This window comes from Cherax quadricarinatus, chromosome 19 (genome assembly GCF_038502225.1).
Source record: "Cherax quadricarinatus isolate ZL_2023a chromosome 19, ASM3850222v1, whole genome shotgun sequence".
NCBI lineage: Eukaryota > Metazoa > Arthropoda > Malacostraca > Decapoda > Parastacidae > Cherax > Cherax quadricarinatus.
Window position 1 is genome coordinate 50295758 of NC_091310.1, and position 110925 is coordinate 50406682.

Genomic DNA, 110925 nt, shown 5'->3' on the forward strand with positions numbered 1-110925 from the left:
GTATGTCTTGCTACTTCTACTTACACACACACACACACACACACACACACACACACACACACACACACACACACACACACACACACACACACACACACACACACACACACACACACACACACACACACACACACACACACACACACACACACAGAGGAAGTATTTCTTCAGTCATAGAGTCGTCAGCAAGTGGAATAGCCTAGCAAGTGAAGTAGTGGAGGCAGGAACCATACATAGTTTTAAAAAGAGGTATGAAAAAGCTCAGGAAGCAGAGAGAGAGAGAGGACCCAGTAGCGATCAGTGAAGAGGTGGGGCCAGGAGCTGAGTCTTGACCCCTGCAACCACAATTAGGTGAGTACAATTAGGTGAGTACATGCATGTACAAGCATACATATACTAACCCCTCTGGGTTTTCTTCTATTTTCTTCCTAGTTCTTGTTCTTGTTTATTTCTGCTTATCTCCATGAGGAAATGGAACAGAATTCTTCATCCGTAAACTATGCGTGTCGTAGGAGGCGACTAAATGCCGGGAGCAATGGGCTAGTAACCCCTTCTCCTGTATAAACTACTAAAAACAAGGAAAAGAAAAACTATATAAAAGTGGGATGTTTGAATGTGTGTGGATGTAGTGTGGATGATAAGAAAGTAGTGCAGATAGTAAGACAGAAAGAATTGCTAATGTTATGAATGAAAAAAGTTGGATGTCCTAGCCCTAAGCACAACAAAGCTGAAGGGGGTAAGGGAGTTTCAGTGAGGAGAAATAAATGGGATTAAGTCTGGAATATCTGAGAGAGTTAGAGCTAAGGAAGGGGTAGCAATAATGTTGAAGGATCAGTTATGGAGAGAGAAGAGGAATATAAATGTACAAATTCAAGGATTATGTGGATTAAAATAAGGGTCAGATGTGAAAAGTAGGTCAGAATCAGTGTGTATGCACCTGGAGAAGAGAGGAGTATAAAGGAGAGAAAGATTTTGGGAGATGTTAAGCGAGTGTGTAGGAACTTTTGAGCCAAGTGAGAGAGTAATTGTGGTAGGGGACCTAAATGATAAAGTAGGAGAAGCATTTAGAGAGGGTGTGGTAGGTGAGTTTGGAGTGCCAAGTGTAAATAATAATGGGGAGCATTTAATTGAACTTTGTATAGAAAGGTGTTTGTTTATAGGTAACATATTTTAAGAAAAAGAGGATAAATAAATATACAAGATATGATGTAGGGCAAAATGACAGTAGTTTGTTGGACTACGTATTGGTAGATAAGAGACTGTTGGGTAGACTTCAGGATGTACATGTTTATAGAGGGCCTACAGATATATCAGATCACTTTTTAGTTATAGCTACAGTGAGAGTAAAAGGTAGATGGGATACAAAGAAAATGGAAGCAGCAAGAGAGAGGTGAAGGTTTATAAACTAAAGGAGGAGGCAGTTAGGGTAAGATATAAACAACTGTTGGAGGACATATGGACAAGTGAGAGTATAGGCAATGGGGTAGAAGGTGTATGGGGTAAGCTTAAGAATATAGTGTTAAAGTGTTCAGCAGAAGTTTGTGGTTACAGGAAAGTGGGTGTGGGAGGGAAGAAGAAAAATTTGCATATGAGAGGTTTTTACAAAGAAGTGATGCAAGGAGGGAGGAGTATATGGAGAGAAAGAAAGGTTAAAAGAGTGGTGAAGCAATGTAAATAGAGAGCAAATAAGAGAGTGGGTGAGATGTTATCAACAAATTTTGTTGAAAATAATAAACAGTTTTGGAGTGAGATTAATAAGCTGAGAAAGCCTAGGGAAAGAATGGATTTGTTAGTTAAAAATAGGAGAGGAGAGTTATTAAATGGAGAGTTAGAGGTATCAGGAATTTGGAGGGAATATTTTTAGGAATTGCTAAATGTTGATGAAGATAGGGAAGCTGTGATTTTGTGTATAGGGCAAGGAGGAATAACATATTAGATGAGTGAGGAAGAACCAGTTGTGAGTGTTGGGGAAGTGCGTGAGGCAGTGAGTAGAATGAAAGGGGGTAAAGCAGCTGGGATTGATAGGATAAAGATGGAAGAGGGTAAGGTACCTAGGGATTGGCAGAGAGCATGCATAGTTCCTTTGTATAAAGGGAAAGAGGACAAAAGAGAGTGTAAAAATTATAGGGGAATAAATCTGTTGAGTATACCTGGTAAAGTGTATGGTAGAGTTATAAATGAAAGAATAGCAGGATAGCAGATGAACAAGGAGGTTTTAGGAGAGATAGGGGGTGTGTAGACCAAGTGTTTGAGGTGAAACATATAGGTGAACACTATTTAGATAAGGGTAAAGAGGTTTTTGTGGCATTTATGGATTTGGAAAAGGCATATAATAATGTGGATTGGGGGGCAATGTTGCAGATGCTGCCACATTGCCCCCACATTGTTATTGAAAGTGGTGAAAAGTTTTTATGAGGATAGTGAGGCTCAGGTTAGAGTATATAGGCAAGAGGGAGATTATTTCCCAGTAAAAGTAGGCCTTAGACAGGGATGTGTGATGTCATCATGGTTGTTCAATATATTTGTAGGTGAAGTTATAAGAGAAGTGAATGGTCGGGTGTTGGCAGCAGGTGTGGGGTTAAAAGATAATCTAACACAAAGTGGGAGTTGTCACAATTGCTCTTTGTTGATGACACTGTGCTTATGGGAGATTCTAAAAAGAAGTTACAGAGGTTAATGAGTTTGGTAGATTATGTAAAAGAAGGAAATTAAAAGTGAATATAGGAAAGAGTAAGTTGATGAGGATAACAAAAAAATTAGGTAACAGAAGATTGGATATCAGATTGGAGGGAGAGAGTATGGAGGAGGTGAATGTGTTCAGATATTTGGGAGTGGACATGTCAGCAGATGGGTCTATGAAGGATGAGGTGAATCACGAATTGACGAGGGGAAAAAAGGTGGGTGGTGCACTGAGGAGTCCGTGGATACAAAGAACTTTATCCATGAAGGCAAAGAGGAGAATGTATGAGAGTATAGTTATACCAATGCTCTTGTATGAGTGTGAGGCATGGGTTGTGAATGTTGCAACAAGGAGAAGGCTGGAGGCAGTGGAGATGTCATGTCTGAGGGCAATGTGTGGTGTGTATATAATACAGAGGATCCATAGTTTGGAGATTAGGAGGAGGTGGGATTATCAAAACTATTATCCAGAGGGCTGAGGAGGGGTTATTGAGATGGTTTGGACATGTAGAGAGAATGGAACGAAACTGAGAGTGTATAAATCTGTAGTGGAGGGAAGGTGGGGTAGGGGTCAGCCTCGGAAAGGTTGGAGGGAGGGGGTAAAGGAGGTTTTGTGTGCGAGGGGCTTGGACTTCCAGCAAGCATGCGTGAGTGTGTTAGGAGCGAATGGAGACAAATGGTTTTTAGGACTTGACGTGCTGTTGGAGTGTAAGCAAGGTAACATTTATGAAGGGATTCAGGGAAACTGGCAGGCCGGACTTGATTCCTGGAGATGGGAAATACAGTGTCTGCACTCTGGAGGGGTGTTAATGTTGGAGTTTTATAACTGTAGTGTAAGCATGCCTCTGGCAAGACAGTAATGGAGTGATTGATGATGAGTTTTTCTTTCTTGGGCCACCCTGCCTTGGTGGGAAATGGCCAATGTGTTAATAATACAGGTACCATCCGACTTTTGACCAAGCTTGGTTCCGACCAACCAGTCGTAAGTCAAAATGGACGTAAGTCGAACCTTGCTACTGAATATCAACATCACACTTTTGTAATTATTTTATTTTGTCTTATTTTGGTATTTCATTTTTTCCTTTACTTTTTATGCTGTTAGTACTGTATTTTATACCCTAAGGTTTAGGACAAACACTGTGTACAACACAAACAATTGTTTATTTCCCAGAAATTTGGCATAAAAAATGTGGTTGTAAGTCGAATGGTCGTATGTCAAGCAGGTCATAAATCGGATGGTGGGTGTACTCACCTAGTTGTACTCACCTAGTTGAGGTTGCGGGGGTCGAGTCCGAGCTCCTGGCCCCGCCTCTTCACTGATCGCTACTAGGGGGTGTGTGTGTGTGTGTGTGTGTACTCACCTATTTGTACTCACCTATTTGTGGTTGCAGGGGTCGAGTCCTAGCTCCTGGCCCCGCCTCTTCACCGGTTGCTACTAGGCCCTCTCTCTCCCCGCTCCATGAGCTTTATCAAACCTCGTCTTAAAACTGTGTATGGTTCCTGCCTCCACTACGTCATTTTCTAGGCTATTCCACTGCCTTACAACTCTATGACTGAAGAAATACTTCCTACTATCTCTCTGACTCATTTGTGTCTTCAACTTCCAATTGTGGCCTCTTGTTTCTGTGTCCCCTCCCTGGAACATCCTGTCTTTGTCCACCTTGTCTATTCCACGCAGTATTTTATATGTCGTTATCATGTCTCCCCTGACCCTCCTGTCCTCCAGTGTGGTCAGGCCGATTTCCCTTAATCTTTCCTCATAGGACATTCCCCTTAGCTCTGGAACTAACCTTGTCGCAAACCTTTGAATTTTCTCTAGTTTCTTGACGTGCTTTATCAAGTGCGGGTTCCAAACAGGTGCTGCATACTCCAGTATGGGCCTGACATACACGGTGTACAGTGTCTTGAATGATTCCTTACTAAGGTATCGGAATGCTGTTCTCAGGTTTGCCAGGCGCCCATATGCTGCAGCAGTTATCTGATTGATGTGTGCTTCCGGAGACATGCTCGGTGTTATACTCACCCCAAGATCTTTCTCCTTGAGTGAGGTTTGCAGTCTTTGGCCACCTAGCCTATACTCTGTCTGTGGTCTTCTGTGCCCCTCCCCCATCTTCATGACTTTGCATTTGGCAGGATTAAATTCGAGAAGCCATTTGCTGGACCAGGTGTCCAGTCTGTCCAGGTCTCTTTGAAGTCCTGCCTGGTCCTCATCAGATTTAATTCTCCTCATTAACTTCACATCATCTGCAAACAGGGACACTTCTGAGTCTAACCCTTCCGTCATGTCGTTCACATATACCAAAAATAGCACTGGTCCTAGGACCGACCCCTGTGGGACCCCGCTCGTCACAGGTGCCCACTGTGATACATCATTACGTACCATGACTCGTTGTTGCCTCCCTGTCAGGTATTCTCTGATCCATTGCAGTGTGTGTGTGTGTGTGTGTGTGTGTGTGTGTGTGTGTGTGTGTGTGTGTGTGTGTGTGTGTGTGTGTGTGTGTGTGTGTGTGTGTGTGTGTGTATATATATATATATATATATATATATATATATATATATATATATATATATATATATATATATAATATATATTATATATATATTATATATTATATATATATATATATATATATATATATATATATATATATATATATATATATATATATATATATATTATATCAATAACAACACTGCACTAGCCAAGGAGTGAAACCCATGCTGTTTTGGCCCGCATTTTCTCTCGCCATGAGGCGGGCCAAAACAGCATGGGTTTGACTCCTTGGCTAGTGCAGTGTTGTTATTGATCAATACCACTCGTTCGTGGTCACAAATAATTTAATATCTATATTATTATTATTATTATCACACTGGCCGATTCCCACCAAGGCAGGGTGGCCCGAAAAAGAAAAACTTTCACCAACATTCACACCATCACTGTCTTGCCAGAAGGGTGCTTTACACTACAGTTTTTAAACTGCAATATTAACACCCCTCCTTCAGAGTGCAGGCACTGTACTTCCCATATCCAGGACTCGAGTCCGGCCTGCCGGTTTCCCTGAACCCCTTCATAAATGTTACTTTGCTCACACTCCAACAGCACGTCAAGTATTAAAAACCATTTGTCTCCATTCACTCCCATCAAACGCTCACGTGTGGAACCTCAGAAATCGAACTGCTCCCAACTCAATCAATTATGTAAGTGTATTTTTGTAAGTGCTTTTATGAGTGTATTTTTGAGGGTCTGAAATGGACTAATCTAATTTACATTATTCCTGATGGGAATAAATTCGTTCGGTAGCGGCACTTGAACAGCCTTCTGGACCGAAGAAAGTTCAATATTTGAGGTTCCAATGTATATATATATATATATATATATATATATATATATATATTTTTTTTTTTTTTTCAACAAGTTGGTCGTCTCCCACCGAGGCAGGGTGACCCAAAAAAAGAAAGAAAATCCCCAAAAAGAAAATACTTTCATCATCATTCAACACTTTCACCACACACTCACACATTATCACGGCTTTTGCAGAGGTGCCCAGAATACAACAGTTTAGAAGCATATACGTATAGAGATACACAACATATCCCTCCAAACTGCCAATATCCCAAACCACTCCTTTAAAGTGCAGGCATTGTACTTCCCATTTCCAGGACTCAAGTCCGACTATAAGAATATATATATATATATATATATACAGTGGACCCCCGGTTAACGAACTTTTTTCATTCCAGTAGTATGTTCAGGTGCCAGTACTGACCGAATTTTTTCCCATAAGGAATATTGTGAAGTAGATTAGTCCATTTCAGACCCCCAAACATACACGTACAAACGCACTTACATAAATACACTTACATAATTGGTCGCATTTGGAGGTGATCGTTAAGCGGGGGTCCACTGTATATATATATATATATATACGTATATATATATATATATATATATATATATATATATATATATATATATATATATATATATATATATATATATATTATTAGTAGGTTGGTAGACAGCAGCCGCCCAGGGAGGTACTACTGTCCAAACCAACCGTTTCCCACCGATGCAGGGTGGCCCAAAAAGAAAAAAGTTTCTCTTTTTAACTTAACCCGTAAATGGTCCAAACATATATATACGTTTTTTCAACATTTGAAAGTATGTAAAAAAGTAGATCTTTTTGTTTTTTTACATTTGAAAATGTGTAAAAAACTTTGATCTACTTTTTTTTTTTTTGTTATATTTGAAAATATGTAAAAAAACGTAATCTACTTTTGTAGCACTACACATGTGAATGTAGATCTGCTTGGACCGTTTACGGGTTAAGTAATGTATACAGGAGAAGGGGTTACTAGCCTCTTGCTCCCAGCATTTTAGTCGACTCTTATGACAAGCATGGCTTACGGAGGAAGAATTCTGTTCCACTTCCCCATGGAGACAAGAGGAAATAAAGAAGAATAAGAACTAGCAAGAAAATAGAAGAAAACCCAGAGGGGTGTGTGCTCACCTAATTGTGGTTGCTAGGGTCGAGACTCAGCTCCTGGCCCTGCCTCTTCACTGGTTGCTACTAGGTCCTCTCTCTCCCTGCTCCACGAGCTTTATCATACCTCCTCTTAAAACTATGTATTGTTCCTGCCTTCACTACATCACTTGCCAGACTATTCCACTTCCTGACAGCTCTATGACTGAAGAAATATTTCTTAACATCTCTCTGACTCATCTGAGTCTTCAACTTCCAATTGTGACCCCTTGTTTCTGTGTCCCCTCTCTGGAACATCCTGTCTCTGTCCACCTTATCTATTCCTCGCAGTATTTTGTATATCATTATCATATCTCTCCTAACCCTCCTGTCCTCCAATGTCGTTAGGCCAATTTCCCTTAACCATTCTAAGTAGGATATTCCCCTTAGCTCTGGAACTAGCCTTGTTGCAGACCTTTGCACTTTCTCTAATTTCTTGATGTGCTTGACCAGGTGTGGGTTCCAAACTAGTGCTGCATACTGCAGTATGGGCCTGACATACATGGTGTACAGAATCTTGAATGATTCCTTACAGAGGTATCGGAGCGCTATTCTCAGGTTTGCAAGGCACCCATATGCTGCAGCAGTTATCTGGTTGATGTATGCTTCCTCAGACATGCTCAGTATTATACTCACCTCTAGATCTCTCTTCTTGAGTGAGGTTTGCAGTCTTTGGCCGACAAGCCTATACTCTGTCTGTGGTCTTCTTTGCTCTTCCCCGATCTTCATGACTTTGCGTTTGGCAGTGTTAAATTCGAAGAGCCAGTTGCTGGACCATGCTTCCAGCCTATTCAGGTCTCTCTGTAGTCCTGCCTGATCCTCGTCTGATTTAATTCTCCTCAGTAACTTCACTTCATCTGCAAACAGGGACACCTCTGAGTCTATCCCTTCCGTCATGTCATTCACATATACCAAAAACAGCACTGGTCCTAGGACTGACCCTTGTGGGACCCCACTCGTCAGAGGCACCCACTGTGATACCTCATCACGTATCATGATTCGTTGTTGCCTCCCTGTCAGGCATTCTCTGATCCATTGCAGTGCAGTGTGTATTTTTATTTTTTACTACATGTATTTTGTTTAAGATAATATTGAAGGTGAAACAAATTCAAGTGCAGTTTGATTCTTGTTATGGTGTATACAGTGTTCTGCTGTGGGTTCATGGAATTATTAAAAGCTGTATGAACCACTGTAATTATGCAATTCAGTGTCATTAATATTTATATATTTTGGAGACTATATCAGACCAAAGTTTGAAACACAGCATGTTAAAATTTCCATGAACTTCTAGGTAGTTACAAATTTGTGTGCTTGAGGTTACACAATTAAACAGACGGCTTGATTCTGTATCTATGTAGAGTGGGCCGTCATTATTCATGGGGGTTACATGCTTATACATGTAAGTCACCACAAGTCCGTGAGTGCCATTGCTATAATGTCACCATTGACAATAATGCCCTGGTGTAGCTAAGCTGGTCATAGTTCATCTTTTAAAATGAAATACAACAATACGAATTATTATTATTATAATCAAGGGAGAAGCACTAAACCTGTAGGATTATACAGCACCTGGGGGGAGGGATGTGGATGGTATTCAGACTCAATTCAGGGAAATGGGGCACAGATCAAATTCCCGATGAACGACAATACAAAACAAATTGGAACTGCCCTCCCCTTCCTCTGATTAAACAATGACCCTGGTGGGTTTAATGCTTGGCTTTGATTATAATAAAAATAATCTGATTAAATGCAATTATCTTGTTCCCCAGATGCTGTATGACTTCTCAGGGTTTAGTGCTTTCCTATGAAAACTAACACTACCAGTATATTAATAATATTTGTACATTATGTGAAAATATTATTTTTCCTTCACATGCGTATATTGCCTTGTGTGCACAAACTGCCTCACTGTGGGTGTAATATATAAAGTTTGTTTACAGGATAGTCATGAAATAAAGGAAATAGAATAACTTCATGAATACTGTGGGCCCACTGCACTGTGTATATGCTTGTTAATTGTTATTTCATGCATATGTATACAGCAGGATCATGTAACTCAATCCAAATGAAGTATAAAGCATGCTAAGCTATAAAATCATGTCTATGATTACAGTAAAGTATTTTGAGTGTTGAATTGTCATTCCTAGTATTTCTGTATTTAACTGTAATTGTTCTAAGCAAATTTGACTGGAAAGCTTTACAGTTAACTGTATTTACTGACTGAAGCAGCTATTTACTTGTTGCATGTGGTAATTGCATTTGCTATCTGAAGCAGCTATGTACTTGTTGCATGTAATAACTGCAGCAGCTATGTACTTAATGTATGTGGTAACTGCATTTACTCAGATTTGTGGGCATACATGCAAAGGTTAGCTACTGTATTTGGGATCAGGTATAATTTATGCAATGTCATTTTCTTTAAATATTAAATGTTTAATATTCTGCATTGTAAAAATTTGAAAGTTATAATGATTATAAATGCTGTTAAATTTTTATCTATCATAAGAGTAATTAATGGAAAATTTAAATATTGTTTTTTTCATGTTAGTGTAAAATACTTGTAGGCCAAATGTGATATTTATGGTGTAAGTTGGTGATGCTGTACATTGCTAAAATAATAAAAAGAAGAAAAAAATGGTGAATATAGTGGGTTTGGGAGAGTAAAAGATTCATTCAAAGCATTATCTCATGGTAGTTGCAGCAACAACCATGCAATTTGTTCGTGTGAACCCTTAATATTGTAGTTTCAGTTATTTTGGGAAAAAATTACTACTTTTCACTAAAATACACAGTTATTAAAGCTGATATTGTGGCAAACCTCTTTATTCTCACCACTTAGCTATAGTAATAATAAAAAATACATAATTTTTGAGACAATTGCTCTAACCTACGGCTAGAGTGCTTGCAAACTAAAAATGCTAAAATTATGTTAATTGTGATGTTGAGATATTTCTGGATGTAGTTTTGAACTGAATTGGGCTCTCGGGATTGTCTTGCACCTTCAGAATATATTGTGTGACTGCATTAGAGTTGACAATAGACAGGATTTTGAGGTGATGAGTGGGAGGATGCCTTACTGTTCAGTGTTGTGTTTTGAATTTGTGGAATGGTATGTCTATTTTTTCTCTTAAAAGTTGATATGGACTTAGAGAAAAAAGTAAGTAGCTGAATAATATTAGGGTTTAAATTAATTTTAAGAAAATATTTAATAATTTTTTTACATCACATGGTTAATAAAATATGTCTATGAATACTGTATATTGTATGTCTAAAATGCTGTCGAGTGTACCAAAGAAAGGATGGTGTATTTATTTATCGGTAGTGTAGGGATGCATCTTAAAGGAATGGATACTATACCTCTAACTCGCCTCACCAGGACTTGGGGTTCTGCCATATTGTGTTTATATTGTCTGCAATACCAGTAATATGTTAAGCAAAGCCTGTTTTTATCTTATAGGCCTGCAGTGCAGAATCACTGGCAGTGATTACTGGAGAGTTAATGCTGTTAGTCGAGGTATATAACTGGAGAGAGCAGAGTTGGATGGCCCAAGTCCTTCCTGTCTGAAAGGCAATGTGACTGCCAACAAATTTCAATGCCAAGCCCTTTGCTTGAATCATTGTACATGAACCATTCATTATTACATTAACTGGATTTGTCACTTCTAATTTCAATAATTATGTGGCCTCTTGTGACATAGGAAAGTGATTATAAATAAAATTATCAAAGTTTATTTAATTTTTGGCTATAATTTTTATCCTAAAAAATATTTGAAAGACTTTTGTAAAATTAAGTATGTACAGTATATACTATGCTTCCCACATTAAGCATTAAAAGGCTTATCATATGAGCATAAAATGACAATGCATGTTAATGTCATTAACATATAAATCAAATGCTTAATGTAAATCATTAATATTCATTCCTGGAAAAAATTAATGTGTAGCATTAGGTAAACTTTTATTGAACAACTTTTTTATTACTTGTGATTTCAATAAATTGGTATTTTCAATTGTGAATTTATGTAACCTGTACTTCTGTAATTAAATGCTTCATGCTACTAAACAAAACAATATGTACAGTAGGGCCCTGCTTTATGGCATTCCGCCAATACAGACATTTCGAATTATGATCAAAACTCGCTATACGGCTCGCCCCACCCAGTCTGTTTACATTCTCTGTGAGCATATCTCTATTATTATTATTATTATTATCAAGGGGAAGCGCTAAACCCAGAGGATTATACAGCGCCTGGGGGGGGGGGATGTGGAAGGCATTCAGGCTTAATTCGGGGAACTGGAGCACACATATCTCTATTATGTCTGGAAACTTTCAAGTGTTTTAAGGTTATTGCATATTTTATATGCATTCTGATATTATACTTCTATGTACAGTGGAACCCTGAGTTTTGGCTGTAATCTGTTACAGAAGCTAGGCCTAAACTCGAAAAGGCCAAAAGGCAAAGTATTTCCTATGAGAAGTAATGTAAATAAAATTAATCAGTTCCAGACCCACAAAAATATTCACAAAAAATACATTTTTTAAAGATTAATTATAGTTTAACATACATATAGTACTTAACCCTCTGACTGTCAAAATCTCAAATCCTGAAGTGTCTCCTGGTGTCAAAAAATATTCGAAAAAAAAAAAAATGATCTTCTTATGAAAATGTTAAGATTATTTTTTCTGATTGTTTTAAGCTCAAAAAAAAATTTTTGCCATCAGTACTTACCGAGATATAGAGGCATAAAGTTGGCAGAAAATGAGCCGCGTATGGCAACAGCGGCGAATGCCGCTCACCAGGTAAACTTTTTTTTACTCCCATTCGAAGGTATCTTGCTTTTTCCACTACTATATTTGTTCGAGTAACTTATGTGGCCTGTGAGACCAAAGTAAGATGCAATGTACATATATACACTTGTTGTAGACCAAAGTAAGGTGCAATGTACATATATACACTTGTATAGAACACAATAAGACCTTATCGTAAGCCAAAATTACCGTTAGCCAAATTAATTTTCCCCATAAGAAATAATGGAAATCAAATTAATCCGTGCAACACACCCAAAAGTTTGAAAAAAAAAATTTACCACATGAAATATTAATTTTAATACACACAAACTTAAGCAGACATGCACAATTAATACTCTACTAAGAACAGAATACATGACACTTACCTTTATTGAAGATCTGGTGATAATTGATGGGATGGGAGGAGGGGAGAGTGTGGAAGTTATTGTTTAGAAGGGGAATCCCCTTCCATTAGGACTTGAGGTATCAAGTCCTTTTCCGGGGTTACTTCCCTTCTTCTTTTAATGCCACTAGGACCAGCTTGAGAGTCACTGGACCTCTGGCGCACAACAAATCTGTCCATAGAGCTCTGTACCTCCCGTTCCTTCAAGACTTTCCTAAAATGGACCATAACATTGTCATTGTACAGGATGCCAACACGGCTTGCAGTAGCTGTGTCAATGTGATTTTCATCCATAAAGATTTGCAGTTCAACCCACTTTGCACACATTTCCTTAATCTCTTTTTTAAATTCCATACTAATTCTCGCCCTTTTTACCACAGGGAAGGCACTAGAAGCTTTCTTGGGGTCCATGGTGACTTATTTTGCAGTTACAAGCACTAAAAAACACTGGGATAATGTGAAATGTACCAAATGTATGCGTAGATGTGACCGCACTGGATGGCTTGTAAATACTGGCTCTGAGGCCACACGTGGGATGCGTCCTGGACGAATCACGTAAGGCAAGTTTTTGATCGTGAGGCGAGGCAAAATTTTTGTGTTCAAATGCTTCGTATGGCGGATTTAACGTAACGCGATGCGTCCACTGTATATTTACAAAACTTGTTTACACAAACAATACAAAAAATTGCTTATTACTATTGTTATATAATATATATACAAATGCAGTCACTGGACATTTTCCTAGAAGTTCTGCAGCTTGTAGAACTTTGAAACATGGTTTCATACACAATGAGTGTCTGCATTTTTGTGGGCATTTTTTTTTTGTATGTGCACAGACAAAACACCTTGTCTGAGCAGTTTTCTTCATAGTAGTAGCAGACAGTTGTTAAGTAGTTATCCTAGGTAAATGTCATCATTCCTTCCTACCTACCTTTCTTTGTCTTCATTCTTTATTTATTCTTTCTTTCCTTCCTTCTGGTTTCTATAATATATATACACATATATAGTCACAGGACACTTTCATATAACTGCTATTATCTTCAGCAAACTTGTGTTGTGTGTGAGTGTGTGGACTTCTAAAAGTGCTGAGTCAGCTGTCAAAATGACATATTGTATCATTACTCACTTGCCCTACCACCTGTCAAAACAATGTGGTTGGATGCTTGCTTCCCCTCCATCTTACTGCCTAATTATCTTTCTCCCTCATTCTCTATCTCATTCTCCTTCAATAAATAACAAAAAAAGGCACAATACTGTGACTGGAACGATATACAAATAACCCGCACATAGAAGAGAGGAGCTTACGACGACGTTTCAGTCCGACTTGGACCATTTACAAAGTCACACAAACAAGAAGTAGAGCAGGAAGGGTATATATAGGCAGGAAGTGGTAGCGGTAGTAGTAGTGGAGGTGGAAGGTAGTAGTAGTGGGGAAGTAAGGAGGAGGAGCCAGTCAAATACTAAGAAAGGGGAGCACTGCAAGGGAGCTAGGTGCCCACAGAGGGTAAGAGCAAGAACACAGAGGGGGAAAAATAATAAATAAATAATGAAGGAACAAAAACACAAGGTAGAAGAAAGACAACCCAGAGGAGAAAAAAGGAAAGAGGTAAGGGGAAGAGGGAGAAGAAGAAAAAGGAGGAATCAGGTTAGGTCACGGGTGTTCTGAGTTTGGGGCATTTTACAATGTAATGGGAAAGGAAGGCATCTACAGAGACGAAGCCAGGACTAAGATTCATACAAGGAAAGTTGTGTATTAGGGAGGATTCAACTAGATGGTGACTATTAAAGTTGGAAGTAAGGAAGACAGTTTTAGCAGAAGACCAGTCAATAGGATGGCTGTAATCTCTGACGTGACAGAAAAGAGCATTTGTTAGTGTCAGCAAGCCTAACACTACTTTTGTGCTCCCTAAGTCTGTCAGAAAGAGATCATCCAGTTTCTCCTAAGTCTCAGGTTGAAGATGCTTTCTTTACTCTCCGTCAGCATCAACATGCTCTCTTTGTGTCTCTCCCACAAGATCTCTGTAACCTTCTCTCTACCATTGCTTTTGACACTGCTCGCCTGAATACACAAATTCATTCTTCTTAACCCTTTGAGGGTCGACAGGCCCTCTCCGAAACTCGTTCTCAGGGTCGGCCTGCTGTATAGTCCTTGTGGCTTAGCGCTTCTTTTTGATTATAATAATAATAATCAGGGTCGGCCAAATTTCAAAAAAAAAAAAAATTATTTTTTCTTATGAAAAAATAGTTTTTTTTTCTAAACATTATAGGATAAACAAAAAAAATTTACCATCAATACTTACGGAGATATGGATGCATGAAGTTTGCAGAAAATGAGCCGCGTATGGCAACAGCGGCGACTGCCGCTCACCCGGTAAACTTTAGTTTACTTGTATTTGAAGGTTTGTTGTTTTTTTCACTATTTTATTTTTTCACATAACTTATGTGGCCTATGAGACCAAAGTAAGGTGCAATGTACATATATACACTCGTTGTATACAACACAATAAGCACACAAACATAATTATCAATATATTGTTTACAAAACTTGTTTACAAAAACAAACAATACAAAACATTGTTTATTATTATTGTTCTATAATATATATACCAATATACAGTCACTGAACATATTCCTATTAGTTCTGCAGCTTGTGGAACTCTGAAACATGGTGTCATACACAATGGTGTTTTATCTTTCTCCCTCATTCTATCTCTTTCAATCTGTCTCTCTCTTTCTATCTGTCTGTCTATCTCTGTCTCACAGGTACACATAAATACAAGTATACATAGTATAAATTACCTAGGATAACCCAAGAAATCCAGACAAAGTGCTATACTCTGCTTGAAGATGTGAGTAAGAGTGATGACACAGTCTTGTGGCTCTCTGAGACAGAGAGCTAGATGGATAGACAGATAGACAGGGAGCTTGACAGACAGACAAATAGACAGACAGAAATGTTAGTGTACCAGTACCAGTGTACTAGTGTTCCACCCTCCTCCTCCTCCTCTTCCTCTTCCTCCTCTTCCCCCTACTCTTCCTGCTCTTCCCCCTACTCTTCCTCATACTCTTCCTCCTACTCTTCCTCTTCCTCTTCCTCCTCTTCCTCCTCCTCCTCCTCCTCTTCTTCTTCCTCTTCCTCCTACTCTTCCTCCTCCTCCTCCTCTTCTTCCTCTTCCTCCTCTTCCCCCTAATCTTCCTCCTACTATTCCTCTTCCTCCTCCTCTTCCTCTTATTCCTCTTCCTCCTACTCTTCCTCTTCCTCCTCCTCCTCTTCTTCCTCTTCCCCCTACTCTTCCTCCTTCTCCTTCTCCTCCTCCTCCATAGTGTAAATTACCAGGAGTCGGCAGCTGTCAAAATGACATATTGTCTCATTACTCACTCCCCCCTCCCGCCTGTCAAAACAATGGGGTCGGATGCTGCTTCCCTTCCTCCATTCTATCTAATTATCTTTCTCCCTCATTCTATCTGTCTTTTTATCTCTGTCTCACAGGTACACATAAATACAAGTATACATAGTATAAATTACCTAGGATAACCCAAGAAACCCAGACAAAGTGCTATACTCTGCTTGAAGATGTGAGTAAAAGTGATGACACAGTCTTGTGGCTCTCTGAGACAGAGAGCTAGACGGATAGACAGGGAGCTTGACAGACAGGCAAATAGACAGACAGAAATGTTAGTATACCAGCAAAAACAAAGGGAAGGAGATGTTTATCTCATCTTTTGGCATCAGCTCTACCCTCATTTACCCTCATCAAACGTCAGCACTTATCAGATGTTATCTCCCCTTATCTTGTTACTGTCATGGGTGAACATTTATTATTACATATTATTATTATTATTACCTATTATTATTATTATGTATTATTATTATTACCTATTATTATTATGTATTATTATTATGTATTATTATTATTATGTATTATTATTATTATGTATTATTGTTATCATTACGTATTCTTCTTCCTCCTCCTCCTCCTCTTCTTCCTCCTTCTCCTCCTCCTCTGCCTCCTCCTCCTCTTGCCTCCTCCTCCTCTTGCCTCCTCCTCCTCTTGCCTCCTCCTCCTCTTGCCTCCTCCTCCTCTTGCCTCCTCCTCCTCTTGCCTCCTCCTCCTCTGCCTCCTCCTCCTCCTCCATTCTTGGAACAAGTTTGAAGAGCTTGTAGTTCATAATCACTATCACTATCATCACCAATGCTCACATCTGAGTCTGGGATTTTGGAAAATAGGAGTTTCCTCTTTGATTCTGGTACAACTGAACGTGAACAAGATGGCCCAGCACCAGAGGTGGAAGGCTGTGGGTTGTCTGGGTTTTCCTCACTATTACCCATATTATGGTCATTAGTTTCGGTCAAAACCTCACCAGAACCTTGAAACTCATCTTCACTGTCACTTCCATCTGTATTAGAACTGTCACTGGGGAACAAAAGTGTCCCAATTCGCCGAGGAGTGAGGAACTTCTTACCACAGGGCACGGTGGAAATTGTGTACTATGATGGCATTCCCACAATGCACCACTGGGTCCCAGATTTTTTTCCTACTGCGCACACCCACCACACAGACCCATTCTCTCACATCTAGGCTTATCAGCCTTTTCCTGTGAGATTTGAGGCCGCTAGAATTTATGCGTACTAGTACGACAAAAACCCCTACGCGTAAGACGTACTAGTACGACCAAAACCCTCAAAGGGTTAACAACAGAATAAACTTCAACGTCTCATCTCAGCTAGCCCTTGGTCTAAATTCTCCCTCACTGTGTTACTAACCTGTCTTCTGTCTCACTCTCTCAATATGAGCTTGAACTTCTTGGTTTTGGTCTTTCCTTTGCCACTTCACCTACCCCTCGTGCTGGCATTGCCCTGATTAGCTCTTTTGATTCTTTTCGTCAGTCTCGCTCCTGTAATCTTCCTGACTTGTCCACTTTTTGTGGCACTCTCCTTCCTGCTCTTGATAGTCTGTTTTCTAAGAACCACCACCTTCCACGCCATTACCAAGTTGCCCTTTCTTCTCTTAAATCTAACAGTAACATTGTCATACTATCTTCTGACAAAGGTAATTCAGTAGTTATCCTTGATTGTGAGGATTACCTCCGTAAAGCTGATGTCTTGCTCTCTGACTCACGCACCTACACTCCTCTCATTTCCAACCCTCTTGATCGCATCAAGAGAACTTTCAGCAAGAAACTAAGGGCTCTCTCCGACCTCTGTCCTCCTGACTTTGACCTTGTTCAACGGTTTTGTGTCATCTGTCCCTCTCTTCCCTATTTCTATGGCCTTCCTAAAACTAATAAACCTGATATTCCTCTACATCCTATCATATCCTCTAGAGGTTCTGTCTCTTATTCTCTTGCCTCTTGGCTGGCCAAAACCCTCACTACCTATCTTGGTACTTTTTCTCCTGCCCACCTCCGTCACTCTCAAGACTTCACTGAAAGGGTTCGCTGTCTCCCGACCTGTAAGATGCTTAGTCTTGATGTTGAGTCCCTCTTCACCAATGTCCCTCTTGATGATGTCCTTGTTTTTCTTAGAAGGCCAATGAAGGGTTTCTTCATCTGCCTATACCTACTGATGTCTTTCTTGATCTTATCTGTCTCTGTGTGGACTCTAATTCCTTTTCTTTCCAAGGGAAATATTATTCTCAAACCTTCGGTGTCACTATGGGCTCTCCTCTTTCTCCTGTCCTTGCTAATCCTTATAAGGAATACTTCAAGACTATTCTTCTTCCTACCATCGATGTGTGCCCTTCACTCTGGCTCTGTTATGTAGATGACATCTTTGCTCTGTGGCCTCATGAATCTAAGTCTCTTCCAACCTTTCCTTGATGCTCTTAATAATCTTGCCCCTTCCATTAAGTTTAAAGCTAAATGGGAATCTAATTCCTTGCTTCCTTTCCTTGATGTCTATGTTCACCGCTCAGATACAGGTTTTGCCATTTCGGTTTACCGCAAACCTATGCATAGTGGCATGTACATTCACTACTTTTCTTATCATGCTTCCTTTGTCAAGAAAAGTGTTCTTATCTCCCTCTTTCTTCATGCTCTCCGCATTTGTGATCCTCAGTTCCTTCAAGCAGAAATTTCCACTCTTCATAATTCATTTTCCCATCTTGGCTACTCTTCCCATTTCATAGACTCTGCCTTCTCACGTGCTAAATGTAATTTCTTCTCTCCCAAACACTCTACTCTGGGAACTCTTCTGTCCTCTGCTTTCCCTACATTTCCGGTCTTTCTAATCTCAACAACTCTCTCTGTTCCTTAGACATCAAGCTTATTTTCCGCCAGACTAACACTTTTCGCACTAATCTCATTCATACCTCTCCTCCCTCTACTGATGCTCCTGGTGTCTACTCTATTTCTTATTCCTCCTGTCCTCTTCAATACTTTGGAGAAACTGGCCAATCTCTTTCTGACAGACTTAGGGAGCACAAAAGTAGTGTTAGGCTTGCCGACACTAACAATGCTTTTCTGTCACGTCAGAGATCACAGCCATCACTGGTCTTCTGCTAAAACTGTCTTCCCTACTTCCAACTTTAACCCCTTGACTGTCGCAACCCTAAATCCTGAGGTGTCTCCTGGTGTCGCAAAATTTCTGAAAAAAAAAAAAAAAAAAAAAAAACTTATGAAACGATAGAGAATCTTTTCCCGATTGTAATGACACCAAAAGAATGAAATCTGATGAAAAGCTGGTGGAATTACGCTCTTGCGAAGTTAGCGACCTAGGCGATATTTACGAATCGGCGATTTCGCCCGCTTTGAGCCCTATTTTCTGCTAATTCCTTTGTTCCAGTCGACCAAACTCATAGCTGTTTCTTTAGAACTCCATTTTTTCTATTGATTGAGTAAAAGAAACTGCCCATTTACCAATTTCAACTAACCAATAACGTGGTCAGAAATTTGCAATTTGGCCAATTTCACAAAAATTAAAAAAATATAATTTCAAAATAGGGTCCAGAATAAACAATGCAGACATTTCTGGCTCTAAAGTAACATTTTCTTTGTTCATCAGTCACGTCTCCAGGCCCCTCTGTTATTAATCCTGCTTTCTATTTTGAATTTTTATTCAAACAAAAAATAGAAGATTTACTGTTATGCAGACTACTGCAATATTGTAATAATTGTACAAATAATGTCAACCCCTTCATGACTGCATGTTAGAATGGCTAGTTGGACATTTATTGGACAATGAGATCATTTGTTTACTTTTGAACATCAGCAAAAATCAAACATTTCCCCAATTTGAGCTCCATTTCAAGGTTCTTTTTATAGTAAAAGCAATTAAAATCACCTCTATTTCTATAATATGCTCTCCATTCTATCAAAAAACGAGAATACAACCATAAATACTATACGAAAATAGTCCACAAAGTCGTTATTTTAATTAAAAAAAATGGTCGGAGTTTTTTTTTCTCATTATACACTGCATGCTCCAGGATTTTTTTTATGTGGTACACACTGACCACACAGACCCATTCTCTCACATGTGGGCCTACCAGCTTTCTCCTGCTTGATTTGAAGCCACTAGAATTTATAAGTATATATACGTCAAACACGGTACCTCGTAAGATGTATATATACGGCCGAAACAGTCAAAGGGTTAAGTGGGCCTATCTTGTCCCTAATCCTACTTCTGTATACCTTAAAGAACCCTTTTGGGTTAGTCTTCGAACCCCTTGCGACCTTAGCCTCATAATCCATTTTTGCTTTTCTTATTCCTTTCTTTATTTCTCTCTTTAATTGAATATATTGATTTTTTAACTGCCCATCCCCTCTTCTGATATGCCTATATATGTCTCTCTTTTGACCAATGAGATGTTTTAATCTACTGTTCATCCATTTGGGATCATTTTTGTTAGATCTAATTTCCCTACTCGGAACAAAAGTTGTCTGGGCAGCTAGAACTATCCTCTGAAAAACGTCATATTGGCAACCAAGATCACCTCCCTGACCCATAGTCAGGTCATCCCAATTTAGCCCACCCAGGTAATTTCTCAGTCCCATGAAATTGGCCAAGCGAAAGTCTGGGAAAGAGATTTGATTGCAGTTATCTGGGTAATTTCACGATATATTGAAACTAAGTGGTTTGTGATCACTTTCCCCAAGCTCATCATTAACCTCAAGATTATTAATTAGTGATTCTTTGTTGGCAAGAATCAGTCAAGCAGACTGTTTCCTCTAGTTGGTTCTGTCACAAACCGTTCTGAAAAGCAATCCTGAACCATATCAAGAAAGTCACTAGACTCAAGATTTCCTGTCGTATTGTTCCAATTAATTTGTCTAAAGTTAAAATCTCCCATTAACACAACATTTTCACATCTAGACACCTTATGAATTTCATCCCATAACAGCTTACTGCACTCCCTATCAAGGTTTGGGGCCTATAAATCACACCCAAAATTAATTTGTCATGACCCCCAAGAAACTGTAGCCAAACAGATTCAGTGTCCAATGTTTCTAATCTTATATCATGTCTAAGACAACAATTTAAATTATCTCTGACATACACCGCCACTCCACCACCCTTCCTGTTGACCCTATCAGTGTGGAATAGTTTATAAGTATGTTGCATTCAGAAGGCATTTCTCTATCTTTCAGGTTGAACCAGGTCACTGTTATACCAATAATATCTATATTACCTGCACTTGCAAGCAATCTTGGCTCATCTATCTTATTTCTTAGATTCCTACTATTTGTATAGTAAATCTTAAGGGAGCTAGCCACTTGTTGCCCTCTACTATCTCTCTTTGTTTGTTGATCAATTGATTTGCCTTTACTAGCAACCTTTATTTATTTATTTATTTATTTATTTACAATTTGAGCATACATACAGAGGTACAAAAAAATACAGATAAGAGCAGCATGCCAAAGCCACTTATACTATGCATAGCATTTCGGGCTGGGTTAAAATTAACTAAGCAATGATGAAATCAGTGATAATACATTATTGTAAACAGATAACTATAAAGCACAAATGAGTATTACAAAGACAGGTCATATGGTTGCATGCATTGTTGTACATTCAGTCGTATGGAGTATTCTGTTAGGTAGTGTATTTAAAAAATAATAAAGTTTCAGGTTTTAGGTTTAACATTTATGTGATATAATTGTGAGAAACATTTAAGTTATACAATTTATAAGGTTCAGTTATTCAGTATTTATTTGGTTTTGGGTGAGTAAGTGATCTTTGAGAAGAGACTTGAATTTATAAACAGGTAGTGTTTCTTTTATATTTACAGGTAATGAATTCCAGATTTTAGGGCCTTTTATGTGCATTGAGTTTTTGCATAGTGTGAGATGGACACGAGGAACATCAAAGAGTGATCTGTGCCTTGTGTTATGGTCATGTGTTCTGTTGAGGTTGGCAAGGAGATGTTTGAGGGGAGGGTTAATATCAGAGTTAAGTGTTCTATGTATGTAATAGGTGCAGTAATAAGTATGGATGTTTTGTATGGTGAGTAGGTTTAGTGTATTGAATATTGGTGGAGTGTGCTGCCTGTAGTGAGAATTTGTTATCATTCTAACTGCAGCCTTTTGTTGGGTAATTAGTGGTCTGAGATGGTTAATTGTTGTTGAGCCCCATGCACAAACTCCATAGGTGAGATAGGGGTAAATAAGAGAGTGATATAGGGCCAGGAGGGCTGACTGTGGAACATAGTACCGTATCTTCGATAGTATGCCTACAGTCTTGGAAATTTTCTTAGAAATTTGTTGTATATGTGTATGAAATTTGAGTCTATTATCAAGGTGGATTCCTAAGAATTTTCCCTCTGTTAGCTTTGTGATAGGTGATCCGTTTATCATTATGTTAAGAGGGACATCTGTAGCTCTGTTACCAAACTGAATGAAGTAGGTTTTGTCAATGTTTAGTGTAAGTTTGTTAGTCCTCATCCAGGTAGATATTTTCTGTAATTCGGTATTTACAGTATTGGCTAGCATGACTGGGCTCGGGTGAGAGAAGACGTATGTAGTGTCATCTGCAAATAGTGTGGGTTTGAGTAATTGCGAAGCATTTGGAAGGTCATTTATGTATAGGAGAAAGAGAAGAGGGCCAAGGACACTTCCCTGTGGGACACCAACTGTAATTGGTTGCGCAGAAGAGTTTGCCCCATTTGCGTACACATATTGGCTTCTGTTGCTGAGGTATGACTTGAGGTAGTTGAGGGAGTGCCCTCTTATACCATAGTGTGACAATTTTACATGGAGCAAGTCATGGTCAACTGTATCAAAAGCTTTACGTAAGTCAATGAAGATCTCCAGTGGGACTTCTTTTTTCTCTATTGCAGTGTATATATGTTCTAGCATGTGTATAATAGCATCATTAGTATTTTTATTAGGCCTGAATCCAAATTGGCAGGGGTTGAGTATGTTTTGGGAGATAAGGTAGGAGTAGATTCGTTTATGAATTAATTTTTCGAAGATTTTTGAGAGAGGGTGTAAGTTGGATATTGGCCTATAGTTATTCAACTCTGTTTGGTCTCCTCCTTTGTGGATCGGGGTGACCCTTGCTATTTTGAGTACTGTAGGGAAGGTGGAGGATTCTATGGATTTGTTAAAGAGTGTTGCAATGATTGGTGATAGCACTTGTGACAGTTTTTTGTATATAAAGGGTGGTAAGGTATTTAAATCTCCTGCCTTGTTTTTTAGTGCGTTGATAATAAGGGAGACTTCGTATGGGTTAGTCGGAGCTAGGAACAGTGTGTTCGGGTAGTTGCCGGTGAGGTAGTCATTTGGTGGGGTATCTGAGCTTGGGATTTTATTGGCAAGGTTTTGTCCTATAGTGGAGAAGAAATCATTGAGTCTGTTTGCTGTTTCTGTTGGTGGGAGTTGGGGTTCATCTGATTTTGCTAATTTTATTTTGCTATTTCGTGATATCTTTTTTGTTCCCAGAATTTCTGATAGGGTTTTCCAGGTCTTTTTTATATCACCTCGTAAGTTGGATAATCTGTTCTCATAATACAATTTTTTTGCCCTTCTTATCAGGCTGGTTAGGATTGACGAGTAACGTTTTGTTTGGTCTCTGGTTATGTGACCCATTCTGTACTGTTTTTCATATTGGTGTTTTGTATTTATGGATTTGAGAATGCTGGGTGTTAGCCAGGGACTGTTCAGTCTCTTAGCTGTCATCTGTTTAGTTTTTTAGGGTAGTGCTTGTTATAGAGGTATTGGGTCTTTTTTAGAAAATTATTAATACATTCGTCAATATCTGTATAGATTTCTAGCTCAGTGTGCCAATCAATGTTTGCTACTGCTGTTGTGAAGTTATTAATGGCTGCCTCATTGTGAAGTCTGAAGGTGACTTTAGTAGTGTCTTGGGGTAGTTTACCAAGAGTTGTTATGAGGAAAGTAGGGTAGTGGTCTGTGGTATTATCTGTAATTATGCCTGATTTTAAAGGGGATATGGTGTTGGTCCAGATGTGGTCAAGTAGGGAAACACTAGTCTCTGTAACTCTTGTAGGTTTTGTTACTGTTGGTAGTAACATACAGTTACTCATTGTGTTTGTGAATTCAGTAACGTGTGTCTTTTCAGTAACGTATTGTCTTTTAAACACATCCCTGAGGTATCCTGGTAATATCTGCTGTTTTCAACCCTAATACTGCAGCCTGATTGTTTCCCACAAACACCCATACCTCTATAATCTATCAGTTTAAATTCCTAGACAAGTCATCAATTACCATCTCAATTCAATTGGCTAATGCAACCACTCCATCCCCAGAGAGATGAACCCCATCTCTTGCATACATATCACGTTTGCCAAAGAATAGGTCCCAGTTATCAATGAAAGGGATTGCAAGTTCCTTGCAGTACCTGTCTTCCCAGCAATTTATACCAATTGCCCTAGACATTCATTCACTGCCCACTCCCTTTCTAGGCAAGATGCTACATATGACTGGGTCCCTACCTTAGACCTGACTACTTCTATGGCTGACCTGTACTTTTCCAGCAGCTCCTGTCTCCTGCCCTTCCCAATGTCATTACCCCCAGCACTAAGACAGATAATGGGCTTGTTCCCATTACCTGACATAATATTATCCAACCTGCTGACTATGTCACCAACACCAGCTCCTGGGAGCCACACCCTCTGTCTGACCTTTCTATCTCTTTTACAAAAAGCACGGTCCATATATCTTACCCGAGAATCTCCTAAAATTAAAATACTCTTACTTTGATTAGCAGGAGAGTCAGTGATACCTTCACCCTCACTAACCACTGAAGTACACTCGTCCTGGAGAGCAGAGAATTGATTTCCTACCTTCACATCTTCTCTATTAACCCTCCTTATCTTCCTTCTTCCTGAACTGTGAACCACTTGCCACTTAAAGCGGCTGCCACTCTCACTGCTGGTGACTATTTCCTCCTTACCAGCTAAATCCATCTCACACTCACTCCCAAACCTATCTAGGCAAAGTTTCAGCCTCCTATTTTCCTCCTGTTCAAGACTTGAAGGCATTCCCAGTAATTTAGGTACTTTACTGGCTTAATGTGAGCCATAAACTATCTCTGTATTTGTTCCAGTTCTGACATTTCTCCTGTTTTGAACGAGGCCATCAGCACTGAGCAATATTCTAAATGAGGGAGCACTAGCGATTTGAAGAATGTCACCAATGGCATTATTTTCCTTGTTTTGAAAGTTCTCAATACCCACCCCATCATCTTCCTGGCTGTCATGATCTTTGTCTTGTTATGGTCTTTAAAAGAAAGGTCAGCTGACATAAATTCCCAGGTCTTTTACATTTTCCTTTCGTTTTATTTGGTGACCCTCTTGAGTTTTGTATATAGTGTTCCTTTTGAGTTCTTCATTCTTTCCATACCTAAGCAGCTGGAACTTATCCCCTTTGAACATCATGTTGTTATCCACAGCCCACTGTTAAACCCAAAATTAACCAGATAAATCATACTCAATACCTACAAGTGACTTAAAAGCTATACAAAAAACTTCTAAATAATTTAAGACTGTTTAACTTAAACTTAATTCAACTTCATTACTGTATATTGTGCAAAGGATTGCTCAACAATAAACTCATTACTTCAAAATTAGATGCTTAAATTTCATTGTATTAAATACTGTAATACTAAATTGTAATAATTTCACATTGTAAATTGCTTTAAATTGTTTCAAATTGTACTAAATTGTAATAATTTCATATTGTACACTGTTTTTAAATTGTTCCATTGTAATATTTCCATATTGTAAATTAATTCAAATTGTACCATTGTAATAATGTAATTTTTATAAACTAATTTTAAAACTGTAATTAGTATACTCACTGTAACTCATCAATGTTCATATAATTATCTGTTATTGCCTTACTACTCTTCAGTTAATATTAAGTCTGCCCGAAATACTCTGCATTCAAAGGGGCTTTTGGCATGTACACCCAACTATTACATTCCTTTGTACAACTATGTATCATGTCAAAATAAAGTTTTTATTCTTATTCTTCTTATGTATGCTCTCTGCCAATCCCTACTTACCTTACCCTTTTCCATACATTTATTAAATAAAAGCACTACCTACTCCAAAACTATACCCCCACCTGCTTTTAACATTTCTATGTTTATCCCATCAATCCCAGCTGCTTTACCTCCTTTCCTTCTACCCACGCCCCATGCACTTCCCTCACACTCACAACTGGTTCTTCCTAACTCCTATATGATGTTATTCCTCCTTTCCCTATACACAAAATAACAGCTTCCCTATCTTCATCAACACTTAACAATTCCTCAGAATATTCCCTCCATCTTCCCGATACTTCTAACTCTCCGTTTAATAACTCTCCTCTCCTATTTTTGACTAATAAGTCCATTCATTCCCTAGGCTTTCTCAAGTTATTAATTTCACTCCAAAACTTTTTCTTATTTTCAACAAAATTTGTTGATAACATCTCACCCACTCTCTCATTTGCTCTCTTTTTACATTGCTTCACCACTCTCTTTAACCTCTTTTTTTCTCTCCATATACTCCTCCCTCCTTGCATCACTTCTACTTTGTAAAAATCTCTTATGTGCTAACTTTTTCTCTCTTACTACTCTCTTTACGTCATTTCACCAATCGCTCTTCTTCCCTCCCACACCCAGTTTCCTGTAACCACAAACTTTTGAACACTCTAACACTATATTCTTAAACTTACCCCATACATCTTCTACCCCACTGCCTATACTCACACTAACTGATCTGTCCTCCAACAGTTGTTTATATCTTATCCTAACTGCCTCCTCCTTTAGTTTATAAACCTTCACCTCTCTCTTACTTGCTGCTTCCATTTTCCTTGTATCCCATCTACCTTTTACTCTCACTGTAGCTACAACTAAAAAGTGATCTGATATATCTGTGGCCCCTCTATAAACATGTACATCCTGAAGTCTACCCAACAGTCTTTTATCTACCAATACGTAGTCCAACAAACTACTTTCATTATGCCCTATATCATATCTTGTATATTTATTTATCCTCTTTTTCTTACAATATGTGTTACCTATAACCAAACCCCTTTCTGTATAAAGTTCAATCAAATGCTCCCCCATTATCATTTACACCTGGCACCTCAAACTTACCTACCACACCCTCTCTAAACGTTTCTCCTAATTTAGCATTTAGGTCCCCTACCACAATTACTCTCTCATGTGGCTCAAAAGTTCCTACACACTCGCTTAACATCTCCCAAAATCTCTCTCTCCTTCACACTCCTCTCTTCTCCAGGTGCATACACACTAATTATGACCCACTTTTCACATCTGACCCTTATTTTAATCCACATAATCCTTGAATTTGTACATTTATATTCCCTCTTCTCTCTCCATAACTGATCTTTCAACATTACTGCTACCCCTTCCTTAGCTCTAACTCTCTCAGATACTCCTGACTTAATCCCATTTATCTGTCCCCACTGAAACCCCCCTACCCCCTTCAGGTTTGTTTCACTTAGGGCTAGGTCATCCAACTTTTTTTCATTCATAACATTAGCAATCATTTCTTTCTTACTATCTGCACTACATTTGTGCACATTCAAACCTCCCAGTTTTATAAAGATTTTCTTTTTCTTGTTCCTCATAGTTTATACACAAGAAGGGGCTACTAGCCCAATGCTTCCGGCATTCCAGTCGCCTCCAACGACACGTATAGCTTATGGAGGAAGAATTCTGTTCCATTTCCCAATGGAGATAAGCAGAAATAAACAAGAACAAGAACTAAGAAGAAAACAGAAGAAAACCCTGAAGGGTTAGTATATATATGCATATATGCTTGTACATGTATGTGTAGTGTTCAGTATATGGAAATTTAACTGCCTCTTACCTGTAAGAGGAGAGCTAATGGAAAAATTCTAGCAGCTTCAAATCTTGCAGGAGAAAGCTGGAAGGCCTACATGTGAGAGAATGGGTCTGTATGGTCAGTGTGTGCAGAAGCCAATACGTGTACACAAATGGAGCAAACTCTTTCGCACAGCCAATTACAGTTGGTGTCCCACAGGGAAGTGTCCTTAGCCCTCTTCTCTTTCTCGTTTACATAAATGACCTACCAAATGCATCGCAACTACTCAAACCCACACTATTTGCAGATGACACTACATACGTCTTCTCTCACCCAAGCCCAGTCATGCTAGCCAATACTGTGAATACCGAATTACAAAAAATATCTACCTGGATGATGACTAACAAACTTACTCTCAACATTGACAAAACCTACTACATTCAGTTTGGAAACAGAGCTACAGATGTCCCTCTTAACATAATGATAAACGGATCACCTATCACAAAGCTCACAGAGGGAAAATTCTTAGGAATCCACCTTGATAATAGACTCAAATTTCAAACACATGTACAACAAATTTCCAAGAAAATTTCCAAGACTGCAGGCATACTATCGAAGATACGGTACTATGTTCCACAGTCAACCCTCCTGGCCGTATATCACTCACTTATTTACCCCTATCTCACCTATGGAATTTGTGCACGGGGCTCAACAACAATAAACCATCTCAGACCATTAATTACCCAACAAAAGGCTGCAGTCAGAATGATAACAAATCCCCACTACAGGCAGCACACTCCACCAATATTCAAAACTCTAAACCTACTCACCGTACAAAATATCCATACTTATTATTGTACCTACTACATACATAGAACACTTAACTCAGATATAAACCCTCCCCTCAAATGTCTCCTTACCAACCTCAACAGAACGCATGACCATACACAAGGCACAGATCACTCTTTGATGTTCCTCGTGTCCATCTCACACTATCCAAAATCTGGAATTCATTCCCTGTGAGTATAAAAGAAACTCTGTCTGTTTATAAATTCAAGTCTCTTCTTAAAAATCACTTACTCACCCACAACTAAATACAGTGGACCCCCGGTTAACGATTTTTTTCACTCCAGAAGTATGTTCAGGTGCCAGTACTGACCGAATTTGTTCCCATAAGAAATATTGTGAAGTAGATTAGTCCATTTCAGACCCCCAAACATACACGTACAAACGCACTTACATAAATACACTTACATAATTGGTCGCATTCGGAGGTAATCGTTATGCGGGGGTCCACTGTAAATACTGAATATTTGTATCTCATAAATGTTTAACCTGTGACCCTATAAAACTTTTTTTTTTTTAATTACATTGCCTAACAGAATACTCCATTCTACTGAATGCACAGCAACTCAGTAAATGACCATATGACCTGTCTTTGAAATACTCATTTGTGCTTAATTGTTATTTGTTTACTATATTTTTTGCCACTGAATATATTATTGCTCAGTTAATCTTAAGTTAATTTTAAGCCTGCCCATAATGCTCTGCATACAAGGGGCTTTTGGCATGTTACACTTAACCACTGTATTTCTTTGTACAGTGGACCCCCGCATAGCGATATTAATCCGTGCAAGAGAGCTCATTGTTATGCGAAATTATCGTTATGCGAATGAATTTTCCCCATAAGAAATAATGGAAATCAAATTAATCCATGCAAGACACCCAAAAGTATGAAAAAAATTTTTTACCACATGAAATATACATTTTCCTACACACAAAGAGAAGGATACATGCACAATAGTAGAGTAGTACATGCACAATATATATTGTGCATGTACTACTCTACTAAATGAAGAATAAATGACACTTACCATTTCAAATTGTATTTTTATATTATAAGTTTATATTATAATTCCTACCATCTGTCCATTTAACTTTGTTTACCATTACTTAATTTTAGTCCCTTATATATTTTCTCCTTTATCTTAGCTTTATATAACTACCCTAGTTTATATATTCACAATTGTTAAAATAATCAAGGTGCTATTCTCAGGTGCTAAAGTAGAATAAGTTCACAATTTTGCCATTATATTCCAAAGCTCATTTATTTGATTACCACTTTATTGTTCATCACAACCTATATTAGTCCCTTTTATATTATAATTTTATACTATAATTCTAACTTTAAAAAATTACCTTTATAGTACTACCTACTATCATATTCCCAAGCTCCATTATTTGATCATCACTTTATTTGTATTAGTCCCTTTTATATTGTCTCCTTTATTTTAGCTTAAAAAAAAAAAAAACTACCTTAGCTCATTATTTTACATTTGTTAAATAATTCAGGTGCTATTTTTTAGCTTAAGACTATTTACTTTAAATAACAAAAAGGCACAATACTGTGACTGGAACGATACTCAAATAACCCGCACATAAAAGACAGAAGCTTACGACGACGTTTCGGTCCGACTTGGACCATTGACAAAGTCACACTTGACTTTGTCAATGGTCCAAGTCGGACCGAAACGTCGTCGTAAGCTTCTGTCTTTTATGTGCGGGTTATTTGAGTACTATTTACTTTGTTTTATACTTAATTCTAACTATAGATTCACTACAATTCTTATTACAAGCATTGATCCTGATACCAACCTCTTATTTAATGACTTAAATGAATCAAACAGTTACTGTAATTACTACACTGCAGAACAATCAAAGGCACTTCTCAGTGCCAACAACAACATAACTATCTTTAACTACAATATCAGATCTTTAAGCAAGCATTACGATGACCTCATAGCATTACTAAATTCCTTACATGCCAATATGTCCATCATTACACTAACTGAAACCTGGCTAAAGCCTGATAGTACAGATGTCTATGCCATTCCTGGTTACACAGCCATACACAACTGTAGGCCAGACCAACAAGGGGGTGGCACAGCCATATACTACTCAGACCAACTAGAATGTATCACTAATACTTGCACAAGGGATGAACATGGGGAATATATAATAGCTAAATTCAAATCCAAATACCTACAAAAACCTCTCACATTGATAAACATCTACCGAGTTCCACAGTCAAACATTAGCCAATTTAGTCAAAACCTAGGAAGTACGATAACTGATGCACGCATGAACAAAGATCACTTACTACTCTCAGGTGACTTCAATATAAATCTCCTGCAAGACCAGGACCCACACGTTACTGAATTCACAAACACAATGAGTAACTGTATGTTACTACCAACAGTAACAAAACCTACAAGAGTTACAGAGACTAGTGATTCCCTACTTGACCACATCTGGACCAACACCATATCCCCTTCAAAATCAGGCATAATTACAGATAATACCACAGACCACTACCCTACTTTCCTCATAACAACTCTTGGTAAACTACCCCAAGACACTACTAAAGTCACCTTCAGACTTCACAATGAGGCAGCCATTAATAACTTCACAACAGCAGTAGCAAACATTGATTGGCACACTGAGCTAGAAATCTATACAGATATTGACGAATGTATTAATAATTTTCTAAAAAAGACCCAATACCTCTATAACAAGCACTGCCCTAAAAAAACTAAACAGATGACAGCTAAGAGACTGAACAGTCCCTGGCTAACACCCAGCATTCTCAAATCCATAAATACAAAACATCAATATGAAAAACAGTACAGAATGGGTCACATAACCAGAGACCAAACAAAACGTTACTCGTCAATCCTAACCAGCCTGATAAGAAGGGCAAAAAAATTGTATTATGAGAACAGATTATCCAACTTACGAGGTGATATAAAAAAGACCTGGAAAACCCTATCAGAAATTCTGGGAACAAAAAAGATATCACGAAATAGCGAAATAAAATTAGCAAAATCAGATGAACCCCAACTCCCACCAACAGAAACAGCAAACAGACTCAATGATTTCTTCTCCACTATAGGACAAAACCTTGCCAATAAAATCCCAAGCTCAGATACCCCACCAAATGACTACCTCACCGGCAACTACCCGAACACACTGTTCCTAGCTCCGACTAACCCATATGAAGTCTCCCTTATTATCAACGCACTAAAAAACAAGGCAGGAGATTTAAATACCTTACCACCCTTTATATACAAAAAAGTGTCACAAGTGCTATCACCAATCATTGCAACACTCTTTAACAAATCCATTGAATCCTCCACCTTCCCTACAGTACTCAAAATAGCAAGGGTCACCCCGATCCACAAAGGAGGAGACCAAACAGAGTTGAATAACTATAGGCCAATATCCAACTTACACCCTCTCTCAAAAATCTTCGAAAAATTAATTCATAAACGAATCTACTCCTACCTTATCTCCCAAAACATACTCAACCCCTGCCAATTTGGATTCAGGCCTAATAAAAATACTAATGATGCTATTATACACATGCTAGAACATATATACACTGCAATAGAGAAAAAAGAAGTCCCACTGGGGATCTTCATTGACTTACGTAAAGCTTTTGATACAGTTGACCATGACTTGCTCCACGTAAAATTGTCACACTATGGTATAAGAGGGCACTCCCTCAACTACCTCAAGTCATACCTCAGCAACAGAAGCCAATATGTGTACGCAAATGGGGCAAACTCTTCTGCGCAAACAATTACAGTTGGTGTCCCACAGGGAAGTGTCCTTGGCCCTCTTCTCTTTCTCCTATACATAAATGACCTTCCAAATGCTTCGCAATTACTCAAACCCACACTATTTGCAGATGACACTACATACGTCTTCTCTCACCCGAGCCCAGTCACGCTAGCCAATACTGTAAATACCGAATTACAGAAAATATCTACCTGGACGAGGACTAACAAACTTACACTAAACATTGACAAAACCTACTTCATTCAGTTTGGTAACAGAGCTACAGATGTCCCTCTTAACATAATGATAAACGGATCACCTATCACAAAGCTAACAGAGGGAAAATTCTTAGGAATCCACCTTGATAATAGACTCAAATTTCATACACATATACAACAAATTTCTAAGAAAATTTCCAAGACTGTAGGCATACTATCGAAGATACGGTACTATGTTCCACAGTCAGCCCTCCTGGCCCTATATCACTCTCTTATTTACCCCTATCTCACCTATGGAATTTGTGCATGGGGCTCAACAACAATTAACCATCTCAGATCACTAATTACCCAACAAAAGGCTGCAGTTAGAATGATAACAAATTCTCACTACAGGCAGCACACTCCACCAATATTCAATACACTAAACCTACTCACCATACAAAACATCCATACTTATTACTGCACCTATTACATACATAGAACACTTAACTCTGATATTAACCCTCCCCTCAAACATCTCCTTGCCAATCTCAACAGAACACATGACCATAACACAAGGCACAGATCACTCTTTGATGTTCCTCGTGTCCATCTCACACTATGCAAAAACTCAATGCACATAAAAGGCCCTAAAATCTGGAATTCATTACCTGTAAATATAAAAGAAACACTACCTGTTTATAAATTCAAGTCTCTTCTCAAAGATCACTTATTCACCCAAAACCAAATAAATACTGAATAACTGAACCTTATAAATTGTATATCTTAAATGTTTCTGACAATTATATCACATAAATGTTAAACCTAAAACCCAATCTAACTATATTATTTTTTAAATACACTACCTAACAGAATACTCCATATGACTGAATGTACAACAATGCATGCAACCATATGACCTGTCTTTGTAATACTCATTTGTGCTTTATAGTTATCTGTTTACAATAATGTATTATCACTGATTTCATCATTGCTTAGTTAATTTTAAGCCAGCCCGTAATGCTATGCATAGTATAAGTCGCTTTGGCATGCTGCTCTTATCTGTATTTTTTTGTACCTCTGTATGTATGCTCAAATTGTTAATAAATAAATAAATAAATAAAATAAATTGAAGATGCAGCAATGACTGATGAGACACTGTGTCCTGGGAGTGCCTTTTCCTCCTGAGTACTGTAGGTCCTGTTTGGCATTTTCTTCCAGAACAGGCCTTATCACACTGTGTATGCCACTACAATTCTTAAATCTCTCAAACCAACCTTTGCTGGCTTTAAATTCACCAATATGAGCACTAGTTCCAGGCATTTTTCCCTGTTCACCTGGGTGTTAGTCGACTGGTGTGGGTTGCATCCTGGGAGACAAGATTAAGGACCCCAATGGAAATAAGTTAGACAGTCTTCGATGACACTGACTTTTTTGGGTTATCCTGGGTGGCAAATCCTCTGGGGTTAATTGTTTCTTGGTATTCTCAATAAGCCACACCAACAACGGTGCTACAGCAGCAGCAGCAACAGCTGACAGTGCTACAGCAGCAGCAGACGATGCTACAGCAGCAGCAGACGATGCTACAGCAGCAGCAGACGGTACTACAGCAGCAGCAGCAGCTGACGGTGGTACAACAGCAGCAGCAGCTGACAGTGCTACAGCAGCAGCAGACGATGCTACAGCAGCAGCAGATGATGCTACAGCAGCAGCAGACGGTACTACAGCAGCAGCAGCAGCTGACGGTGGTACAGCAGCAGCAGCAGCTGACGGTGCTACAGCAGCAGCAGCAGCAGCTGACAGTGGTACAGCAGCAGCAGCAGCTGTACCACCAATAGTAGCGATGGTTGATTGGGGTTTAATTATACAACCTGGCCAGCTCGGAGACACGCACTCCACTTTCATACTTATCAATGATCTTTTTCTTCATCTCTATAGTAATTCTCACCCTTATTGCTGTAGGGTTGGCACTAGAAGCTTTCTTGGGGCCCATGGTCACTTATTTTGCAGATAAAATCACCAAAAACACTGTAATAATACGAAATGTTCCGATTGTATGCTTGGATGTTACCGCGGAGGCTGGCTGGTAAACAATGCCACCGGCGGAACATGTGAGCGTGGCTCAGGCCACACATAGACGCGTCTCAGACGAACAGCGTTGAGCGGGTTTTTTAGCGGTATGCGAGGCAAAATCTTCGCGATAAAATGTAGCGGTATGCGGATTTAACGTTATGTAAGGCCAACGGTATGCGGGGGTCCACTGTACATCTATGTATCATGTCCAAATTAATAATAAATAAATAAATAAATAAGTAAAATAAATAAAAAAAATAAAATCCTGCATCACACAGTGCATGAGAAAAAATCTGCGACCATGTTTTTGGTTTATAACAGCGAATTTCTGGTATATTTTTGTATGGTATTTATGGTTGTATTTGCATTTTCTTGGTCTCATTTCATAGCATGGAAGATATATTACAGAACTAGAGATGATTTTCAATGGTTTAAAGACTAAAAGTAGCTTGAAATTGAGCTCAAAGTAGCAGAAATGTTTGATTTTTGCTGATGTTTAAGAGTAAACAAATCATGTCACGCATCCAATACATGTCAACTGGTGGGTCTAATATGCATTCACAAATGCGGTGATATTATTTATACAATTATTACAATTATGCAGTAGTCTGAATAACAGTAAATCTTCTGTGTGTGAATAAAAATTAAAAATGAAAAGCAAGCATAATATAAGAAGGTCCTGGAGTTGTGACTTATGAACAGATAAAATGTTATTTTAGTGCCAGGAATGTCTGCAATGTTTATGCTGGACCCTATTTTGAAATTGGCTTTTCTTGAATTTTGTGAAATTGGCCAAATTAGTAATTTCAGACCACTTTACTGGGTAGTTGAAACAGATAAATGGGCAGTTTCTTGTACTCAATCGATAGAATAAAAGGAGTTCTAATGAAATAGCTATGAGTTTGGTTGACTGGAACAATGGAATTTGCTCAAAGTGGGCAAAATTGCCGATGCGTAAATATTGCAGAGACCACTAACTTCACAAGTGTAATTCCGTAAGTTTTCTCAAATTTCATACTTTTGCTTTCATTACCTACACAAGTTGCACAGCAAGAGCTCAAGAGAAGTTTACAGCATTCGCTTTAGTCACTATACTGAGACCCACACTGTAGACTCTGGTGATTACGTGATCTGAGCATTGCCAGTCGACAACCAAGACCATGTAAGAAAACCAAATCGGTTCGAAAATCGATTTGTTCAACAACTAATCTGTTTGACAACCAAGGTTCCACTGTAGTCAATTAAAAATTATGGGCAGAGTAGTCAATTAAAAATTATGGGCAGGATAAACTAAGACAAGGGATGTTATTTTTTTCAATGAACTGGCTGTATCCCACAGAGGCAGGGTGACCTAAAATGAAAAACAAAAGTTTTTCTTTATAAATTTAATAATTTATACAGGAGAAGAGATTACTAGCCCCTTGCTCCTGGCATTTTAGTCACCTCTTATGACACGCATGGCTTACGGAGGAAGAATTCTTCACTTCCCCATAGAGAACTAGGGATATATGGAATAATAAACAAGACAGCAGTAAAACATAGTAACAATATGAAAACACTGATATATAAAAGTTCATAAAAAATAAACTTTATTAGTTTACTGTACAATTTCTTTGTATTTTAAGTTAGACTTTGGGTAAAAATGTGGCAAGCTTGCTGGGCTGTTCTTCAATATCTTCATGTATTATAACAAATCTCTCTTCATCCATCAATACCTGTGAAGTTACTTAGAATTAATTAAAGCCTTACCATCACTAGACACTATCATCAATGATTCCATCATCACTTACCCAGTTGCTCCTTCAATGGAAGTGCCTTAATGCTGGTGAAGGACTCTAGATCTAAGGAACTGGAGCTATTCTCCCTTGGATAAAACTTGATTCCCTCCTGAGCTATTCTCCCTTGGATAAAACTTGATTCCCTCCTAATCTCCAGGTACTCTGACCCTTATGGGTTTAGTGTTTCCCCATGAATATAATAATCCTTCCCTGGCTCCCTCTCCCATTTGCACAGTTGTGCTGTGCTGTGGTAAAGTATAATTTTTTAAAATAAATTTTATTTACATTCTCCCTGTTGCTTATCATAACTCCTGTTTGTACTGAATTAATTCTTTATCATCTTAACATTCCCCTTTCACCCCTTCTCCAGTACAACTTACCATGTTTTCTTCATTTTTTCCATTATCACTTACCATCTGTCCTTCTTCAACAACAACAATCTGCTCTTCACCAACATTACTAATGACAACAACTCTCTGGTCACTTTCTTCTACGGTAAATTCCTGCTGGTTCAGTAAGAGAGATGTATGAAAATAGTGTTCAGGGTCATGCTGCGATTCTCCTGCAACTTCATGCTGTGTATGTTGCTGTGTCTGGATCTGCTGCTCCTTAGGCACACACTGTGGTAAATTATACCAGAAGTAGAAAAATTAAATAAGGTGACAGAATCTTAAATGTTATTCTCATACTAATGATAAAATTGATGAACTCTATTACAGTACAGTACTTCATATACTCAGTACTTCATGCCTTTTATCTACAGTATACCTTTGATGCTTTGTTTTACTGGCACTTCAATAGGTGACTTGATACCTCAAATTCCTTGATCCAAGGCATCTGAGGTATCCTCCTTTTCCTTGCATTGAATCTGCCTCCAGTTTCCCAGGCACAATATGACCCCTTACAGCTTCAGAATTCCACATGAATGGAACAATAATATACTACAGTAGGGCCCCACTTATACGGCAGGTTAGTTTCCAGGCTACAGCCAGAAAGCAGACATCGCCAGAAAGCAGAATGCCATTTTTTCCACTTATAAATACATATAAATGCCAGATAACAAGAAGTTTACACTAACATATATTAAGTTAAAAATAGAACTAGGCATTAAAAACAATAAAAAGTAAACTACACATACAGTACATCCATTACTTACCTTAAAATAGTTGTAGGAGTTTTATTTGTAGGAAGTCAGGTTTGGGAGGTATGGTAGCCAGCCAGCGCAGCCCACCCCATCCCACCCACACATAATATACTCCGACATTTAATTAAAGCATCCCAGAGCGATAAAATACATATACAGTGGACCCCCGGTTTTTGACCAGTGCCGAAATCATACAATTAGGATTTTGAGCACTTTTTTCGGTGAAATTTCCCCCAAGTTTCGTACATCTGCTCGGAAATCATCGGTATCAGACATGTCCACCTGCCTGGGATGCCGCTTCTCACATGTACCGCACTCAGTCTGTCTGTCTCTCACTGAGTTAGCAATACTTTGCACATTCATCCATTGCTTTTTGTGCTTGTTTATTGGTTGCGATTGTGAAATAAGCCACCATGGGGCCAAACAAAGTTCAGAGTGCCAGCCCTTTGGTAAAGAAGGTGAGAAACACAACAGAATTCAAGAAAGAACTTGTAGCAAAATATGAAAGTGGCACACGTGTGACCAAGCTTGCCAGGATGTATGGGAAGTTGACATCAACAGTCAGTTCCATCCTGGCGAAGAAAACAGAAATCAAGGAAGCTGATGTTGCGAAAGGGGTAAATAAGCTAATGAAACAGAGATCACAAACAATCGAGGATGTGGAGAAGAGAGCTAACCACTGAAGAGCTGCAAGACTTTCAACTGGAACAGCAACAGACCGCAGCTGAGGATATTGCCTCGAAGGAGGAGGAAGAGAGGGGGGAGAATGTGCCTTCTTCAGTGATTAAGGGTGTGTGCAAAATGAAGTGAGTTACAAAGTTTTGCGAAGAATTTTAACCCTAACAAAACTGTTGCAAGGTGTCTGCAACATGTTCAATGACAATGTCTTGTCCCATTTTAGGCAAATCTCGACAGATTTTTTGTATGACGGGTGCAGTGACTCAAGCTGGTCCTAGAGCCAGTAAAAGACAAAGAAGGGAAGTAACCCCAGAGAGGGCTTTGACACCTAAAGTCCTTATGGAGGGGGATTCCCCTTCCAAGCAATCACCTCAACTCCCTCTCCCCTCCTTGCCTTCTTCAATACGCCAACAAGAATCGTAAGACAAAATTATCGTAAGTCGAATTAATTTTCCCCATAAGAAAAAATGTAAATCAAATTAATCCATTTAAGACACCCAAAAGTATGAAGAAAGTTTTTTTACCACATGAAATATACATTTTCCTACACACAAAACGAAGGATACGTGCCCAATATATATTGTGCATGTACTAGTGTACTAAATGAAGAATAAATGACACTTACCTTTATTGAAGATGTGGTGATGAGTGATGAGACGCTGTTTGTGTCCTGGGAGTGCCTTTTCCTCTTGAGTAATGTAGATCCTGTTTGGCATTTTCTTCCAGAACAGGCCTTATCACACTGTGCATGCCACTACGATTCTTAAATCTCTCAAACCAACCTTTGCTGGCCTTAAATTCACCAATATGAGCACTAGTTCCAGGCATTTTTTCCCGTTCACCTGGGTGTTAGTCGACTGGTGTGGGTCGCATCCTGGGGGACAAGATTAACCCTTTGACTGTTTCAGGCCCCTCTCTGAAATTGTCATTCTATATCGCCAAATATTCGAAAAAAAAAAATTATTTTTTCTTATGAAAATGTTAGGAATATTTTTAGTATTGTTTTAAGAATAAAAAAAAATTTTTGCCATCAGTACTTACCGAGATATAGAGCCGCAAAGTTTGCAGAAAGTGACGTGCGTACGGCAACAGCGGCGACCGCCGCCCACCCGGTATTCTTTTATTTACTCTAATTCAAAGGTTTCTTGCATTTTTCAATATTTTTCTGTTCCAGGTAACTTATGTGGCCTGTGAGACCAATGTAAGGTGCATTCTTCAAATATACACTCATTGTTTACAACACAATAACAGAACAAACTTTATCACTATTAGTTTGTGTATACACTTTGTTTACACAAAAAAAAATACAAAACAATGTTTATTACTATTGTTCCATAATATATATACATATGTACAGTCACTAAACACGTTCCTAGAACTGCTGCAGCTTGTGGAACTCTTTGAAACATGGGTATATGCAGAGGGGCACTTCACACTCCTCACACATAAAACGAGTGTCTCTGCGTGTTTGTGGGCGTTTTGTGGTATGCATACATACATAACACCTCTTCTGAGCATTTTTCTTGGCAGTAGTAGGAGGCAGTTGTATGGGGAAGTGATCACCAGGCCTCAAACGAGATGACGTCTGTGGGGGCTGGTCTATTGCAGGAGTTGCTCCTTGGTACTTTGCAATTATTTGTCTGATTAATGACAGGCAAAATTCACCATATTTTGGTGTTTTGTTGGTCTTCAACTTGTATATGTTATAAGCATTTAGCATAGAGATATCAACAAGATGGACAAAAAGTTTTATACAGGTCTCCCTCAACATTCACGAGGGTTAGGGGATCAAGAGCCTCGCGAATGTTGAAAAACCGTGAATGTTTGGTGCCCCAATATATTGTAGGGAAATATAATACAGTACTGCTTCCTTAACTTGTTGAACCATGAACAATCATAAAATACATGAAAACGTCGTAAATTGTACTAAATATATACATGTTATGCTTTAATAACATGTATGTTATTAAATACCACAGACTCCACCAATGCCTCCACCACTTCCCCAACCACTGCGAGACCCTACTACCCTCCCTCCGACCCCCGCAACTGGCAGCCAGCCCTTCCACCACTCAGTGTGGTGAGTGTTTTGTTTGTTCATTATTTGCTATTAAACTACAGTATAAATAATGTAAACCCATTCATGACTGCATATTGGAATGGCTATTCGGACAGGTATTGGACGGTGACATCATGTGTTCAGTCTTGAACACAGCAAAAAATCAAACATTTCTGCTACTGCTAATAATAACAATATTAATAATAATAATAATAATAATAATAATAATAATAATAATAATAATAATAATAATATAATAATAATAATACGATATAACTGAAGAAGGAAATTGTACAAAAATACGAGGGAGTGGTTGACACATCGTCAGTGTGGCTTTGTTTATGCTGGAGTGAGCATTAGTCTCCCTGCTCTTCCAAACATTTCACAATAATTCAGCGGTTGAGGCAGTGGTATTTAATAACATATATGTTATAAATAATAATAGTACATATTAATAACATGTATTATTATTATTAATAACATGTATGTTATTAAATACCACTGCCTCAATCGCTTCCTCACCAGCTGCCTCACCCACTGCCTCAGTCGCTGCTTCAACAGTTGCCTCAATCGCTGCCTCAACAGCTGCCTCAACAGCTGCCTCAATCACTTCCTCAACAGCTGCCTCACCCACTGCCTCAGTCGCTGCTTCAACAGTTGCCTCAATCGCTGCCTCAACAGCTGCCTCAACAGCTGCCTCAATCACTTCCTCAACAGCTGCCTCACCCACTGCCTCAATCGCTGCCTCAACAGCTGCCTCAGTGACCACTGCCTCAATCGCTGCCTCAATTGCTGCCTCAACAGCTGCCTCAATCGCTGCCTCAACAGCTACCTCAATCGCTGCCTCAATCGCTGCCTCAACAGCTGCCTCAATCGCTGCCTCAACAGCTGCCTCATGTACTGCCTCATGCACTGCCTCAACAGCTGCCTCAACAGCTGCCTCACCCACTGCCTCAATCGCTGCCTCACCCACTGCCTCAATAGCTGCCTCAACCACTGCCTCAATCGCTGCCTCAACAGCTGCCTCACCCACTGCCTAAATCGCTGCCTCACCCACTGCCACAGTCACTGCCTCAACAGCTGCCTCAATCGCTGCCTCAACAGCTGCCTCAACAGCTGCCTCAACCACTGCCTCTACCACTCCAGTCACACTCAGTCTACAAGTACCAAACACAATGAATTATTGTGAAATGTTTAGAAGAGCAGGGAGACTAATGCTCACTCCAGCATAAACAAAGCCACACTGACGATGTGTCAACCACTCCCTCGTATTTTTGTACAACTTCCTTCTTCAATTATATCGTATTTATTATTATTATTATTATTATTATTACTATTGTTATTATTAGCAGTAGCAGAAATGTTTGATTCTTTGCTGTGTTCAAGAGTAAACACATGTCACCGTCTAATACCTGTCCGAATAACCATTCCAATATGCAGTCATGAATGGGTTTACATTATTTATACTGCAGTTTAATAGCAAATAATGAACAAACAAAACACTCACCACACTGAGTGGTGGGAGGGCTGGCTGCCAGTTGCGGGGGTCGGTGGGAGGGTAGTAGGGACTCGCAGGTGGCGGGAAACTTGAATATGATTTGGCGGCTGGGAATTTGGCGGTTGGGAATTCGCGAATGTGTGAAGCCCGCGAAAGCTGAAAACGTGAATGTTGAGGGAGACCTGTATACCACTTATAACTCTTGCGTACACAGTCTGCAAACCCAATCTGCATGTCACATTTGTCCACTAAGCGCATATTGAGGTTGTAGTCCATGACAGCTGCAGGCTTTAGAATGGGTTCATTGGTCTCTCTGTTGTCCCTGCCACTGGGTACCATTTCGTTTCTGTGAACTGATGTCAACAATGTGACATCACGTTTGTCATGCCACCGAAATGCCATGATGTCATTGGCAGCAAAGGCTTGCACCTCACCTCTGCGAGTGCCAGCGTTGAACCTTGGCATATGTTTACGATTACCACGCACTGTGCCACACACGTCTGTCAAGTTCACTCGCAAGAAATCACTGAGTAAGGGGCTTGTGTACCAGTTATCATTAAATAACATATCCCCCTTACCAAGATATGGTTCCATCATTGTTCGAACCACATCACCAGAGATACCCAATAACTTCATGGTATCTCTCAAAGTATTACTGCCAGTGTACACAATTATATCCAAAACTAGACCACTTCTGCAATCACACAGTACAAATAGCTTTATACCACAGCGTTTCCTCTTGCTTGACATATATTGCATGAATGAGAGTCTTCCTTTGAATAAAATCAAGGACTCATCAATAACAAGCTTCCTGAAGGGATAAAAATACATGCAGCACTTTTGTTTCAGGTACATAAACACATTTCTGATCTTATATAACCTGTCGCTTCTGTCAGGCCTGGTTTTGTCTGAAAAGTGCAACATACGTAACAGTATCAGGAAACGATTGACACCTATAATGTCACTAAAATCTGGAGTTGAAATCAGGCGTTCTGTTGCCCAGTATGTGGTGACAGTGTGCTTATACACATGTGGCATAAGCATTATTGTGGCAAAAAACAGGTACATCTCTGCCACAGTTGTTTCCTTCCACTTGTGTAGCCGTGATTTTGGTGAGAGAATTGTATTTGCTATGGTGTAATCACATTATGTGTTTGTTTCCCTGACAATGATGTCCATCAGGGGTTCATCGAAGAATAACTCAAAGCAGTCCAGTTCACTGGCATTGTTCCCAAGTGGACAAGATGGCTTTATTCCACTTTGTGTTTCATCAAAGTCATGGGGACTGGGAACAAACTCATCACCGTCCTGCCAATCCCAGATGCGCTCTGCTGGTGGGGTCTGGATATTGTACCGTGGTTGTGGTTGTGCAGGTTGTGGGAGTGTGGGGCAGGGTGAGGCTGATTGTTGTGCTGCGTCAGCAGCGTGGGTAGTAGTGTGGCCCGCTGATGGTGCCACATGGGCCGTGCCACCCTCACTATCACCACCACTGCTTCCTCCCTCACTGTCACCATTCATACCCATCGTTACAATATCGTCATCTTCACTATCAGGTCGTGATGTAGGGCCACGGGATGTGCTCCCAGAGTTTCTCCTTCCCCTTGGAACAACATATGAAACACTACCAGACTGCATGCTACGTTGTACATACTACCGCTTCACTGGGGAATATTCACTCTCACTGTCACTAGAACTGCTTTCAATGACCTTGAAATCACTATCACTATCGCTGCTATCATCTGGGTGTTGTACACGACCAAATAGTTTCCTCTTTCGTCCTGGTACAGGCGAACGTGAACGTGAACAAGCCGGCACAGCACCAGAGGTGGAAGGTTGTGGGTCATCTGGGTTTTCATCACTAATTACGTTATCCTGGGCACTTTTTCCAGTAACACTCACTTCAAAACCCTGGAATCCACTGTCACTGACATTTTCATCGCTGTTAGAGCTATCACTTGGGAACAAAAGACCTCCAATCCGCCGAGGAGTGAGGAACTTCTTATCGAGAGGCATGGTGAAAATGGACTAACAACATGGCGTTCCCACAATGCACCGCTGGGTCCCAGATTTTTTTCACAGGGTGCACACCTACCACTGAGACCCATTCTCTCTCGTGTAGGCCTACCAGGCCTTTGGCGCTTGATTTGAAGCCGCTAGAATTTGTGCATATAAATACGTCAGAAACATTGGCTCGTAAGACGTATTTATATGTCGGAAACAGTCAAAGGGTTAAGGACCCCAATGAAAATAAGTTAGACAATCCTTGATGACACACTGACTTTCTTGGGTTATCATGGGTGGCTAACCCTCTGGGGTTAATTGTTTCTTGGTATTCTCGATAAGCCACACTAACAACAGTCTCTCCACATCTTCGAGTGGTACAGCTGACCACGGTGCAGCAGCAGCTGACCGTGGTACAGCAGCAGCAGCAGCTGATGGTGCTACAGCAGCAGCAGCAGCTGACCATGCTACAGCAGCAGCTGATGGTGCTACAGCAGCAGCAGCAGCAGCTGACCGTGGTGCAGCAGCAACTGACTGTGGTGCAGCAGCAGCTGATGGTGCTACAGCAGCAGCAGCAGCTCACCGTGGTGCAGCAGCAGCTGACCGTGGTACAGGAGCAGCAGCAGCAGGTGACGGTGCTACAGCAGCAGCAGCAGCTGACTGTGGTGCAGCAGCAGTTGACCGTGGTGCAGCAGCAGCTGACCGTGGTGTAGCAGCAGCTGACCGTGGTGCAGCAGCAGCCGACCGTGGTGCAGCAGCAGCTGACCATGGTACAGCAGAAGCAGCAGCAGCAGCTGACTGTGGTGCAGCAGCAGTTGACTGTGGTACAGCAGCAGCAGCAGGTGATGGTTGTACAGCAGCAGCAGCAGCAGCAGCAGCAGCAGCAGGTGATGGTGGTACAGCAGCAGCAGCAGCTGACCATGGTACGATAGTATTTCTCACCTGTTTTACCACAGGGTTGGCACTAGAAGCTTTCTTTGAGCCCATGGTGGCTTATTTAAGCAGTTACAATCACTAAAAGCACTGGAATAATACAAAATTTATCGAATGTATGCATGCAACCGTTCACCTTGGCTTGTAAACAATGTCACACTAGCTCAGCTGAGGCACTCAGGCCAGGCAGACCAGACAGCGGCGTTTGGGACGAATGATGTAAGTCAAGTTTTTCAAAGTAGGTAGGGGTCAAATTTTTACGCTGACAAGCATTGTAAGTCAGTTTTAGCGTAGGTTGAGGCCATCGTAAGTCGGGGGTCCACTGTATGTATTTCTCATTGTTTTCTGTATGTAAAACTATAATTATTCTCTATAAAATGTATTTTTTAATATTTGTGGGTGACTGGAATGGATTAATTAGATTTACATTATTTCTTATGGGAAATATTACTTTAGTTTTCATGCATTTTGAATTTCGGCTGACTTTCTGGAACGGATTAAGGCTGAAAACTGGGGTCCACTGTACTAAAATGTTGTCAGATTCTTTAGCTATTTCCTGTAAGCTAAGCTCATTGTATGTGTATTTTACTTTTTTGTTTTCTGTAATATGTAAGAGTTATGCAAATTAAAACAAAGTTATCAAATTAGAGTTTCCTTTTTATTTTTTCTTTCTAATATACATTCACCATTTGTCATTGTTACAAAGTGAGCAGAGCTAGCTATAGCAGAGAGAGAGAAGCGAGTAGTCTCAGTAACTCATGACTGCCCATGACATGTTGAGGGGTGTGCCTCTCAGCACTATAAAATACAGTGGACCCCCAGTTATCGTAGTTGTTGGATTTCATAAAAGGACCCTCAGGTAACGGCGGCATCAGCTAATGCCAAAATCGGATAGCGGCACATTTTTGCATCAAAATATTGGCTCGACTAATGCCCAAGAACTCGGTTAAGGACATGTGTCCCGAACGTGTCTGCGTAGCCTGAGCCCATGTAAAGCCAGTGTGCCATTGTTTACAAGCCAGGGAGGACGATTCCACGTGTACATGCGATATATTTTGTATTATTCCATTGTTTTTAGTGCTTGTAACTGCTAAGTAAGCCATCATGGGCCCAAAGAAAGCTTCTAGTGCCAGCCCTGTGGTAAAGAAGGAAAGATGCATAATAGAGTTCAAGAAAAAACTCATAGCAAAGTACCAAAGTGGAGGAGGAAGAGAGAGGGGTAAATGTGCCTTCTGCAGTGATTCAGTGATTCTACGATATGTACGATACTAAAGCAGCAGGTATCAATAAAGGCTATAGTGCCAGTCAGCGTTAAAGTGTAGAATTAACAGTGTAGCAAGTAAGTTAAGCAATTAAACGATAAAAGAACGACACAAAAGTAACTCTCCAATATTGCTGGATGTGTATCTGGCCCTTGAACATACGCCGGCCTGCTACGTATCTTCCACCACCCTAAACCTCTGCCAGCATCTCCTCCAAGGTAAGTGTAAATATAAAAGTGTAAGTATAAAAGTAAATATAAGTGTAAATATAAAAGGACCTCAATGGAATACGCAAGTCACTCTGACTTTTTTGGGTTATCCTAGGTACTTTACACATATGCTGCTATATATGATAATCTATGTATGTAACTGTATTTGTGTATACCTGAATAAACTTACTTATTTATAAATTAAAATGTAAATATTTCTTATTTATAAATTATGTACATTAAGTGTGAACAGTGGTGGCAGGTTCTGCTGGTGCCTCCACCACCACCACTATGTACTTCTCTCAGTGGCCCTCATAAACCCAACAACAACACTTCCATTACTTACTCCTCACATATATTATGACATATTTTATTCATTCTAGAGTATATATCATGTTTCTATGTTATTAATATTGTTTATTGTGTCATATTAGATGAATTGTGATAGATAAATAAACCGTAGAGATGATTCTAGCTTCATATTGAAGGATAATAAACTCATCTCCCTCTCGCCTCCTACCTGTCTTCCATACACCAACAAGAGTCAATAAAGGTAAGTGTGATGTTAAATGTTCATATATCCATTTTATTAGTGCTTTATATTTATTTGTCATTGTTTTCTGTATGTATATCTGTATTTAATCTTAAAAAAAAAATATTTTTTGTTAATACTTTGGCTGTCTGAAACGGATTAACTGAATTTTCATTATTTCTTATGGGCAAAAGCGGTTAAAGGCAAGCTCTCCGGAATGGATTAATGCTGTTACCCGAGGGTTCACTGTATTTGGAAATCGTAATGTTTTTTTGTCAAAATATTGGTTCAATGATCGTCACTGAGCTCGGTAATAGTCATTCGTCCTGAACGTGTCCGCATGACAACAGTGGCCCGACACTCAGTGTGACATCGTTTATCAGCCAGTAAGCATGATCCCATGCGTTCATACGATACATTTCGCATTACATGTATTCCATTCTTTTTAGTGCTTGCAACTGCTAAATAAGCCACCATGGGCCCAAAGAAGGTTCCTAGTGCCAGCCAGCCTTTTGGTAAAGGGCTGAGAGAGAGGGGAGAATGTGCCTTCTTCAGTGATTCTGCGATATGTATGATACTAAAGCAGCAAGAGTCAAAGGCTATAGCACCAGCCAGCGATAAAGTGCACCATTAACAGTGTAGAAAGTAAGTTAAGCAATTAATCGACAGAAAAAGGACAGCATGAAACTGACTCCTCCAATGTTGTTGGAGGTATATAGGGCTACTGACTAACACTGCCGCCATCACCACCACTATGTAAGGCTTATCTTTCAGTGGCCCTTATACACCCAGCAACAAACAACACAACACTCGTCGGTTAGGGAGAGAGAGATATATGACATAATTTATTCATTCTAGAGTATATATCATGTTTCTATGTTATTAACCCTTTGACTATCACAATCCCAAATCCTGAAGTGTCTCCTGGTGTCGAAAAATTTTTGGAAAAAAAAAAAAAAATTCTTATGAAATGATAAGAGAATCTTTTCCCGATGGTAATGACACCAAAAGTACGAAATCTGATTGAAAACTTATGGATTTACGCTCCTGCAAAGTTAGCAATCTCAGCAATATATACGCATCAGTGATTTCGCCGACTCTGAGCCCTATTTTCGGTCAATTCCATTGTTCCAGACGACCAAACTCATAGCTATTTCTTTAGAACTCCATTTTTTCTATCAAGTGAGTACAAGAAACCGCCCATTTACCGATTTCATCTACCCATATCATAAAAATCTTTGAGAGGGTTCTAAGAAGCAAGATAGCCAACCACCTAGATACCCATCAATTACACAACCCAGGGCAACACGGGCTTAGAACAAGTTGCTCCTGCCTGTCCCAGCTACTGGACCACTATGACAAGGTCCTGGATGATGTAGAGGATGAAGTATACACAGATGTAGTATACACAGACTTTGCAAAAGCTTTCGACAAGTGTGACCATGGTGTAACAGCACACAAAATGCAGGATAAAGGAATAACGTTAAAGTTGGTAGACGGATCTACAACTTCCTGATAAATAGAACACAAAAAGTAATAGTAAACAGAGTAAAGTCCCAGGCAGCCATGGTAAAAAGCTCTGTTCCACAAGGCACAGAACTCGCTCCCATTCTATTCCTCATCCTCATTTCTGACATAGACAGAGATGTAAGCCATAGCTCCGTGTCTTCCTTTGAGGATGACACCCGGATCACCATGGCAGTGACCTCCATCGAAGACACTGAGAGACTCCAAGCGGGCATCAACCAAATCTTCAAATGGTCCACTCAAAACAATATGAAGTTCAACAAGGAGAAATTTCAACTACTCAGATACGGAAAGCTTGAAGAAATTAAAAATATGTCAGGGTATACCACAAATTCTAACAATACAATAGAGCGGAAAAGTAATGTGAAGGACCTGGGAGTGATAATGTCAGAGGATCTTGCCTTCAAAGACCACAACAATGTATCTACCTCATCCACTAGGAAAATGATAGGATGGATAATGAGAACCTTCAAAACTAGGGACGCCAAGCCCATGATGTCTCTCTTCAAATCGCTTGTGCTCTCTAGGTTGGAATACTGCTGTACACTGATGGCCCCCTTCAAGGCTGGCAACATTGCAGACCTGGAGAGAGTACAGAGAACTTTCATGGCACACATAAGTGTGATAAGGCACCTAAACGACTGGGAACGGTTGAAGGTCCTTGATCTGTATTCCCTCGAATGCAGGCGAGAGAGATACATGATAATATACACTTAGAAGGTCCTGGAGGGATTGGTACCAAACTTGCACACGAAAATCACTCCATATGAAAGCAAAAGACTCGGCAGGAGATGCAACATTCCTCCGATGAAAAGCAGGGGTGCCACAAGTACAATGAGAGACAACACAATAAGTGTCCGGGGCCCCTTACATATGCCTCCAGCATACATAAGGGGGATTACCAATAGAATCCTGGCTGTCTTCAAGAAGGCACTGGACAGGCACCTAAAGTCAGTACCTGACCAACCGGGCTGTGGTTCGTACGTCAGCTTGCCTGTGGCCAGCAGTAACAGCCTGGTTGATCAGACCCTGATTTTTTATTCACACAAAAATAGAAGATTTACTGTTATGCAGACTACTTCATTATTGTAAAAATGGTATAAATAATGTCAGTGCACCAGTGAAAGAATATTGGACTCCCCAGTTGACGTGTATTGGACGTGTGGTGTGATTAGCTTACTCTTGAACATTGGTAAAAATCGAACATTTCTGCTACTTTGAGCTCAATTTCAAGGTAGTTTTCATCATGAAACTAATCAAAATCATCTCTATTTCTGTAGTATGTTTTCCATTCTATCAAATGAGACTAAGAAAACAAGAATACAACCATAAATACTATAGGAAAATACACCTCAAAGTCGGCATTTTAATCCAAAAACATGGTCAGAGTTTTTTCTCTCTCATTATGCACTGCGTGCTTAAGGATTTTTTTTATGTGGTGCACACTGACCACACAGACCCATTCTCTCACATGTGGGCCTACCAGCTTTTTCCTGCTTGACTTGAAGCCGCTAGAATTATTGAGTATACGTATATACGTTCGAAACACTGGCTCGTAAGACGTACATATACGGCCGAAACAGTCAAAGGGTTAATATTGTTTATTATGTCATATTAGATAAATCGTGCTAGAAAAATAAACTGTAGAGTTGCTATTAGTGTCATACTGAAGGACTATCTTGTCCTGTCTCCCAACACACTCCCCTGCTGCTGCCACAATTCCTAACATACACCAGAAACAGACCTCTCTGGAACACTTTTTTAAGCAACAGGGGTTCAGTGACTCAAGCTGGTCCTAGTGACATTAGAAAAACAAAAAAGGGAAGTAACCCTGGAAAAGGACTTTGTACCTCCAGTCTTTATGGAAGGGGATTAACCTTCCAAACAGTAATTTCTCCATCCACTCCCCTCCTCTGATCTTCAATACACTATGAAGAGTCTTCAATAAAGATAAGTGTCATGTTATTATTGTTTTATTCTTCATGTCTCATTGTTTTGTGTGTGGGTAAATATATATTTCATGTGTGTGGAATGGATGAATTGGATTTACATTATTTCTCATGGGGAAAATGAATTTAGAAATCATCAAATTCAGCTGTAGACACACTCTCTGGAAAGGATTAATTATGATAACCGAGGGTACACTGTACATGCATTGTATAATTATACTACTGCTATCAATCAAGGTTACCTATCATATTTATTCCAGAATAATATTAGGTATAACAAAAATAATGCAGAAGCATGATAAAGATGCCCAAATTAATAAAAACTGACATTATATGGAGAGGTACTGAAGGATGGGCGGTAGGGAGGAAAAAAAAAAATGACCATTACAGAAAACATTACGTGCTATGCACTTGAGATAACTATAGATCACTCTTATCCTATGCAAAGACTGAAAAAAGTGCAATTTTCTCAAAAAAAAAATTTTTTTCCAAGTATGTAATCAGCTATGCGTGCGTTTCCTGGAATATCTCGGAAGTAAGTTATTTACCTACTTCATGTTGTATTACCGTTAATAATGAACAGATTGAAAGGATTTTCACAGTAAACATAAAACTGAATGTTTTAATTTCGGGTGGTGAGAGTTTTGAAGTATCAGTAAATATCAGTTAGGCTGTACCTAAAATGTGGCTAATACACACACACACACACACACACACACACACACACACACACACACACACACACACACACACACAAAACCACAAAAAAAAAAAAAAAAAAAAAAAAAAAAAGCATTAAGAAATACAAAATGCAGCTCACCTGTTTGTTCCTTGGGGTACATCCTGTATCAACGACAATTTTCATGATATGACCTGTTATCTTTGCATTTTTCAATGTGTTTGTAGAACACTGATCTTGCAGAATTTCATATATCTGTTTATACCCAGAATCTTTCATTTGTTTTATAAGACTACTGTGCACTTTGGTGTCAGGTAATTTGTAATCACTCAAGTGGTTTATTAAATCTTGAAGTAAGGTTGCAATTCCAAGTCTTTTATTTGAAACAAGACTAGGAAATGTTTCTGGTAATGTGTATGAGCTCAAAAGAGATTGTTTGTAGGTGTTCCCTTGAGACAAATTACAAAATCCTTTCTTTAGATGGTTGCGGAGACAACTAGCAGTCAGTTGTGGCTTACAGCAAACACAACAAATGAATATAACTTTGTGTTTCTGAGAATACTTTTTTAATGTTCTATGATGCAAGGGCTTTGTATCACGCGTTTCATACTGGATAGTTGTATTACAATCATTTGAGCCATGGCTAGCTATATGTTTATTGGCTAACAAATGTTTATTGAACATTTTACAGCATACTGGGCATTGATAGATATGACCTCTTTTATTTTGCTCCAAGTTCTTTCTCCGTAAGCATAATAAGTATGTTAATCCTTCTTCATTGCGATGATTAAGATAAATATGACTTTTAAGAGAATTTGAGGTACTATATGGTCTTTGACATAACTTACAAATATGTCTACTTGGACTGTGCGTTTCCAAATGATCTCTGTAGTGAGCTTTAATTCGAGCTTTAAAATCACACTTATCACAGGCATATAAGTTTTGCGTATGATTACGATAATGGGAATAAAGTGCACCAACATTTGTGGTTGCAAAGTCACAATCAGGACAACTGAATGCTTTTCTAGACATGTGCTTAGCACAGTGCCTTCTGCATGATAACAAGGTCCTAAATAGGACCTTGCATTCTCGACATGCATACATCACCATTCCACGTTTATCTGGTATCTCTCTCTCTGGGCTAACTTTATCAATAATGCTATCCACAAAACTCAAGTCAACCTGGGCTATCCATTTGTGAAGCCGCTCTTGCTGTCTTGGGTTAGAGAAAAGTGGTAAGGTGGGAATTGAGTGGAGTGAAGGCAGTCCTACTTTTGCTTTAGGTATTACTCTAAGACCTCTTCTTGCCATACTTGACTTTATGCAGGAATTAGTATCTGCACTTTGAAGTAGTTCGGAATCTTGCAAAAATTTGACATTTTCATCACTTCTGGGTTTGTCTTTGTCATCAGTAGCTTGATTCTGAATTTCCGACCCTTGCTCCAAGCAATTTTCATTAGACCTGTAAAAGAAAACTAATAATTATCAATGAGGTTTATTACACTATTATTAGTTAACAAAATCAACAATTATACTGAACATAATACAGAAATAATATGTGGTATGAGGGTTTCATAATTCAATGAGAAATAATACTATAATACTTCATGAGAAATAGTAATACAGTACTATTTATACCAGAAAGCATTAACGCTTTGAGGGTTTCGGACGTACTAGTACAGCTTACGTGCAGGGGTTTTTGACGTACTAGTACACATAAATTCTAGCGCTGTCAAATCTCGCGGGAAAAGGCTGGTAGGCCTAGATGTGAGAGAATGGGTCTGTGTGGTTGGTGTGCGTGGTAGAAAAAAATCTGGGACCCAGTGGTGCATTGTGGGAACGCCATCTTAGTAAACAATGTCCACCATGCCTCGCAGTAAGAAGCTCCTCACTCCTCGGCGAATTGGGACACTTTTGTTCCCCAGTGACAGTTCTAATACAGATGGAAGTGCCAGTGAAGATGAGTTTCAAGGTTTTGGTGAGGTTTTGACCGAAACTAATGATCATAATATCGGTAATAGTGAGGAAAACCCAGACGACCCTCAGCCTTCCACCTCTGGTGCTGGGCCGTCTTGTTCACGTTCAGTTGTACCAGAATCCAAGAGGAAACTTCTATTTTCCCAAATCCCAGACTCAGATGAGAGCATGTGTGATGATAGTGATAGTGAATATGAACTACAAGCTCTTCAAACTAGTTCCAGTAGTGATAGTGAAGTGCAATATTCCCCAGTGAAGCGTCAGTATATACGACGATATATGCGCTCTGGTAGTGTGCCATATGCTATTCCAAGGGGAAGGAGTGCATCTTGGAGTACATCCCATGGCTGTACAACAGGAACAGACAGTGAAAATGACGATGATACTGTTGCAATTGGGATGGAAAATGTGCGTGTTGGTAGTGGTGCTGGCGGTGAGGCACCAGCAGTGGGCCATGCTGCCACCCACGCTGCTGCCTCAGCTGATCTACAACAAAGGCCACCATCCCCCACCCACCCACCACACCAGCCTCCACAACCACAACCTCCACAACCACAACCTCTACAACCACAACCACCTGTCATTGTCCAGTACCCACCAGCAGACCACACCTGGGATTGGCAGGGAGCTGTCAATTTTGTTCCAAATGCCCACCAGTTTGATGACAGCCAAAGTGGAATACGGCCATCTTGTACACTTGGGAACAATGCCACTGAACTGGAATGTTTCGAGTTATTCTTTGACGAACCCCTGATGGAAAGTATTGTCATGGAAAGCAACACATACTACGAGTACACCATGGCAAACACATTACTTTCACCAAAAACACGTCTACACCAGTGGAAGGAGGCGACTGTGGCTGAGATGTATCTTTTCTTTGCCACAATAATGCTTATGCCACATGTGTATAAGCACAAAGTGAAATCATACTGGTCAACAGACCGCCTGATTGCAGCCCCAGGTTTCAGTGAAATAATGCCAGTGAATCGATTTGTGCTAATGTTACGTATGCTTCACTTCTCAGACAAAACCAGGCCTGACAGAACTGACAGGTTATATAAGATTAGGAATGTGTTTGTGTATCTGAAAGAGAAATTCAGTACGCATTTTTATCCCTTCAGGAAGCTTGTAATTGACGAGTCTTTGATTCTGTTCGAAGGAATACTCTCTTTCAAGCAGTACATACCAAGCAAGAGGAAACGCTTTGGTATAAAGTTGTTTGTGCTTTGTGATTGTTACAGTGGTCTGGTATTGGATATTATTGTGTACACTGGAAGTTATACATTGCAAAATACAGTGGTCCCTCGCTTTTCGTAGTTCTCGGGAATCGTAAATTTCGCCAATCATAGGGGTATTTTCGTATAAACATGGACTCACTTTTCATAGGTTGACTCGCGAATAGTAGTTCGTCCAGGACGCTTACGCACAGTGTGAGCCGGGGAGGCCTCCCTACCCAGCCAGTCTGGCATTGTTTACCAGTGTGTGAAGGTCCCTTCAAGTGCTCCTACGAAATATTTCATAATATTCCACTCATTTTAGTGCTTGCAAGTACTAAATAAGCTACCATGGCTCCAAAGAAAGCTCCTAGTGCCAAGCCTGTGGTAAAGAAGGTGAGAAATATGTACAGTGACAAAGTCTTGTACCATTTTAGGGAAGTGTTAAAGAGACGTCAGAAACAGAGATCTCTCCACAGTTACTTTGCGAGACAAGACTAGAGTGACTCTCAAGGTGGTCCTAGTGGCATTAAGAAACAGAGAAGAGAAGCAACCCCAGAGAAGCAATTGGTACCTGAGGTGTTGCTGGAAGGGGATTCCCCTTCCAAACTGTAAACAATCCAATCTCTCTCCTCCTCCAGTCTCCCATACACTAAGAAGAATCTCCAATAAAGGTAAGTGTTATGCTGTTAATGTTTCATTCATCATTTCCCATTGTATTGTTTATGTACTACATGTATATTTCATGTAAAAAAATTTTTGGTTTTAATACTTCTGAGTGTCAGAAACGGATTAATTGTATTTACATTATTTCTTATGGGGAAAATTGATTTGCAAATCGTAAATTTCATTTATAGTAGCTCCTCCAGGAACGGATTAATTACGAAAAACAAGGGACCACTGTACCAGGAAGTTATTGGGCATCTCAGGTGATGTGGTTAGAACAATGATAGAACCATACCTTGGTAAGGGGCATATATTATATACAGCTAACTGGTACACAAAACCCTCACTCAGTGATTTTTTGTGAGTGAACATGACAGATGTGTGTGGCACAGTGCGTGCAAATCGGAAACATATGCCCAGGTTTGACGCTGGCACTCGTAGAGGTGAGGTGCAGGCGTTCGCTGCCAATGACATCATGGCATTTCGGTGGCATGACAAATGAGATGTCACACTGTTGTCATCAGTTCACCCTAATGAAATGGCAGACAGTGGCAGGCAGCAAAGAGAGAGCAATGAACCCATTCTAAAACCTGCAGCTGTGATTGATTACACCTTCAACATGCGTTCAGTGGACAAATGTGACATGCAGATTGGGTTTGCTGATTGTGTTCGCAAGAGTTATAAGTGGTACATCAAACTGTTTTTCCATCTTCTGGACATTTCCATGCTCAATACTTATAATATGTATAAGATGAGGACCAGAAACAAACCACAGTATGGCGAATTCTGTTTGTCTGTCATCAGACAAATAGTATTCAAGTACCAAGGAACAGCACCTGCAATTGACCGCCCACCAAATTATCAACAACTACCTGCTCGTCTGAAGCATGGTGATCACTTCCTGGTAAAACTGCCTGCTACTGCTTTCAAGAAAAAGGCTCAGAAGAGGTGTTACGTCTGTGCACATACAAAAAAACGCCCACAACAACGCAGAGACACTCATTTTATGTGTGAGGAGTGTAAAACACCACTGTGCATGACACCATGTTTCAAAGAGTTCCACAGGCTGCAGAACTTCTGGAAACATTCCCTGCGACTGTATATGTGTATATAAAATATAGAAAAATAGTAATAAACAACATTTCATATCGTTTGTTTGTGTAAATATTTTCTATAAACAAAATAATGACAACAGTGTTTACGCCCTTATTGTGTAGTATTGAAAAAGAAATAACTTACAAAATAATGATCATGTTGGCCTCAGAGGCCATAAAAGTTTCTCAGAAAAAGAAAAATTGAAAAATAATTGAAAATAGTACATAAAAAAGTAAATAGAAAAATACCGGGCGACGGCAGTCGGCGATGTTACCAGATGTTGTTTAATTTTGGCAAACTTCACGCCTCCATATCTCGGTAAGTATTGGCGGTAAAATTTTTTTGTTTAACCTATAATGTGTAGAAAAAAAAAAACTATATTTTTATAAGAAAAAATAATTTTTTTTTTTTTAAATTTGGCCGACCCTGAGAACGAGTTTCTGAGAGGGCCTGTCGACCCTCAAAGGGTTAATTAGTTTAATAGTTTTATTATGCATTGCATACCCATCCTGTGAATGGTAGTCAAAAGGCTACAAAGTCACATAGTGAACCTGAGGACTGGCCCCCACCCATTTAAGATCTAAATGAGTTATAGTAGTAATGAACTATTTACAAATTTATGAACTGTTTACAAAAGTGAGTTCTTTATAGTTATAAATTCAGTCACAAAACTGTTACAATATTTAGCATGATATGATTAAATTTAGGCAAGTCAGACTAGTTATGATTAATTTATAATAAGCAAAATCAGGTTATTTTTCCAGAACTGTTTTTGATACATCTTTTACAGTTTGAGAGTTTTTATACTCCCACATCCCAGCCCTGGGCCAGGTTTGGCTGATGCTTGCTTGGTCAACCAGACTGTTGTTGCTGGCAGTCTGCTGGCCCAGAGCCTGGTTGATCCAGCATTTGGAGGGGATACTTGTTGAGTTTCCTCTTGAAGACTTTTATGCACATTCCTGAAGATTTTCTTATATTTCTGGCAGCAAGTTCAACACTCTAAGCCAATGAATACTGGTAGTGTTCTCTCACTGGGTTTATTGCACATTTTCTCCCTTAGCTTTCACTCCATGATCCCGTCATGTTAGAGATCACAGTTATCTTACTGACTGGTCCTCTTGTTGCAGCATCCCTTAAACACAACTTTTCTAATATAAATCTTAGTCCTGTCTTTCTCTCTGTAATGCCTTTCTTTCTCATTACATTGTCAAATCCTCCAAACTTCAAAACACTTGTGACTTGGCCTGATCTTTATCTCCTCTCTTATATTTTCTTTCCCTTTCTTTTCTTCTGCCTAGAGGTTCCATCCTATGGGTTTTCTTCCCTGGGTTTTTGTCCTACCCTCATGGGCCATTAGCTCTCCTGAAGTCTTCCTTTTTCTTTTTTCTCATGTTCTTAAACTACCTCCACTATTCACTAACAATCCCCTCTCTGATCCTTGTTTCACTACCATTACTACCTTTTTATTGCCATCTCTGCCACTGTTGCAGTACTTCTACTACTAATATAATAATTATACTACAACCTCCTCCCACTGTACTACTCCTGGCCTTGCCCCCTCACCCTTCTCACACATATGCTGGCTCCCTTCTTTTCACACTTGTGTGTGACTTGTTAATGGATCACAGAGAACAGTATCACTGTTGCATGATAGTGCCAGGCCAAGTTCTGAAGAAAAAGCTCAATCCTGCCAGTGATGGCATTCAGAAATGCCAGCTAGTTTGATCTTAACACTGTCCAAACTTCCCAAATTAATATTTTTTCTTCTGAAATTGTAGAGGACCTTTTTCAGAACATTGTATCATTGTATCAATTGCATCTGCTAGAAAAATGACAGGATGGATAATGAGAACCTTCAGAACTAGGGATGCCAAGCCCACGATGACACTCTTCAGGTCGCTTGTTCTATCTAGGCTGGAATATTGCTGCACACTAACAGCACCTTTCAAGGCAGGTGAAATTGCTGACCTAGAAAATGTACAGAGAACCTTCACGGCACGCATAATGGAGATAAAACATCTCAATTACTGGGAGCACTTGAAGTTCCTGAACCTGTACTCCCTGGAATGCAGGCAGGAGAGATACATGATTATATACACCTGGAAAATCTTAGAGGGACTAGTACCGAACTTGCACACGAAAATTACTCACAACAAAAGCAAAAGACTCTGCAGACGATGCAACATCCCCCCAATGAAAAGCAGGGGTGTCAATAGCACGTTAAGAGACAATACAATAAGTGTCAGGGGCCCGAGACTGTTCAACTGCCTCCCAGCATACATAAGGGGGATTACCAATAGACCCCTGGCTGTCTTCAAGCAGGCACTGGACAAGCACCTAAAGTCGGTACCTGACCAGCCAGGCTGTGGCTCGTACGTTGGATTGCGTGCAGCCAGCAGTAACAGCCTGGTTGATCAGGCTCTGATCCACCAGGAGGCCTGGTCACAGACCGGGCCATGGGGGCGTTGACCCCCGGAACTCTCTCCAGGTAAACTCCAGGAAGGTAATGACACCAAAAGCAGGTGCACAGTTAGAGGTGTTGGTGCAATTTACACACTGGCGATTTCATCCACTAAGTCCTATTTTAACCCCTTTGAGGATTAGTGTCATAGTTCTATAGTTTTGAGCTCTGGGTCAGTGCTGCAGAACTAAGCTATGAACTCAGCTCACTCAGATAAGCTGTGAATAGTAAATCTGGGCCAAGATACGAGAGAATGGGTCTATGTGGTAAGTGTGCACCACATAAAACAAAATCCTGCAGCATGCAGTGGTATATTTTTGTAAGGTTTTTATAGTTGTATTCACAGTTTCTTAGTCTCATTTGATAAAATGGAACATATATTACAAAAATAGAGATGAGTCTGATTAGTTTTAGGACTGAAAATAGCTTGAAATTGAGCTCAAAATAGCAGAAATATTTGATTACTGCTGATATTCCAGAGTAAACAAATCACTTAACTCGTCCAGTATTACAAACTTAAAAATATATGTTTATATCATAAATTGTACTACCTCATATTAATAATAGAGTAAAATATTGAATATTGTATTCTACCATAGGCCTGTGTCCCGTGTGAAAAAAATAATAATAATTGAACTTTTCGTGTCAGAGGAAAGAAAGTCTCCCTGATAACATTGAGTATACATAGTGTATAGTGTATACTACAGTGGCTCCCTAGTATATTGATGATAAAGGCTAAAGTGTCATTTGAAAACAGGTGAATTTGTAAATGAAGTGATAAGCCTATAGAGGCAGGCTCGTACGTTGGTTTGCGTGCAGCCAGCAGCAACAGCCTGGTTGATCAGGCTCTGATCCACCAGGAGGCCTGGTCACAGACCGGGCCGCGGGGGCGTTGACCCCCGGAACTCTCTCCAGGTAAACTCCAGGTAAACCACTCTTCACCTGTTTAGATTTAAGCAGTCTATAAGTACAGTACAGTGGACCCCCAGTTTACGATCAGCTCCCAATGCGACAAATTATGTAAGTGTATTTATGTTAAGTGCGTTTGTACGTGTATGTTTGGGAGTCTGAAATGGACTAATCTAATTCACAATATTCCTTATGGGAACAAATTCGTTCAGTAATGGCACCTGAACATACTTCTGGAATGAAATAATATCGTAAACCGGGGGACCACTGTATTAGGTTAAGTCTGCCCAAAATACCTAGGCATGATAGTGGCTTTCTTTGTACCAATCAAATTATGAAATGTAAACATGCATTGTAACTTTAGCAGAGAAATATAATTTTATTTTTATTTATTTTTACATGGAGGCAACTCTAAATCTGTCTTTGTCAGTCATGACAACTTCCCTCTGGTTTGGGAAACCATAGCCAGTATGGAAAAAGGCATAAATGGAGCTCATAATCTACTATGACAAGGTGGTTACCTATGATTAGGTAAAACAAAACAGTCAAATCAAATAAAACAAATGATAAACATAGAGAATCAAAACACTTGAGAGTTAAGTTTTATCAAGAATAGGCCTGGAATATACCTGGAGAGGGTTTTGGGGGTCAATGCCCCTGTGGCCCAATCCGAGACCAGGCCTCGTAGTGGATCAGGGTCTGATCAACCAGGCTGTTACTGCTGGCCGCATGCAAATTGACGTACGAACCACAGCCCGGCTGGTCAGGTACTGACTTTAGGTGCCTCTTCAGTGCCTTCTTGAAGACAGCGAGGGGTCTACGTATTGGTAATCACACTTTATATAGGCTGGGAGGAAGTTGAACAGTCTTGGGCCTCTGGCACTTATTGTGTGGTCTCTCAGTGTATTCGTGGTGTCCCTGCTTTTCAGTGAGAGAATGTTGCATCTCCTACCGAGTCCTTTGCTTTCATAGGGAGTGATTATCATGTGCAAGTTTGGTACTAATCCCTCTAGGATTTTCCAAGTGTATATTATCATGTTTCTCTCTCACCTGCTTTCTAGGGAATACAAATCATGGGACTTCAACCATTCCCAGTAATTTAAGTGCTTTATCATAATTATGTGTGCCATGAAAGTTCTTCGTACACTTTCCAGGTCAGCAATTTTGCCTGCCTTGAAAGGGGCAGTTAGTGTACAGCAGTATTCCAGCCTAGAGAACAAGCGATTTGAAGAGAATCATCATGGACTTGGCATCCCTAGTTTTGAAGGATCTCATTATATATCCTATCATTTTTCTAGCAGATGTGGTAGATACTTGTTGTGATCTTTGAAGGTGAGATGCTCTAACATTATCACTCCCAGGTCCTTCACATTACTTTTTCCCTCTATTGTATGGTTAGAATTTGTTGTATACCCTGATATAGTTTTAATTTCCTCAAGTTTTCCATATCTGAATAGTTGAAATTTCTCTTCGTTGAACTTCATATTGTTTTGAGTGGCCCATTTGAAGATTTGGTTGATATCCACTTGGATACTTGCAGTGTCTTCGATGGAGGTCACTGTCATGGCAATTTGAGTGTCATCTGCAAAGGAAGACACGGAGCTATGGCTTACATCTCTGTGTATGTCAAATATGAGGATGAGGAATAGGATGAGAGCAAGTACTGTGCCTTGTGGAACAGAGCTTTTTATTGTAGCTGCCTATGACTTTACTCTGTTTACTCTTTGTGTTTTATTTGTCAGAAAGTTATAGATCCATCTACCAACTTTTCCTGTTATTCCTTTATCACGTATTTTATGTGCTATTACACCGTGGTCACACTTGCCAAAGGCTTTTGCAAAGTCTGTGTATAGTACATCTGCATTTTGTTTATCCTTTTCAGCATCCAGGACCTTGTCATAGTGATCCAGTAGCTGGGATAGGCAGGAGTGACCTGCTCTAAACCTGTGTTGCCCTGGGTTGTGTAACTAATGGGTATCTAGATGGGTGGTGATCTTGCTTCTCAGAACCCTTTCAAAGATTTTTATATGGGACATTAGCACTATCAGTCTGTAGTTCTTTGCTATTGCTTTACTGCCCCCTTTGTAGAGTGGGAATATGTCTGTTGTTTTTAGCAGCTATGGGACGACCCGTGTCCATGCTCCCTCTCCATAGGATGCTAAGAGCATGTGATTGGGGCTTCTTGCAATTCTTGATGAACACGGAGTTCCATGAGTCTGGGCCTGGGGCAGAGTGCATGGGCATGTCATTTATCACCTTTTCGAAGGCATTCGGCATCAGGATAATGTCACATAGGTTTGTGTCTACCAAATACTGTCTCTCTCTCATAAAAAATTCATTTGGGTCTTCGACTCTCAGTCTGGTTAGTGGCTCGCTAAAAACCAAGTCATACTGGGAATTGAGTAGCTCACTCATTTCCTTTCCATTTCATTTATGGCTTTTAGTTCTTCCCATGTTTCTTGACTCCTGTAAGATTCCTTAACTTTAGTTCGATGTTTGCTATTTCTCTGACCAGTCTCTCCCTACGTATTGCAGGTATATTGGTCTCTTTTAGCAGCTCTGTTATTCTTTGCTGTCGCCTGTATAGGGAGCACCTTTCTCTTTCTAGTTTACATCTCCTCCTCCTTTTCCTTAAAGGAACATGCCTTGAGCATACCTCAAGTGCCACAGAGTTAATCTGCTCTAGATGTAGGTTGGGATCTGTGTTGCTTAGGCTATCTTCCCAGTTTATATCATTTAGGGTTTGGTTTACTTGGTTCCACTTAATGTTTTTGGTATTGAAGTTGAATTTGGTGAAGGTTCCCTCTTGACTGATCACATTTTGTCAGTCTGGGGCCCCGTGCATACAGGTCTGAACCTCTATTATGTTGTGATCTGAGTATACAGTGGACCCCCGCATAACGATTACCTCCGAATGCGACCAATTATGTAAGTGTATTTATGTAAGTGCATTTGTACGTGTATGTTTGGGGGTCTGAAATGGACTAATCTACTTCACAATATTTCTTATGGGAACAAATTCGGTCAGTACTGGCACCTGAACATACTTCTGGAGTGAAAAAATATCGTTAACCGGGGGTCCACTGTATTGCATTTGATGTGGTGACATTTCGAATCAGATCATCATTGTTAGTAAAACTGAGGTCCAGTGTATTCTCCTATCTTGTAGGCTCTATTATTCTCTGTTTAACCCTTAACCCCTTGACTGTTGCAACCCCCAATCCTGGTGTTGCAAAATTTAAAAAAAAAAAAAAAATATTTTTCTTATGAAATGATAGAGAATCTTTTTCCAATTGTAATGACACACAAAAAAAAAAAAAAATTACTCTCTCGCAAAGTTAGCGACCTTGGCGATATTTATAAATCGGCAATCTCGCCCACTTTGAGCCCTATTTTCGGCTAATTCCATTGTTCCAGTCGACCAAACTCATAGCTATTTCTTTAGAACTCCGTTTTTTTCTATTGATAGAGTACAAGAAACTGCCTATTTACCGATTTCAACTACCCAATAACGTGGTCAGAAATTTGCAATTTGGCCAATTTCACGAAAATTAAAAAATATAACAATTTCAAAATAAGGTTCAGAATAAACAATGCAGACATTGGCTCTAAAATAACATTTTCTTTGTTCATCAGCCACGTCTCCAGGCCCCTCTGATATTACTCTTGCTTTCTATTTTGAATTTTTATTCAAACAAAAAATAGAAGATTTACTGTTATGCAGACTACTGCAATATTGTAATAATTGTACAAATAATGTCAACCCATTCATGACTGCATATTAGAATGGCTAGTTGGACATTTATTGGACAATGACATCATTTGTTTACTTTTGAACATCGGCAAAAATCAAACATTTTCCCTACTTTGAGCTCCATTTCCAGGTTCTTTTTATAGTAAAAACCAATCAAAACTCTATTTCTATAATATGTTTTCCACTCTATCAAATGAGACCAAGGAAACGAGAATACAACCATAAATACTATATGATAATAGACCACAAAGTCGCCATTTTAATTAAAAAAAAAAGATCAGTTTTTTTCTCATGCACTGTGTGCTCCAGGATTTTTTTTTATATGGTGCACACAGACCCATTCTCTCACATGTGGGCCTACCAGCTTTCTCCTGCTTGATTTGAAGCCGCTAGAATTTATGAGTACGTATATATACATCAAACACAGTACCTCATAAGATGTATATACATGTATACGACCGAAACAGTCAAAGGGTTAAACTGTCCAAACGTAGATCTACGTTTTATTTTACATGCTTTCAACCTTGGCAAGATAGGCCTGAGTTGCCTAGACATGAGAGAATGGGTCTGTGCACTCAGTGTGTGCAGTATGACAAAATTCAGGGATGTTGGGAAAGATGAGCTCATTAAAAAAAAAAAAAGAAAAAAAAAAAATATTCAGAGCACTACGCAAGTGAAAGTACAGTGGACCCCCGCATAACGGACGCCTTGCATAACGGACAATCCGCATAGCGGACGCTTTGATCGCTAAAATTTTGCCCCGCATAGCGCCCAAAAACCCGCTCAGCGGCCTTCGTCCGAGACGCGTCCAATGTGCGGCCTGAGCCAGCCTCATATGTTCCACCGGTGGCATTGTTTACCAGCCAGCCTCCGCGGTAACATTCAAGCATACAATCGGAATATTTCGTATTATTACAGTGTTTTCGGTGCTGTTTCTGGAAAATAAGTGACCATGGGCCCCAAGAAAGCTTCTAGTTCCAACACTACAGCAATAAGGGTTAGAATTCCTATAGAAATGAAGAAAGAGATCATTGATAAGTATGAAAGTGGAGTGCGTATCACCGACCTGGTCAGGTTGTACAAGAAACCCAAATCAACCATCTCTTCTATTGTGGCCAAGAAAACGGCAATCAAGGAAGCTGTTCTTGCCAAAGGTTTAACTGTGTTTTCGAAACAAAGATCGCAAGTGATGGAAGATGTTGAGAGACTCTTATTGGTGTGGATAAATGAAAAACAGCTAGCAGGAGATAGCGTCTCTCAAGCGATCATATGTGAAAAGGCTAGGAAGTTGCATGACGATTTAATTAAAAAAAGGCCTGCAACTAGTGATGATGTGAGTGAATTTAAGGCCAGCAAAGGTTGGTTTGAGAGATTTAAGAAGCGTAGTGGCATACATAGTGTGATACGGCATGGTGAGGCTGCCAGTTCGGACCACAAAGCGGCTGAAAAATATGTGCAGGAATTCAAGGAGTACATAGAAACTGAAGGACTGAAACCTGAACAAGTGTTTAACTGTGATGAAACAGGCCTGTTCTGGAAGAAAATGCCAAGCAGGACCTACATTACTCAGGAGGAAAAGGCACTCCCAGGACATAAGCCTATGAAAGACAGGCTTACTTTGTTGATGTGTGCCAATGCTAGTGGTGATTGCAAAGTTAAGCCTTTATTAGTGTATCACTCTGAAACTCCCAGAGCGTTCAGGCAAAAGAATGTCCTCAAGGATAATTTGTGTGTGCTGTGGAGATCAAACAGTAAGGCATGGGTCACTAGGGACTTTTTCTATAACTGGTTACACCATGCATTTGCCCCCAATGTCAAAGATTACCTAACTGAAAAGAAATTAGAACTTAAGTGCCTCCTGGTGTTAGACAATGCCCCTGGTCATCCTACAGACGTGGCAGAGCGACTTTATGGGGACATGAGCTTCATTAAGGTGAAGTTTTTGCCTCCTAATACCACTCCTCTCCTGCAGCCCATGGACCAGCAGGTCATTTCCAACTTCAAGAAACTGTACACAAAAGCTCTGTTTCAAAAGTGCTTTGAAGTGACCACAGACACTCGATTGACTCTAAAAGAGTTTTGGAAGGATCACTTTAATATCCTCAATTGCGTAAACCTTATAGGTAAGGCTTGGGAGGGAGTGACTAAGAGAACCTTGAACTCTGCTTGGAAGAAACTGTGGCCAGAATGTGTAGACAAAAGGGATTTTGAAGGGTTTGAGGCTAACCCTGAGAGGAGTATACCAGTTGAGGAATCAATTGTGGCATTGGGGAAGTCCTTGGGGTTGGAGGTTAGTGGGGATGATGTGGAAGAGTTGGTGGAGGAGGACAATGAAGAACTAACCACTGATGAGCTGATAGATCAACTTCAAGAGCAAGAGGCCAGACCTGCGGAAACTGGTTCAAAGGAGGGGAGAGAGAAATTGAAGGAATTGCCTACTTCAAAGATTAAGGAAATGTGTGCAAAATGGCTTGAAGTGCAAACCTTTTTTGATGAAAATCACCCTCACACAGCTATTGCAAGCCGTGCTGGTGACTGTTACAATGACAATGTTGTGAACCACTTTAGACAAATCATAAAGGAACGAGAGGTACAGGCCACTATGGACAGATATGTTGTGCGAAAGAAGTCCAGTGACTCTGAAGCTGGTCCTAGTGGCATTAAAAGAAGAAGGGAAGTAACCCCAGAAAAGGACTTGCCTCCTCAAGTCTTAATGGAAGGGGATTCCCCTTCTAAACACTAACACTCTCTCTCCCCTCCTCCCATCCCATCAATCATCACCAGATCTTCAATAAAAGTAAGTGTCATGTAATTGTGCATGCCTTTTTCAGTTTGTGTGTACTAAAATTAACATTTTTTTCTGGTAAAAAAAAATTTTTTTCATACTTTTGGGTGTCTTGCACGGATTAATTTTATTTCCATTATTTCTTATGGGGAAAATTCATTCACATACCGAACATTTCGCATAACAGCCAGCCCTCTTGCACGGATTAAGGTCGCTATGCGGGGGTCCACTGTAGATCTACGTTTGGACAGTTTAAGGGTTAAGGTGAATTTGATGCAGAGATTTAAAAGGCCGTGTGTGTGTGCGAGTTTTCACCTGAGTTGCCTCCTGGTGTTATCTCTGCTACAACGTTATTTGCTATATTCCTCCATTTTATGTGCCTTAGGTTGAACTCCCCCAGAAGCAAGATGATTACAACAAAAAACATGCAAAAATGTTGTATATTAGTAATGTTCTATTATATATTTACATATCTACAGTCACTGGACATGCTCCTAGAACTGCTGCAGTCTATGAAAGTCTGAAACAAGGTGTCATGCACAGTGGTGTCTTACTCATCTGTGGACCAGTATGATTTTATATTATGCTTAGAGACATGATGCCAATCCCACTTGTCGTTTGCTGGTGGGTACTGGACATCATAAGCTGGTTGCGGTTGTGATTGTGCAGGTTGTGGTGTGGGGCTGGATGACAATGCACTTTGTCCTGGACCTGTTGAGTCAGCAGCTTGGGTCCCAGCCTGGGCTGGTGCTGCATGCTGCATGCTTGTGGCACCACCACCACCACCTACTGATGCATGTGGTCTATTCATCCCAACTGTATCCACATCCTCACTTTCACTGTCTATTCCACATGTAGGGCCACGGGATGTACTGCATCCCCTTGGAATTGCATATGGTACAAGGTACTATATGGAAATAAGCCACTCTGACTTTTTTGGGTTATCCTAGGTTCTTTACACATGCTGATATGTATGATAATACCTGAATAAACTTACCCAAGCGCATGTGGCATCGTAGGTAAGTTTATTCAGGTATACACAAATACAGTTACATGGATTATCATACATAGCAGCATATGTGTAGGGAACCTAGGATAACCCAAAAAAGTCAGAGTGACTTTTATTTTCATTGGGGTCCCTGTACCCTGTACCATATGGTACATTGTACCATACATTGTACTATATGGTACCATTGTACCATATGGTTCAAAACCATAGAATTCCTCTTCAGATCCACTTCCATCAGCATTAGAACTATCACTTGGAAAGAGGAGAGTCCCAATTTGCCGTGGAGTGAGAGCTTCCTTGCCGCAGGCATGATGAACAAAGCGTACTGAGATGACATTCCCACAATGCAATGCGGATGCCCCGAGTTTTTGTTTACTGCACACACTGACCACGCAGACTCATTCTCTTAGATGTAGGCCTACCAGCCTTCTTGCATTAAATTTGAAGCCGCTAGAATTATGGCGTAGGTCTACGGCCTGGACCCTGGCTTCAAAGCTGTACAACTACGTGATGGACCCTCAAAGGGTTAAGGTTGTATTCTCGTTTTCTTGGTCTCATTTGACAGAATGGAAGATATATTACAGAAATAGATGTGATTTTGAATGGTTCACCGAGTAGAAGTAACTTGAAATTGAGCTCAATTTTTGATGACGTTCAAAAGTAAACAAATCACAGTCACGTGCCCAATACACGTCAACTGGTGGGTTTGATATGCATTCACGAATGTGGTGACAATTTATACAATTATTACAATTATGCAGTAGTCTGAATAACAGTAAATCTTTTCTTTTTTGTGTGAATAAAAATTAAAAATGAAAAGCAAGTGTAATATAAGAGGGGGCTGGAGACATGACTAATAGACAGAAAAAAATGTTATTTTAGTGCCCGGAATGTCCGCACTGTTTATTCTGGCCCCTATTTTGAAATTGGCCTTTCTTGAATTTTGTGTGAAATTGGCCAAATTTGTAATTTCTGATCACTTTTTTGTATAGTTGAAAATAGGTAAATGGGCAGTCTTTTGTACTCAGTCAATAGAATAAAAGTTGAAGAATTGAGATACTTATGCAACACATGGGAATCTTTATTGAAGAAACGTTTCGCTACATAGTGGCTTCATCAGTCCAATACAAAGTAGAAATGGGTAAGGAGAGGATAAGTTTGAGGTAATCAGTCCCTCAACCTGGAATCGATGTGTTCAGTCCATCACTCTTGTAGGAAGTGCAGCATAGGGCCAGAGAGGTGGCTTATATACTGCAGTCAGATGAGTCGAAGCAGGAGGAGGCGGGATCACAGTGGGACCTGCCACTAGTGTAAGTAGGTCGTCGTCCAAAGGTTGGGTAAGCGTTGAAGTCTTTGTACCAAGATTCCATGATGTTGCAGCGTCTGACAGATGTGATGAATGGTTTTGAAAACCGACAAGTTGAAGAATTGAGACACTTATGCAACACATGGGAATCTTTATTGAAGAAACATTTTGCCACACAGTGGCTTCATCAGTCCAATACAAAGTAGAAATGGGTAAGGAGAGGAGAAGTTTGAGGTAATCAGTCCCTCAACCTGGAGTCGATGTGTTCAGTCCATCACTCTTGTAGGAAGTGCAGCATAGGGCCAGAGAGGTGGTGACGACCTACTTACACTAGTGGCAGGTCCTACTGTGATCCCGCCTCCTCCTGCTTTGACTCATCTGACTGCAGTATATAAGCCACCTCTCTGGCCCTATGCTGCACTTCCTACAAGAGTGATGGACTGAACACATCAATTCCAGGTTGAGGGACTGATTACCTCAAATTTCTCCTCTCCTTACCCATTTCTACTTTGTATTGAACTGATGAAGCCACTGTGTGGCAAAACGTTTCTTCAATAAAGATTCCCATGTGTTGCGTAAGTGTCTCAATTATTCAACTTGTCGGTTTTCAAAACCATTCATCACAGAATAAAAGTTCTAAGACTGCTAACTTTGCAAGAGCATAATTCCATAAGTTTTCCATCAAATTTCAAACTTTTGGTTTCATTACCTTCAGAAAAAAAAGATTAGAAATTAGAAATGATAGAGGAGGGTTCTCAACACTCAAAGGGTTAATATACTGTACTCAAATCAACCTGACTGTACTGTAAATTCTAAATTAGGACAAATTATAAATTAACATGTACTACATGACCTTATAATGAGAATGGAGAGAAACTCAGTAACAACTTACCCTTCACCATAAGGCACTGTGTCCACTTTTGGAGGTCTACCTCGTTTTCTCTTTCCACCTTCACCAAGCTTGGATTTAACTTTTGCTCTGTAACACTTACTTCCCCTCCACTCCTCTTCTACATCTTCTTTAAGTAAATTTTCTTGATGAAAATCAAAACTAATGTCATTATAGTTACTCTTAAGTATAGGTTCTTTCATTTTATCCTCTGATACTTGAGAGACTGCAAAACTTTCCACACTTGCATGGCTCCACTCCTCAAGACTGTTCTGCCACATACAACATCTATGTTTGTCAAACTGTCGCTGCTTTGAGAAACTTTTTCTACAGTCAATGCAAACAATGTTATTTTCTTCAATTTTAAATCTAGTCTCTTTGGTAGGCTCTACAGTTGCTATTGTGTCTTTCTTTTTAGGTCTGCCTAGCTTTCGTTTAACTGTTCCTTTTGGCATAACTAAAATTTCTTCAGTGTTCAGATGTGAATCAACACATCGTTCAACAACAAGACAGTTGCCTGACCCTTGCGAAGCTGTTCCTACATTGAGGGTTATCCCAGAGTGAAATAATTGATCTGTATCATTTAACACGTCACTGCTCTCACTACAGGAAGATGGCAAGGCACTAAATTCCCACACACTCTGATTGACATTATCTAAGTCTCCAGGGTGACAAGTAGAAATGTGATTTAAAATTTCAACTTGTGATTGGGCAAATTTTTTACAAGGACGACAGACAAACACCTGATTGCCTTGAATACTGGAAGATCCATGATATCCTGCAAGCAAAAGCAACCAAACAATTAAAAATTTCAAATACATGCCCAGTATGTTATTAAAATTAGGTTAACCAGAAAAACAGTTTTATATGTTTAAATATATAAACTATAACTGATATACTTATTAAAATGAAGCAAGGTATTTACTTACCTCCAGCAACCAGAGTAAATGTATTATCAGCATTCAGTAGTAAAGTATACAGGCCAGGAGATGATGCATATGTTAAGTCCACAACTTCATTGCTTGCAGATCCAATTTCATTATTACTGTTAAAATCTAATCCTTCGCCACTTAATAAAGTTGTTTCTCTATCAGACTGCTGAATTATATGAATGTCAGAATCTCCTGTTGTCCCTTCAGTATTTCTTGTGATATTCTTACCACTAACTCCAACAGTAGTGTTAGTATGACCACCTAAAGTAGTCCAGCTATCAGAGTTTTGATCCCCTCTATTGTTAGTTAATGACACAATGCTGTCAGTGGTTTTAGTCGTCATTGTACTTGCTGATAGCTCAATATTGTTATGAGATACCATATTCACTCCAGTATGAAATGCTGCAGTTTCATGGCTTGCTGGAATCATAATCTGAGATACACTTTCCATCACCATCCCACCACCAAAGTCAACAACAGTTTTGTTGTCAGCTGCAGATGTGATCTTATCATTACCTGCAATAATATCATCAACAGTTACTCTAGCAGCATACATGGTACCACCTTTGGAACTTGTACTGCTATAACAATAACAGCAATAACAATGATAATAATAATAAATTCCCCCCAGGTAGGGTGACCCAACAAAGAAGAAAACATATTCATTATCACTTAATCACTGTCTTGCCAGAGGTATGCAAACATTACAGTTCAGATGCCCCTCCAAATTGCAATATCTTCGCCCCTCTTTCAGAATGTAGGCATTGTACTTCCCATCTCCAGGACTCAAGCCCAGCTAACCACTTTCCATGAATCCCTTCATAATTGTTACCTTGCTCACAGTCAAACAGTAGCTTAAGTCATAAAAATGACTTGCCTCCACACACTCTTATCTAACACACTAGCAAATGCCTGTTGGATATCCAATCCCTCATACACAAAACCTATATTTTCCCCTTCCTCTGACCAGTCCTAAGAGAACCCCTACCCCTCCTTCCCTTCACTACAGATCTTTATTTTATTTATTTATTTATTTATTTATTTTATTTATTTAGTAATTTAGCATACATACAGAGGTACAAAAAAATACAGGTAAGAGCAGCATGCCAAAGCCACTTATATGCATAGCATTACGGGCTGGCTTAAAATTAACTTAAGATTAGCTAAGCAATGATGAAATCAGTGATAAAACATTATTGTAAACAGATAACTATAAAGCACAAATGAGTATTACAAAGACAGGTCATATGGTTGCATGCATTGCTGTACATTCAGTCGAATGGAGTATTCTGTTAGGTAGTGTATTTAAAAAAATAACAAAGTTAGATTGGGTCCTAGGTTTAACATTTGTGTGATATAATTGTGAGTAACATATAGGATATACAATTTATAAGGTTCAGTTATTCAGTATTTATTTGGTTTTGAGTGAGTAAGTGATCTTTGAGAAGAGACTTGAATTTATAAACAGGTAGTGTTTCTTTTATATTTACAGGTAATGAATTCCAGATTTTAGGGCCTTTTATGTGCATTGAGTTTTTGCATAGTGTGAGATGGACACGAGGAACATCAAAGAGTGATCTGTGCCTTGTGTTATGGTCATGTGTTCTGTTGAGGTTGGCAAGGAGATGTTTGAGGGGAGGGTTAATATCAGAGTTAAGTGTTCTATGTATGTAATAGGTGCAGTAATAAGTATGGATGTTTTGTATGGTGAGTAGGTTGAGTGTTTTGAATATTGGTGGAGTGTGCTGCCTGTAGTGAGAATTTGTTATCATTCTAACTGCAGCCTTTTGTTGGGTAATTAGTGGTCTGAGATGGTTAATTGTTGTTGAGCCCCATGCACAAATTCCATAGGTGAGATAAGGGTAAATAAGAGAGTGATAAAGGGCCAGGAGGGCTGACTGTGGAACATAATACCGTATCTTCGATAGTATGCCTACAGTCTTGGAAATTTTCTTAGAAATTTGTTGTATATGTGTATGAAATTTGAGTCTATTATCACGGTGGATTCCTAAGAATTTTCCCTCTGTTAGCTTTGTGATAGGTGATCTGTTTATCGTAATGTTAAGAGGTACATCTGTAGCTCTGTTACCAAACTGAATGAAGTAGGTTTTGTCAATGTTTAGTGTAAGTTTGTTAGTCCTCATCCAGGTAGATATTTTCTGTAATTCGGTGTTTACAGTATTGGCTAGCGTGACTGGGCTTGGGTGAGAGAAGACGTATGTAGTGTCATCTGCAAAAAGTGTGGGTTTGAGTAATTGCGAAGCATTTGGTAGGTCATTTATGTATAGGAGAAAGAGAAGAGGGCCAAAAACACTTCCCTGTGGGACACCAACTGTAACTGGTTGAGCGGAAGAGCTTGCCCCATTTGCGTACACATATTGGCTTCTGTTGCTGAGGTATGACTTGAGGTAGTTGAGGGAGTGCCCTCTAATACCATAGTGTGACAATTTTACGTGGAGCAAGTCATGGTCAACTGTATCAAAAGCTTTACATAAGTCAATGAAGATCCCCAGTGGGACTTCTTTTTTCTCTATTGCAGTGTATATATGTTCTAGCATGTGTATAATAGCATCACTAGTATTTTTATTAGGCCTGAATCCAAATTGGCAGGGGTTGAGAATGTTTTGGGAGATGAGGTAGGAGTAGATTCGTTTATGAATTAATTTTTCGAAGATTTTTGAGAGAGGGTGTAAATTGGATATTGGCCTATAGTTATTCAACTCTGTTTGGTCTCCTCCTTTATGGATCGGGGTGACCCTTGCTATTTTGAGTACTGTAGGGAAGGTGGAGGATTCAATGGATTTGTTAAAGAGTGTTGCAATGATTGGTGATAGTACTTGTGACACTTTTTTGTATATAAAGGGTGGTGAGGTATTTAAATCTCCTGCCTTGTTTTTTAGTGCGTTGATAATAAGGGAGACTTCGTATGGGTTAGTCGGAGCTAGGAACAGTGTGTTCGGGTAGTTGCCAGTGAGGTAGTCATTTGGTGGGGTGTCTGAGCTTGGGATTTTATTGGCAAGGTTTTGTCCTATAGTGGAGAAGAAATCATTGAGTCTGTTTGCTGTTTCTGTTGGTGGGAGTTGGGGTTCATCTGATTTTGCTAATTTTATTTCGCTATTTCGTGATATCTTTTTTTGTTCCCAGAATTTCTGATAGGGTCTTCCAGGTCTTTTTTATATCACCTCGTAAGTTGGATAATCTGTTCTCATAATACAGTTTTTTTGCCCTTCTTATCAGGCTGGTTAGGATTGACGAGTAACGTTTTGTTTGGTCTCTGGTTATGTGACCCATTCTGTACTGTTTTTCATATCGGTGTTTTGTATTTATGGATTTGAGAATGCTGGGTGTTAGCCAGGGACTGTTCAGTCTCTTAGCTGTCATCTGTTTAGTTTTTTTAGGGCAGTGCTTGTTATAGAGGTATTGGGTCTTTTTTAGAAAATTATTAAAACATTCGTCAATATCTGTATAGATTTCTAACTCAGTGTGCCAATCAATGTTTGCTACTGCTGTTGTGAAGTTATTAATGGCTGCCTCATTGTGAAGTCTGAAGGTGACTATAGTAGTGTCTTGGGGTAGTTTACCAAGAGTTGTTATGAGGAAAGTAGGGTAGTGGTCTGTGGTATTATCTGTAATTATGCCTGATTTTAAAGGGGATATGGTGTTGGTCCAGATGTGGTAAAGTAGGGAAACACTAGTCTCCGTAATTCTTGTAGGTTTTGTTACTGTTGGTAGCAACATGCAGTTACTCATTGTGTTTGTGAATTCAGTAACGTGTGGGTCCTGGTCTTGCAGGAGATTTATATTGAAGTCACCTGAGAGTAGTAAGTGATCTTTGTTCATGCGTGCATCAGTTATCATACTTCCTAGGTTTTGACTAAATTGGCTAATGTTTGATTGTGGAACTCTGTAGATGTTTATCACTGTGAGAGGTTTTTGTAGGTATTTGGATTTGAATTTAGCTATTATATATTCCCCATGTTCATCCCTTGTGCAAGTATTAGTGATACATTCTAGTTGGTCTGAGTAGTATATAGCTGTGCCACCCCCTTGTTGGTCTGGCCTACAGTTGTGTATGGCTGTGTAACCAGGAATGGCATAGACATCTGTAATATCAGGCTTTAGCCAGGTTTCAGTTAGTGTAATGATGGACATACTGGCATGCATGGAATTTAGTAATGCTAGGAGGTCATCGTAATGCTTGCTTAAAGATCTGATATTGTAGTTAAAGATAGTTATGTTGTTGTTGGCTCTGAGAAGTGCCTTTGATTGTTCTGCTGTGTAGTAATTACAGTAACTGTTTGAATCATTTAAGTCATTGAATAAGAGGTTGGTATCAGGATCAATGCTTGTAATCATAAGATTTGTAGTGAATCTATAGTTAGAATTAAGTATCAACAAAGTAAATATTCTAAAGCTAAAAAAATAGCACCTGAATTATTTAACAAATGTAAAAATAATGAGCTAAGGTAGTTTTTTAAGCTAAAATAAAGGAGACAATATAAAAGGGACTAAAATAATTTGTGGTGAACAAATAAAGTGATGATCAAATAATGGAGCTTGGGAATATGATAGTAGGTAGTACTTTAAAGGTAATTCTTTAAAGTTAGAATTATAATATAAAATTATAATATAAAAGGGACTAATATAAGTTGTGGTGAACAATAAAGTGGTAATCAAATAATTGCACTAAGGTCTAATATAATGACTTTTGTGGAGTCTATGTTTTGAGCTAGAATGAGCTATAGTACAACTAGATTTAATCTAATAATATAACAATACAAATTAAAAATAGCACCAGTCTCTCACTAGTAATTGCAATATGGTCTAATATAATGAATTTGGTATTGACTATAGTACAACTGAGTTTAATCTAATAATATAAAAAAGGCACAAGACTCTCAATTGTAATTGCACTAAGGTGTTATATAAGTTGTTTACAAGAATTAGAGTATAACTAGATTTAAATTGACAAGATAAAATATACAAGTTAAGGTAGCAAAAGAATATATATGAGGTAGTTGGTACTAGTTAGCAAAAGATAGTTAAGGGCCTTGAACAATAATATAATTGAAATATACACTAATTGCACACACAATATAGTCACTAAGATATGAAAAACAATCTTAGAGTAGGAATTATAATATAAACTTATAATATAAAAATATAGGTAGTAGGTTGGTAGACAGCAACCACCCAGGGAGGTACTACCGTCCTGCCAAGTGAGTGTAAAACGAAGCCTATGATTGTTTTACATGATGGTAGGATTGCTGATGTCTTTTGTCTGTCTCATAAATATGCAAGATTACAGGCATGTCTTGCTACTTCTACTTACACTTAGGTCACACTACACATACATGTACACATTTATTTATACACACTTATCTGAGTTTTCTTTGATTTTATCTTAATAGTTCTTGGTCTTATTAATTTTCCTTTTATATCCATGGGGAAGTGGAATAAGAATCTTTCCTCCGTAAGCCATGCGTGTTGTAAAAGTCAACTAAAATGCCGGGAACAATGGGCTAGTAACCCCTTTTCCTGTAAAGATTACTAAAAAGAATAAGAAGAAGAAAATTGTCAAAGTGGGAAGTCTGAATGTGCGTGGATGTTGTGCAGATGATAAGAAAGAGATGATTGTGGATGTTATGAATGAGAAGAAGCTGGATGTCCTGGCTTTAAGTGAAACAAAGCTGAAGGGGGTGGGAGAGTTTCAGTGGAGAGGAATAAATGGGATTAGGTCAGGGGTTTCAAATAGAGTTAGAGCTAAAGAAGGAGTAGCAATAATGTTGAAGGATAAGCTATGGCAGGAAAAGAGGGACTATAAATGTATTAATTCAAGGATTATGTGGAGTAAAATAAAGATTGGATGTGAAAAGTGGGTTATAATAAGTGTGTATGCACCTGGAGAAGAGAGAAGTGTAGTGGAGAGAGAGAGATTTTGGGAAATGTTGAGTGAATGTGTGGGGAGTTTTGAATCAAGTGTGAGAGTAATGGTGGTTGGGGATTTCAATGCTAAAGTGGGTAAAAATGTTATGGAAGGAGTAGTAGGTAAATTTGGGGTGCCAGGGGTAAATGTAAATGGGGAGCCTTTAATTGAGCTATGTGTAGAAAGAAATTTGGTAATAAGTAATACATATTTTATGAAAAAGAGGATAAATAAATATACAAGGTATGATGTAGCACGTAATGAAAGTAGTTTATTAGATTATGTATTGGTGGATAAAAGGTTGATGGGTAGGCTCCAGGATGTACATGTTTATAGAGGGGCAACTGATATATCGGATCATTATTTAGTTGTAGCTACAGTTAGAGTAAGAGGTAGATGGGAAAAGAGGAAGGTGGCAACAACAAGTAAGAGGGAGGTGAAAGTGTATAAACTAAGGGAGGAGGAAGTTCGGGTGAGATATAAGCGACTATTGGCAGAAAGGTGGGCTAGTGCAAAGATGAGTAGTGGGGGGGTTGAAGAGGGTTGGAATAGTTTTAAAAATGCAGTATTAGAATGTGGGGCAGAAGTTTGTGGTTATAGGAGGGTGGGGGCAGGAGGAAAGAGGAGTGATTGGTGGAATGATGAAGTAAAGGGTGTGATAAAAGAGAAAAAGATAGCTTATGAGAGGTTTTTACAAAGCAGAAGTGTTATAAGAAGAGCAGAGTATATGGAGAGTAAAAGAAAGGTAAAGAGAGTGGTGAGAGAGTGCAAAAGGAGAGCAGATGATAGAGTGGGAGAGGCACTGTCAAGAAATTTTAATGAAAATAAGAAAAAATTTTGGAGTGAGTTAAACAAGTTAAGAAAGCCTAGGGAAAATATGGATTTGTCAGTTAAAAACAGAGTAGGGGAGTTAGTAGATGGGGAGATGGAGGTATTGGGTAGATGGCAAGAATATTTTGAGGAACTTTTAAATGTTAAGGAAGAAACAGAGGTAGTAATTTCATGCACTGGTCAGGGAGGTATACCATCTTTTAGGAGTGAAGAAGAGCAGAATGTAAGTGTGGGGGAGGTACGTGAGGCATTACGTAAAATGAAAGGGGGTAAAGCAGCTGGAACTGATGGGATCATGACAGAAATGTTAAAAGCAGGGGGGGATATAGTGTTGGAGTGGTTGGTACTTTTGTTTAATAAATGTATGAAAGAGGGGAAGGTACCTAGGGATTGGCAGAAAGCATGTATAGTCCCTTTATATAAAGGGAAAGGGGACAAAAGAGACTGTAAAAATTATAGAGGAATAAGCTTACTGAGTATACCAGGAAAAGTGTACGGTAGGGTTATAATTGAAAGAATTAGAGGTAAGACAGAATGTAGGATTGCGGATGAGCAAGGAGGTTTTAGAGTGGGTAGGGGATGTGTAGATCAGGTGTTTACATTGAAGCATATATGTGAACAGTATTTAGATAAAGATAGGGAAGTTTTTATTGCATTTATGGATTTAGAAAAGGCATATGATAGAGTGGATAGAGGAGCAATGTGGCAGATGTTGCAAGTATATGGAATAGGTGGTAAGTTATTAAATGCTGTAAAGAGTTTTTATGAGGATAGTGAGGCTCAGGTTAGGGTGTGTAGAAGAGAGGGAGACTACTTCCCGGTAAAAGTAGGTCTTAGACAGGGATGTGTAATGTCACCATGGTTGTTTAATATATTTATAGATGGGGTTGTAAAGGAAGTAAATGCTAGGGTGTTTGGGAGAGGGGTGGGATTAAATTATGGGGAATCAAATTCAAAATGGGAATTGACACAGTTACTTTTTGCTGATGATACTGTGCTTATGGGAGATTCTAAAGAAAAATTGCAAAGGTTAGTGGATGAGTTTGGGAATGTGTGTAAAGGTAGAAAGTTGAAAGTGAACATAGAAAAGAGTAAGGTGATGAGGGTGTCAAATGATTTAGATAAAGAAAAATTGGATATCAAATTGGGGAGGAGGAGTATGGAAGAAGTGAATGTTTTCAGATACTTGGGAGTTGACGTGTCGGCGGATGGATTTATGAAGGATGAGGTTAATCATAGAATTGATGAGGGAAAAAAGGTGAGTGGTGCGTTGAGGTATATGTGGAGTCAAAAAACGTTATCTATGGAGGCAAAGAAGGGAATGTATGAAAGTATAGTAGTACCAACACTCTTATATGGGTGTGAAGCTTGGGTGGTAAATGCAGCAGCGAGGAGACGGTTGGAGGCAGTGGAGATGTCCTGTTTAAGGGCAATGTGTGGTGTAAATATTATGCAGAAAATTCGGAGTGTGGAAATTAGGAGAAGGTGTGGAGTTAATAAAAGTATTAGTCAGAGGGCAGAAGAGGGGTTGTTGAGGTGGTTTGGTCATTTAGAGAGAATGGATCAAAGTAGAATGACATGGAAAGCATATAAATCTATAGGGGAAGGAAGGCGGGGTAGGGGTCGTCCTCGAAAGGGTTGGAGAGAGGGGGTAAAGGAGGTTTTGTGGGTGAGGGGCTTGGACTTCCAGCAAGCGTGCGTGAGCGTGTTAGATAGGAGTGAATGGAGACGAATGGTACTTGGGACCTGACGATCTGTTGGAGTGTGAGCAGGGTAATATTTAGTGAAGGGATTCAGGGAAACCGGTTATTTTCATATAGTCGGACTTGAGTCCTGGAAATGGGAAGTACAATGCCTGCACTTTAAAGGAGGGGTTTGGGATATTGGCAGTTTGGAGGGATATGTTGTGTATCTTTATATGTGTATGCTTCTAGACTGTTGTATTCTGAGCACCTCTGCAAAAACAGTGATAATGTGCGAGTGTGGTGAAAGTGTTGAATGATGATGAAAGTATTTTCTTTTTGGGGATTTTCTTTCTTTTTTGGGTCACCCTGCCTCGGTGGGAGACGGCCGACTTGTTGAAAAAAAAAAAAAAAAAAAAAAATATATATAAAAATACAAATTGAAATGGTACTTGCAATTGCACTAGTCTGGTATAGGTTGTTGACAAGATCAGGAGTATAACTAGATTTAAATTGACAAAATATAATTCACAGTTAAAGTACAAAAGAATAATAGTAAAAAATAACAAGGGTAATGTCTTGGTTATAATATGATATTAAAATGGTAGACAGGTACACAGGTACAAAGGATAATATAAAGGTTGGAGTTGAATATATAAACTTGAAAATTTGGCAACAAAATGTTATGGGAAGTATAAAATAATGTTTAATGTACAAAAGTAAAATTGACTGGTAGTAAATATGGTGTTTAATAAAATTTTAATAAGTAATAATGATTACAAAAAGTGAAAAAGTAATGTTTATTTCATTCAATATTGCACTGGTAGTTATACTAGAGGTTATATGGTAGTACAAGGTAATTAAGAGTACTCTAAGATAGTAAATGTGGTATTAAAACAGGTAAAGGTAATTAGACAAGTAATGGTTATTAAATGTCAAAAATGTTAAGAGTAAATTGAAATTATAGTAAAAATGATAATTGTTAATTTTAGTAAGGAATATCAATTGATAGTATTTAAAAATATATGAGGTAGTAATATGGACAGAGAAAGTATCAATTCAGCTAATGTTTAAGCAAACAATAGTAAATAAGAAAATTACATAAGGTGACTAATGCTTACTAGTAAAATCACAAAATGAGGTAGTTGATTATTTAATTACTAAGAGATTGTACAATGAAATTTGAACAATAATGGAGCAATACATACACTACACTACGTAGGCTTTTAGGTTGGACATTGTTTAGTTATTCTCTTTAAGATTAGTATCCCTGAGAAATCGTGATAGATCATTCTCGTTCGTTATTGTGTACAGTTGACCTACATTTGTTTTCCTAACAAGAATTTTCCCATCTCGTGTGAAGCATTGATGTATTGTGTCATTATTCTCCCGCTTAAGTTTTCTGACTCTATACAGGAGGTTCTGACGTTTTTTGGTAAGACACTCGTTTATGTATACCTCTTTCTTTGCTTTAATAGATGCAATAATTAAGTCTTTTTTTCTGTCATGTGAGTGGAATCTAAGCATAACACTTTTTCTACCATGGGATCCTAGTAACCTGGCTTCTTTTATTTCTGACTCTGGTACAATAACACTTGTTTGGTCCTTTATGATCTGCAGAGTAATTTCTTTACTGTTTGTTTGGTTCATATCACTGGGAAAAAGTGGACTGTTAACTATTACTGCGTCCGATAGTTTATCTTGCTCAGTTTTATCTTCTTGGAGAGCAAAGTAGTCACTGAACTGGTTATCTAAGTTGTTCTTCCACTCTTTTACTGCTTCTTCAACCTTTGTATTAAGAGATATTATTTACACCCTCCAAGTCATCTTATTTTGCTCCACCCACTCTAGATGTTGAAACTACCTCAATAACCCCTCTTTAGCCCTCTGCATAATACTTTTACTAACCCCACACCTAATCTTCAAACTATGAATTCTCTGCATAATATTCACAACAAAATGCATATTGTCTGAGGACACCTCTGTTTCCAGCCTCCTCATTGCTGTAATGTTTAAAACCCATACTTCACACACATATGCCTTTTCTAAATCCACAATGCAATAAAAAACTCCTTGCCTTTATCCAAGCACTTACATGTTTCACATCCCCTACCCTTCGTAAAGCTTCCTTGTTCCTTTCCAATACAGTAGGGCCCCACTTATTCGGCAGGTTAGGTTCCAGGCTACTGCCGGAAAGAAGACTTTGCCGGAAAGCAGAACTCCATTTATAAATGCATATAAACGCCAGATAAGAAGTTTACACTAACATATATTAAGTTAGCAATAGAACTAGGCATTAAAAAGTAAAATACACACACAGTAAACTCATTACAGTCCGAGCATCGCTACTGCATAACGATTACTTTTATCGCAAAAATACCGATTAAAAACCCGCATACTTTCGCAGACGCGTCCAATGTGCCCTCAGCAGACACTCCCATTGTTTACCAGCCAGCCTTAACATAACACTGCATATACAGTATTTTCGGTGCTGTTTCAGAAAAGAAGTGACCATGGGCCCCAAGAAAGCTTCTAGTGCCAACCCTACACCTCAAAGGGTAAGAATTACTATAGAGATGAAGAAAGAGATAATTGATAAGTATGAAAGTGGAGTGCGTATAGCCGACCTAGTCAAGCTGTACAAGAAACCCCAATCAACCATCGCTACTATTGTGGGCACCAGAAAGACAATCAAGGAAGCTGTTCTTGCCAAAGGTTCAACTGTGTTTTCGAAACAAAGATCGCAATTGATGGAAGATGTTGAGAGACTCTTATTGGTGTGGATAAATGAAAAACAGATAGCAGGAGATAGCGTCTCTCAAGCGATCATATGTGAAAAGGCTAGGAAGTTGCATGAGGATTTAATTAAAAAAATGCCTGCAACTAGTGATGATGTGAGTGAATTTAAGGCCAGCAAAGGTTGGTTTGAGAGATTTAAGAAGCGTAGTGGCATCCATAGTGTGATAAGGCATGGTGAGGCTGCCAGTTCGGACCACAAAGCGGCTGAAAAATATGTGCAGGAATTCAAGGAGTACATAGAAACTGAAGGACTGAAACCTGAACAAGTGTTTAATTGTGATGAAACAGGCCTGTTCTGGAAGAAAATGCCAAGCAGGACCTACATTACTCAGGAGGAAAAGGCACTCCCAGGACATAAGCCTATGAAAGACAGGCTTACTTTGTTGATGTGTGCCAATGCTACTGGTGATTGCAAAGTGAAGCCTTTATTAGTGTATCACTCTGAAACTCCCAGAGCGTTCAGGCAAAAGAATGTCCTCAAGGATAATTTGTGTGTGCTGTGGAGGGCAAACAGTAAGGCATGGGTCACTAGGGAATTTTTCTATAACTGGTTACACCATGCATTTGCCCCCAATGTGAAAAATTACCTAACTGAAAAGAAATTAGAACTTAAGTGCCTCCTGGTGTTAGACAATGCCCCTGGTCATCCTACAGACGTGGCAGAGCGACTTTATGGGGACATGAGCTTCATTAAGGTGAAGTTTTTGCCTCCTAATACCACTCCTCTCCTGCAGCCCATGGACCAGCAGGTTATTTCCAACTTCAAGAAACTGTACACAAAAGCTCTGTTTGAAAGGTGCTTTGTAATGACCTCAGAAACTCAACTGACTCTAAGAGAGTTTTGGAGAGATCACTTTAATATCCTCAATTGTGTAAACCTTATAGGTAAGGCTTGGGAGGAAGTGACAAAGAGGACCTTGAACTCTGCTTGGAAGAAACTGTGGCCAGAATGTGTAGACAAAAGGGATTTTGAAGGGTTTGAGGCTAACCCTGAGAATCCTGTGCCAGTTGAGGAATCCATTGTGGCATTGGGAAAGTCCTTGGGGTTGGAGGTTAGTGGGGAGGATGTGGAAGAGTTGGTGGAGGAGGACAATGAAGAACTAACCACTGATGAGCTGCTAGATCAACTTCAAGAGCAAGAGGCCACACCTGAGGAAATTGCTTCGGAGGAGGGGAGAGAGAAATTGAAGAAGTTGCCTACTTCAAAGATTAAGGAAATCTGTGCAAAGTGGCTTGAAGTGCAAACCTTCATGGATGAAAATCACCCTCACACAGCTATTGCAAGCCGTGCTGGTGATTATTACACTGACAATGTTGTGAAACACTTTAGGCAAGTCATAAAGGAACGAGAGGTACAGATATCTTGTAGTCCAGTTAAAAGAAGAAGGGAAGTAACCCCAGAAAAGGACTTACTACCTCAAGCAGGGGATTCCCCTTCTAAACACTAACACACTCTCTCCCCTCCTCCCATCCCATCAATCATCACCAGATCAATAAAAGTAAGTGAACTAGGCATTAAAAAAAAAACTTTTGGGCGTCTTGCAGTGGGGAAAAAATACACACACAGTAAACTCATTATTTACCTCAAAATATTTGTAGTCTTAATGTAGGGCAAAAGGTGAGTAGAATTTACTCTAAGAAGTCAGGTGTGGTAGCCCTCCTGGCCACCCCACCCACACATACTATACGATGATGCTTAAAGCTCCCTAGAGCAATAAAATGCATATACAGTACATGCAATACTTACCTTAAAATATTTGTAGTGTTAACCCTTTCAGGGTTTCGGCAGTACTAGTGCGGCTTATGCCCCAGGGTTTTTGACATACAGTGGACCCCCGCATAGCGAACGCCTTGCATAGCGAACAATCCGCATAGCGGACGCTTTGTTCGCTAAAATTTTGCCCCGCATAGTGGACAAAAACCCGCTCAGCGGCCTTCGTCCGAGACGCGTCCAATGTGCGCCCTCAGCCAGCCTCACATGTGCCGCCCGTCCCATTGTTTACCAGCCAGCCTCCGCAGTAACATTCAAGCATACACTCGGAATATTTCGTATTATTACAGTGTTTTCGGTGCTGTTTGTGGAAAATAAGTGACCATGGGCCCCAAGAAAGCTTCTAGTGCCAACCCTACACCTCAAAGGGTAAGAATACCCATTGAAATGAAGAAAGAGATCATTGATAAGTATGAAAGTGGAGTACGTATCACCGACCTGGTCAGGTTGTACAAGAAACCAAAATCAACCATCTCTTCTATTGTGGGCAAGAAAACGGCAATCAAGGAAGCTGTTGTTGCCAAAGGTTTAACTGTGTTTTCGAAACAAAGATCGCAAGTGATGGAAGATGTTGAGAGACTCTTATTGGTGTGGATAAATGAAAAACAGCTAGCAGGAGATAGCGTCTCTCAAGCGATCATATGTGAAAAGGCTAGGAAGTTGCATGACGATTTAATTAAAAAAATGCCTGCAACTAGTGATGATGTGAGTGAATTTAAGGCCAGCAAAGGTTGGTTTGAGAGATTTAAGAAGCGTAGTGGCATCCATAGTGTGATACGGCATGGTGAGGCTGCCAGTTCGGACCACAAAGCGGCTGAAAAATATGTGCATGAATTCAAGGAGTACATAGAAACTGAAGGACTGGAACCTGAACAAGTGTTTAATTGTGATGAAACAGGCCTGTTCTGGAAGAAAATGCCAAGCAGGACCTACATTACTCAGGAGGAAAAGGCACTCCCAGGACATAAGCCTATGAAAGACAGGCTTACTTTGTTGATGTGTGCCAATGCTAGTGGTGATTGCAAAGTTAAGCCTTTATTAGTGTATCACTCTGAAACTCCCAGAGCGTTCAGGCAAAAGAATGTCCTCAAGGATAATTTGTGTGTGCTGTGGAGGGCAAACAGTAAGGCATGGGTCACTAGGGAATTTTTCTATAACTGGTTACACCATGCATTTGCCCCCAATGTGAAAGATTACCTAACTGAAAAGAAATTAGACCTTAAGTGCCTCCTGGTGTTAGACAATGCCCCTGGTCATCCTACAGACGTGGCAGAGCGACTTTATGGGGACATGAGCTTCATTAAGGTGAAGTTTTTGCCTCCTAATACCACTCCTCTCCTGCAGCCCATGGACCAGCAGGTCATTTCCAACTTCAAGAAACTGTACACAAAAGCTCTGTTTCAAAAGTGCTTTGAAGTGACCACAGACACTCGATTGACTCTAAAAGAGTTTTGGAAGGATCACTTTAATATCCTCAATTGTGTAAACCTTATAGGTAAGGCTTGGGAGGGAGTGACTAAGAGAACCTTGAACTCTGCTTGGAAGAAACTGTGGCCAGAATGTGTAGACAAAAGGGATTTTGAAGGGTTTGAGGCTAACCCTGAGAGGAGTAGTATACCAGTTGAGGAATCAATTGTGGAATTGGGGAAGTCCTTGGGGTTGGAGGTTAGTGGGGAGGATGTGGAAGAGTTGGTGGAGGAGGACAATGAAGAACTAACCACTGATGAGCTGATAGATCAACTTCAAGAGCAAGAGGCCAGACCTGGGGAAACTGGTTCAAAGGAGGGGAGAGAGAAATTGAAGGAATTGCCTACTTCAAAGATTAAGGAAATGTGTGCAAAATGGCTTGAAGTGCAAACCTTTTTTGATGAAAATCACCCTCACACAGCTATTGCAAGCCGTGCTGGTGACTGTTACAATGACACTGTTGTGAACCACTTTAGACAAATCATAAAGGAACGAGAGGTACAGGCCACTATGGACAGATATGTTGTGCGAAAGAAGTCCAGTGACTCTGAAGCTGGTCCTAGTGGCATTAAAAGAAGAAGGGAAGTAACCCCAGAAAAGGACTTGCTACCTCAAGTCCTAATGGAAGGGGATTCCCCTTCTAAACACTAACACTCTCTCTCCCCTCCTCCCATCCCATCAATCATCACCAGATCTTCAATAAAAGTAAGTGTCATGTAATTGTGCATGCCTTTTCCAGTTTGTGTGTACTAAAATTAACATTTTTTTGTGGTAAAAAAAATTTTTTTTCATACTTTTGGGTGTCTTGCACGGATTAATTTTATTTCCATTATTTCTTATGGGGAAAATTAATTCGCATAGCGAACATTTCACATAACGACCAGCCCTCTTGCACGGATTAAGTTCGCTATGCGGGGGTCCACTGTACTTGTACGCCTAAATTCTAGCGCCCTCAAATCTAGGGAGAGAAAGCTGGTAGGCCTACATATGAAAGAATGGGTCTATGTGGTCAGTGTGCACAGTATAAAAAAAATCCTGCAGCACATAGTGCGTAATGAGAAAAAAAAACTTTGGCCGTGGTTTTGGATTAAAACAGCGACTTTGCACTGTATTTTTGTGTGGTATTTATTGTTGTATTCTAGTTTTCCTGGTCTCATTTTATAGAATGGAAGACATACTATAGAAATTGAGATGATTTTGACTGGTTTTACAATGAAAAGTACCTTGAAATTGAGCTCAAAGTAGCAGAAATGTTCGATTTTTACCAAAGTTCAATAGCAAACAAATCATGCCAAGCGTCCAATACACATCAACTGGTGAGTCTAATATTTTTTCACAAGTGCGCTGATATTATTTATACCATTTCTACACTAATGCAGTAGTCTGCCTAACAGTAAATCTTTTATTTTTTGTAAGAATAAAAATTCAAAGTGGAAAGCCAAAGAAATATAAGAGGGGCCTGGGGATGTGACTAACGAACAGAGAACTTGTTATTTTAGTGCCAGGAGTGTCTTTCTTGTTTATTCTGGCCCCTATTTGGAAATTGGCATCTTTTGAAATTTGTGTGAAATTGGCAAAATTGCTAAATTCTGACCACTTTACTGGATAGTTGAAATCGGTAAATGGGTGGTTTCTTGTACTCATTTGACAGAAAAAATGGAATTCTAGCAAAATAGTTATGATTTTTGTTTACTAGTACAATGGAATTGGCCGAAAATAGGGCTCACAGTGGGCAAAATCGCTGATGCGTAAACATTGTCGAGAACGCTAACTTCGCGAGAGCATAATTCCATAAGTTTTCCATCAAATTTCATACTTTTGGTGTAATTATGACCAGGAAAAGATTCTCTATCTTTTCATAAGAAAAAAAAATTTTTTTTTTTTTTAAATTTGGCTGACCCTGAGAACAAGTCTCTGAGAGGGCCTGTCGACCCTGAAAGGGTTAATATCATTAATATGGCATCTTCAAGACTAATAAGATGCTTAGTGATTTTAATGTGTACCTGCATGCCAGCACAGTGTGTAAGTTTACTTAGGTACAGGTACACATACGTATAATTATCAGTTATAATAATAATGTAGGTAAGTAGTCTGCCTGGGCTACATAGCTACACAATATTTAATGTGGCCCAGAGCCATATTATTACCATCGGCATACCATGTTCACTGAGTTTAATCGTTTCTAACAACTACCTTTAGATGCCATCATAAACAAAGGGAGAAGTAATGAATAATTCATGCCGAGAATTGTAAACAAAAGCATTATGTATTACGGGGAGTGACGTAATGTTTTCCCTCCCCCCGGCTACTACACTTCCATAGTATATAAACAAAATGTTTATATGTTAGGTAACTTGTTTCTTATATAATTTTTGAAGAAAATATAATAGATGGATTAATGAAAATGTTTATATTAACATAAAATAAGACATTTAATGTGCCCAAGAGTGATTATTATTAGTATTATGTAATGTTTTCCCTCCACCCAGCAACCACACCTCCACAGCATATAAACAGCATGTTTATATGCTACGTAACATGTTTCTTATATAATTTTGAAGAAAATATCATAGATGGATTAATGAAAATGTCTATATTGATGTAAAATTAGACATTTAATGTGCCCAAGAGTGATTACTATTACATAATAGAAAGATGAGCTCATGGAGAATGTAAACAAACCAGGTGGCCCGCCCCTATTTGAAAGACCACTTGCTTGCCGTATAGAAAGTTTTGGTCATAATTTGAGATCGCTGTATTAGCGGAAGGCCGTAAGGCGAAACGCTGAAAAGCAGGGCCCTACTGTACTACTTACTCTCTGTCTTACCCATAAATCTTTTAATAATAAATCTATTATACAGTTTACCTGGTATACTCAAAAGGCTTATTCCCCTATACAGTAGGGCCCTGCTTTATGGCGTTTTGCCTGACAGCATTCCACTAATACGGACATTTCAACTTATGACCAAAACTCGAGATACAGCTCCCCCCACCTGACTATCTAATGCAGTCACCATGCCCCACCCGGTTAGGTTACCTTTTCCGTGAGCTCTGTGAGCACCGTTTCTCTCCATTATGTCTAGAAACTTTCCAAAATTTAGAGTGTTTTAAAGTTATTTCATGTTTTATATATACTCTGATAATTATATTCATGTGTACCAGTCCCTAAATATACTTGCACACTGCACTGGCTTGCAGGTACACATTAAAATCACTAAGTGTCTTATTAGTCATGAAGATTGTATTTGGGTTATCCTAGGTTCTCTACACACATGCTGCTATGTATGATAACCTAAAGACAAAAGATAAAGATTTTATTTCTTTGTCAAAGTTACAATGTGAAATTACAATTTTGGTTTGCTAAGTACAAAGAAAGCCACTATCATGCCGGGGCATTTCGGGCAGACTAACCCTAGTACAGTAGGACCCCACTTATACAGCTATAGAGTGAAGGCATACGAAAGGAATATTTTTCTACAGTTATCCCCCAGTAACTGGTGTTTGACTAGAGAAAATGTAATTCTTCCGACACTTCTACTGTGAGCATATTTATCATGTTTATATGTTATGTAGTATGTTTATTACATAATTTTGAAAGAAAGATCATAGATGGATTAATGGAAATGTCTATATTAACCCCTAAACAGTCCAAACATATATATACGTTGTTACTGCTAGCGCCCCAAATGTATATATATGTTTTATTTTTCCTGCCTCCAAATTTGGCACAATTGGCCTGAGATGCCTGGTCAGCATAGAATGGGTCTTAACACTCGGTGTGCATCATATTAAAAAAATCTGGGACCACTTAGTATCTTGTGGGAGCGCCAGTTAAATTGAGCACCAGTTAGAGCAAACAGTGAGGCAAACACCAAGGATTCACTGATGTAATGTCATATTAACATTCCCCTTTTAAGTGGAAAGTGATGTTAACTCCAAGTTTAGGGTCTGTCTATCTTTCTCTATCTCTGTCTGTCGGTCTCTGTCTCTATTTATCTGTCTCTGTCTCTATCCATCTGTCTGTCTCTGTCTATCTGTGTCTGTCTCTGTCTATCTGTCTCTTATCTCTTTTTATCTGTCTCACAGGTACACACAAATACAATTATACACAGTGTAAATTACCTAGGATAACCTAAAAAATCCGAAGTGCTATACTGTGCTTGTAGATATAATGCATAAGAATACCTGTTGGTTCACAATGGCTCTCTCTGAGACAGAGAGAGACAAGCAGAGAGACAGAAAGAGACAAGCAGAAAGAGAGACAGATACATGTAATCAGAGACAGAGATATGAGCTCATCAAATGTCACCCCTTATCTCTGCACCCTCGCTGGCACCCATCAAATGTCATCCCTTATCTCATCTTATCTCTGCACTATCTCATCTTGTCTCTGCACCCTCTCTGGCACCCATCAAATGTCATCCCTTATCTCATCTTATCACTGCCTCCTGGATGCTTGTCACTGACACTTGTCTTACACATTGCTTCAAGAGAACTACTTCCTTCTGCCTCCTCCTCCTCCTTCTTCCTTCTTCTTCTTTTATACTCCCGTGTATCCAAAACATTGCTAGGACCTATAAATACTTTGTATATATTCCTAGACAATAGTAAATGACCAAGGCAGGTGTAAATGTCCACCTGTCAATGTGTTTGTGACAATTTGAGTACAATTTCAGTACCTATAATTAGTGTCAGAGCAAAGATTGCTTATGAAATGACAAGAACTACAATAAATTGTAATTATCAGAACATAAAAAAAAAATATAAATATAAAAATGAGAAAAAATGGTATATCGGCAACACTTCTGCAAGCAGCAGGACTCGATGCTGCTATCAGGTGAACATTAAGTGCCAACTTTGCAGCCTCATATCTCGGTAAGTACTTCCTCTAATTTTTTTTATTTTAATCCTATAACACTTAGAAAAATTTTCTCTTTATTTCAATGAAAAAAAAAAAAAATTTATTTTTCAAAATATTTGGGGCACTGGGCAAGACAATGTATATATACGTTTGGACCATTTAGGGGTTAACGTAATATACTACATTAATGCGCCCAAGAGATTATTATTTGGCGTCAAGAGTAGAGATAGAGAGACTTAGAGAGACTAGGCATAATAGAGGTTCTCTTTGCACTGCAACCCATTATTGTAAATACATAATCTCAATGTACTACCTGCAAAGAAATAAATAAATAAATTTGAATTTGAATTTGAATGTGTACCTGCATGCCAGCACAGTGTGAAAGTACAGTGGGCCCTCGGTTATCGGCCGTAATCTGTTTCAGGTCGGCCGAAATATTTCCGTAAGAATTAATGTAAATACAATTATTCAATTCCAGACAAAAATATTCACAAAAAAAGAATAATTTTTTAACAATTATATAAATATTACATACCTTTATTGACGGCTAATGCTGGCTTCTGGAAGATAGGGAGGAGGAAAGAGGGAGGAGTTAGTGTTTGGAAAGGGAATCCCCCTCCATAAAGACTTTAGGTAGCAAAGCCTTCTCTGGGCTTACTTCCCCTTCTTTGTCTTTTAATGCCACTAGGACCAGCTTGAGAGTCACTGGACCCCTGTCTCACAAAATAACTGTCCAGAGTGCTCTGTTTCTGGCGTCTCTTTAAGATTTCCTTGAAGTGGGACAGGGTTTTGTCACTAAACATGTTGCAGACATGGCTTGTTTCAGATTTGTCTGGGTGGTACTTCTCGACAAAACTTTGCACAGGAACTTTCTTTGGAGCCATGGTTACTTATTTCACAGTTGCACAGCAAAAATAACACAATCTACAATGGGAAATAAGCAAAATGTTGGGATGTATGAGCAGAAGCTTCCTCAACCACCGAGAGACACAGCCAAACTGACGCACAAGCAGTCCCAGCCGGCAGACAGACGCGCCCCAAATGGTCAATCACCAAATTAACAGCCGATAACCGGGTGCCAAAAAACTGGCCAATTGCCGAGTTGGCCGATAACAGAACCGGCCGATAACCGGGGGTCCACTGTATGTCATGTGGGGTTCGAAATGTGGATGGGGGTAAGAACACTCATGTAGGCTGGTTAGTATGTATAATTATAACGGAAAGTATGGGAAGCACCCTCAGCCGCCCTGCCTCTCTGCTCTCTATCTTAAGACTGACCCACCATGCCTAATGGGTGAGCAGCATTCAAAAACATGCTATGGTCAGCAGCAACGTGAATAACAGTCAGTGATTCACACAGACGGTTGGTAGTGAGTCACCTACTGGTAAACTGGTTACTGGTAACTGGTACTACTGAGATGTACAGTATGTTTAGGCACAGGCACACAAGTATAATTATCAGAGTACATATCAAATATGCAATAACTTTAAAACACTTGAAATTTTGGAAAGTTTCCAGACATAATAGAGAGGTGTGCTCACAGAGAATGTAAACAAACTGGGTAGAGTGTGCCGTATTAGAAAGACTGGGAGCTGTATAGCAAGTTTTGGTCATAATTTGAAATCATCGTATTAGCGGAACGTCGTAAGGTGAAATGCCATAAAGTGGGGCCCTACTGTACATAATATCTACAGTAGACTGTCATTTAGCACGGTAGTTATGTTTCTCAAAAATGCTGTGATAGGTACAATTGTGTTAGATGAACTGCAGAACTTATGGGAAAAATATGGTTATGTTCCTGGGAGCCCCCAAAAAGCCAAACTACTTTTTTTTTAGGCCTCTTATATCTTACAAAAATAAAAGTGAATATGTAGTTTTAGTTCATTGTTGTGATGTATTGTGTGTTTAACTGCTTAAAATTACAAATATAACAGAAATAATAGTATTTCTTACCTTAAATTATGGGTGCTGGTGTTTGTGGATAATTGTGAAGAGAGTGGAGAGTTATGTTGTGGCCCTACTGGGCTGAGGTGGATGGTAGAGGTTCTGGTACTGAAGTCGATGGTTGTATTGGAGTGTATAACTTTAAGTCATTCAGTCAGTCAATCAAGTCATTCAGTCAGTCATTCAGTCAGTCACACAAACTCGTGTTTACCTCTTTTTCTGTGTATACAGTAACACTTCATTACAGCTAATATCTTTGTTTGTCTAATATCTTTGTTTCTTTGTTAATTCTAAGACTTAAGTGCTTATACTGCTTCATGCCACTTTCAGCAACACTGGTATGGCTACTGGGTGTCATGATTGCTTGGCAGATACAAGATATAGTAATTAAAAGATCATAACACAATTCACAAACACAGCTTGTAGCAGAGAAAGACTGGACTGGACACGTATGAATTACGAACGCTGGGATGGTGGGGTGGGGTCGGGGAGTGGTAGGGGACTGCGGGAGGGCTCCCCGCCTGCTCCACAACAAGGCGGCCGCTTGACCAAAAGAGAATTTGCTTTTTCCTTCCCACAAAGTGAACCGTGTTAAATTAATTATATGACGTGTTACATAAAATTGTGCCGCAATTCTTCAATTGTGCAATACCCAAATTGTGCCATATAAACTTGTGCTAAATGATGGTCTACTATACTTAAAACTAGACAAGACAATATTGGTTAACTATATTAAAATCTTATTTAACCCTTTCAGGGTTTCTGACGTACTATTACGGCTTACGCACCAGGGTTATTGACGTACTAGAACGCATAAATTCTAGTATCTTCAAATCTAGCGAGAGAAAGCTGGTAGGCCTACATATGAAAGAATGGGTCTATGTGGTCAGTGTGCGCAGTATAAAAAAATTCCTGCAGCACACAGTGCGTAATGAGAAAAAAAAACTTCGACGGTGTTTTTGGATTAAAACAGCGACTTTGCACTGTATTTTCATATGGTATTTATGGGTGTATTCTAGTTTTCCTGGTCTCATTTTATAGAATGGAAGACATATTACAGAAATTGAGATGATTTTGATTGGTTTCACAATGAAAAGTACCTTGAAATTGAGCTCAAAGTAGCAGAAATGTTCGATTTTTACCAAAGTTCAATAGTTACACAAATAACCCGCACATAAAAGAGAGAAGCTTACGACGATGTTTCGGTCCGACTTGGACCATTTACAAAGTCAGAGTGTGACTTTGTAAATGGTCCAAGTCGGACCGAAACGTCGTTGTAAGCTTCTCTCTTTTATGTGCGGGTTATTTGTGTATCGTTCCAGTCAAGGTATTGTGCCTTTTTTTGTTATTTAAAGTTCAATAGTAAACAAATCATGCCAAGCGTCCAATACACGTCAACTGGTGAGTCTAATATTCTTTCACAAGTACGCTGATATTATTTATACCATTTCTACACTAATGCAGTAGTCTGCATAACAGTAAATCTAATTTTTGTGAGAATAAATATTCAAAGTGGTAAGCAAAAGAAATGTAAGAGGGGCCTGGGGACATGACTAATGAACAGAGGAAATGTTATATTAGTACCAGGAATGTCTGTCTTGTTTATTCTAGACCCTATTTGGAAATTGGCATCTTTTGAAATTTATGTGAAATTGGCAAAATTGCTAATTTCTGGCCACTTTATTGGATAACTGAAATTGGTAAGTGGGTGGTTTCTTATACTCATTCGATAGAAAAAATGGAGTTCTAGCAAAATAGTTACGATTTTTGTCAACTAGTACACTGGAATTGGCCGAAAATAGGGCTCAAATTGGGCGAAATTCCCGATGCGTAAACATTGCTGAGACCACTAACTTCACGAGAGCATAATTCCGTAAGTTTTCCATCAAATTTCATACTTTTGGTATTCTTATGATCGGGAAAAGATTCTCTATCTTTTCATAAGAAAAAATAATTTTTCTTCCGAAAAATTTTTGACCCTGAGAGCAAGTTTAGGAGAGGGCCTCTCGACCCTGAAAGGGTTAATTGACTGTTTATGTTATAGGTAAGGCTTCCGGTCAACACTAGACTATTAGCAGTTAAATTCTGGGGAATTAAAAGTCATATGCAGATTTTCGACTGCATGGGAAGCCGGCACTCCTAATCCTCGCATTCAAGAGTCAACTGTATTACCTTTTACCAAACCTCTTTCTATACATAACCCAACTGAACCCCCCCCCCCCACATTATCCTTTGCCCCTAGCACTCAAAAATCACCTATTATACCCTCTACAACAGTTTCTCCCACTATAGTATCTAGGGCTTCCCCACAACAATTATTTTTTCACTTGTTTAAAACTCCCTAAACACTCAACACCTCCCAAAAACTCTCTCTCTTCTCCAGGTTCATAAACACTTACTACTACCTACTTCTCACATCCCATCTTCATTTTAATCCACATAATTCCTGAATTTATTCACTTATATTCCCTAATTTCTTTCCATAAATTATCACTTAATATTACCACTACTCCTACCTCAGCTCTAATTCTCTTAAATATACTTGACCTAATCCCATTTACACCTCCCCACTTAATTTTTCGTGCCCCCTTTAGCTTCATTGCACTTAGAACTATGACATACAACTTCTTTTCATTCATAACATTCACAATCAATTCTTTCTTCACATCCATACTACACCTGCACACATTCAAACAACCCACCTTTAAAGTTTTCTTTGTCCTTTTAGTAATTTATACAAGGTAAAAAAAGGTTACCAGCCCTTTGCTCCCAGAATTTTAGCTGCCTTTTACAACATCCATGGCTTATGGAGGAAGAATTTTCACCAACTTCCCAATGGAAATGAAAGGAAACACTATAGGAACAAGAATTATTAGATTAGACAAGTGTGCATGCACATACATATACAATAGCTGTCACTAAAGTATGCTGGCTCTTTCTAAAACCACAGCCACAAAATAGGTTGTCCCTTGTTCTTTACATCTTTCAACTGTCTAAGAAGTGATTAACACATATTCTTCAGGGTTTCATGGGGCAAATCCCACTATGATTCACAGAATGCCTCCTAGAGTCAAAAGTATTATTCATAAATATGTTGAGCCCTTCTTTTTGCTTAAAACTCTGATTTTCACTTTTTTTTTTTCTTAACATGTCGCCCATCTCCCACCAAAGCAGGGTAACCCAAAAAAGAAAAACACTTTCACCATTATTCACACATAATTACTGTCTTTGCAGAGACACTCAGATATGACAGTTTAGATGTCACTCCAAACAGCCAATATTTTCACATATTTTAGTGCATAAGAAAGTTATGGCATCTATCCTGTTGCTTGTACTGAGGTAAATGGAGAGGAGGGGGGTTATGGGATACCTTTCTTAAATTGTACAGCAACTGAAGCAAGTCTAGTTGTTATCATTATGTATGATTTTGGAGTACAAGGCCAACAATATGCAAAATTTATTTTGAGCTTTCTACAACACTTCTGGTACTGAACTATTTGCTTCCATGGAGTCAGTGATTAAAGCTATCGTATTTGTGAAAAATTACCTAGATACATACCAAATAATACCGTTGCTGGTGAATTTACTGGAGTAGTGCTAAGAGAGATAGAACTAGTGTCACAGCTGGGTGCAATGGAAAATCTTGACACAGATTCAACAGAAGCTGTTGGAATGGTTGACATGGTGCCAAACTGTGAAGTTGGACTGAAAACTGGTAACCTGGCTTCACAAATATTAGCTTCTGCCTCAAGCACTGCCTCTGTGTCCTGCTGGGATGGTGTTCTTCCCAGCAAGTTCTGACACCCTGAAAAAATCAACTCCTTAATTGTGTGTACAATAGTAAACCCATCTCCGAAGATGTTTATGAGTGCTAAAAAAAGAAATGATGATGATAACTATTTTCAAAAAAGATACATTAGATTTGCAACAGTAGGTTAAAAGTATATATTTCTTACAAGGAAAAGATCATTGTTATGCATAGCATTTTAGGTAGTCTTAAGATAGGACCTACAATAACAAAAATACATATATTGGGCATACACATATACAGTAAGTAATACACTAAATACTATATTAAAATACATAATATATTCAAGCAAATATTATTGAAGGGTAAGTCTTTACTGAATGAAATTGAATTAAAATTTAATACTGAACTGAAATTTAACTCCACAAGAATTGAAAAAAAAAAAGCAAATTAGGAAGTAATATGCAGTAATAATGGTTAAAGATATTATTATTAAACAGTAAAACATTAAAGAACATGGTGTAATTTATAACTTGGAAGTAAAAATTTTATGACAATATAGAGTTATATTAAAACTAGTTTCAGGGAACACATTAGGTACAGTGTTTTCTGAAATCATTAAGTTACAATTTTTAATTTATTTGGCAAGTTATTCCACATTTTTGGCCTTTTTATTTGCAGTGAAGCTTATACAGAGGTTCAGGGGAATACAAGGAGCATCAATAGGGGTACATATTTAATGTGTGATGCTGTGAGTTCTATATTTGATGTGAATGATGCTTCCCACAACTATCACCTGTCTCCATCCATCTAAACCTCTATCACATGCAAATACAGTGGACCCTTGGATTTTGTCGATCTTAGTTATCACCAATTTTGGTTTTGGCCGACTTTCTATGTCGATTTTTGGCATTAGTTTTCATCGATTACCTTAGTTTTCGTCTATCATACAGAACCTGTCCAGTCCCCAGCATGTAGACAAAAGCTGATGTTGCGAAAGGGGTGAATACAATAACCAAACAGAGATCCCAAACAAATGAAGAATTGGAGAAATTGTTGTTGGTATGGATCAGAGAGAAAGAGTTAGCAGGAGATAGTGTTGTGCAGTCCATTATTTGTGAAAAGGCAAGGCAGTTGCATGAGGATCTCATAAAGAAACTGCCTGAAACAAGTGGTGATAAAAGTGAATTCAAGGCCAGCAAAGGCTGGTTCGAGAATTTCAAGAAGCGAAGTGGCATACACAGTGTTGTAAGGCATGGTGAGGGTGCCAGTTCAGACAAACAAGCAGCTGAAAAATTCGTTGGGGAATTCAAATGTAGAGTCTGAAAAATTCCAACCCCAACAAGTGTTCAATTGTGATGAAACAGGCCACTTTTGGAAGAAAATAAAGAGGACCTATATCATGCAGGAGGAAAAGACACTCCCAGGACACAAGCCTATGAAAGACAGGCTAACTGTGTTTGACGTATATATACTCATTAATTCTAGCAGCTTCAAATCAAGCAGGAGAAAGCTGGTAGGCCCACATATAAAAAAAATCCTGTAGCACTGTGAAGGCTTACTCAGCCCCGTAACAACTTCAGTCAGTATTACCAAGGCTGGCTCCTCCTCAGGAAAATTAATGAATAGAAAAAGAAATAATAACAGACAATGATAAACACTTCATTAGTTAGAAACGGAAAATGTAAAACAATAAAACATGAATGGGTATCCTAATTGAAAGAAAAATGAAAAATGAAATGAAAAAAAATTACATTTGAACTCAACGCTAATACAGTGGACCCCCGCATAACGATCACCTCCGAATGCGACCAATTATGTAAGTGTATTTATGTAAGTGGGTTTGTACGTGTATGTTTGGGGGTCTGAAATGGACTAATCTACTTCACAATATTCCTTATGGGAACAAATTCGGTCAGTACTGGCACCTGAACATACTTCTGGAGTGAAAAAATATCGTTAACCGGGGGTCCACTGTATAGGTATATCGTGGTAATGGGGTGTCAGGTGTTGGTGACACTGCGTGTTGTTGAAATCGTAGCCGTTGCTGATGTGGGGGGGGGGTAGCAGGTGTTGGTGACCACCACCGGCTCATTCTTCACAGAGTGTAGCCGTGACTAATTACTTCCGATGACAGGAAAACAGGTTCGTTACCACTGCTACGATGAGGGGTTAGGTCCTGTGTTGGCTTACATAACAGGTAAGTAGATTAAACATGGGACGTCTCAGGACATTAGTCCGTCTCCGTCTATTCTTCTCGTTGGTTGGCAGGTGACCCTCTCTGTCATTCCAAGCTGTAAAGACAGACAGATTACCCACTGCTTAAGAAATCACTCTCCATGATAAGTACAATACCTAAAAGATATGGTGATTATTAAAGCATTTAACCAATCAAGACTGAAAGGACTAAGTTAATTATTGGTCAAAAGTGAAGCTTTCAACCAATAAGTCCACTAAAATATGATCAGGCGTGTATTTACAGTAGTGTTGGGAGCTGTGAGTCGAGTGATTTACTGTTTGACCGGAGCCCCACACGTCACCTTTCGTGGGGGGGGGGAAGAGGGAGGGGAAGGGATAGCGGGAGCTAGACTGACCCTACCTTAACAAGCAGCCGGCAATAAAACTATTGTTACTATATACTCCCTCGCTACTCCTATCTATTGAACTTATCCCTCACAAGCACGCAGTGCATAATGAGGAAAAAAAAAACTCCGACCGTTTTTTAATTAACCCTTTGACTGTCGCAAGCCTCTTTCTGAAACTGTCATTCTATGTTGCAAAACTTTTGGAAAAAAAAAATTATTTTTTCTCGTGAAATGATAGAGAATCTTTTCCCGATGGTAATGACACCAAAAGTACAAAATTTGGTCAAAAACTCACGGAATTATGCTCCACGAAGTTAGCAGTCTCAGCGACATATACGCATCGGCAATTTTGCCAACTTTGAGCCCTGTTTTTGGCCAATTCTGTTGTTCCAGTTGACCAAACTCAGCTATTTCTTTAGAACTCCATTTTTTCTATCAATTGAGTACAAGAAACCACCCATTTACCGATTTAAACTACCCAATAAAGTGGTCAGAAATTGGCAATTTGGCCAATTTCACAAAATTAAAAAAGATGCTTATTTCAAAATAGGGTCAAGAATAAACAATGTATACATTCTTGGCACTAAAATAACATATCCTCTGTTCATTAGTCACGTCTCTAGGCCCCTCTTATATTACCGTTGCTATTTTGATTTTCTATTCATACAAAAAGTACAAAATTTACTGTTATGCAGACTACTGCATTATTGTAAAAATGGTATAAATAATATCAGTGCACTAGTGAAAGAATATTAGACTCCCCAGTTGACATGTATTGAACGTGTGGTGTGATTTGCTTACTCTTAAACATTGGTAAAAATCGAACATTCCCGCTACTTTGAGCTCAATTTCAAGGTCGTTTTCATCGTGAAACTAATCAAAATCATCTCTATTTCTGCAATATGTTTTCCATTTTATCACGTAAGACCATGAAAACAAGAATACAACAATAAATACTACACGAAAATGCACCTCAAGGTTGGCGTTTTAATCCAAAAACACAGACAGTTTTTTTTTTCTCATTATGCATTGCGTGTTGCAGAATTTTTTTTATGTGGTGAACACTGACCACACAGACCCATTCTCTCACATATGGGCCTACCAGCTTTCTCCTGCTTGATTTAAAGCCGCTAGAATTATTAAATATATATATGTCCAAACCACTGGCTCGTAAGACGTATATATACGACCAAAACAGTCAAAGGGTTAATATATCGTTACCTCACCTATGGTATTTGTGCCTGGGGATCAACCACAGCCAACCACCTTAAACCTTTAATAGCCCAACAAAAAGTTGCTGTGTGGATGATTACCAGCTCCTGTGCTAGACAGCACACCCCACCGCTTTTCAAAAGATTGAACTTGCTAAATATACGAGACATACACTCATATTATTGTGCCTACTACATATATATAACATTCAATTCCACTATAAACCCTCCACTTAAACTACTCCTTGAAAGTTACAACAGTCACAATACAAGACATAAGGCACTCTTCAACATCCCTCATGTCAGTCTCACACTATGCAAAAACGCTATGCACATAAAGGGCCCGGAGATCTGAAACTCGCTACCGGAACCGGTAAAGGATCCCCTGACTATTTATAAATTTAGGACTTTGCTAAAAAAATCATCTTATCTCTCAATATTAAGCAAATCAACCAAAACATCTGATAATTAGTTATATATAGAGGCATATACATGTATAGGCATATCAAAAGAGGGGATGGGCAGTTAAGAAATCAATATATTCAATTAAAGAGAGAAATAATGAAAGGAATAAGAAAAGCAAAAAGGGATTATGAGGCTAAGGTCGCAAGGGATTCAAAGACTAACCCAAAAGGGTTCTTTCAGGTATACAGAAGTAAGATTAGGGACAAGATTGGCCCACTTAAGAGTAACTTTGGTCAGATCACTTACAGTGATAAGGATGTGTGAAATTCTCAATACCTACTTCCTCTCAGTTTTCACCCAGGAAAATACTAGCGATATTCCTGAAATAATAGATTATGTAGAACAGGATGATAATAAACTATGTACGATTGTGGTAACTAGCGACATGGTCCTCAGACAAATGGAGAAACTAAAACCTAACAAATCCCCAGGCCCTGACGAACTGTTTGCAAGGGTGTTAAAGGAATGTAAATAGGAACTTAGTATACCTTTGGCTAATCTTTTTAACATATAACTACAAACTGACATAGTGCCTGATAAGTGGAAAATGGCAAATGTAATACCTATTTACAAGGCAGGTGACAGGTCCTTGACTTCGAACTATAGACCAATAAGCCTTACCTCCATAGTGGGAAAATTTATGGAATCAATAATTGCCGAAGCAATTGGTAGCCATCTTGACAGGCACAGATTGATTGATTAATGAATCTCAACACAGTTTTACGAATTTACTAACTTTTTTTCACTAAGGTGCTTGAGGAGGTAGATCATGGTAATGAATATGATATTGGACTTCAGTAAGGCTTTCGATAGAGCTCTACACCAGAGGCTATTGAGGAAACTTAGGCACACGGAATAGGAGAAATTTTTTCCTGGGTAGAGGCATGGCTGACAAATAGACAACATAGAGTTTGCATAAATGGGGAGAAATCAGAATGGGGGCACGTCACAAGCAGTGTTCCTCAGGGGTCAGTGTTGGGCCCACTGTTGTTCACAATTTACATAAACGGCATAGATGAGGGAATAAATAGTGACATAAGCAAATTTGCTGACGCCGCCAAAATAGGCCATCCAATTCACTCTAATGAGGACACTAGAGCACTCCAGGATGATTTGAATAGACTGATACAATGGTCGAAGAAGTGGCAGATGCAGTTTAATATTGACAAATGCAAAGTTCTAAATGTTGGACAGTTAACCCTTAAACTGTCCAAAAGTAGATCTACGTTTTTTTCAACATTTGAAAGTATGTAAAAAAACGTAGAGCTTCTTTTTCTTTTTTTACATTTGAAAACGTGTAAAAAACTTCGATCTACATTTTTTTGTTATACAGTGGACCCTCAACTAACGATGGCATCGATCAACGATAAATCCGAGTAGCGATACATTTTAACGCAAAATTTTTGCCTCGACTAGCGCTAAAAAACTTGACCAACACTATTCGTTCCATCTGAGATGCGTCCACTTCTGGCCAGTGTTTACAAGCCAGCCAGTCACCGAGGTCGCTTCCAAGCATACAATCAGAACATTTCATATTATCATAGCCTTTTTAGTGATTGCACCTGCAAAATAAGTCACCATGGGCCCCAAGAAAGCTTCTAGTGCCAACCCTACAGCAAAAAGGGTGAGAATTACTATGGATATGAAGAAAGAGATCATTGCTAAGTATGAAAGTGAAGTGCGTGTCTCCGAGCTGGCCAGGTTGTACACAAAACCCCAATCAACCATCGCTACTATTGTGGCCAAGAAAACGGAAATCGAGGAAGCTGTTCTTGCCAAAGGTGCAACTATGTTTTTGAAACTGAGATCGCAAGTACTCGAAGATGTTGAGAGACTGTTATTGGTGTGGATAAACAAAAAACAGATAGCAGGAGACAGCATCTCTTAAGCGATCATATGTGAAAAGGCTAGGAAGCTGCATGACGATTTAATTAAAAAAATGCCAGCAACTAGTGGTGATGTGAGTGAATTTAAGGCCAGCAAAGGTTGGTTTGAGAGATTTAAAGGGAAGGGAAGTAACCCCGGAAAAGGACTTGCCACCTCAAGTCCTAATGGAAGGGGATTCCCCTTCTAAACACTAAGACCATCAACACTCTCCCCTCCTCCCATCCCATCAATCATCACCAGATCTTCAATAAAGGTAAGTGTCATGTAACTGTGCATGTCTTCTTCAGTTTGTGTGTATTAAAATTAATATTTCATGTGGTAAAAACAATTTTTTTTTTATACTCTGGGGTGTCCTACACGGATTAATTTGATTTCCGTTATTTCTTATGGGAAAAATTAACTTGACTAACGATAATTTTGACTAACGATGAGCTCTCAGGAACGGATTAATAGCGTTAGTCGAGGGTCCACTGTATTTGAAAATATGTAAAAAATATATATCTACTTTTGAAACACTACGAATGTGAATGTAGATCTGTTTGGACAGTTTAAGGGTTAAATAACCATGCCACATATGAACTAAATAATGTAGATCTTAATACTACTGATTGCGAAAAGGATTTAGGAGTTCTGGTTAGCAGTAATCTAAAACCAAGACAACAGTGCATTAGTGTTTGCAATAAAGCTAACAGAATTCTTGGCTTCATATCTAGAAGTATAAATAATAGTCCTCAGGTTGTTCTTCAACTCTATATATCCTTGGTTAGGCCTCATTTAGACTATGCTGCTCAATTTTGGTCACTGTATTACAGAATGGATATAAATGCTCTGGAAACGTACAGAGGAGGATGACAAAGATGATCCCATGTATCAGAAATCTTCCCTATGAGGATAGACTGAGGGCCCTGAATCTGCACTCTCTCGAAAGGCATAGAATTAGGGGGGATATGACTGAAGTGTATAAATGGAAAAAAGGAATAAATAAAGGGGATGTAAATAGCGTGCTGAAAATTTCCAGCCAAGACAGGACTCGCAGCAATGGTTTCAAGTTGGAAAAATTCAGATTCAGGAAGGATATAGGAAAGCACTGGTTTGGTAATAGAGTTGTGGATGAGTGGAACAAACTCCTGAGTACAGTTATTCAGGCTAAAGCGTCGTGTAGTTTTAAAAATAGGTTAGATAAATACATGAGTGGGTGTGGGTGGGTGTGAGTTGGACCTTACTAGCTTGTGCTGCTGGGTCTGAAAGGGTTAAGCGGTAACTATGTATTAGGATCAGTCTGCCTGAAATGCCCCGGCATGATAGCGGCTGTCTTTGTACTTAGCAAATCAAAATTGTAATTACACATTGTAACCTTTACAAAGAAATAAACCTTTATCTTTATCTTTATTATACAATTCCCCCATTTGTGATGCAGTTAACATCACCTTGAACTCATGTCAACCAACCCTGCCTAGCACGTGCGTGTGCGCACACAAAACTCTCTTTGTGAGAGGAGGAGGCAGATGCAGCCTCTTCACAAATGGAAGAGCAAAGGCATGACCAATAACTGAAAATCAGTGTCACCTGTCAATCACTGGCAAAATCTGAGAGTCTGAAAACAAATGATAAATTTTCTTAACATTTCTTGCTATGTATGTTTTTATATTAACATATAATAATACCTGTTGACATATGCAGGATATATGTAACTAGTGAAAACTTTTCCAAGAACTTACCTTGACTCTGTTTATGTTCCAAAAATTTTTCAAGTTTATGAAAAGTAATCTGGCATATCCCACAGACGAAGGAATCCATGACAGCTCAATAAAAAGTTACAAAGTGCGTGAAGTCAATTACATCTAGAACATTTGATACGATATTTGTCCCTTTTCTGCAAAAGAAATACAAACTGTCAGTGTCAATTGTGATGACCTACACCAATTTCTTTCAAAGAACCTTTCTTTTACATAAAGCCCACAGTGGGCCAAACTTTGTATAAATATTCTTCTTGGCTATGTCTTCCTATCACCATTTGCCAGTTTACAGCCCAATATCCACTTATAATAATAATATCTATTTACTCGTAGGTAGTAGGTTGGTAGACAGCATCCACCCAGGGAGGTACTACCGTCCTGCCAAGTGAGTGTAAAATGGAAGCCTGTACTTGTTTTACATGATGGTAGGATTTCTGGTGTCTTTTCTCTTTCTCACAAAACATACAAGATTTCAGATACGTCTTGCTACCTCTACTTACACTTAGTTCACACTACACATACATGTACAAGTATATACATAAACACCCCTCTGGGTTTTCTTCTATTTTCTTACTAGATCTTGTTCTTGTTTATTTCCTCTTATCTCCATGGGGAAGTGGAACAGAATTCTTCCTCCGTAAGCCATGCGTGTTGTAAGAGGCAACTAAAATGCCGGGAGCAAGGGGCTAGTAACCCCTTCTCCTGTATAAATTGCTAAATTTAAAGAGAAACTTTCATTTTTCCTTTTCAGGCCATCCTGCCTTGGTGGAATACAGCCGGTTTATTGAAAGAAAGAAGAATCTTATTTACTACAAGTACATGTACATGGTATACAGGCCTAGTTGACACCAATGACATACTACTACTGTATATAGAAAGCCCCTTGTTATGCAGAGCATTTCAGGCAAATTAGGTCAATTTTGTCCCATGATGTGACCCACACCAGTCTACTAACTCCCAGGAACCCATTTTACTGATGGGTGAACAGGGACAGCAGGTGTCTTATGGAAACACGTCCCTAATGTTTTCCAACCATACCAGAGGAGATTCGAACTCCAGACCTCAGTGTGTGAGCTGAGTGTGCTAGCGATCAAGCTATGGGTTTGTCAGTTTATTTCTGAAAACGTTATTTCACACATAATAAAAAGATTAAATATGAATGATAACATATGACATTAAGTCTTTCTCTAGGAGAGGAGTGAGGGGTATGGAAATACAGTATTTATGTACTGATTGTATAATTATAGTTTATGTATGTAAGTATTATCAGTCCACAACTATTCAGATTTAGCCATAGAGTGTGCGTGCATGCGTGCGTGTGCGCGCACGCGCGCGTGCATGTGTGTGTGTGTGTGTGTGTGTGTGTGTGTGTGTGTGTGTGTGTGTGTGTGTGTACTCACCTAGTTGAGGTTGCAGGGGTCGAGTCCGAGCTCCTGGCCCCTGTGTGTGTGTGTGTGTGTGTGTATATACACAGTAAGGCCCCACTTTACGGTGTTCTGCTAATACGGCGATGTCAAATTATGACCAAAATTTGCTATACGGCAAGTTGTCTTTCAAATACGGTGCCCCCCACCTGGTTTCTTTACATTTTCCGTGATCACATCTATTATGTCAGGTAACTTTCCAAAATTTCAAGTGTTTTAAAGTTACTGCATATTTTATATGTACTCTGATAATTATACTTATGTGTACCTGTACCTAAATATACTTACACACTGTGCTGGTGTGCAGGTACACATTAAAATCGCTAAGTCTCTCTCTACTCATGACGCCAATACTACATAATAATGATCACTCTTGGGCACACTAAATGTCTTATTTTACATCAATATAGGCATTTTCATTAATCCATCTATGATATTTTCCTCAAAATTATATATGAATCCCATTACATAGCATATAAACATGATACATACACTCACACAATAAAAATTGATGTAAATACAGTGGATCCCCGGTAACCGATAAATCTGGTATCCGAAGCATTATATCGCAAAAAATTTGCCTCGGTTCCCGTTACAAAACCCGGTACGCGATACGATTCGTACGAGACATGTCCACATGTGGCCTGAACTGCCCCATGTGTGCCAGTGTTTACAAGCCAGCCAGTGTGCGTGCATCTAGGGATACATTCGGTACATTCCATATTATCACTGTTTTTGGTGCTTGTTTCTGCAAAATAAGTCACCATGCACCCCAAGAAAGCTTCTAGTGCCAACCCATCGAGACCAAGGGTGCTAATGACTATTGAAATGAAGAAAGAGATAATTGCAAAGTATGAAAGAGGAGTGCGTGTGTCGGACCTGGCCAAGTTGCATAGTAAATCCCAATCGACCATCTCTACTATAGTGAGCAGGAAAACGGCAATCAAGGAAGCTGTTCTTGCAAAAGGTGCAACTGTGGTTACAAAACAGCGATTGCAAGTGTTAGAAAATGTTGAGAGACTGTTATTGGTGTGAATAAATGAAAAACAGATAGCTGGAGATAGCATCTCTCAAGTGATCATTTGTGAAAAGGCTAGGCAGTTGCATGAGGATTTAATTAGAAAAATGCCTGCAACTAGTGGTGATGTGAGTGAATTTAAGGCCAGCAAAGGTTGGTTTGAAAGATTTAAGAATCGTAGTGGCATACATAGTGTGATTAGGCATGGTGAGGCTGGTCCTAGTGGCATTAAAAGAAGAAGGGAAGTAACCCCGGAAAAGGACTTGCTACCTCAAGTCCTAATGGAGGGGGATTCCCCTTCTAAATATTAAAAACTTCGACTCTCCCCCTCTCCTCCCATCTCATCAATCATCACCAGATCTTCATTAAAGGTAAGTGTCAATTATTCTATTGTGATTATTCTATTGTTATTGCTGTTATTGTAATTATTCTATTGCATTAAACTTAATATTTCATGTGGTAAAAGTTTTTTTTTTCATACTTTTGGGTGTCTTGCACGGATTAATTTGATTTCCATTATTTCTTATGGGGAAAATTGATTCGCTTTCCGATAATTTTGCTTTACGATGAGCTCTCAGGAACGGATTAATAACGTGAACCGGGGGTCCACTGTATAAGATTTGTTTACAAAGCAGCTGTGTAGATAGTGTCGGAAGAATTACGTTTTCTCTAGTCAAACACTTGGGGGTAACTGTAGAAAATATTCTTTTTGTATGCCTTTACTCTATACACTCTTCAGGTCACTTGTTCTATCTAGGCTGGAATATTGCTGCACACTAACAGCACCTTTCAAGGCAGGTGAAATTGCTGACCTAGAAAATGTACAGAGAACCTTCACGGCGCGCATAATGGAGATAAAACACCTCAATTACTGGGAGCGCTTGAGGTTCCTGAACCTGTATTCCGGGGAACGCAGGCGGGAGAGATACATGATTATATACACCTGGAAAATCCTAGAGGGACTAGTACCGAACTTGCACACAAAAATCACTCACTACGAAAGCAAAAGACTTGGCAGATGATGCAACATCCCCCCAATGAAAAGCAGGGGTGTCACTAGCATGTTAAGAGACCGTACAATAAGTGTCAGGGGCCCGAGACTGTTCAACTGCCTCCCAGCATACATAAGGGGGATTACCAACAGACCCCTGGCAGTCTTCAAGCTGGCACTGGACAAGCACCTAAAGTCGGTTCCTGACCAGCTGGGCTGTGGCTTGTACGTTGGTTTGCATGCAGCCAACAGTAACAGCCTGGATGATCAGGCTCTGATCCACCAGGAGGCCTGGTCACAGACCAGGCCGCGGGGGCGTTGACCCCCGGAACTCTCTCCAGGTAAACTCCAGGTAATATATAGCAATTCACGACCCTTGTGGGTTTAGTGCTTTTTATTATAATAATAATATATTATTATTATAATTAATATTAATAATAATGATATTATTATTATTATTATTAATACAGTGGACCCCCGGTTAACGATATTTTTTCATTCCAGAAGTATGTTCAGGTGCCAGTACTGACCGAATCTGTTCCCTTTATGCATGCCATGAAGGTTCTCTGTACATTTTCTAGGTCAGCAATTTCACCTGCCTTAAGAGGTGCTGTTAGTGTGCAGCAATATTCCAGCCTAGATAAAACAAGTAACCTGAAGAGTGTCATCATGGGCTTGGCAGCCCTAGTTTTGAAGGTTCTCATTCACCATCCTGTCATTTTTCTAGCAGATGCAATTAATACAATGTTATGGTCCTTGAAGGTGAGATCCTCTGACATGATCACTCCCACTTCATTCTGCCTATAACTTGTTTCCCTTTTACTCACAATATCACTACACTCATATTTCATTGTTATACTCCTTGCATGCCTGCTACACTTCCTGCATGCCTGCTACACTCCCTGCATGCCTGCTACACTCTCTGCATGCCTGCTACAGCTATACTCCCTGCATGCCTATTACACTTCCTGCATGCCTGCTACACTTCATGCTTAAATTCCATGGTGTTTCTCACTTTCTTGACCACAGGAACTTTACTAGGAACTTTCTTTGGAGCCATGGTTATTTATTTTGCAGTTGCACTGCAAAAAATAAAAAAAACACTAAAAATATTTGGATGTATGAGCAGAAGCTTCCTCACGCACCGAAAGACACAGCCAAACTGACACGCAAGCGGCCCCTGCCGGTGGACAGACACATCTGAAAGGGCCGATCACCGGGAGCCGAAAAACCGGCCAATCACCGAGTTGGCCAATAACAGGAGCGGCCGATAACTGAGGGTGCACCGTACATTATTTAGGTACGACTACTGGTCAGAGAGCCCGTCGTAAGTTTGAGGCATCGGTAAATGAGTATGTCGCAAAATGAGTAGAGGGTGTATATGCATTTTTTACACCTAGTTCTATTGAAATAGTAAATATGTTATCAGGCTTTTACATACACTGGAAAGTGGAAAACGGCTATGTTTCACTTTTCATCAATTTTTTTTTTATATCAGTACCCTGGAACCTAACCTGCTGTTTAAACAGGGCCTGCCATTATATGGAACTGGGTTGTTTTCATTATATACTGTATAGTTAGAATAACAGTTGTTGCATTAACATAGAAAAGCTTTACAGAGTAACAAATGAAAAATACCCAACCAAGGTGTATGTATTGTGAAATGTATATCGTTCATGGGAATGTTTAATTCTTTATGTTGATTACTGTAGAAAAATGGCAGTTGGTTGGTGTGAACAGTAGTTTGCAGTAAGCACCAAAATTATAAGAAATTTAAGCAGGTGGCAACTGCTATCAACACCATAATTTATTTATTTATTTATTTAGTAATTTTAGCATACATACAGAAGTACAAAAAAATACAGGTAAGAGCAGCATGCCAAAGCCACTTATATGCATAGCATTATGGGCTGGCTTAAAATTAACTTAAGATTAACTAAGCAATGATGAAATAAGTGATAAAACATTATTGTAAACAGATAACTATAAAGCACAAATGAGTATTACAAAGACAGGTCATATGGTTGCATGCTTTGCTGTACATTCAGTCGAATGGAGTATTCTGTTAGGTAGTGTATTTAAAAAAAATAAAGTTAGATTGGGTCCTAGGTTTAACATTTGTGTGATATAATTGTGAGTAACATTTAGGATATACAATTTATAAGGTTCAGTTATTCAGTATTTATTTGGTTTTGAGTGAGTAAGTGATCTTTGAGAAGAGACTTGAATTTATAAACAGGTAGTGTTTCTTTTATATTTACAGGTAATGAATTCCAGATTTTAGGGCCTTTTATGTGCATTGAGTTTTTGCATAGCGTGAGATGGACACGAGGAACATCAAAGAGTGATCTGTGCCTTGTGTTATGGTCATGTGTTCTGTTGAGGTTGGCAAGGAGATGTTTGAGGGGAGGGTTAATATCAGAGTTAAGTGTTCTATAATTTAAAAGAAAGTAAGAGTGCACTGCATATTTGTTCTTTAATATTTTGAATAAAGCATTTTCTATAATTCTCAGAACACACTGGACATTATTTATCATATTTAGGAATGCACTTATACCACATTTTAATATGTATTTTTTTACAAATAATAGACACCATGTGTGCACCATAATGCCCTGCTCATAATTACTACCAATATAGGCAGGCAAGTAGGAGGATTAGTTAAGTTCATAATGAATCAATGGGCTGTGACTTTTTTGTGTTATCCTAGGTAATGTACACGTTAATATTTTTTTTAACAAACTGGCTGTATCGCACCCAGTAGGGGTGATCTAAAAACAAAAAGGAGTTCATCTTTTTAAATTTAGTTCCTCGTTATGACATGCATGACTTGCGCAGGAAAAATTCTGTTCCATGGAGATAAGAGGAAATAAACAAGAACTAGTAATAAAATAGAACAAAACCCAGAGAAGTGTGTACATGCATGTGTAGTGTGACCTAAATGTAAGTAGAAGTACAAAGATGTACATAAAATGTTGTCTGTTTATGAGACAGAAAAAAGACATCAGCAATCTTACCATCATGTAAAATAATTACAGGTTTCTGTTTCACAGACACTTGTCAGGACAGTAGTACCTCCCTGGGCGGTTGCCATCTACCAACCTACTACCGCAGGACATACATTAATAGAGAGGAACCTCAGTACTCGAACTTACTTCATTCCAGAAGGCTGTACGAATGCCGATAAGTTCGAATATCAAATTAATTTTTCCCAACCAACTGTCTTTTTTGTTAGCTGTTATCATTCATCTTAGGCACCACAGTGATTTATTTATACAAATAATAAAAAATTAAAAAAACAACATAAAATGTGAAGAAACACAAAATAGTTCACAGGGAAGTTCTGGCATGTAGTGTTTGGTAGAGTTGCGAGCAAATTGTCAACCACTGAACAATGTTTTTACCAAAGTAAGTATTCGAATACCGAATTGTTCAAGTAGGGAGGTGTTCGAGTACTGAGGTTCCACCATACGTGCGATACTTTGTGTAACTGAATGTGTATGTACCAGTACCATCAAAAATATATATTACAGGTGGTCTCTTAGGCAACCTATAACAATGAAGAAGCATCAAGGCACCTATTTATTTTTGGCATTAGGACTGCAAGGTCAAGGGTTGTTAAATAGCATAATAAAGGTAAAATTGCAATAGGCAACAGACTCACAGGAGAGAACCAATGTACAGTTGTTCTGTGGAAGTTTTGTGTCCTTTGCTAGTGTGGTCATCATTTGCTGATTTGGTTAATTGTTATTTTAATGCTACAATGTATATGTGAGTGAAATAGACAATTACAATTAAATAATTACATTCTTCCACCCCTGTTGCTTGGTTGGTAGCAGACTGGCCTCACACACTGAAGGCCTGGAGGGTAGATCGCTGGTATAGCTGGAAACATTAGGACGTGTTTCCTTAAGAAACCTGCTGTCCAGTTTGACCTAGCAGTAAAATAGGTACCTGGGTGTTAGTGGACTGTTGCAGGTCGCATCCTGGGTATGAGTGAGCTGATTTGGGTTGGATCCTGGGTATTAGTGGACTAGTGTGGGTTGCACCCTGGGTGTTAGGTGAATGTTGTTGGTCGCATGCTGGGTGTTAGTGGAGTGACGTTGGTTACATCCTGGTTATTAGTGGACTGGTGTGGGTCACACCCTGGGTGTTAGGTGATTGGTATGGGTCACACCCTGGGTGTTAGCTGATTGGTGTTGGTGAAACCCTGGGTGTTAGGTGACTGTTGTGGGCCACACTGTGGGTGTTAGGTGACTGGTGTGGGTCACACCCTGGTGTTAGCTGATTGGTGTGGGTCACACCCTGGGTGTTAGGTGATTGGTGTGGGTCACACCCTGGGTGTTAGGTGATTGGTGTGGGTCACACCCTGGGTGTTAGCTGATTGGTGTGGGTCACACCTTGGGTGTTAGCTGATTGGTGTGGGTCACACCCTGGGTGTTAGCTGATTGGTGTGGGTCACACCCTGGGTGTTAGCTGATTGGTGTGGGTCACACCTTGGGTGTTAGCTGATTGGTGTGGGTCACACCCTGGGTGTTAGCTGATTGGTGTGGGTCATACCCTGGGTGTTAGCTGATTGGTGTGGGTCACACCCTAGGTGTTAGGTGATTGGTGTGGGTCACACCCTAGGTGTTAGGTGACTGGTGTGGGTCACACCCTGGGTGTTAGGTGACTGGTGTGGGTCACACCCTGGGTGTTAGCTGATTGGTGTGGGTCATACCCTGGGTGTTAGGTGATTGGTGTGGGTCATACCCTGGGTGTTAGGTAACTGGTGTGGGTCACATGCTAATTTGCGGGAAATGCTCT

At 39.3% G+C, this 110925-nt stretch overlaps 1 protein-coding gene across 1 annotated transcript; it reads right to left on the reverse strand.

Annotated features, from left to right (window-relative positions):
• Positions 1-35896: 35896 nt before the first annotated feature.
• Positions 35897-102823, reverse strand: LOC128688417 (uncharacterized; the record flags this gene model as incomplete). The annotated part of the gene is given in 7 exon segments (XM_070086821.1): positions 35897-36241; positions 36718-36924; positions 50917-52237; positions 68844-69618; positions 69770-70288; positions 94614-94859; positions 102669-102823. Coding segments are annotated over 7 exon segments (3237 nt in total). The 3' UTR covers positions 35897-36151.
• Positions 102824-110925: the final 8102 nt, after the last annotated feature.